The sequence below is a fragment of the Tachypleus tridentatus genome, chromosome 10, assembly GCF_004210375.1.
Source record: "Tachypleus tridentatus isolate NWPU-2018 chromosome 10, ASM421037v1, whole genome shotgun sequence".
Taxonomy (NCBI): domain Eukaryota; kingdom Metazoa; phylum Arthropoda; class Merostomata; order Xiphosura; family Limulidae; genus Tachypleus; species Tachypleus tridentatus.
Window position 1 is genome coordinate 28,045,990 of NC_134834.1, and position 126,982 is coordinate 28,172,971.

At 34.0% G+C, this 126,982-nt stretch overlaps 4 protein-coding genes and 1 long non-coding RNA gene across 13 annotated transcripts; 3 read left to right on the forward strand and 2 right to left on the reverse strand.

The window, feature by feature from the left end:
• Positions 1–466: 466 nt before the first annotated feature.
• On the reverse strand, positions 467–41,541 carry LOC143228949 (uncharacterized). 7 transcript variants are annotated; one of them, XR_013015563.1, is made up of 3 exons: positions 18,539–18,722; positions 7,720–7,769; positions 467–3,285 (listed from the first exon to the last, which is right to left on the reverse strand). It is a non-coding gene; the product is annotated as an uncharacterized LOC143228949 (long non-coding RNA). The 7 variants fall into 7 exon arrangements; XR_013015562.1 differs by lacking the exon at positions 18,539–18,722 and adding an exon at positions 15,021–15,389; XR_013015564.1 differs by lacking the exon at positions 18,539–18,722 and adding an exon at positions 8,614–9,510.
• On the forward strand, positions 18,929–23,134 carry LOC143228946 (uncharacterized). Its single transcript, XM_076460461.1, has 2 exons — positions 18,929–19,151; positions 22,281–23,134. The coding sequence occupies exon 2, from the start codon at positions 22,373–22,375 to the stop codon at positions 23,117–23,119; it is 747 nt and encodes a 248-aa protein (XP_076316576.1). The 5' UTR covers positions 18,929–19,151; positions 22,281–22,372; the 3' UTR covers positions 23,120–23,134.
• On the forward strand, positions 29,769–32,238 carry LOC143228947 (uncharacterized). Its single transcript, XM_076460462.1, has 2 exons — positions 29,769–29,954; positions 31,760–32,238. The coding sequence occupies exons 1-2, from the start codon at positions 29,825–29,827 to the stop codon at positions 31,969–31,971; spliced, it is 342 nt and encodes a 113-aa protein (XP_076316577.1). The 5' UTR covers positions 29,769–29,824; the 3' UTR covers positions 31,972–32,238.
• Positions 37,554–78,261, forward strand: LOC143228948 (putative sodium/potassium-transporting ATPase subunit beta-3). Its single transcript, XM_076460463.1, has 2 exons — positions 37,554–37,694; positions 77,301–78,261. The coding sequence occupies exon 2, from the start codon at positions 77,311–77,313 to the stop codon at positions 78,208–78,210; it is 900 nt and encodes a 299-aa protein (XP_076316578.1). The 5' UTR covers positions 37,554–37,694; positions 77,301–77,310; the 3' UTR covers positions 78,211–78,261.
• A 13,167-nt stretch (positions 78,262–91,428) lies between these two features.
• On the reverse strand, positions 91,429–98,388 carry LOC143228951 (soma ferritin-like). Of its 3 annotated transcripts, none has more exons than XR_013015565.1 (5): positions 98,177–98,388; positions 95,470–95,616; positions 94,439–94,564; positions 92,997–93,409; positions 91,429–92,810 (listed from the first exon to the last, which is right to left on the reverse strand). XR_013015565.1 is itself a non-coding variant. In XM_076460464.1 (4 exons), exons 1-4 carry the CDS (start codon positions 98,279–98,281, stop codon positions 93,260–93,262), a joined length of 528 nt encoding a protein of 175 aa, XP_076316579.1. In that variant the 5' UTR covers positions 98,282–98,388; the 3' UTR covers positions 91,429–93,259. The 3 variants fall into 3 exon arrangements, 1 of the variants encoding a protein (XP_076316579.1); XR_013015566.1 differs by having other exon boundaries at positions 92,935–93,409; XM_076460464.1 differs by having other exon boundaries at positions 91,429–93,409.
• Positions 98,389–126,982: the final 28,594 nt, after the last annotated feature.

The window sequence follows — 126,982 nt, forward strand, 5'->3', positions numbered from 1 at the left end:
TTAATTGTGGTCCGTCGTGCTATTTTTAAAAGTATGTTGTTGTTGTTTTTAATTTCGCGCAAAGCTACTCGAGAGCTATCTGCGCTAGCCGTCCCTAATTTAGCTGTGTAAGACTAGAGGGAAGACAACTAGTCATCACCACCCATCGCCAACTCGTGGGCTACTCTTTTACCAACGAATAGTGGAATTGACCGTCACATAAAACGTCCCCACGGCTGAAAGGGCGAGCATGTTTGGTGTGATGGGAATTCGAACCCGCGACCCTCGGATTACGAGTCGAACGCCTTAACACGTTTGGCCATGCCAGGCCTAAAAGTATTTAGAGCTCATGAATTAAGTTGCTGTTTGGGTATCTACAATTATACCATCGTTGTCATGGTAATAAGTCTACTCGACAAGTATAATCATTAATACGTTACAAAATTCCCTCAAGATGACAGCAGATTAACAACAAGAACATAGGATAAAACAATAATGCGTATTTTTATTATTATAAAATAAAAATATATAATAAGAACAAACAAAGTATTTTACTCACTACTAATTATAGTTAGGCTTAAGTGTCCGTATAGATCACTAAAACACACACATACCACAATTACCATAAATATACGTTTACATTCCCAGTTAGATATAATTTAAGAGTACAGCACGTTGTGGTATAAAAAAATTGAAAGAGCATATTTCTCTACGTTTTTATTACAACATTATTCTGAATGAAATTAAATTATTATAATTCCATCAGATATTAGATTAATAATCAGGTTTACAACGAATTTAAGTTCCTCTGAAAATCGTATGATGTCGCTAAGATAAGTTTCTGGAGTCTCTTAAAGCGAAACATTTCTCAACTTAAATCTTAACTGATGCATTGTTCTATTTCAATTGACGTAATGTCCTCGATATGATAAAATACATCTGATTAACTTAGTCTAACACACCTGTTTAATTGACGTAATGTCCTCGATATGATAAAACACATCTGGTTAACTTAGTCTAACACACCTGTGTAATAATTGTTAAGATTATTTCCGTTTAATTGACGTAATGCTCCCGATTTTGATGAAATACATCTGGTTAACTTAGTCTAACACACCTAAGTAATAGTAATTAAGACGAGTATTCCCATTTATCAGAAACCGTTTTGTTTCTTTACCAAGCTATCAAAAGGTTTTGTTGTTTTTTATTCGTCACGGAGTTGTTAACTGTGTACACAGTATTTCACAAGGCAGCTGTCAGTACAGGACTACACGGGTCGTGTACAACTAACTGGATGGGTAGACCAACCGTGTTTCACAAAATAAACTTCCTCTAATAAGTGAATAAGTTTACGTTGTTACAAAACAGTGGGTGAGTCATTCCATCAACTGTATGTACTCAGATGGATTATGTTACAGCGAGGTTGGAACAGAATGCAAGAAGTCATTCCTATGATTTAAGAAGATGGAAATGTGCCCGAAGACATTATTTTAAATTTTGGAACACATCAATGAAGAAGTTCATCCTTCTGAGTTATAATTATAGCATAAAAAAACATGCAGGAATAACTCTTCAGAGCAGTTCAGGCTGGAACAGTGTTAACGCTATATTCAATGCACTTTGGAATAAAAGAATGTCGTTATAAGTCATCCTTCTAAACTGTCAAAGACAAAACAATGACTAATCCATGAAGGAAATGAGCCTAAACGGTGTAGTTGTTGAACCACCGTTCGTTCATACCACGCAGGTATTCTAACTTGTCGAATGCTATACAATATTTAGATTTTATCCATTTCCCGAGTAGGATATTTGACAGGACTATTGTGCTTTGGGAAATTCCCATTAAAATGCTTGTAGTTCACGTTTTAAAGTTATGTCGACGTCAAATTTTAGCCGGATGCTAAGTTTTGATAGTTACATACTGTTTGATGTAAGTTTGCCACTTTTCGAAGAAGTGAGAACGAAGACCGAGCTAGATTCGAACCTCTGCTTAATGTTAGTTACAGAACACGTGTTTCTATAGCTTAAGAAGTTAGAAGCCTGCACATGGGAAGTTCGTATGAATTTCTTTTTGATTTCTGTTTACTCTTCGTAGGTGGACCGGGCGCTGGCTAAGAGGTTAGAGTGTTTAGTGTTCTAGTTTACTATGAGTCACTGAACATCGTTTTCACTCTCAGCAGTTGGTGTGTTATAAAAGTAACAGCTGATTTCTTTAATTCTATTATTCATTTAAAGGTATACCTGTAGGCGGGCAGGTGTTGGGGATTGTTGTTTATCCTTTGATCAGCAGTTTAAAATAAGAAACTGTTAACGTTGCGTTGTCTAACAAGTCTACTTAGACCAGGTGTCGCACAAGATATCGGTGCTTTGCCGTAGTGATTGTACGAGATTTAATTACGCAGTCCCGACTGGTATAGTGTTAAGTCTACGGCTTTATAACCCTAAAATCAGCGGTTCGATTCCACTCGGTGGGCTCCGCAGATAGCTCACATGTAGTTTTGTTAAAAGAAAAATATACGTTTAATTATGTAATTCTAAAAGTCTTTTCTTTTTAATGTTAGCTATTTCAAATGGAATTTATTGAAACGCTTATATATTATTTCTTAAAAATAAAATAATCAAAGCAGAAGACAAATTACGAGATACATCGTTATCGCGTGTGAGAAGAAATGGATAATAATTTAATCAAATTACAAATAGTTACATTAACATGTTTTTACTCGTTGTTTCTTATGGATAACATCTGACATGCGCAAATCAATTGTAGTCTAAATTTTCAAATAATGGTATACATACGTATGACATTTTACGTGGACATATTAAAACTATAAAATTATTGTTCTAGTCGTGCATCAATATACATATATATATATATATATAATAAGCGTTTGTCATAACTTTGAGACATTACCACATACGATGACTATAACAGTAAAAACTGTCATTTACCTTGTGGAATCAACTCAAATTTAAAGACGGGAAAAGTCTCAGAACGTTTTATAATACATAGACCAAAACACAATTTTTCGTGGATACTTTGATCGCTTGGATACCAAATATAAAAGTGGTTTCTCAGTAATGATCAGCTGTAATCGAAAAGGATCGTTTTCTTTTGCGGAAGTAACGACATAAGAGAATCCACAAGATCAACAGAACCACAGCTAGAAGAATCACACTACACACCACAATCCCAGTTAGTAAAGGCTCCATTTATTTCGGGTATCTGCCACGAGATGGTACTAGCAGCTCTTTCTCTTTCTTCAGGCACATCATAAGGAATTAGTTCTACAGAGATGACGTCACGTCCTGGAATAAGAACAATCTCAGTGAGCAATAAGATATTTATCTTTCGAAGACCATTTTTCTAATAATAAAGATCGGCTCCACATTTTCAATTTAGCAATGCTTACTGTTATTTATTCTTTTGAAAATCACTTCTAACTTGAGTAAAGAAAAAAACCAAATTTCCTCCTTTGAAAGTTAGTGTTTGTTTTCTGTCGAAATAAGGTTTTCCTTTTCGTTTCTATTAAAAATCTGTACTGTTGTGAGTGAAAAACATTTTCCACTTCATAAGATGTATACAATCTTCATTAAAATTTAGTTTCGTAATTTAATTATCGACACAGTTATTAGAAAATATGTTGAACAGACAAACCCGTTTCTTGCGTTTATTCCAAATTATAGAACTCGATGTGGCATAGTCTTAAAGATTTTTATCATGTTTTTTTTTTTTTAAATGAAAATGTAACAGCTGCTTCACAGTACGAAAAACGCGTGCAGCAGAAAAATGAATCCTATTATATCACACATTATATCACACTATTATATCACAGATTAGCAATCACGCTAAGCGTTCACCAGTTTCAGTAAAAGTAGCAATTTATTTCTGAATTAAACATTGTGTAAACGTAACGCACAGTTTATTTTGTAATATGATTTTCAGATCACATACATGAGATGTTTATTCTGCTATCTTTGTAATATACGTTATTTTAAAGTTAGTAAAGTACACAAATGAAAGTGATACGAACGAAAGTCAGACTTAATTTTAATTTTATTCTGTTATTTGTTATTGTGCTAGTATGTATGTCAGGAGGTCCAAGGTTCGAGAAACAATGCTGTTAAATACGCTATGCAGCTAATTTTAAAAGATCTCGTTATGTAGTTTTAGAGCAATTGTTGCAGTGTGTGCTGTTAATTTGTTACTTTCCTTCTAAGTAGCAGTTAAAAATTAGGTCTACTGTGTCTGCGCCATAAGAGTTTCTGATGTGGTCGTGAGTTCGTGTGCAAATAAGATGTCATTTATATTGAAAACGCTAATGACAATAAAATAACTTGTTTTCAAAAATGATATTTGGGATTCTGTTTCATGTTACGAAAGTTTTGTATTTGCAGTTTTTATACGTGTCTTCCTAGTGACGTCACTTAAATAAAAGATATGCTATACACAATATCTATGAGTCTTGTTGCCTCTTATGACACTAAATATCGAGTTTCGATATCTGCGGGGGGGGAGACGTTGTGCTTTAAAACAATGATTTTTTTTTAAATTTCGCGCAAAGCTTCTCGAGAGCTATCTGCGCCAGCCGTTCTTAATTTAGTAGTGTAAGACTAGAGGGAAGGCAACTAGTCATCACTACCCAAGGTCAACTCTAGGGCTACTATTTTACTAACGAATAGTGGGATTGACCGTAACATTATAACGTCCCCACGGCTGAAAGGGCGAGTATGTTTGGTGTGACAGGATTCGAACCCGCGACCCTCAGATTACGAGTTGTGTGCCTCAACCTCCTAGCCATGCCGGGCGTAACGATTATTTATGAACTATGCTTCCTTTCATACGTTTTCACAAAATGTCTGTTTTTTTTATTTCGCGCAAAGCTACACGATGGCTATCTGCGCTCGCCATCCCTAATTTAGCAGTGTAAGACTAGAGGGAAGGCAGCTAGTCATCACCACTCACGGCCAACTCTTGGACTACTCTTTTACCAACGAATAGTGGGATTGACTGTTACATTATAACGTCTCCACGGCTGAAAGGGCGAGCATGTTTGGTGCGACGGGGATTTGAACCCTCGACCCTTGGATTACGCGTCGAACTCCTTAACCCTCCTGGCCATGCCGGGTCCGCAACAAGGAAATAAGGCCAAATTATGATTATCACGAGCGAACAACTATTTCTTTTTGAGGATAAAACTAACATAAGATCTCTACTATTTCAAAACTTCGCGCGAACAAGTATTTCTTTTTGAGGAAAGAACTACCATAAGATCTCTACTATTTCAAAACTTCGCGCGAACAAGTATTTCTTTTTGAGGAAAGAACTACCATAAGATCTCTACTATTTCAAAACTTCGCCCTTTCGATAGGAGCGTTATTGGTTTTTAGCTGCGAGCTTCCATTCTTAATTTAGTTATTGGAAACACGAACCTAGCCTTGAACGTAGCTACCATTTTCAGCAGGAACTTAAAAGCGAAAACAGATTAGCTGAAAGGCATTCGTAAAATCCAGACAAAGTAATTTTTTTCTTCTGTCAAGTTATATCCTTGATAAATAAAAGATCAACCAACCTATTTTCTCTAGTGACTAAGCAGATTGAAAGACAGAATAAAAGTAACTTTAATATCTCTTTTCACGCCTTGCCTCTGATGAAATGCGCTGCATATACAAAAAATAGCGAACTGTTCTATTTTTGTACTCGAATGCAGACAGACGTGGGGATTATTGAAAATACGAGAGAAGGAGACAAGTGATAATGATTAGGACTAACTGAAGGTAATTTAAAATCGAAATACGAAAACTGGTGAAAGACAAACGATGTCCTGATTATGGCGGAAATTGTCCACTTGTTTAGTCGAACTGCCTCTTTTGGTATTTCTAAGTTTAGTAGAATTTATATACTGTAAAAGGTGTGTAAGGTATTCGTAGAAAAACCAATATATCTCTTGTATATCATTATACGCTTTGATAAAAGAATATTATTCTTGACGTATATGAAACAGCTGAGAATGAATAAAAACACCATACGTTCGTGAAGATAAATTTAAAACGAGGTTAATGTGGTGGAACTACGTAACACACAGACACACAAAAAGGTTACAGTTCTATTAGGGGATCAAACATAGCTAGCAGTAGGACGTTAAATCTGAAGGTTAGTTATTCGTGTCCCGTTTCTGAAAAACTGCGCTTCGCACTATACGTCTATAAAAGTGAGAATGAAAACCCCAATATTTAATTATAGTTGCCCAAGAGTCGTCGTTTGGTGCTGTTGATTAGCTGTCTCAATTCTTGTCTATCAGATCAAAACCAGGGACAGATAGTTCTTATGAAACAACAGATTACACGTAAACATTTCTACACAAGAACATTTTTTTTTTTTTCCGGATTCAGCCGCATTTTATTTTACGAATTAAGACACTGCAGAACACCAGAGTTTTATAAGAGGAGCCCCGCATGGCCAGGTGGGTTAAAGCGTTCGACTCGTAATCTGAGGGTAGCGGGTTCGAATCCCCGTCACACCAGAGACGCTCGTCCTTTCAGCCTTGGAGGCGATATAATGCGACGGTCAATCCCACTATTCGTTGGTAAAAGAGTAGCCCCAGAGTCAGCGGTGGGTTGTGATGACTATGTGCATTCCCGCTTGTCTTACACTGTTAATTTACGGACGGCTAGCGCAGGTAGCCCTCGTGTAGCTTTGAGCGAAGTTCCAAAACAAACAAACAAACAATTATAAGAAGGTGACGTGAACCAGACTTTTCTTACGAATTATAGAACGAAAAGGCTGACCTATGATGATTACTAATATTTTAACGAAATATTTTATATGTATAGATTATTCATTGAATAAGTTAACTTCAATACATTAATTAATTACTACTTAGTTTACTGGGCGATGCAATAACACTGCACAACAAAGTTTTTGCTTCTTGAACACTGTTGGGTGTTCCTTATAGATTTTTGGCTGCTGATCACGAAAGTCACATCCAAATTTCCTCATCACGTACCGTTTCATCGAAATCTTCAGTTTCACCATGTCATTGCTACAATGGAAAAACAATATCAGGGCAACTGGAATCCGTCAGTGCTTGCTGACTATTGTTAGACACTGCAACGTGATGCACCGGACATTGAATATAAACGAAAATCAGGAGCAAAACACTGTTAATTATGTTAAACTTAATAGCGTATTAGAAATATAAACGCAATTAAATACGTTATTGCCGGTAAACAGTTAACTGTCTATTTCTCAGAGTTCCGACGTGATGAAGCAAAACCAAAACTATATGTGTGCATACCCACCAGGTACCTGTTACAATCAGCAAAAACTTTTCAGGAAGCAAAACTTAAAAAAAAAAAAAATTGTTGTGCAGTGATAAGCGACGGTTGTAATATAAATTATTCATTTTCTAAATCATGTTGTTTTGTCTTATCAAACTTGTTAACAATTGCATCAAATTACTTTATTTCTTTATTCAAAATTATTTCCAATGGAATTTTTTCAACAGCGACATCTAAATCAAATAAACAAAACGAAATATCATTTCCTTTAATCAGAATTTTATAGTTTATAAGTTGATTAATATTATTTTCATTAACAGTGTTGTTTAAAATATTTAATATACACATAGTTATAATTGTTTATTGAATCTTACTATCTATGTATACATTTGTATGCTGTTTTTTATCAATAGTGTGAAAGTCATTTTGCAACGTTAACTTAGTATATAGACTTACGCTTACCTCACTCTATACAGATGGTTAATCCTCGCGAGGAATGTTCTGGAATCACTCTATAAAATATAAACAATATCGATAATACTAAAATAATAACCCGCTGCATCTTTATCGTTACAATGTTTTGTTTTATCAGGTTACATACTTCTAGTAAGGTATATTAAATAAAACTGATCGTGCAAAAGTTAATGATGGTATATATATATAGTATGTATACTAATTTATAACGTAAGACATAATTAATGATGGTATATATATATATAGTATGTATACTAATTGATAACGTAAGAACATAATTAAGCTATCTTCTCGTTTCAGAATCAAAACATTAGCTTATGAAATAATAGGGTTAGCTTTATATAGAAACTAAGTAGAAGTATGTAATGTTATAAACTTATACACACACATACACAAAACAAAGACTATCATTTACTATGGAGCCCGGCATGGCCAGGTGGTTAGGGCGCCTGACTCTTAATCTGAGGGTCGCGGGTTCGAACCCCGTTGCACCAAGCATGCTCGCCTTTTCAGCCGTGGATGCGTTATAATGTGCAATCAATCCCACTAATCGTTGGTAAAAGTGTAGCCCAAGAGTTGGCGGTGGGTTGTGATGGCTAGCTGCTTTCCCTCTAGTTTTACACTGTTAAATTAGGGAGGGCTAGCATAGATAGCCTTCGTGTAGCTTTGCGCGAAATTAAAAAAACAAACAAACAGACATTTTGTGAAAACGTACGAAAGGAAACATAGTTCATAAATAATCGTTACGCGAAAATCTTTTCGCGAAATATAAACACAACTAATATTTGAAAGTGAACGAAATATTTCACGCGTCTCTTAAAAAGGATTAAAATATATTTTGAGATTTGTCCTAATGATGGAGATTTAAGTTGTAACACCTACCTCAACAAAGAGTGTGGTTAAAACCTCGTTGAAAGGGTTTAGTATTAATGTGTGGTGTGAACACACACACTGTACGAGGCACAATCTCACCATTAACTGATATTCGTTCGAGTCTGTTGGACATAATTTGTTTATGGTAGCGTTTATGATTTTAAAGGATGTGCATTGTTCATGTTACAACCTGGTTCACACTTGGATCACGAATGTCACATGACTCGCACGAACTACATCTTATTTCCTTTTGGTTTGACATTTGGCGAATCTAACAATAGGAACGGACGTAACAAGTACACGTGCACGTTTTTGAATTATTGGTACCTGTACAGGTAAGAATCAACGACTTTTAAAATAATGACTCATCTAAATATTCGCAATATTGTAATTTGATATACAAATATATATACACAGAGTAAACCTCAACTATGGCTTCATGTTTAGAGGCAATGTTAGTCTAAAGCACTATGAAGCTTCAGTCGACCTGACAGTCTCTTCAAATGTATCATTTTGAAATTAAGAAACTAATACTTATGTGATATAAAGATTTGATTTAGGCCCCGGCACGGCCAGGTGGGTTAAGGCGTTCGACTCGTAATGTGAGGGTCGCGGGTTTGAATCCCAGTCGCACCAACATGCTCAAGCTTTTAGCTGTGGGGGCGTTATAATGTGACGGGAAATCCCACTATTCGTTGGTAAAAGAGTAGCCCAAGAGTTGGCGGTGGATGGTGTGACTAGCTGCCTTCCCTCTAGTCTTATACTGCAAAATTAGGGACGGTTAGCGCAGATAGCTCTCGAGCAGCTTTGCACGTAATCCAAACCAAACCATTCAGAGAGTTAGTGTAATTGATATGTAAAGTAGCAACAACAGTTTTGTAAATAAAAATATTTTTAAAACACAATTATTTTTTGGCAGATTAATTTACTTGTGTTTGACATTTAACTAATAAATTTCAGTTTAACAATCAGCTTATTCTGAGTTAATAAACCTGTATTACGTTTGAGGCTTCTACGAAACGCCATTGCGTGGAACTATCTGCAAAACTGTTCCTGGAGAGACACGTGTGTTACAGTTTATCCTGATACTAGGAATAAAGTTTGCCATAACGTTTGAATAGATGCTTGAGAACTTAATAAAATTAAAAAAATTAAAGATTATCTCATACCATTATATCTAAAGAAATTTATATAGTAACCAACATTTAGGTATTTAAGGTTTGTTTGTAGTTAAGTAGAAGGCTACACAACGGGATATATGTGATCTTCTCAACGGGGTATTGAACGCGTATTTGAATAATAAGTCTGCCACTAGGAGAAAGCACTTAAGGAATAGTTAGATATATAATGTTTAAAAATGTTTGTTTGTCTGTTTTTGAATTTCGCGCAAAGCTGCACGAGAACTATTTGCGCTAGTCGTTCCTAATTTAGCAGTGTAAAACTAGGAGGAAGGCAGCTAGTCATTACAACCCACCGCCAACTCTTGGGCTATTCTTTTATCAACAAATAGTGGGATTGACCGCACATTATAACGCCCCCACGGCTGAAAGGACGAGCGTGTCTGGTGTGACGGGGATTTTAACCCGTGATCTCAATAGCACTGCTTTACCACAAATATAAGTTTAGTATTTCGTTGTAACGTTATTCCTCTCTAAATATGAAACCAAACTTTTTGGTTTGGTTACTCATAGTGCTTCTTATACACGACGAAACGTTAGTTTTGGTTCTGTTTATTAAAAGCAACGTTACTCGTGGTGATTCTTATACACGACGAAACGTTAGTTTTGGTTCTGTTTATTAAGAGCAACGTTACTCGTGGTGATTCTTATACACGACGAAACGTTAGTTTTGGTTCTGTTTATTAAGAGCAACGTTACTCACAGTGCTTCTTATACACGACGAAACGTTAGTTTTGGTTCTGTTTATTAAGAGCAACGTTACTCATGGTACTTCTTATACACGACGAAATGTTAGTTTTGGTTCTGTTTATTAAGAGCAACGTTACTCGTAGTGATTCTTATACACGACGAAACGTTAGTTTTGGTTCTGTTTATTAAGAGCAACGTTACTCATGGTGCTTCTTATACACGACGAAACGTTAGTTTTGGTTCTGTTTATTAAGAGCAACGTTACTCATAGTGCTTCTTATACACGACGAAATGTTAGTTTTGGTTCTGTTTATTAAGAGCAACGTTACTCGTAGTGATTCTTATACACGACGAAACGTTAGTTTTGGTTCTGTTTATTAAGAGCAACGTTACTCATGGTGATTCTTATACACGACGAAACGTTAGTTTTGGTTCTGTTTATTAAGAGCAACGTTACTCATGGTGCTTCTTATACACGACGAAACGTTAGTTTTGGTTCTGTTTATTAAGAGCAACGTTACTCATAGTGATTCTTATACACGACGAAACGTTAGTTTTGGTTCTGTTTAAAAGAGCAACGTTACTCATGGTACTTCTTATACACGACGAAATGTTAGTTTTGGTTCTGTTTATTAAGAGCAACGTTACTCGTAGTGATTCTTATACACAACGAAATGTTAGTTTTGGTTCTGTTTATTAAGAGCAACGTTACTCGTAGTGATTCTTATACACGACGAAACGTTAGTTTTGGTTCTGTTTATTAAAAGCAACGTTACTCATAGTGCTTCTTATACACGACGAAACGTTAGTTTTGGTTCTGTTTATTAAGAGCAACGTTACTCATGGTACTTCTTATACACGACGAAATGTTAGTTTTGGTTCTGTTTATTAAGAGCAACGTTACTCATGGTGCTTCTTATACACGACGAAACGTTAGTTTTGGTTCTGTTAATTAAAGACCAACGTTACTCATGGTGCTTCTTATACACGACGAAACGTTAGTTTTGGTTCTGTTTATTAAGAGCAACGTTACTCATGGTACTTCTTATACACGACGAAATGTTAGTTTTGGTTCTGTTTATTAAGAGCAACGTTACTCGTAGTGATTCTTATACACGACGAAATGTTAGTTTTGGTTCTGTTTATTAAGAGCAACGTTACTCGTAGTGATTCTTATACACGACGAAATGTTAGTTTTGGTTCTGTTTATTAAGAGCAACGTTACTCGTAGTGATTCTTATACACGACGAAACGTTAGTTTTGGTTCTGTTTATTAAAAGCAACGTTACTCATAGTGCTTCTTATACACGACGAAACGTTAGTTTTGGTTCTGTTTATTAAGAGCAACGTTACTCATGGTACTTCTTATACACGACGAAATGTTAGTTTTGGTTCTGTTTATTAAGAGCAACGTTACTCATGGTGCTTCTTATACACGACGAAACGTTAGTTTTGGTTCTGTTTATTAAGAGCAACGTTACTCATAGTGCTTCTTATACCCAACAAAACGTTAGTTTTAGTTCTGTTTTTAAGAGCAACGTTACTCATAGTGCTTCTTATACACGACGAAACGTTAATTTTAGTTCTGTTTAATAAGAGCAACATTACTCATAGTGCTTCTTATACACAACGAAACGTTAGTTTTAGTTCTGTTTTTAAGAGCAACGTTACTCATGGTGCTTCTTATACACGACGAAACGTTAGTTTTGGTTCTGTTTATTAAGAGCAACGTTACTCATAGTGCTTCTTATACACGACGAAACGTTAATTTTAGTTCTTTTTATTAAGAGCAACGTTACTCATAGTGCTTCTTATACACGACGAAACGTTAGTTTTGGTTCTGTTTATTAAGAGCAACGTTAGTCATGGTGCTTCTTATACACAACAAAACGTTAGTTTTAATTCTGTTTTTAAGAGCAACGTTACTCATAGTGCTTCTTATACACGACGAAACGTTAATTTTAGTTCTGTTTATTAAGACATTACTCATAGTGCTTCTTATACACGACGAAACGTTAATTTTAGTTCTGTTTATTAAGAGCAACGTTACTCATAGTGCTTCTTATACACAACGAAACGTTAGTTTTAGTTCTGTTTTTAAGAGCAACGTTACTCATAGTGCTTCTTATACACGACGAAACGTTAGTTTTGGTTCTGTTTATTAAGAGCAACGTTACTCTTGGTACTTCTTATACACGACGAAATGTTAGTTTTGGTTCTGTTTATTAAGAGCAACGTTACTCATGGTGCTTCTTATACACGACAAAACGTTAGTTTTGGTTCTGTTTATTAAGAGCAACGTTACTCATAGTGCTTCTTATACACGACGAAACGTTAGTTTTGGTTCTGTTTATTAAGAGCAACGTTACTCATGGTGCTTCTTATACACGACGAAATGTTAGTTTTGGTTCTGTTTATTAAGAGCAACGTTACTCATAGTGATTCTTATACACGACGAAACGTTAGTTTTGGTTCTGTTTATTAAGAGCAACGTTACTCGTAGTGATTCTTATACACGACGAAACGTTAGTTTTGGTTCTGTTTATTAAAAGCAACGTTACTCATAGTGCTTCTTATACACGACGAAACGTTAGTTTTGGTTCTGCTTATTAAGAGCAACGTTACTCATGGTACTTCTTATACACAACGAAACGTTAGTTTTGGTTCTGTTTATTAAGAGCAACGTTACTCATGGTGCTTCTTATACACGACGAAACGTGAGTTTTGGTTTTGTTTATTAAGAGCAACGTTACTCATAGTGCTTCTTATACACGACGAAACGTTAATTTTATTTCTGTTTATTAAGACAACGTTACTCATAGTGCTTCTTATACACAACGAAACGTTAGTTTTAGTTCTGTTTATTAACACAACGTTACTCATAGTGCTTTTTATAAACGACGAAACGTAAATTTTAGTTCTGTTTATTAAGACATTACTCATAGTGCTTCTTATACACGACGAAACGTTAATTTTAGTTCTGTTTATTAAGACAACGTTACTCATAGTGCTTCTTATACACGACGAAACGTTAGTTTTGGTTCTGTTTATTAAGAGCAACGTTACTCATGGTGCTTCTTATACACAACAAAACGTTAGTTTTAGTTCTGTTTTTAAGAGCAACGTTACTCATAGTGCTTCTTATACACGACGAAACGTTAATTTTAGTTCTGTTTATTAAGACATTACTCATAGTGCTTCTTATACACGACGAAACGTTAATTTTAGTTCTGTTTATTAAGACATTACTCATAGTGCTTCTTATACACGACGAAACGTTAATTTTAGTTCTGTTTATTAAGAGCAACGTTACTCATAGTGCTTCTTATACACGACGAAACGTTAGTTTTGGTTCTGTTTATTAAGAGCAACGTTAGTCATGGTGCTTCTTATACACAACAAAACGTTAGTTTTAGTTCTGTTTTTAAGAGCAACGTTACTCATAGTGCTTCTTATACACGACGAAACGTTAATTTTAGTTCTGTTTATTAAGACATTACTCATAGTGCTTCTTATACACAACGAAACGTTAGCTTTAGTTCTGTTTTTAAGAGCAACGTTACTCATAGTGATTCTTACACACCACGAAACGTTAGTTTTGGTTCTGTTTATTAAGAGCAACATTACCAATAGTGCTTCTTATACACGACGAAACGTTAATTTTAGTTCTGTTTATTAAGACATTACTCATAGTGTTTCTTATACACGACGAAACGTTAATTTTAGTTCTGTTTATTAAGAGCAACATTACTCATAGTGCTTCTTATACACGACGAAACGTTAGTTTTGGTTCTGTTTTTTAAGAGCAACGTTACTCATAGTGCTTCTTATACACAACGAAACGTTAGTTTTAGTTCTGTTTTTAAGAGCAACGTTACTCATAGTGATTCTTATACACCACGAAACGTTAATTTTAGTTCTGTTTATTAAGAGCAACGTTACCAATAGTGCTTCTTATAAACGACGAAACGTTAATTTTAGTTCTGTTTATTAAGACATTACTCATAGTGCTTCTTATACACGACGAAACGTTAATTTTAGTTCTGTTTATTAAGAGCAACATTACTCATAGTGCTTCTTATACACGACGAAACGTTAGTTTTGGTTCTGTTTATTAAGACATTACTCATAGTGCTTCTTATACACGACGAAACGTTAATTTTCGTTCTGTTTATTAAGAGTAACGTTACTCATAGTGCTTCTTATACACGACGAAACGTTAATTTTAGTTCTGTTTATTAAGTGCAACGTTACTCATAGTGTTTCTTATACACAACGAAGCGTTAATTTTAGTTCTGTTTATTAAGAGCAACGTTACTCATACGCTTCGTACAAGAGGAAACGTTAGTTTTAGTCTTTTATTTAGAGCAACGTTACTCACAGTTTACATTAAATATCAGAAACACTGTTTATATTTAGAACAACAATCTTGATTATATAAGAGCAATTTTATTTAGAGTCCTAATTATACATTGAACAATGCTGCTCACATATATTTTGTATATATCTTGTAAGTGTAGTCTTTAGTTGACAAGTAAATATACTTACCTAAATGTATAACAATGTTCCAACGAACTGACCCGTGTTTCCAAATTAGAAATAAGTAACATCAAATTGTAACAACCGTAACAAAAGCAAAGTCAGAACAGAATGTCACGATCTATTTACAAACAAATACAGAGAAAAATGCACCGCGCACGGGCCAGTTGTCTTGCTGTGCACTTTAGCTGTAGTATCTTCAATGACGGAAATCGTTTGTGCACGAGTTTCCTGTTCATTCAATAAAACAACAATAAGGGTTTTTAAGGCACAAAAAATTCGCTTCCTTCCTTTGTTACCTTTGAATGATTCATGTATAGGACAGTTAATGTCAACTTTAGTACCTAACCCTTTCGAATTATAGAGAATTTCTGACAGTGCTTTTTCTTAATGACGTCATCTTTTAAAGAAAAACGTAGGTAAAAGAACAAATAGAATGGTTTGGTTTGTTTTGAATTTCGCGCAAAGCTACTCGAGGGCTGTCTGTGCTAGTCGTCCCTAATATAGCAGTGTAATACTAGAGGGAAGACAGCTAGTCATCACCATACACCGCCAACTCTTGGGCTACTCTCTTACCAACAAATAGTGGGATTGACCGTTATATTATACGCCCCTACGGCTTGAAAGGGCGAACATAGTTGGTGTGACGGGGATTCGAATATTACGTTAGAGAATCGTCGACATTCGTTTAAAGTAAAGTGTTATTTTAAATCAAACGGAAGGGAACTTTTAAGAACTGTTGCAATAAAACGTATATACAACACATATTTTTGGAGCAATAGTTAACATTGTTAAAGCGTTTCGTTTGTATGTGTTCGGCAAATGACCAAACACGTTGTTACTAATACATTAGCTACGAGAATAATTTATCTAGTAATAAGCACCTTAGTCTTGTGGATTTCAAAATATGAAGAGACAGGAAGTATTTTTATGAGAGAATTGTGGATTTCGCACAGGTACAAATCACAGACTACTTTTTATGTGCATCACGTGATAACAAAAAGCACTGATTCTGTGATGTATTTTAGCTTGTATTTTCTGTTTTGAAATGTTTTGTATGAACTTCATTTAATACCTCGCTGATGTACCCGCTCACCACTGCTACCTATGCAGTAGGCTAAGGAGTTTATGTCGTTAGTATTCAGAATTACCTGTAGCGGGCACAATACGAATAGCCCACCATATTAATAAACAAACACACTTTAGTACTTGCTTCCTATTTTGCTTGAATTTTCTTCTCCATCTCTAGTTTTGTTTGTTTGATTTTCGAGCAAATCCACGTTCAGATATCCGGGGAATCGAACTATGAATTGTAAGTCCGTAATCTTAACTCTGTCTTGCAAGGGACCCGTCTTTACTAATCAATTTGAATTTACGATACGTGTGCAAGGAATAATTTATTTTTGGGAGGTTTTATAGTATTGGACTTAAAATAGGTTTTTTATGAAAGAAAATCTTCCGGATTCGCTGGGCTTAAGCTATATTATTTTCACACAAAAGATGTTAACAAAAATTTGAAATAGCATAACATATTTTACGTTTATATTGCCTACATTTTGATTTCAAGTTACGGAAAATAGAAACCCGAACAAAATGGCGACAATAAAATAATAAACAAACTTTGTTAAGTCTACGTTAACAATCTCTCTTCAAAAAATAAAGCCTTTGTTAAGCCTAAAGGCCCGGCATGGCAAAGCGTGTTAAGGCGTGCGACTCGTAATCTGAGGGTCGCGGGTTCGAATCCTCTTCGCGCCAAACATGTTCGTCCTTTCAGCTGTGTGGACGTTATAATTTGACGGTCAATCCCACTATTCGTTGGTAAAAGAGTAGCCCAAGAGTTGGCGGTGGGTGGTGATGACTAGCTGCCTTCCCTCTAGTCTTACACTGCTAAATTAGGGACGGCTAGCACAGATAGCCCTCGAGTAGTTTGTGAGAATTTCAAAAACAAACAAATCATTAAGCCTAAGTCTTCCAGACGACAGTTATGTCCCTGATGCAGGATTGTTATCAGCCCAAAAGCTAATGCTTAATAAAGTTTTTTTATTTTTAAAAGTTTTAATTTCTTGGGAAGTATGAAATAAAAGATAGCCTGTTTTTCTTATAGCAAAGACACATTAGGCTATCTGCTGAGTCCACTGAGGGAAATCGAGCTCTTGATTTTAGCGTTGAAATCCGTAGACTTACTGCTGTACCAGCGGAGAAGTGCAATATCGTAAAGAACATTAATAACACAAACTAGCAAAACTTTAAGACGACCTTGGCGGGACGTCTCAAAGAGAATGTGATTGAATTCAACTTTAGGAAGTCACAAAATTATTATACAGAGGTTGAGTATGTAAATTAGCAAAAAGCGTGACAACCACAACAACTTTATAAGGATTTGCTCAGATCGAGGATTTATAATATCCAAGCTAGATAAGTTGTACTTAATGGCAATAGGAAACAGAGAAATATGGATCAACTAGAGATATCACGAATATAAATAAAATGAACTGTAGCAAGTCGCACGCCAGTCATGGTAAGCAAAGCATATTGTTTTGTAACAGGTGAGATCTACGAACCCAAAAGTAAATATTAGAATCTGTCCACCTGCCTTAAGCAACAGTACGTAACACGATTCTAAAGGATCTCTATCTGTAAACAAGGTCAACTGGATATGGGTTCACCATGATAAGGATTCCAGTCATACCAACTGCTCAACTATTGCATATCCCAAAGCAAGAGTATTCATGCTATTACATTAGGGGGCATAGTGGCTAGGTTGCCAGACGCAGTGCGTTTTGATTGTTGAAACGAAACTGCCATCTTTGTACACTAGATAACTTTGCGAAAAGCAACAGGAAGCATGGCATGTTTGTGACATGACCACTGTACAAAGTATCCCCTTTTTACAATAAAACTACCCCACAGAGGTACAGTCGTCAGATAGTACATAAACAGACATGACAAGATGGGCTGTAACGACGTGCTGGCGTCCCATAATCATTAGTATAATGTACCCAATCTTTTTCAATGTTATTTTTATCACAATTAGTTTTAATAACAATTTCAAGAATATCCAGTTTTGAACAGAAATGTGTGTGAAAGTCAAGATTTTACATGAATTTCATTACATAAATAAAATGTGGAATTTTCAACTTGGAGGGGACGTTGTGTGCACGTGGGGGTAAATGACCAATACAGAGACCCTTAAGGCATGAGTTCTCAAACAAGGCCTACCAGAACGTTTCTCATAACTGAGTCTGTTTTTGTTTGTTTTTGAAATTCGCGCAAAACTACTCGAGAGCTATCTGCGATAGCCGTCCCTAATTTAGCAATGTGAGACTAGAGGGATGGTAGCTAGTCATCACTACCCATAGCAAATTCTTGGGATACTCTTTTACCAACGAATAGTGGGATTCACCGTCACATTATAACGCCCCACGGCTAAAAGGGCGAGCATGTTTGTGGCGACCGGGATTCGAACCGCGACTCTCAGATTACGAGTCCCACGCTTTAACCCACCTGGCCATACCGGGCCATCTTACCTGATACTTCCAGATATAGTAATTGTCCTAACAGTATTGTGTCTTTTGAATCCTTGTTAGTACCCCTTGACGCTTTACTGCTGTCCCCAGGGGCTTCTGGATATCACTTTGTAAACTTAGGTACACAGACTACTCAACAACTGATTAAATTTAGAACAGGTACGAATTTTGCTAGATACATGGACAACGGTAGTTACGGGATATTAAAAGAAAATCCTAATCATTTTCAAAAGGAAACAGGAAGTCACGTGATTTAGCAAAGCGTGTATTTCCTCTACGCCCTCTATTGTTTGTATGGGAAATAAAATCCATGGACAATGATTTTCTGTGAAAACTAAAATATGTTGTTGACTATTTGTAAGTTTTTTTTTATTAGAACAAGCTGTAAATTGGTTGTGGGATGAAGTATTATTTTCGACGTTAACGTTACGAATCGAAGGACGTGAATTTCGTCTCACGTTACAAATGGAAGAACAAGAGTCACTTTGTTTCATGTATCTACGTTTTTATTTCAAAGTAAACTTGAGAAATGTGGAATAAATATTCCCCAGCAAGAACATTTGAAAACTGAAACAAACGGATAATATTTTTGGACAAGGGAGTAATTGTTTAGGTAAGCTCCGATTCGTTATTCCTTTTTAAATAAACACTTTACTTTTGTAAAAAACAACAACGCACATACACAGAAAAACGACCTCAGTACTTCAGTAAACATCTTCCTTAATTTCCATCATTTCGAATTTAGTTTCGTCTGAATTAATGCAGACTCAAATTAAGCGGACATGTTTAAATGCATTACAACGATATTATAATCCCAGGGATACTCAACGTTTCGGTCTACAGGTTCGTGTGAATTTACGAAGACTGAAATGCCGTGGGTATGGCACAAACAGCTAAAAATGATCTTTTAACCGAATAAAGCATTATCTTTAATTATTTTGTAATTTATAATGTGTTTTGTAAGTTGTTTGGCCCGGCATGGCCAAGCGTTTTAAGGCGTGCGACTCGTAATCTGAGGGTCGCGGGTTCGCATCCCCGTCGCGCCAAACATGCTCGCCCTTTCAGCCCTGGGGATTTATAATGTAACGGTCAATCCCACTATTCGTTGGTAAAAGAGTAGCCCAAGAGTTGGCTGTGGGTTGTGATGACTAGCTGCCTTCCCTCTAGTCTTACACTGTTAAATTAGGGACGGCTAGCACAGATAGCCCTCGAGTAGCTTTGTGCGAATTTCAAAAACAAACAAACAAACTTGTAAGTTGTTTATAATTTAATTGTCTTTGATACTAAAGTTTCGCTTCTCAACTACACTTGAAGCAATACAGGCTGAGGTGTATCGTTTTGTTTGTTTGTTTTTGAATTTTGCGCAAAGCTACACAAGGGCTATCTGCGTTAACCGTCCCTAATTTAGCAGTGTAAGACTAGAGAGAAGGTAGATAGTGATCACCACCCACCACCAACTCTTGGGCTACTCTTTTATCAAGGAATAGTGGGATTGACCGCACATTATAACGCTCCCATGGCTGAAAGGGCGAGCATGTTTTGAACCCGCAACACCAGGATTACGAGTGCCTTAACCACCTGGCCTGAAGTGTAGTGAATGTAGTGTAAATATATAAGAACGACTTTGTGAGTGCATAAAACATTAATTTTAATAAACAACTTTTGGTTTTATGGGGTTAGTGTCGCGTTCATCTACTTCCCATCTGTCACATAATTATATTCCAGCGATGGAAATTCTAATTGTCTATACACGTTTTTTTACAAATTATACTTCCCCAAGTCATTTTCTGAACTTTGAATGTCTTACTTTAAAGTACAGTGCGATGAATTTGAACGGTATCTTATAAGCACGTGATTTAAACGGCTAAGTTAAAGACCCAGAGGTTCAGGTGTATCCGTCCCTAATTTTAAAGAACTTAACAGAATAAAGTAGCTAATCAAAAAACACACACTCCAAGTTTTGAACCAGATAACAGAATTTATTGTCACGTTTGTAAAACGCTTGTGGCTACACGTGCGGAGCGCATTGAGCAATACTATATCTCAAACCTTGGATTATTTGATTCTCAGCCAGAGACACTAACCACTAAGCCACACCTGAATTTTAATAAAACTGTCATGGCGTTCTCTAATTTTTAATATATCTATTATAGCTTACACATTCGGGTTACTAGTAGTGACGTTACAATTCCACTTTATTTAAAGTTACTTGTGACGTAATATTTTTTATTATTAGTTTGCAGATAGCAGTTCTTTCGCTATTAGATCGTTCCCAGCAAGGGGATTTATTACTGGGGCGCTGCTGACAGTGTTTTTTTTTTTTTTTTTACAATTCTACCGCTGTTCTCAGTTTGTTTATGTTATTGGGGCGCTGCTAACAGTATTATTTTTGTTGTTGTTATTACTGGGTTTATTTTAAATTTTCGCTCAAAGCTACTTGATGGTTTAAAGCGTAATCCGTACTTAATTTAGTAGTGTTAGAGTAAAGGAAAGGCAGCCAACACTTGGCTGCTCTTTTAACAACAAATACTGGTAATTACTATCACGTTATAAAGCCTCCACGGCTAGAAGGGCGAACATGTTCGGTTATGGGGATTCGAATCTGTGCCTCGCAGATTGTAAGACGAGCGCCCTAATCACCAAACCATTTGTTATTGGGTACTTCTAAGAGTAACAGTGATGATTTTCATTGGAACACCGTTCACAACACATGTTTTATTATTAGAGTGCTCCTAAGTGTTTTTGTTATTATAGTGCTCCTAATAGTGTTTTTGTTATTAGAGCGCTACTAATAGTGTTTTTGTTATTAGAGTGCTCCTAAGTGTTTTTGTTATTATAATGCTCCTAATAGTGTTTTTGTTATTAGAGCGCTACTAATAGTGTTTTTGTTATTAGAGTGCTCCTAAGTGTTTTTGTTATTATAGTGCTCCTAATAGTGTTTTTGTTATTAGAGCGCTACTAATAGTGTTTTTGTTATTAGAGCGCTATTGAAAGTGTTTTTGTTATTAGAGTGCTACTAATAGTGTTTTTGTTATTAGAGCGCTACTAATAGTGTTTTTGTTATTAGAACGCTACTAATAGTGTTTTTGTCATTAGAGTGCTACTAATAGTGTTTTTGTTATTAGAACGCTACTAATAGTGTTTTTGTCATTAGAGTGCTACTAATAGTGTTTTTGTTATCAGAGTGTTGTTAATAATGTTTTTTGTGAGTGGACACTATTAAAAGTATTTATAAAGGTGCTGCTACGAGTGTCATAGGTATGTACTACATCAAGATGGTAACTGTGTTGTAGAAACTAGTCAGCCGTAACCAGTCATTAAGTCCTTTCGTTGTGCCAAAAACTTCGGTTTCGTGTTTCTTTTTACACTCAATAAAGTAGTACAGTGTGTTGAAAAGAAATTAATGATAAAATTAATTAATTTATTACCCCTCCCTCCCCCCTAAAATAACTTCTAGTAGTTTATTGAAACCTTTTATTTTCGTTATTTTATTAAAGCTGTTTTGACAGTAAGGAAGAAAAATCTAAAACAGAAGCGAAGTTCCAATCATTCTCAAGTTCCCAAGTTTTAACGGTAGAGATGTTTTAGTGTCGTTGGTTCAGAAGACGTGTTTAGTTGGATTACGAATCTTTCAGATTAGGATATTCAATGTTGCGTTTGTCACAGAATTATTTCTATATACTGGTATTAGTTTTTATATGTAGTTGTTATCACATGTTACTTCATTTTCGTTTATTTTTAGAGTTACAAGAGAAAGCTGGCTTTGTTGGAATGAATCAACAGTGCCTTGATAGTCCAATGCACAAAGAAAGGGTCAGCTAACCCAAATGAATCATGGTTATACCCGTAGAAGCTTATGTTATATTAATCGTTGTTGCAGTGCTGGCTTTTCTGGTGTGTGTTATATCTTGTGTGATAGTGAGCTGCTATTGTAAACGAAGGAAAACATATAAACAAAAGGCTACACTGAAAGACAAATCAGAACCTCAGCGTTTTCTGAGCCCATCTTTGGCCGAAGTACAACCTGAACAAAAGGACGTACCTAATTTACCTGCTACAACGTTTGTTCAAACCGAGACAGTAAACTATTCTCCTAAGCCTAAAAAAACACACGGCCCTGACTCCCACAAGAAGAGACATAATGGACACGACCCTCGTGATTCCATGCCTGAAATTTACAACAGACACGTGTTTTCTGGTGGGTTTGATATTCGTGGAGGCCACTTTAATTCGGAAGATTGTGTTTCTTATGATAGTGGATATGTAGGTGCAATCAACGGTGTCGGTGATAAAATAAGAGGAAAGAAAGCTCCAAAAAATACAAGTTTATTAGAAGGTTCTCCTTATCTTCATGCGTGCCATAGAGAAAACAGTCACGATAGACTTAAAACTGTGAAAGAGAATCTCCCAGAAGAAGAGGAACAAATGGTAGAAGTCAACATCACGGATGAAGAATCTTCCGGGTCTTCTGGAGACGAGAAGAGGATGATGCAAGCTTTTCAAGACATAATCGAAGAAGATGATGAACTGAACAAAAAAATGCAAACTTGGAGGCGTAATGAGTCACAAGATAGACTGTAAGCCGAACCAAAAGCTGTAGGTATAGCTGGTATACATGATGAAAAGTTTTAGTACACCCACTAACTTTTTATCTTGTTCTTTCATAATACTTATTTTTAGGCATTCCTAAATGAGCAAATTATTAAATATTATGACGTGTTGAAACACAGCTCAATATAATCACATCTTAATCTAGAGAGGAACTCAGTAGAGTTTGATACCTCCGTCTCGCGGCGTTGATCGTGTTGGTTATCAAAAAATGCGAACCTGTGTCTGTATGTCTGTCGTTATAAGCGGACACGGATCATGTTCGACAGAACAATGATGGACAACATTCTACATAAGTGTACCAAGTTTCATGAAATCTCGATCATGTTTGACCGATAGCACGGAAAATCGGTCCTTGTGTTTCTGTTTGTGGGATTTTTGTGACCTTGAACTTTGACCTCGAACCTTCAAAAACTAAACACTTTTAAGTTAGGCCATAGACCAAATGTATATTAATTTTCGTTCAAATTCATTCACTCATTCGAGAGAAAATTTTGCTGCCAAACACACACATGCAAGGGTGAAAACATAACCTCTGACCTCCTTCAGTGGTGGAGCTATTTACTAAAAACACTGACAAAAAATTGAAGCTTAAATATGATATTCTTACAACACGAAAGAATAAGATGTAACTATTTAGATAACATTCCAATCTAGCCATGTTCAATGTTGTAACAAAGTCATTGGGTCATTTTACGGAACCCATGGTTACAATTTGATTAGAGAACTTTTATATCGTTTCTGTCTGGGAATAACCGTTTTCGTAAATTTAAACAATAACCTGCACGAAAAGAGAAATATGTAACAACAACAATCGGCTATTACGTGAATTAAAACAATAACCTGCACAAAAAGAGAAATATTTAACAGCAATAATCGGCTATTACTAAGCATGTAGTTTCACTCTCTCATAATATTTATCGCTGCTGAAGTAAGTTTGTTTTACGATATCTTTTGACAAGCAACAATGTTTCTGTAAGTTACAACATCTTTAGAGTTAATAATGGCTACCAAATGAACTGCCTAAAAAGGCATATCAACCCTCCCCTCAGTAGCACAGCGGCATGTCTGTGGACTCACACAGCTAGAAACTGGGTTTCCATACCTGTGGTGGGCAGAGCACAGATAACTTATTGTATAGCTTTGTGCTTAATTCCAAACACACAACATGTCAGTGTTAAAGGAAAAACTAGTTTGTTTGTGTGTATGTGTAGCTTATGTACAAAGTTATACAGCGAGCTATTTGTAATGTGCTCACTGATGGTATCGAAACCCGATTTGTAACGCTATAAGCCCTTTGACTTACCACCAAGCGACCTCAACAGGAAGTACATTGACTTCATTCAAATGTTCCATATTTTCAAAACGCTAATAATTATTAAATTGACTCTTGAGTTCTATATTTACGAAACGTTAATAATTATTAAATTGACCTTTGTGTTCCATATTTCCGAAACGTTAATAATTATTAAATTGACCTTTGTGTTCCATATTTCCGAAACGTCAATAATTATTAAATTGACCTTTGTGTTCCATATTTCCGAAACTTTACGAATTGTAATCATGTCACTTTCAATGATTTGAAGATAAAGAACCATCATGTTTATATTTTGTAATAAAATATTTAACATTCAATCTTTTGGTTATTTTCGGTTTTTCTTGTTATTTTAATGACTAAGCAATACATATTTCCACATCTCTGACTGAACATACAAGTACAAAACACAACGACAGTGTTTTAAAAGACGGGTTGTGGACATAGTACAGACTGTTCAGGAATAAATATAAATGAATGAAACAAAATGCGACTTGAAACCTTAACTATTGTTCAAAATAAACAATGGAACGAAACAAATGTTATCCTTCAAGATGAACAGCTACGATTTTGTTTATATATATGGGCATAACTGAAATGGCCAAAAATATTTTACTACGTTAATCTCAGACCAGTTTCTAAATATCACAAAGAACTAAAGGTGCAATATTACTCACTTTAATGATATAAAACATATAAAAAAATCTTGAAAACACATGTTATAAACGTCTTCACCACCTAACATGATTATACAGTTAATATCTGGTTGAAGCTCCTTTGGCAACAATGTCAGCTGACAGTCATCATTTTGGATAACCTTCAGAAGCTTTCCATAGTATTCTGGAAATATTTTTGCCTACTCCTGCTTGCAGATATCGTCTAGTTCTTGTAAGTTGAAAAGATGTATATTACAGCAATTTTCAAATATATAAACATACTTTGAAGTGGATTTAGGTCAGGGCTTTGGCTTAGCCAGTCAAGTATTTTAATTTTTTTCTCCGAAACCAATACTGAGCTGCCTTTGTTCCGTTGAAGTATAAATCTTCGACTGAGTTTTAGTTTTTTAGCTGACCTCTTTAAGATTACCTCTAACATCTGTGTATATTTTCCACTGGCTACGATTCTTTGAACGTGTACAAGTTTTCCAATGTCAGTTGCAGAAAAACATCCATACAGCATTATGGACCCACCACTATCATGGTTGATAGATGGAACTGTATTTGCCAAATGTTGACCAGTGTTGGGTTTCCGTCATACATACCGCTTGTTATTTAACCAAAAAAAATTTGTTTTGGTTTTATCTGATTATAGAATTTTCTGTTACATTGTTGTATGGCATTTGAAATGTTTACGGACATAGATCATTCGTGATCTAAGCTACATCTTCATCAGTAGCGATTTATGCTTACGGACATAGATCATTCGTGATCTAAGCTACATCTTCATCAGTAGCGATTTATGCTTACGGACATAGATCATTCGTGATCTAAGCTACATCTTCATCAGTAGCGATTTATGCTTACGGACATAGATCATTCGTGATCTAAGCTACATCTTCATCAGTATCGATTTATGCTTACGGACATAGATCATTCGTGATCTAAGCTACATCTTCATCAGTAGCGATTTATGCTTACAGACATAGATCATTCGTGATCTAAGCTACATCTTCATCAGTAGCGATTTATGCTTACGGACATAGATCATTCGTGATCTAAGCTACATCTTCATCAGAAGCGATTTCTTTCTTGCCACCCTACCATACAAGCCTTCGTTGTGCAAGATACGTGATACTGTCAAGTGTGTGTACACTATCTCCAGTTGCTGCTACTGAAGTCTGCAGTTTCTTCAGTGTCACTTGATGTTACTGCTTGTTCGAGCGCGTGCTTTCTCAGGAGAACCTGATCTTGGCAAGGTCGAGGTAGTGAGACACGATTTTTATTTCTTCACACCCAATTCTATGGAACTTAATGACAAATTGAGAACCTCTAGAAATGATTGATAGCCTTCTCTGTACCCGTGTTTCTGAATAATGTTCTTCTTAAGGTCTGTAGAGAGCTGTTTTCTCATTATTCTCAATACGTAACACTAAACATAATGCCCCCTAGTGACTCAGCGGTATGTCTGTAAACTTACAACGCTAAAAATCAGGTTTCGATACCCGCAATGGGCAGACCACAGATAGTCCATTGTGTAGTTTTGTGCTTAATTCAAAAGAACAACAACAACTAAACATAATTCACGTTTTCCTCGTACTTAGTTTAAATCATTACTGATGGCTCTTGTTTGTTATAAGTAAACGATAGGTTCATTACCGCTTCCTATACATGCTTGTCTTGTTACTGTTTAATATTCAGGAAAAGACAAATCTACAGTCTTTTTGCCACATGTCTATTCTTAATTGTGTATACAAGTATCTTCCATCTAGAGTTTCTACGCTATTCTCTATTACGTAAATATCAGTTTTATTATTTCTTGATTCTTGATGACGAGAAACCCACTTGAAATAAAAATGTATTTTAGAACGGCTGGTATGGGTATTAACACTTTTATTGATCAACACCCATTGTTAATACCCATACCAGTCGTTCTGAGACGCAGTTTTATTATTTCTTGTCACATATAGAACTTGTACGTTATCCTTTGGTACAGAAATATAAGTTTTATCATTTCTTGTTACTTTATTATCCTTTGGTACAGAAATATCAGTTTTATTATTTCTTGTTACTTTATTATCGCCCCCTGCTAGTACAGCGGTATGTCTCCGGATTTACGACGCTAAAATCAGCGGTTCGATTCCCCTCGGTGGGCTGAGCAGATAGCCCTTTGTGGCTTTGCTATACGAAACACATACTTTATTATCCTTTGGTACAGATATATCAGTTTTATTATTTTTTGTTACTTTATTATCCTTTGGTACAGTTATATCAGTTTTATTATTTCTTGTTACTTACTTTATTATCCTTTGGTACAGAAATATCAGTTTTATTATTTTTTGTTACTTTATTAATCTTTGCAACATATCAGAGTTTCTTGCTTTTGGTTACACTTAGCATTCATAATCGTTTAAAACATTGTCTCATTTTGACTCACCAATGAAATAAATTCTTTATCATTTTTAGAGACATATCTATATTTTAAATACCGCTTATGTTCATTTCAAACGAACAAAGCGTGTTATGAAAACCAATAGAATATTTTACAGATTCTTTTTATTTGTTTTCTCAAATGTAAGGATTAATTAACATAATACAAAATACACTTTTTTACAAATAGAGTGAATTTAAGTTAATATTATATTAAATAAGTCTTCTATTATATTACCCTTTAAGTTCAGGCAACGCTGTATTTTTTGGATAAAATATCTATTCGAGCGTACAACTAACTCCGTAGGGAGTTTTAAACTACATAACAAAGAAACTAACTTCGTTAGAATCAATAACCTACGCTATCATGGAACATAAAAGGAATTGAAGCCAATACTAAATGTTTGTTGAATTTATTCGTCTTTGGAAAACAATTCAAAAAGAACGATCAATTCTGGAAACTGTGGGTGTACTCACACCTCTCAACTTTGAAATAATAGAATTGATATTTTCTTGTCTTTACCGGTGAGACAAAGTTCAGTTAAAGAATTGTCATGCATAACCTTAACAAACCCCATATCTGAAAGATTTGAACTCGTGGTTAAGTATTTTTTCACGGATATTCTTACATAAAAACTAAATTAATCAATCATGTTTTCTCTGAATATTTGTGCTCTATTGTAGTTAAATATTGCTATAATAAATAGCTTCTGATCAAAGAAAGTTACATATATATACATATATATATATCAGAACAAAATTCGGTTCACCAAAGATTGCAGCTAATTTAATATGGCTGTCTAATAAGAAAGTTCCAATGCCTTGAGACAAAAACTACTTGTGATAATTCGAATTTGTTGACTCGCTGTGCCCTCCAGTGACAAAGCGGTATGTCTACAACGCCAGAAAACGGGTTTAGATACCCTTGGTTGTAGAGCACAGATATTCCATTCTGTAGCTTTGTGTTTAACAACAAACAAATGACTCACCGTTATCTTATGGATGTTTGTATTGGTTAACTAGTATCTCACAAGAGCTTGGCCAGAATAATATATTTAGACTGGTCCTAAAGCTATATCCTGAGCTACAATGGAAACTGATTAAAATAATGAAACAAAGTATATTTAATAAATAAATGAAAAATATTAATTTGTATACAAAATTTTTAACTAATATTCTTATTGAAACTAATATTAAAGAAAGAAAAAAAGAATTTTTTATTCAGTGCATAAAAAATATACCTTTACATCATGCACTATTTCTTCTTTATGGCATGGCCAGTTGGTTACGGCGCTCGACTCGTAATCCGAGGGTTGCGGGTTCGAATCCCCGTAGCACCATACGTGCTCGCCCTTTCAGCCGTGAGGACGTTATAATGTTACATTTTATCCCATTATTCATTGATAAAAGAGTAGCCCGAAAGTTGGTGATGGGTGGTGATGACTAGCTGCTTTTCCCCTCTAGTCTTACACTGCTAAATTAGGGACGGCTAGCGCAGATAATCCTCGTGTAGCTTTGCGCGAAATTGAAAAACAAACAAACCAACTAATCTTTTTAAGGATCAAGACCCACTTATTCGGACACAGATCATGTAATCTTTAGTAAAAACCGGATTTTTCTTTTTTGGAGGAAGGGGGTTACAGGAAATAATAACCATTACTTGGTTGATGAATATTTAAAAACTGCATGACTGTTATGGTTACAACAGTTTTAGGTAAACACGTGTTTCTGAAGTAAACACGCTGCTCTGACATAAACCATTATGTTTAAAATGGACATTACATGAATAGAGAAATAAAAACATCAATAAAAAAGATTGGCAGGAAATGAGTATCTTTGAACTGACATGTCATTACGAAAACTACAAGCATTGCTTTTATGTCATCATGTAGTTTGCAAAGAAATGTATATTTTTTACTGTCATGTAGTAATTTAAATGTTGATACAGGTGCATCCAATTTATTATTACAAAGCAAATCACATAAAAAAACACCCAAAATATTTCATCATTATACACACGGAAGCACTCATAAAAAGAAGAAAATTGCGATAGAAAAATTGTTTGGTTTATGAAGTGGTATATTTATCAATGAATGACATTAAAAGCTTCCACAGTCAATAAACAGTAAGTTTCCATGAATTATGAGATTCTATAGCCTGTCAATAAAAAACAGTATTTTGTACAGAAACCTTCTGGTCTGTTTCCGGTTGAAAGGATGTAATAAAAGCTAGGAGTTTCTACACACTAGAGAGGTTACATCCCTGAAGACTAATAACATGGAAAACATGAATATTATAGCACTATTCGTATGTATTCTTATGATCTTCAGCTCTCCCAAAGATATTCAATGTCGAGAAATTCCACCTGTCGATCCTCCAAGTTCCGACCATTGTCCTCAGAGAAATGGTAAGTGATAATGCCAAATAAACCATTTTGTATATTTTATCCTGTTATTAAGAACTTTTAAGATAGTTTATTTTTTATAATCACAGTTGCACTTTAGAGTAGATATTGGCACTAATAAGAGCGTGGGCTCTGTGTGTGTCCTTTTTTTATAGCAAAGCCACATCGGGCTATCTGCTGAGCCTACCGATGGGAATCGAACCCATGATTTTAGCGTTGTAAATTCGTAGACTTGCCGTTGTACTAGCGGGGGTCAGGACGGGCTCTGCTACTGTGAATTATGGAATTATATCGGTAATCCTTTTTATCAGCAGATAGCATTGCGCAGCCCCTAAATCCGAACCACAAACTAAAGCCGGTTGATATAAAGCTACTGATCAGTTTTGGAAGTTAGTTGTCTATTTAGTTATTTGCACTTTATCATAAAGCGCATTATTCAGTTATTAGACCATGCTGTGAAAATAAGAAAATATACATAATAATAATAATTAACTAAATAAAGATGAAACTATTAATTGTTGCTTGACACTATAGCAACAGGGTAAACAAACTCAAACCCAGCCTAGCATCAAAAATTTAGTCTATAGCTACATAATTTAAACACATTAATCAAAGTTAATTAATCTATATTAAAATTAAGTCTAAGTTAATCAGAATTCTTATAAAAATAAGAATTATATTAATATTTTAAACTTCAGTTACTAAGAACAAAAGCTGAAAGACTAAAATACGTAAATCATTTACTAGTTACCTTTTAAGTAGCTTTAACACAACTTAATGCAATCAAATATGTTTTCTAAATTAATAAAGTCAAGCGTTGTGCTTAAAAGTAATTGGATCCTGCATTATTGTTCTAGTTTTGCTTGCTTTTCCAGTCGTTAATTTATTTATAGTTAACAAACAGATCTACTAATTTGCCCCTCAGTGGCATAATGCTAGAATTCGGGTTTCGATACCCGTGGCGGGCAAAGTATAGATAGCCCATTGTGTGGCTTTGCACTTAATTACAATAAACCAACTAACTTACTAGTTTACGGTTTAACGTATTTGTTCTACATTATAGCGAGAGAACAAAAAACGTAAGCTTCATTCAATTAGTTATTTCGTTTATTGTTAAGCACCAAGCTTCACAATAAAATGTCTGTGCTTTGCTAACTGCGAGTATCGAAACTAAAATCTTAGCATTATAAGGCAGTAAACTTACCGCTGAGCCACAAGTATTAACAATTTGATGTAAACTTTAACTGTTAATTAATCAAAAATATCCACGATTAAAATGTTTTAACTGTTCTCTTATCAAAAAAAGACTTTAATTTTATGTCTCAAAATAATAGTTTATTTTTATGTTTCTTAGAGTATCATTGAATCTATTAAAGTAGAGAACAAAATAATATTTTCATATTATGAAAATGAAATGAAAACTTGTTATTACTACTTTAAAAATCTTACCTTGAAAACAGCACAATTTATGTTCTGGTATTTGAATGACTACAACACAATTTGAGGTTAAATAATAAACTTATTAAAAGCCAACGAAAAAGAACACACACACACACACATATATACATGTTGGCTAATACGTAGTATCTGTGTTTAATTTTATAGAACTTTACAAAACAACAGTATGTTTAAGTAAACCCAATTTCGAATCAAATTCCATACATCAACCCGAGTTTACATCACTACAACATATCGTCTTGTAGTTTAACGCAAGTGTGTTTTTCAGACAACGTAGTCTATGCCATTGTGAAATTTCAAACGCTTTTACAACGTATATCTTTCAGTAGCTTTTCTTTTGTGTTTTACAGAGAAAATCTGTCCTTATGATATATGCAGTATTTTTGAACATGATACCAGCCCCATCTTTAATCAGGAAGAAGCTGACATAGAACATTGTGAAACTGACAACGACTGCACGTGCCCCAAAATATGTTGCAAGCGTTTCCCGAGTTGCCAGTATACTTGTGTGGAAGGGATATTGCAAGAGAAATTTGGTTTACCAATCCCCTTTGGATCATAAAAAGAATTCGATTCCCAACTGATGTCCAGTTGCTTTACTTTCCTCTCACAATAATTCCTAAGTGCTTGGAGAAATCACAAATCGAGCTCCAAAATCTAAAAAAACACACAACAAAACACAAATAATAAAAGAAACGGTTTAGGCATTTGAAACACAACACAAAGCATCATTTATATAAATGTTACAAAATGTTATCTTTGCTGGGTGATTATGACTAAAACTTGTACTTTCTGTGTGAATTTATTGAATAAAATATTATACTAAATAGATGTCAGTAATTTACTGTCAGAAACAAACTTTAACAAGCACGAACTAGAAGTTGGATGGATGGTCGTTCGGTTTGAATTTCGCACAAAGTCACACGAGGGCTGTCTGCCTTCTCTAAGTTAGCAAAGAAAGACAAGAAAGATGGCAGCTAGTCACCACCCACCACTGCCAACTCCTAGATTGCTCTTTTACCAACAAATAATGGAATTGATTGTCACGTTATAACGGATACATGGCTCAAAGAATGAGCATGTGCGGTGTGACGGGATACCCGAACTCGCGATCCTCAGATTACAAGTTAAGCTTCCTAACCACTTGGCTGGTTGGTCATAGTTTAGAAGAAAGCCACACAATAGGCTGTGATTTGCCTAATACAGGTATCGAAACCCAATTTTTAGCTTCGTAAGTCTTCAGGCTTACGACTGATACACTGGGGGGCATTTAGTTTGTATTTGAATTTCGCGCAAAGCTACACGAGGTCTATCTGCGCTAGCCATCACTAGTGTAAGACTAGAGGGAAGGCAACTAGTCATCATCACCCATCGCCAACTCTTGGGCTACTATTTTACCAACGAATAATGGGATTGAACGTCACATTATAACACTACCACGGCTGAAAAGGTGAACATGTTTGGTGCGATGGAGATTTGAACCCACAACCCTCAGATTTAGAGCCGAGGGCATTAACCACATGGCCACAAGGGCGTTTAGTAGAAAAATAAATCAATAGTAGTTGTGCCCAGAAATCGACGTTTTTATTTAACGGGCCCGGCATGGCCAAGCGTGTTAAGGCGTGCGACTCGTAATCTGTGGGTCGCGGATTCGCATCCCCGTCGTGTCAAACATGCTCGCCCTTTCAGCCGTGGGGGCATTATAATGTGACGGTCAATCCCACTATTCGTTGGTAAAAGAGTAGCCCAAGAGTTGGAGGTGGGTGGTGATAACTAGCTGCCTTCCCTCTAGTCTTACACTGCTAAATTAGGAACGGCTAGCACAAATAGCCCTCGAGTAGCTTTGTGCGAAATTCAAAAACAAAACAAACACTTTAATAATATTAAAGAAATTCAATATATTTACGTAAATAATTGACCTCACGTGTATGACTCTACTGATAGTACAGTATTTATTTCACACGTTAAAATACCTAGAAGTGCAATGACGTGTAACCTTCTTACACATGGGAATTCTTGTTCTAAACACTGTAAGATACAGTCTTCTACATCATTTTCTTGGTGCAGGGGTCAATTCAGTAACACTGCACAACAATGTGTTTGAAAAGTTTTGCTTCTTAAAAAGTTTTTGCTGATTGTTACAGGTACCTGGTGGGTATGCACAAATATAGTTTTGGTTTTGCTTTATCACGTAGGAACTTTGAGAAATAGACAGTTAACTGTTTACCGGCAATAACGTATTTAATTGCGTTTATGTTTCTAATACGCTATTAAGTTCAATATAATTAAAATTGTTTTGCTCCTGATTTTCGTTTGTATTCAATATCCGGTGCATCACGTTGCAGTGTGCAACAGTAGTCAGCAAGCATTGACGGATATCAGTTGACCTGATATCGTTTTTTCCATTGTACCAATGTCCTGGTGAAACCAAGATTTTGAGGAAACGGTACGTGATGGGCAAATTTGGATGTGATTTTCGTGATCAGCAGCCAAAAACTATGAGGAACACTCAAGAGTGTTCAAGAAGCAAAAACTTTGTTGTGCAGTGTTATTTATTTGTGCGTGCTTTGTTGTTGTCTAGAGTGCGGTGTAACGTAAGTCTAATGACACAAGCGGATTTTTAGTTTAGTCTTTGACAGTAAAATGAACACAGAAAATAAACGTGTACTGTTTATCATTTCACACTCTGAAGAGAAATACTCTGGAACTTTGTGACCGATAATAAAGAAAATATAGCACAGCTAATCCATTGTCTGAGACCTCCTGTTGACAACACTCTGCGTCTTTGGAACCTGCAACTTACGAACACCTGCTTTGCATACAAAAAACAAAATGGTGAGTATAACAATTCAGAACTTTAGTGCTTTTAATATCGAGTTCGAGGTTATTTATTTTAATTTTATGTCTTTTTTGCCAAATTATTGTTTTATTTTAGATATGTAACAGAGAACACGATTGTTTAACTATCTCACATATCTTGATACACTTGGATGATGGCTTAGCATACATTTTTCATGTGTTTATTACACGGCAAAGCAAGCTATCTATTTTGATATAACTGGGCCAGAGTGTACAATATGTTTGTGTATCCTACATATATTGTAGCTATCATATGACAAAGAAAATACTGTATTTTGGTATGGTTGGACCATAGCGTAGGTATACTTATTTATCGTATGTTTATACACTGTATGTATCACACGGTAAGACAAGCATTGTCGAAATACGGGTGACTTAATAAAGAAAATAAATATATACCGACCTGTTATGGGACAATGATGGAATTCTACGATTCTATTAACTTTTGTCAAAGAAATCGAGATCTTTAGATAAATAAATATTTTGAGCCAGCAATGGCCGCAGTTCTGATATATATATCTATATATATATACATATTTACATTCAAATGTGTAAGCAGTTCGAACTCGAGAATATTTGAAGAAATAGGTTAGAAGACAAGAAAATGATGTGACTATGTTCGTGAAACGAACTATGGAGCAACCGATGAACATTTGGTGAACATAAATACAAAAGGTCAATAAGAACCTTTCTGCGTGCGAATTTATTTTATGTTTTTTAATTTTGCGAAAGCTATTCAAGGGCTAACTGCGCTAGCCGTCCCTAATTTAGCAGTGTAAGACTAGAGGGAAAGCAGCTAGTCATCACCACCCACCGTCAACTCTTAGGTTACTCTTTTACCAACGAATAGTGGGATTGAACGTAACATTATAACGCTCCCACGGCTAAAAGGGGCGAGCATGTATGGTGCGACGGATATTCGAACCCGCGACCCTCAGATTACGAGTCGCACGCCTTAACCCACCTGGCCATGACGGGCCGTTTCTGCGTGCGATCATTTTCTTAGAAGAAACGAACTGAGCTAAAACTTCTGACCAGAAAGTGTCTTGATCGATCTCTACTTGTTAATATTTGGCCTCAGATAAAGTTTATGTCGTAAGAAATAAGACAATATGTGTATAGTTTCAAACCGTAATTTACTTATCTGCTTGTTAAGTAAACAGTTCGTTCGTTTGTTTTTTTAGAATTTCGTGCAAAGTTACACTAGCCATCCCTAATTTAGCAGTGTAAGACTAGAGGGAAGGCAGCTAGTCATCACCATCCGCCGCCAACTACTCTTTTAACAACAAATAATGGGATTTACCGTTTATTTAGAACGCCCCCAAGAATGACAGGGCGAGCATGTTTGGTGTAACGGGTATTCGAACCCGCAACTATCAGATTACGAAACGAGCACCTGGCCATGTTGGGCCCTCAAGAAGACGTTAATTTGTGATTTGTGAGTTTTCAATTTTGGAAAATCGAGGTTGGAACACTGCCAAATACGATATTGGTTCAAAGCTCACTTTTTATTAAATTATCGTGTACTAACAGCTGGAATTAAGAAGTTAGCACACAGGATTACACATATAAAAGTGGCCAAGTGGTGGGGGCGCTCGATTCGTAATCTGAGAGTTGTGGGTTCGATTCCCCGTCATACCAAGCATGCTCACTCTTTCAGCTCTGAGGGCGTTATAAGTTACGATCAATCCCACTATTCGTTGGTAAAAAAGTAGTCCAGTAGCTAGCGGTAGGTGGTGATGACTAGCTGCTTTCCCTCTGCTCTTACACTGCTAAAAGATGGAGCAGGACCTGGCACGGCCAGGTGATTAAGGCATTCGATTGGTAATCCGAGGGTCGCGGGTTCGAACCTCCGTTGCACCAAACATGCTTGCTCTTTCTGCTGTGAGGGAATTATAATGAGACGGTCAACACCATTATTCGTTGATAAAAGTGTATCCCAAGAGTTGGTGGTAAGCGGTAATGACTAGCTGCCCTTCCTCTCGTCTTACACTGCAAAATTAGGGACGACTAGCGCAGATAGCCCTCGTGTAACTTTGCGCGAAGTTATAAAACAACAACAAACACTGAAAAGTTGTACTGACTTTCAAACAAGACCTAAAACCCAAGCGCTCTCGAATAGTTCAATGTTCCCTTTCTTTGTTTTTCTTCTGAAGAATAGGGAACAATTCGAAAGCGCTCGGGTTTTGGGCCACGTTTGAAAACCATTTAACCAATTCGTTACGAAAATGCCCATTTTAGCTACAGAGTTAAATAGAAAACTAATACCAAGAAAGTGAGTTAAGAAGTTACTAAATCGTTACCTTTGAGAACCAACGTGTTGGTTACGTTCCTCCAGAGGGCAGGAGGAGACGATGTTTGATCCCTCTTACGTTTCAAGGAATTAACTCAGTAACACTTTCACGGTTCTTTAACTCTTTCACTGCTACGGAAAACACTATACACGCATTGTTTATATAGAAGCAAACTTTCCAGCATTCGTTGTGGTTAAGCCTACCTGACTCCTAACGCCCCTAGCGGATTCTCGGTATTTCTGCTAAAAACCGAATTTCGATACCCGTGGTAGGCAGAACACAGATAGCTTTGTGCCTAATAACGAACAACAACTTCTCTCCTGATTGTATTTCCATGTTGCTTCTATTGCACTGTGTATTTCCTCTCTTCAAGCTTTCACTGCACATTTATATTTCTAATGTGCATTGTGTATTTCCTCTCCTCAAGCTTTCGCTGCACATTTATATATTTTTTCCTGCTAATGTTTGCACATTCTTACTATGATTTAATATTTCCTCTTCTATATCAGTGTATGTATGTTGTCAGAATAGATTTATGTTTTCTTTACTGTTGACGTATTGCACTTTCTCAGAAAACGTTAACTTTTACTTCTTTACTGACGTATACAGTTTTTCAGATTTATTCTACTGGCGAGTGTTTATATCAGAAACACTGTCTAAAGAATACTTCATTTTGGAATGTTTGCACATGCGCGCGTGTGTGATAGAAATATTTTCATATAATTTAGAAAAAAACACCAGTCGTTACTGCTGAATATCATGAAGAGACACTTTAAGTTTTAAAATTTCCAGAGGTGGTCAATAAACGTAATGTACACATTTTGTTTCCACTTGGTTGCTATGCCGAATATTTGATACAGATATATGGCATAGAGACTGTTTGCGTAAAATACATGCGCGAAACTGTGTCACGTGTGTGCTTTGATTCACTGTTTTCCAGCACGAACAGTTAATATTTCAGCCCCTATCGGTTGAGATGCTCATTGTGAACCATAACACAGTGAAGTCAGTGTCTTTGAAGAAGCTCACTTGTTAGTATACATTACCTCTAACTAACAGTACTCACAAAGTTAAAATAAATTATATCCTTGAGCAGCAATTAGGAGCTGCAGAGAATTTTCTTTCTTTCAAGGTAATTCCTTCTTTTTACACGTTGTTTGTTGTTTGGTGATCATTTTGTTATCATTTTACCTTGTTGTGAAGTATGCTTCTGTTGAGGCTGATAACACAACGTAACACAAATTTTGTTCCTGGATATTATGTGTTATTTCTTAATTACGTATGTTGTAAAAGTACAGAAAATGGCCGTTATTCCCTTCAAACTTTGCTTTTGTGACCTGGATAATGAAATTTAGAAATTAACCTATTTTCTATGTAAAAACGGGCAAATTTGCACATTTTCATTTACATAAGGTCTGAATAAAACAACATATGTCTCAAGATTTACATGTATTTATACTAACGTTGTACAAAAATGTTTAGAAGTGAGTAGTTTTCGAGATTTGCGACTGTAATGTAAATCACTTTCACGTATCAACTCCTTAATGTCTCCCATCATGTTCTCGTTATACGCTCCCAGGTCACAAAAGCAAAGTTTGAAGAGAAAAATAGGTCTTTTCCATTTACTTTAGGCATAAGCAATTTGGAAAATAACACTTTCTTTCCAGGAACAGAAAAAGTAAAAATTTTGTTACATAGTCTTATTAAGTAAATCTAGTTTGAATCGAAATAAATTAAATTCGAAGCGTCACATTAGTATGGTAGGAAGTAATCAGACACTTGAAGAGATAAATGAAGGTGAGACTGTAATAAAACAAGATATGTAGATTTTGTTTCGAAAGTTTGTTTTACAGTTTTGTGTTGAACGTAAAATTAATAGCATATCGTTTTTGTTTTTAACTGGGATTAACATACTTGTTTTTCTATTTATTCTTCTCCACACGGTATGTATGCGGACTCCCACCGCTATAAACCGGGTTTCGATACCCGTGGTGGGCGAAGCACAGATAATCCATTGTGTAGCTTTGTGCTTAATTTCAAATAATTTATTCCAGATGTGATGTGTTTCAACAAAACTTCTCATCTTCATCTGGTACATTTATTTATATTTATAATTGTTTAATATTCAGGTTTAATCCCTCTTCCATTAATTGTCAGGAATAAATAATATAGTTAAATTACTCACTTGCAAAATTTTAATTTGATTTATATACAAAAATAATAATTAATAGTACCTCAAAAGTCAGAGAACGTCACTGTGTTCTAAGAGATGTAAAATATATTTTTTTGTTCGTTGTTTTACGGCATTAAATGTTCAAAAACAAACTTTTATATGTTTATATTTTTTACTCCATAAATTGATGAATCTTCTGCCATTTCGTACATTTTGCATTCTTTAGCTTAAGATCTTTTCACATGGTTCTTGTTGAACAATCAAGCCATAAAAGTTTTCTTGCTTTTAGGCCCGCATTGGCCAGGCGGGTTAAGACGTTCGACTCGTAATCTTAGGGTCGCGGGTTCGAATCCCAGTCGCACCAATCATACTCGCCTTTTCAGCCGTGGGGGCATTATAATGTGACGGTCAGTCCCACTATTCGTTTGTAAAAGAGTAGCCCAAGAGTTAGCGGTGGGTGGTGATGACTAACTGGTTTCCCTCTAGTCCTATACTGCTAAATTAGGGACGGCTAGCGCAGATAGCTAGCTTTGCGCGAAATTCGAAACAAACAAAATTTGCTTGTTTTATTAATTTATTTAATATTATCATCATTAATATTCTAGCAGGGTCATATGATGTCAAACGGTCCCCTCAACGAAATGACAATCCCCGGTTATCATGTGCTGTATCAGAATGAATTATATGTAACTACTATTTATGCAATCTCTAAGAATAAATACACAAATGGACAGTCATAAATGTGAATTATTAAAGCGAGATTTCAGATTTTGTTTTTGATCTATGGTAACAGCTTTGACTTTTATGGTTTCGAAGTAGATATATCAGGAAAATCACTTTGTTTATTTCACACGGTTAAAAAGTATCGAGAGTCGAATGAGCAGTAAAAGAAACACAGTTCAAATTCCCTGATATTTATAACGTACTGTTGCTTTTATAATTCCAGACCAGGCTTCAGTCACAAAATACGTCATTGCCTCACACTAGATATCCATATATCTTATGTATCCAGTGTATCTGTGTGCTGTCCCTCATTCTCGCTGCATAATATCATGCAACACCATATTCAGTGAGGCATTTTTAAGTGTAAATGGGCTTACATCGGCCATATTCCTCTGAAAAAAGAAACAAATTTATAATACATGCGTAATTGAATATAACATAATAACATATGGATGGGTAGGGACTTATGGGACACCCTGTAGTATTCACGTTCTTTTTTGCGACTGTCTTATCTAATGCGCAGCTTGCATATGACACAGGTTTAAATACAGTTCCTAAACACAGGTTCTATTTTAATTAAACTACAGTTGTTATGAGCCAGATGGAAGCCATTTTGTCCTATTTGGGGGACTGTTTTATCCAACCCTATAAGTAAAACGGTCTGAATTACAAGACCATTCAAGATCATTTAAAAAAAATATGTCCATTCTTTGTTTTAACAAAAATGAGATTTTTATTAAAAAACGAATTCATTATAAAAACGTTCGTCTTAGTTGGAGAAACTTCATTCAAAACTCAGGTGATCGTGTTGCCATACCTTTCTCTAAGGCATTTAAGAATCCTTAACACATGATGATTTATTAACTGCAGGGAGTAACTGGCAGATGAGAGCAGTGAAAATATATTTAACGCATATGAGTCTGATTCATGACGAATTTCTTACCATTCTGGATACGCTGTTAGCTTTGATAAACTTAGTGCCAGAGAAACAAATGCACGACTTCCTTTGAAGAAGGATAACCGAACAGCAATATTATTAAACAATAGAGACTGTGGATACAAAATATTAAGAATATTCTCAACGTAAGCAGAATAACTCACACAACAGAGACTTTATAATAGCACGAGCTTCGAAACCGACAAGTCCATACAAAACGTTCTTTCATAAGGTGAGGTATAAGATTGCGAAACAAAAACACGATCTAATTAAAAACGTCATTACTATAAAGTTGTGCATAGCTTATGCAATCGTTATAAAGACGGTAAACAAAGGTTTTAAAACTGACGAAGGCACTCACAAGTCAAAGTACAGAAGGCTTCAGTTAATAACTTTATCATGAGAAACTTTCCTGAAGAAATTTGAATAAAAGTAAATCCTATAGACAACATACTTCTTATGTATCCCAATGTACAATGAACGATTTAGATAAGTATATCTAAATGTTACAAAGACATGGAACATCACACTTATAATCGAGTCTTAAAATACGAAAATCAAGAATTATTAACTCACAAAATTATAACCACACATACATGTTTTTAAAAGTGATAACAATTTTCGTGATATATCCATTGAATCGCGAAAAATACAGGTTTAATGACACATTTAGTAAAAAGCTAAAGGTTCCAGGAACGTATCTGGTGAGTGTGTATGTTTTCTTACTGTAAAGCCACATCGGGCGATCTGCTGAGTCGACCGAGGGGAATGGAACCGCTGATTTTAGCGTTGTAAATCCGTAGACACACCGCTGTACCAGAGGGGTACCACATCGGTTGACATATGTTTTAGCGGTGTAGCAGTCGAACCGAGAATAATATATGTTTTAGCACAGTAATAAACAAATTTTTGTTATAAATTCGTTTGTTTTTCCTATATCTCAAAGTTTAATAACAACTTGTCTAGCGATCTGCTTTTTACATACACTTACCAGTTTCATAGTGTTCGTATTACTAAATTCACAAACAAAAAATACACTTACTTGATAGGCTACAGAGTATTCTGAGATGGATGGTGTAAATAGAGCGAATAGAACTATCTGAGGCAGGCATCAGAAGTAACTTTAAACTTCTATCAGTAACTGGTTGGTAGGACGGACGAGAAGGCTATTCATAATTAACGTCGCTCTATTTTATCACTTAAAAATCTATGTCATAACTTAACATGTGGTAGTTATAGCATACGTAAGCCTCGTCAAGTTTGTTTTTCAAATGTACAATAAAGTGAAGCAACTGGGTAAAGCCTAAATCTAATAGTATGACATTCCTGTAAAAGTTTGTTTTTTCATTGTGTACTTTTATACAATACAAAAGGTTCTGATTAAAGTTTAAAACTTGGCTTAGTCTGTTTCTTTACTATATATTTTTGTTGTAATACAGAACTAGATAATATATATTTTTATTGTAATACAGGACTAGATAACATATATTTTTGTTGTAATACAGAACTAGATAACATATATATTTGTTGTAATACAGAACTAGATAATATATATTTTTGTTGTAATACAGAACTAGATAATATATATTTTTGTTGTAATACAGAACTAGATAATATATATTTTTGTTGTAATACAGAACTAGATAACGTATATTTTTGTTGTAATACAGAACTATTAATATATATTTTTTGTTGTAATACAGGACTAGATAATATATTTTTTTGTTCTAACACAGAACTAGATAATATATATTTTTATTGTAATACAGGACTAGATAACATATATTTTTGTTGTAATACAGAACTAGATAATATATATTTTTATTGTAATACAGAACTAGATAATATATATTTTTGTTGTAATACAGAACTAGATAATATATATTTTTGTTGTAACACAGAAGTAGATAATATATATTTTTGTTGTAATACAGAACTATATAATATATATTTTTATTGTAATACAGGACTAGATAACATATATTTTTGTTGTAATACAGAACTAGATAATATATATTTTTGTTGTAATACAGAACTATATAATATATATTTTTATTGTAATACAGGACTAGATAACATATATTTTTGTTGTAATACAGAACTAGATAATATATATTTTTTGTTGTAATACAGAACTAGATAATATATTTTTTGTTGTAATACAGAACTAGATAATATATATATTTTATTGTAATACAGGAACTAGATAATATATATTTTTGTTGTAATACAGGACTAGATAATATATATTTTTATTGTAATACAGAACTAGATAATATATATTTTTTGTTGTAATACAGACTAGATAACATATATTTTTGTTGTAATACAGAACCAGATAATATATATTTTTATTGTAATACAGGACTAGATAATATATATTTTTATTGTAATACAGAACTAGATAACATATATATTTGTTGTAATACAGAACTAGATAATATATATTTTGTTGTAATACAGAACTAGATAATATATATTTTTATTGTAATACAGGACTAGATAAACATATATTTTTGTTGTAATACAGAACTAGATAATATATATATTTGTTGTAATACAGAACTAGATAATATATATTTTTGTTGTAATACAGAACTAGATAATATATATTTTTGTTGTAATACAGAACTAGATAATATATATTTTTATTGTAATACAGGACTAGATAACATATATTTTTGTTGTAATACAGAACTAGATAATATATATTTTTTGTTGTAATACAGGACTAGATAATATATTTTTTTGTTGTAATACAGAACTAGATAATATATATTTTTATTGTAATACAGGACTAGATAATATATATTTTTTGTTGTAATACAGAACCAGATAATATATATTTTTATTGTAATACAGGACTAGATAACATATATTTTTGTTGTAATACAGAACTAGATAACATATATATTTGTTGTAATACAGAACTAGATAATATATATTTTTGTTGTAATACAGAACTAGATAATATATTTTTTTGTTGTAATACAGGACTAGATAATGGCTAGTTCTGACATTTGACCTAAAAATAAAATGTTCGAAATTTCTGTAAAGTTCTTTTATTCTTTCTATACCTGTACGTAATAAAGGAAGTTAAAAGTAAGAGCTTGGTTTAGGAATTCTTCCGGAAAAACAGTTTCCATAATTGTTGAGAACTCGTTAATCGTCGTTTCAGAGAATATAATGGGAATACATTCTCTCCCTGAGAAATGTTAGTGGTAGAATAAATAAACTATTCGCAAGAATATTTCTTTTATATTTCTGAATAATGAGCTAGTTGATAAACGTGTTGGAGTAAAACTACCTTAACAAGTGTTCGAAGGGTAATTTGTTTTCTTAAAAAGTGGTTTGAGAACGAACAATACATGAAACCACTACTTTTTAAATCAAATAAACCATCGCGTCTTGTCTCAATCTTCCTTGCCGGTTTACAGCTTATTAAGAATGAAATTTGTGAGGTTATTCCATACTGGTTCGTAAAACCAGTATCTGTTTACTGCCATTTTTAGGAGAGACTTTTAAGAGTAACACAGTGTTCTATGAAGTTACCATAGAGATTTAAGGGTGGAACAACGTTCGATAAAGTTACCACAGAGATTATTAAGAGTGACACCGTGTTATATAAGTTACCATAGAGACTTTAAGAGTGGTACGATGTTCGTAAAGAGAGATTATTTAGGGTGATGACTTTCCGATCTCTGTAGCTAATATCAAAGAGTCGCTGACACATTGGTCAAGGCACTCAACAGGCACAATACAAATATTCAAGCTAAACATCAACAGTGAAGGAAAGTTTTACTTTAAAAGGTGATTGCCACTCACTTTTCTTTCTTTCTCTACAAACAAAGCAAGTAACCATCGGTAGATACCAAACTGGAAATTAACCAACCCACCAAATTGTTCATCTTTCTTCTTGTGTCAGTCGAGATAACTGTACAAATAATTTTACCAATAACATCAGTTTAAATTTAAATCCATTCTACATGTTCCTAAGCAGTGCACGATGGCATCGCTTAGTCGTAATAGCTAGTGGTAATTAAAATAAAAGAGGTCCGCATTAGCCGTGACAGTTGAAATTATTTTAGGCAAGATAAGAATAAATTAGCTTATAATACCTTTGATGTGATAAGGTACATCAATCGAAAGGGTTTGACATCCTAAGTCCAAAACTGCAATTAAATCTCAAATTGGTCAAGAGATGAGGAGTTATGAACTAAAGGTTTGTACTTTATAAAACAAACAAACTCAGAGCCATTCTATGAATCGCTAAGCGTCCGCTAAAAGATTTTGTAAATGTAAAATGATATAGGGGTTGCAGTATTGAAAAGAATGTAAAAACGAATAAGGGGTGATACAGGGATATTAACACTGTAAAATGCACGAGTACAAAATGGTTACGAGGTCGGTCTCTAATAATCAAGACATGTTTAGGCTCAACTTGTATTTCCTTGAACGTAAGTCCTAGGCTACATTACACTGCATACACAAAAAGCATACCAGCCGTCAGGAATATATAACTTCTAACTGCAGTGATATTAAAGCCAAGTATGTATTACAGTTTAACATCTAGGATTGATCTATGTGTGTTGTTGTTTGCGTTCTTTTGACACTGCCAACCCGACATAATTTTACATTTACAAAATGTTTTTCATTACTTGTAAATATTTGTAATGGCTAAATGTATTTCAATAAAGTAACGTATAAAGATTATTACGGGTGACACTTCGTTCTATGTAGTTGATATAAATACTAGTAATGGTGAAATGTTGTTCTATAAAATAACTAAAGATTGCACATCGTTCTATGTAGTTAACATTAAAATTTAGAAGAGTAACGCACGGTTCTATGAATGTAAGATGAAGATTTTAAGGGGTTAAATATAATGTGTTAGCCTTTTGGTTTGGAGTAAACGACCAGGGGATATATATATATTTACATATAACAAAACATTCATCAAAAATTTTTGACATGCACAATTTGAGCCTTATATATATATATATTTCAACTTACAACCTTTTTTCTCAAAAATTTGAAATATAAAACTTAAAGTTGGCTATGAAGCATAATGTGTGTTATCTGTAAAGTAAACATGTAAAAGTCATGTCATAGAAAAACCTAGAATTTAGTGTCGAAATGTTTACTTAATTGGTTGAAATGTGAGTTTTGATTTGTTTCAAAGCACTAACAGTAGAAAATAGCAGAAAAAACTCATGATAAAGTTAATGAAATTGAGTGGCTATACCTTCATATGTACTTCCACGTTGTACTTGTGTATACTGCATTTATTTCATTAACAACAACTGCTGAGATAAGAAAAGTCCACACAATATTTCAGCTTTCTTAGAAAGCATTACGTAAAATAACGGATTTTCTTTTCTCTGTTAAACCTTCCTGATGTAAATCATATTAAGCAGCACCTATTGAACATTTTTATGTAATATCTCGTTAGTTATCCAGTTCTCTGTTACATGATTTATAGGAAATGCCAATTAGGATTAGCTAACAATATTCTAGAATAAAGCAGGAAATAACCCAAACTAAAGATTAAACACAGTAGGTAACTCCACATCAACCTAAATTATAATAACTCTTGATACTGTTATTGCATTTCATCAGAGTTGTCTACTGAGTTGATAAATTACAGTGATCTTGGAGCCAATTACCGGCAAAACAAAGACCGGGACAATAAGATTTGGTTAGTGAACTTGCTAGACTTAGACAAGCCATTTAGCACGTGTGTTATGTTGCAATACGAGTATGTGACAAGCTCTTATATCAGAAGACGCATCCTTATAGGTCTTTAGAATGACGTAATCCTGCTTTGTGCTTTAAGTGTAGTCGTCACTGTCACGGTTATTAATAATATCAGTCAAGGCCTGAGGTAAAGGAGATTGTCCTGTCACTCAAACACCATATTGTTCTCAAAGTAAAGGAGGTAGAAGAGCTCACAAAGACCATAAGAAACCAACATTACAACAACTGACGTTTTAAGTAAATAAGTTAATGGAATGAATAGGTCAGCAATCCCTCAGTTTGATTAAGATACTCACTAAGAATTCATGCTATTAAACACGCACACAACAAAAGTTCAAGTTGCTAAAAACATTCATTAAATTATCAGCTTAATAAATATATCAAACATACTACCAATTTATTAAACATACTCAAATAAACCTTATTCTGTTAACCATATTCTACTAGCTTCCATATTGATAACAATATTCTGATGTTGTTAGAGATACTCTACAAACTTCTAGCTTGATAAAGATATTCAATAAACTCTCGTGTTGTTAGAGATACTCTGGAAACTCCTAGCTTGATAAAGATATTCAACTCCCATGTTGTTAGAGATACTCTACAAACTTCTAGCTTGATAAAGATATTCAACAAACTCCCATGTTGTTAGAGATACTCTACAAACTTCTAGCTTGATAAAGATATTCAACAAAATCCCATGTTGTTAGAAATACCCTACAAACTCCTAGCTTGATAAAGATATTCAACAAACTCCCATGTTGTTAGAGATACTCTACAAACTTCTAGCTTGATAAAGATATCCAACAAACTTCCATGTTGTTAGAAATACCCTACAAACTCCTAGCTTGATAAAGATATTCAACAAACTCCCATGTTGTTAGAGATACTCTACAAACTTCTAGCTTGATAAAGATATTCAACAAAATCCCATGTTGTTAGAGATACTCTACAAACTTCTAGCTTGATAAAGATATTCAACAAACTCCCATGTTGTTAGAGATACTCTACAAACTTCTAGCTTGATAAAGATATTCAACAAACTCCCATGTTGTTAGAGATACTCTACAAACTTCTAGCTTGATAAAGATATTCAACAAACTCTCATGTTGTTAGAGATACTTTATAAACTAATAAATACATATAGAGAACAGGTGTGGTCTAGCTGTTAGAGTGCTTTGTTGTGAATCTGAGGGCTAGTATTCACGCTCTTTTGCTGCAAAATCACCCTTAGCTCTTTGTAGCTGAAGGTGTGTTATAAGAGTAACGATCAGATCTAGCTATTCAATTAGAGTATCTCAAAACTTGACAGTTGATGATATTGACTTAATGCCTTACGTATAGCATGTCAGCTGGAAACTAGGGACGGCGCTCCGAGTTAATTCTTACGTATTTTCATCTAAAGCTTATTATACGCTATAAATTATTAATCAAAGAAACTAAGAAAAATATCCACTTTATTTATCGAAGAATTCCATAAATATCTTTCTTGCATGGTTGGTTATTCTACGTGAAACCATGTTTATAAATTGTATCCGTACGGATAAGATTAGTACAAAAATATCAGACCAGAGATAGCCGTTTGTGTAGCATTGTGTTTAATAACAAACAACAACATAACATTAGAAATCTTAAATTAAATAAATACAGTTCTTTTACAAGATGTTTATCTGTAATCAGCGGATAATGTGAAATATGTATTAAATATAGTAACTGTAAGTATCTAAGTATCACACGATGGTTATTCCTAATCAATTAGAAACAAAAATACATGCAATGTATCTTTATTGTTATTAGACTTGTAGTTGATGATGAAATCGTCGGTAATCTCTATCTGTACAAAATATGAAATATTTCAGATGTTTATTCTCTTCTTTAGACCACCAGTGAAGATAAAGTGTTCAGTTTATTTTGTTGTTTACAGCTATTGGAGTGTCACAAATTTACCAATCACAAAAGACAACAAATATTAAAATTCATATATCTTTGGTAAAAGCAAGCTTAGCTAGTTATATTGATACGTAAAGGAAAAAGTATAAATTCATTTAAAGACTAAATGAAATACTATATATATATGTTTATTCATAAAAATAAGAGGTTTTGCTGGATATAAAAAATAAATTATTTTACATAATTTTATAAAAAAAGTTGAATAAAGTTTCAGAGCTTCATGTATTTTAGATCTTTCTTCTGAGAGACTCCATCTAGCGACTCTTTATGCAAGTGTTATAAGATAAACGAAATCAAAAATCGAGCAGGAGCAGCTAAAAAAAACCGTTGCATTCAATATCTAATCATTCCCATTTTAACACATCGAAATCTATGCAAGAAAAAATAACAAAGCTATTAATGTTCTTCCATCTCAACATGCAAGAAAGGGGGAAAATGTTCGCATTTTTAGCCTTGGGGTCATTATTCTGTTACGATCAATCCCACTATTCATTAGTAAAAAGGATCCCAAGAGTTGGTGTTGACTAACTTGCCCTCCTTCTAGTCCTTCTCGACCACCGACCTAAGGACCAATCTGTCACAATCACCTTGCCGTTCGTAGGACTTCTCGAAAACAAACAAAAAATTGATAGAATATTCATGTATGAATCGTAATGGTGTCCGTTGTATTGAGCAACACTATTTTGTTGTATCACTTCAGAATTCCGAATGGCTAGCATGAATAACTCTCGAATAGCTTTACGTAAAGTTTCCAAACGAAGGAACAAACAAACAAAAAGTCTTTATTTCTCGTCATTTATACAGCACGCTTGCAATACTATTTCACAATTTCAGACATATCGTTAGAAGCGAATGACGTCTCGTTTCCGATACAACGATCACATACCTGATCAATAAGTCTGTAGTGGTCATTTGGTTGATACCCATGACGAAGGAAACTCCACTTTCCAGGAGAACTCGGGTTTTAATTGTCCTTTTACTGATCTTGTTTACTTTGAAAAAAAGAAACTCATTATATTGTGGAATGAGATAAAACAATTTGATCAGAAACATTATGTTTAAATATATATGTTTTGTTTAAATATATGCATATATGGTTGTGAATTTTGTGGAATGAAGGAATCTTGAGGTCTGGTTGTAAATTTTGTGATACATATAGGACGTTTAAATCTATCACTCATTCTTTTAATTTTTGTCTCTGGGTGGAACAGCAGCAAACTAAAGGACTTACAATGCTAAAATCCGGGGTTCGATTCCCGGCGGTAAACACATTAGACAGCCCAATATAGTTGTTCTCTAAAAAAACAAATCTTTCTTTTTTACCGTAAAAATTTCTCTATTACAAAAGTTGAAGACACTAACACTATTCTCATACTTAAGGTCTTCGATTATTTTCTTTTTGAAAACATTAGTAACTTATTCGAAAGTGACCAAAAATAATATTCAAAACCCCGTATGTTAAATATATATCATTCGATAAATCACTGCCTTCTGAACTGATATTTTAGTTGCTTCTCTAAACAAATATTTGTAAACTTCTCTAAAACAAATATATTAGAAATCTAATTACTTCTTACGAACTAAACCAGCGAATTATGAAACCTCTCTTCCATGGATGGAGCTTTATCACAAGTCTGACACCGATTGTAAGATGTTTCTTCTACTTGTGTAGTGTATTAATAGTCCAATAATGTATTATGAGATGTTTCTGCTACTTGTGTAGTGTATTAATAGTCCAATAGTGTATTATGAGATGTTTCTTCTACTTGTGTAGTGTATTAATAGTCCAATAGTGTATTATGAGACGTTTCTTCTACTTATATAGGGTATTACTAGTTTAATAATGCATTATGAGATGTTTCTTCTACTTTTGTAGTGTATTAATAGTCCAATAGTGTATTATGAGACGTTTCTTCTACTTATATAGGGTATTACTTGACGAATAACGAATTATAAGTCGTCTCTTCCATTTGTGGAGCTTGTTTGATCTTGGTTGAAGATCTGTTTTGTTTATGTATGTTAATAACAAGAACTGTGATCCCCCACATATATAATGATATCGATTGAACTCAAAACAGGGTTGTTTCTGAGTTTGATCCTAGTGGGTTACTGTATGATGCAGCTTTTCGCTAAAACCAAAGAAATGGACTGATTCTGTTCTGGAGTTAGAAATTAAAGTAAATCGCTATTATTTCAATTTGAAATGTTTTTTTTATCCAAAAAAAATTCGTTATATTCATGTCGGCAAAAGATATATATTTTGCAGTGCAAGAGTAGAGGGAAGCCAGATAATCATCACCTACCCACCGCCAACTCTTGGGCTACCACTCTTTTACCAACTCTTTACAGCCAATGGCCAGGTAGTTAAGGCACTCGACTCGAACTCTGAGGGTCGCGAGTTCGGATCCCCCTCGCACCAAACATGCTCGCCCTTTCAGTCGTGAGGGCGTTATTAAGTGACGGCCAATCTCACTATTCGTTGGTGAAAGAGTAGCCCACGAGTTGGCGGTGGGTGGTGATGAGTACTATCCTTCCCTTTAGTCTTACACTGCTAAATTAGGGACGGACGACTAGCGCAGACAGTCCTCACGTAAATTTGCGCGAAATTCAAACCAAATCAAACAAGCTTATTAAAAACTTCAAAACTACGCTTTACTTAGTAATGAAAATACCGAGCAATATGTCAATTTAAAGGAAAGCGGTCGTGGTTTCCTTACTATTGACGTACCAATATTTCATCTGGGGTTACGACAAGAAACACGTAGAAATGTAATTTTTCTAGTTTCAATGAGCTGACAGGCGGATGTTTACTAGGATCAAGCGACGTTGAATTTCTTATGAAGAAATATGGAATGTTTCTAAGATTGTGTTTGTATCCAAACGATGGTAACTTGGACGAGTACATAGATTCAAGTTTTTTGTGAGTATATAAAGGTTTAGGTGATTAATGTGCATTATAATACAAACAATTGGGCATAATCGTAGAACTGAAAACCTGTCTAGGTATTTTTGTGGATATAGAATGACAATGTTCTTCCTGTAGTCACAATGCTACCCAGGCATTCCACATAACGGATCTTTTAGTCCTGACGTGGCCCACAATTCAACACACATGGAAAACAACTTAGTTTCGACAAAACTAAACAGTAGTTGTATGGTTTACTACAAAGTGGTCTATGATTAAACACACATGATAGTTTCGATAGAGTTAAACAGTAATTGTATGACTCATTAAAAAGTAGTTCATAATTCAACACAGATTGAGAACAACGATGCGTCGTGACCTTACTTTAATTTGAGGAATGTACAACAAAATCATATTTATTCGAATAAGGTTAATTTGAATCTGATTGGTAATCACCGAGTAGGGATTCTGATGACGTCAACATGATTAAGTGATACTTCCTTATACATCAGTTAACAATGACTATCGTGACATAATTTTAATCAGGAAATGTTGCACACTTCTCTCATTATGAGTGGATAATAATTATTTTGTTCTTTTTGTCGTCTTTATGCAACAATTACTGTTTTAACATTTCATGTTTTATAGTATTAACATCGAAATAAAATAGATTTTTTTAAATTCCTTATTTACTATAAATTCTAAATTTTTCGATATTACACGGGTTTTTATGATACCAGATTTAATTTAATACAAACCAATACTCCCAGAATTTTATAGTATTAAACACACTATTAACATCTTTCCATTCTACTCGGGTTTCTTGGCTATTGCTTATTACTAATGAATTAGAAACAACACTGTCCCATCCTATTCTCAGGTTCGAATCCACGTCACATTAAACATGCTCTTCCTTTCAGTCGTGGGGGCGTTATTATGTGACTGTCAATCCCACTATTCGTTGGTAAAAGAGTAGCCCAAGAGTTGGCGGTGGATACTGCCTTCTCTCTAGTCTTTCACTGCAAAATTAGAGATGGCTAGCGCAGATAACCCTCGAGTAACTTTGTGCGAAATTCAAAACAAACTAAACCCATCCTAGTCGGAATAGCGTTAACACCGTTACATCGTAGTTGGAATAGCGTTAACACCATTACATTCTAGTCAAAATAGCGTTAGCTTCATTTCACCCTAGCAGAAATGATATCAACACCGATCCATCCTATTAGGAATTGTGTTAAAAACGTTCCATTCTTGTAAGAATAGCGTTAACGCCGTTCCATCTACGCTTTCAGAATTAATATTGACACCATTTTGAGCTATTAAAAACAGTACAAACACCGTTCCAGTCTGCTAAATTTAGTGCCAGTGCTATTTCTTAATACTAAAGAATTAGAGACAACACCTTTCCATCCTAGTAGGATTAGCGTTGTACTATGAGTAAGATTAGAGTTAACTCGTTTCGTCTTAGTACGTATAGTATTGAAACCGTTTCTTTCTATTGTGATCAGTGATAATATTGTACGGTATCATTTAAATTAAGCCCAGCATGTACAGGTGGTGCGGGCACTTGACTTATAATCTGAGGATCGTAGGTTCGAATCCCCGTCATACCAAACATGCTCACCCTTCCAGTTGTGAGGGCGTCTTTTTGTGTGACGGTCCATCCCATTATTCGTTGGTAAAAGAATAGCCCAAGAGTGCCCTCCCTCTTGTCTTACACTACTAAATTAGGGACGGCTAGCGCAGATAGCTCTCGAGTAGCTTTGCGTGAAATTCAAAAAGAAAACAGCCTACATTAAAATACTTATTTTTTTAGAAACATTAAAAACACTGTTTTGTGCGACATGTCTTTACTCGCCAAACAACTGCATAAAGAATAAAAACAGACAATAAGTACCAGTTCGGCACCGATACTGTTTTAATTAATTTACGTCTGCAGAGATCTGTCAAACTGGTTGAAGGGAGTAAGTCGATATAATTACAAGTTTTATTTACCAAGCTAACCAAATCAGGGAAGCTCTGCTATTGGTTTTCTTGCTGAGCTTTAAATATGCAAAACGACAGTCTTGCACTTACTGACTGTAGGTTTTCCAATATATATAATTATAGAATTAGACCATACTTCACCAAAACGATGACAGATAGCCACTAACTGGAAATAATCCATGGATAAAGTCAACAGTCTTCACAAAAAAGATGACAGATGACCACTAACTAGAAATGATCCATGGATAAAGTCAGTAGTCTTCACTAAAAAAATGACAGATAATCACTAACTGGAAATAATCCATGGATAAAATCAACAATCTTCACCAAAAAAATGACAGATAGCCACTAACTGGAAATGATTCATGGATAAAATCGGTAGTCTTATAAAAATCTGAGAAAGCTTCAAAATGAAGAGAGAAACTCAGTCTGTAATCCTTTGCAGGTTTTTTGTTTGTTTTAATGGTGGAAAACACAAAATGCTGATAATACACCATCTGGTTTCACTTTCCTTAAACAAACGAGATTGAAGACGAAGCATTTTACAATAAACTTATAAGTTTCTATTTTGAAAGGATCAACGTAAACACTTTCTTCAATATTTCGAGTAAGTATCACATTGCATGTCTGTAACACAAGAAACTTGAAGTTCGATATCATAGACCTGTGTTTACATTGTAAGCACTGAAAGGATTGTATTATTATTTTACACTGAGGGAAAAGACCACGAATACATTGTTATAATACAAATTTTGTTTGAACTAATACCCTCAGTTAACACCAGTATTTTTTGTACGTGGTTTCTCACGTGTTTATGTATTATACACAAATGTATCGCTAGAACCACACTAAATGTATATGTCTCTTTCCTGGTTACGGCCTCTCATTTGCCACAACATGCGTAATACGAAAAATTTCGTGAATTTCAAGAGTTCACCGTGCTGAAAACATTATTATTTTTTAATTACTGTTTATTTTGATGTTGAATGTATCTACGTCTAGTTCGTAACTACTAATGTGTTGTAAACGGAAGTAGAATTTTCAACCTGAAAGCACGTTACCTACACGTGGGCTAAAGGTCAGGCCATAGACTGCTACAGGTAATCCCTAATTTTGACCAGAAGACAAACAGCTAAACAGAAACACTCGGCGTCACAGAGACTTTCTTCGGTTCTTTGAACCGAATAATGGGATAGGTTTTACTCGTAATACACTTATATCTTAAAAAATGGATCGTTTCCAGTGAAGACATGGCTCGAACCCCAGACTCATCAATCCGTAGCCACTAGGCCACACCCAGCCCTTAATATAACAAAATTTCTTTAAGATACGTAACAATGTGGTATGATGTATGACCAGGAAATAACATATCAAATCGTAAACGTATCAAAATGATAATTACGGTTAAACTATAGTTTAATCCAAGCAACTTCTAGATAGAAAATAAATGATAACGGTTGTCATAACAATAACAAGAATAAAAATGGGTAAAATCAAATACATTAAAATAAAAATGTTTGTTTGAATTTCGCGCAAAGCTACTCGAGGGCTATCTGTGTTAGCCGTCCCTAATTTAGCAGTGTAAGACTAGAGGGAAGGCAGCTAGTCATCACCATCCACCGCCAACTCTTGGGCTACTCTTTTACCAACGAATAGTAAGAGTGACCGTCGCATTATAACGCCACCACGGCTAAAAGGGCGAGCATGTTTGGTGCGACAGGGATTCGAACCCTCTACCCTCGGATTACGAGTCGAACGCCTTTAACACACTTGGCCATGCCGGGCCATACAATAAAAAAAAATGAATAATACAATACACACTCAAATAATCGTAATTAGAAGCACTTGCACTGATATAAACTTTGTTAAAATGTATATAGAAAGCTTACAGTAATAAATTGTATATATAGGTTTTGTCTTTTCGCAAATCGTGTGTCATTTGCTTTGAGCACGACCCAAGGATTATGTTATAATCTGAGCCAAATTAAATATATTGCTCCAGGCATTATATTTAATTTTTTTCTACAACAAGCAAGCGATCAATTCTAGTTTGCTCATCGTAGATTTAACTTTAGTTTTTTGAAATAAATTATTTAGTACTAAGCAGACAGCTTTTACATTACACATCGATATTCGTTTTCCGAGTAACTGCTTAGATGTGAATCGGGGGTCCTCTGTCTAATAGAATACTGTATTGTTTGTGTACTTTAAATCAGTTTCGCTACCATTATATAAGACTTTTAAAAGTCAATACGACGTTTCGTGAAAATCGAAAGCTAGTGCGCGATAAGACTACCGTTCGAAATTTCAAGAGCATGATACCACTTTTTCAAAAACGAGAAATGCCCGGCATAACCAAGAAGTTAAGGCAGTCGATTCGTAATTTAAGAGTCCAAGCTTCGAATCCCTCTCACAACAAAAAAATTAAATGAGTAACTGAGTATCCCAGCAGTCTATAATCTTACATACCAGATAACTGGAACTGAAAAGAACACTACACATTTTAAAAATAAAATTAGTAACTGCGTATACCAGCAGTAAATCTTTTTTACATAACTGGAACTGAGAAGAACATAAAACAATTTAAAAATATAATTAATAACTGAGTATCCCAGAAGTAAATAATCTTACATACCATTTAACTTGCACTAAGAACACAATACATTTTAGAAATAAAATTAATAATTGAGTATAACAGCAGTATATATTATTACATATCAGATAACTAGCACGGTGAAGAACATAAAACATGTTAAAAATGTAATTACTAACTGAGTATCCGAGCAGTATATATTCTTACATTCCGGATAACTGGCACTGAGAACATAAAACATTTTAAAAATATATTTAATAACTGAGTATCCCAGCAAAATATCTTCTTACATACTATTTAACTTGCAATAGGAATAACACATAAAATTTTAGATATGTAAATAGTAACTGAGTAACCCAGCAGTATATCTTCTTACCTGCAAGATATCTGGCACTGAGAAGAACATCAAACATTTTAAAATATGATTGATAACTAAGTATCCAAGCAGGATATCTTCTTACATACCAGAAAAATGGCACTGAGAAGAGCATAAAACTATTTAAAAATATAATTAGTAACTGGTTATCCAAGCAATGTGTCTTCTTATATACCATTTAACTGGCCCTGAGAAGAACATAAAACTTTTAAAAAATATAATTAATAACTAAGTATCCCTGCAATATATCTTCTTACACACCAGATAAATGGAACTGAAAAGAACATAAATAATTTAAAAATATAATTAATAATTGAGTGTCCCAGCAGTATATCTTGTTACATACCAGATAACTGGCATTGAGAAGAACATGAAAAATTTTAAAAATGTTAATAGCAAGTGCATATCCCAGAAGTGTATCTTCTTACATACCAGAGAACTGGCACTGAGAGGAACATAAAACATTTTGAAAATGTAAATAGTAACTGAGTATCCAGGAAGTATATATTCTTACATGGCAGGTAACTGGTACTGGGATCAACACAAAACATTTTAAAAATATAATTAATAATTGAAAGACCCAGGAGTATATCTTATTACACATCAGATAACTAGCACGGAGAACATAAAACATTTTAATAATGTAATTAGTAACTAAAAATCCCGGCAATATGCCCTCTTACTTACCAAATGACTGGCACAAAGAAAAACATAAAACATTTTAAAAATATAATTAATAACTGAGTATCCCAGAAGTATATCTTTTTACCTACCAGATAACTAACACTGAGAAAAATAAAACATTTTAAAAATATAATTAATAACTGAGTATCAAAGCAATATATCTTCTTACCTACCAGGTAAATGGTACTGAGAAGAACATAAAACATTTCAAAATGTAATTAGTAACTTAGTATTTGAGCAGAATATCTTCTTACATACCAGATAACTGGAACTAAGAAGAACATAAAACAATTTTAAAATATAATTAATAACGGAGTATCCCAGCTGTATATCATCTTACATACCATTTAACTTGCACTAAGAAGAACATAAAACATTTTAGAAATAAAATTAATAATTGAGTATCCAGGCAGTACATCTTATTACATGTGAGCTAACTAGCACGGAAAAGAACATAAAACATTTTAAAAATGTAATTACTAACTGAGTATTCGAGCAGCATGTCCTCTTAACAACCAAATAACTGGCACTAAGAAGAACATAAAAGATTTTAAAAATGTAATTAGTAATTGAGTATCCCAGCAGTATATCTTTCTACATACCAGATAACTAGCACGGAGAAGAACTTTAAACATTTTAAAAATATAATAATAACTGAGTATCCCAGCAGAATATCTTATAACATACCAGTAAACTGGCAGTGAGAAAAACATAGAACATTTAAAAATATAATTAATAACTGAGTATCCCAGTATTATATATTCTTAGATACCAGATACCTAGCACGGAGAAAAACATAAAACATTTTAATAATGTAATTTGTAACTGAGTATACCAGCAGTATATATTCTGCATTCCAGATAACAGGCACTGAGAAAAACATAAAAATGTTTAAAAATGTAATTAGTAACTGGGTATCCCAGCAGTATATCTTTCTACATACCAGATAACTAGCATGGAGAAGAACTTTAAACATTTTAAAAATATAATAATAACTGAGTATCCCAGCAGAATATCTTCTAACATACCAGAAAACTGGCACTGAGAAGAACATAAAACATTTTAAAAATGTAAGCAGTAACTGAGTGACCCAGCAATATATCTTCTAACATATCAGATAATTGGCACTGAGAAGAACATAAAACATTTTGAAAATGTAATTTGTAACTGAGTATCCAGGCAGTATACTTTCTTACATAGCACATAACTGGTACTGGGATCAACACTAAACATTTTAAAAATATAATTAATAATTGAAAGTCCCAAAAGTATATCTTATTACACATCAGATAACTAGCACGGAGAAGAACATAAAACATTTTAATAATGTAATTAGTAACTAAAAATCCCGGCAATATGCCCTCTTACTTACCAAATGACTGGCACAAAGAAAAACATAAAACATTTTAAAATGTAATTAGTAACAGAGTATACCAGTAGTATATATTCTTACATTCCGGAAAACAGACACTGAGAAGAACATAAAACATTTTAAAAATATAATTAATAATTGAGTATCCCAGCAGAATATATTTCTACAAACCAGATAACTAGCAAGGAGAAGAACTTTAAACATTTTAAAATTAAATAATAACTGAGTATCCGAGCAGAATATCTTCTTACATATCGGAAAACTGGCACTGAGAAGAACATAAAACATTTTAAAAATGTAATTACTAACTGAGTATCCGAGCAACATGTCTTCTTACCAACCAAATAACTGGCACTGAGAAAAACATATAACATCTTAAAAATATATTTAATAACTGGGATACTCAGAGAATCAAGAAGATATATTGCTTGGATACTCAGTTATTAATTATATTTTTAAAATGTAATTAATAACTGAGTATCCGAGCAGAATATCTTCTTACATACCGAATAACTGGCACTGAGAAGAACATAAAACATTTTAAAAATATAATTATTAACTGAGTATACCAGCAGTATATCATCTTCTCTACCAAATAACTGGCACGAACAAGAACATAAAAGATTTTGAAAAGGTAATTAGTAACTGAGTATAGCAACAGTATATATTCTTACAATCCAGATAACTGGAAGTGAGAAAACATAGAAAATTTTAAAATATAATTAATAACTGAGTATCCCAGCATGATATCTTATTACATACCAGATAACTGGCACTGAGAAGAACATAAAACATTTTAAAAATGTAAGCAGTAACTGAGTGACCCAGCAGTATATCTTCTTACATACCAGATAATTGGCACTGAGAAGAACATAAAACATTTTGGAAATGTAATTTGTAACTGAGTATCCAGGCAGTATATTTTCTTACATAGCACATAACTGGTACTGGGATCAACATAAAACATTTTAAAAATATAATTAATAACTGAGTATCAAAGCAATATATCTTCTTACCTACCAGATAACAATCACAGAGAAGAACATAAAAAATTTTAAAATATAATAATAACTGAGTATCCCAGCAGAATATCTTCTTACATACCAGAAAACAGGCACTGAGAAGAACATAAAACATTTTAAAAATGTAATGAATAATTGAGTATTCAAGCAATATATCTTTTCACATACCAGAGAAATGGAAGTGAGAAAAACATAAAATGTTTTAAAAATATAATTAATAATTGAGTATCCCAGCAGTATATCTTTCTACATACCAGATAACTAGCATGGAGAAGAACATAAAACATTTTAAAAATGTAAGCAGTAACTGAGTGACCCAGCAGTATATCTTCTTACATACCAGATAATTGGCACTGAGAAGAACATAAAACATTTTGGAAATGTAATTTGTAACTGAGTATCCAGGCAGTATATTTTCTTACATAGCACATAACTGGTACTGGGATCAACATAAAACATTTTAAAAATATAATTAATAACTGAGTATCAAAGCAATATATCTTCTTACCTACCAGATAACAATCACAGAGAAGAACATAAAAAATTTTAAAAATATAATAATAACTGAGTATCCCAGCAGAATATCTTCTTACATACCAGAAAACAGGCACTGAGAAGAACATAAAACATTTTAAAAATGTAATGAATAATTGAGTATTCAAGCAATATATCTTTTCACATACCAGAGAAATGGAAGTGAGAAAAACATAAAATGTTTTAAAAATATAATTAATAATTGAGTATCCCAGCAGTATATCTTTCTACATACCAGATAACTAGCATGGAGAAGAACTTTAAACATTTTAAAAATATAATAATAACTGAGTATCCCAGCAGAATATCTTCTAACATACCAGAAAACTGGCACTGAGAAGAACATAAAACATTTTAAAAATGTAAGCAGTAACTGAGTGACCCAGCAATATATCTTCTAACATATCAGATAATTGGCACTGAGAAGAACATAAAACATTTTGAAAATGTAATTTGTAACTGAGTATCCAGGCAGTATACTTTCTTACATAGCACATAACTGGTACTGGGATCAACACTAAACATTTTAAAAATATAATTAATAATTGAAAGTCCCAAAAGTATATCTTATTACACATCAGATAACTAGCACGGAGAAGAACATAAAACATTTTAATAATGTAATTAGTAACTAAAAATCCCGGCAATATGCCCTCTTACTTACCAAATGACTGGCACAAAGAAAAACATAAAACATTTTAAAAATGTAATTAGTAACAGAGTATACCAGTAGTATATATTCTTACATTCCGGAAAACAGACACTGAGAAGAACATAAAACATTTTAAAAATATAATTAATAATTGAGTATCCCAGCAGAATATATTTCTACAAACCAGATAACTAGCAAGGAGAAGAACTTTAAACATTTTAAAAATTAAATAATAACTGAGTATCCGAGCAGAATATCTTCTTACATATCGGAAAACTGGCACTGAGAAGAACATAAAACATTTTAAAAATGTAATTACTAACTGAGTATCCGAGCAACATGTCTTCTTACCAACCAAATAACTGGCACTGAGAAAAACATATAACATCTTAAAAATATATTTAATAACTGGGATACTCAGAGAATCAAGAAGATATATTGCTTGGATACTCAGTTATTAATTATATTTTTAAAATGTAATTAATAACTGAGTATCCGAGCAGAATATCTTCTTACATACCGAATAACTGGCACTGAGAAGAACATAAAACATTTTAAAAATATAATTATTAACTGAGTATACCAGCAGTATATCATCTTCTCTACCAAATAACTGGCACGAACAAGAACATAAAAGATTTTGAAAAGGTAATTAGTAACTGAGTATAGCAACAGTATATATTCTTACAATCCAGATAACTGGAAGTGAGAAAAACATAGAAAATTTTAAAAATATAATTAATAACTGAGTATCCCAGCATGATATCTTATTACATACCAGATAACTGGCACTGAGAAGAACATAAAACATTTTAAAAATGTAAGCAGTAACTGAGTGACCCAGCAGTATATCTTCTTACATACCAGATAATTGGCACTGAGAAGAACATAAAACATTTTGGAAATGTAATTTGTAACTGAGTATCCAGGCAGTATATTTTCTTACATAGCACATAACTGGTACTGGGATCAACATAAAACATTTTAAAAATATAATTAATAACTGAGTATCAAAGCAATATATCTTCTTACCTACCAGATAACAATCACAGAGAAGAACATAAAAAATTTTAAAAATATAATAATAACTGAGTATCCCAGCGGAATATCTTCTTACATACCAGAAAACAGGCACTGAGAAGAACATAAAACATTTTAAAAATGTAAGCAGTAACTGAGTGACCCAGCAATATATCTTCTAACATATCAGATAATTGGCACTGAGAACATAAAACATTTTGAAAATGTAATTTGTAACTGAGTATCCAGGCAGTATACTTTCTTACATAGCACATAACTGGTACTGGGATCAACACTAAACATTTTAAAAATATAATTAATAATTGAAAGTCCCAAAAGTATATCTTATTACACATCAGATAACTAGCACGGAGAAGAACATAAAACATTTTAATAATGTAATTAGTAACTAAAAATCCCGGCAATATGCCCTCTTACTTACCAAATGACTGGCACAAAGAAAATCATAAAACATTTTAAAAATGTAATTAGTAACAGAGTATACCAGTAGTATATATTCTTACATTCCGGAAAACAGACACTGAGAAGAACATAAAACATTTTAAAAATATAATTAATAATTGAGTATCCCAGCAGAATATATTTCTACAAACCAGATAACTAGCAAGGAGAAGAACTTTAAACATTTTAAAAATTAAATAATAACTGAGTATCCGAGCAAAATATCTTCTTACATATCGGAAAACTGGCACTGAGAAGAACATAAAACATTTTAAAAATGTAATTACTAACTGAGTATCCGAGCAACATGTCTTCTTACCAACCAAATAACTGGCACTGAGAAAACATATAACATCTTAAAAATATATTTAATAACTGGGATACTCAGAGAATCAAGAAGATATATTGCTTGGATACTCAGTTATTAATTATATTTTTAAAATGTAATTAATAACTGAGTATCCGAGCAGAATATCTTCTTACATACCGAATAACTGGCACTGAGAAGAACATAAAACATTTTAAAAATATAATTATTAACTGAGTATACCAGCAGTATATCATCTTCTCTACCAAATAACTGGCACGAACAAGAACATAAAAGATTTTGAAAAGGTAATTAGTAACTGAGTATAGCAACAGTATATATTCTTACAATCCAGATAACTGGAAGTGAGAAAAACATAGAAAATTTTAAAAATATAATTAATAACTGAGTATCCCAGCATGATATCTTATTACATACCAGATAACTGGCACTGAGAAGAACATAAAACATTTTAAAAATGTAAGCAGTAACTGAGTGACCCAGCAGTATATCTTCTTACATACCAGATAATTGGCACTGAGAAGAACATAAAACATTTTGGAAATGTAATTTGTAACTGAGTATCCAGGCAGTATATTTTCTTACATAGCACATAACTGGTACTGGGATCAACATAAAACATTTTAAAAATATAATTAATAACTGAGTATCAAAGCAATATATCTTCTTACCTACCAGATAACAATCACAGAGAAGAACATAAAAAATTTTAAAATATAATAATAACTGAGTATCCCAGCAGAATATCTTCTTACATACCAGAAAACAGGCACTGAGAAGAACATAAAACATTTTAAAAATGTAATGAATAATTGAGTATTCAAGCAATATATCTTTTCACATACCAGAGAAATGGAAGTGAGAAAAACATAAAATGTTTTAAAAATATAATTAATAACTGAGTATCCCAGTATTATATATTCTTACATACCAGATAACTAGCACGGAGAAAAATATAAAACATCTTAATAATGTAATTTGTAACTGAGTATACCAGCAGTATATATTCTGCATTCCAGATAATAGGCACTGAGAAAAACATAAAAATGTTTAAAAATGTAATTAGTAACTTAGTATTCGAGCAGAAGATCATCTTACATACCATTTAACTTGCACTAAGAAGAACATAAAACATTTTAGAAATAAAATTAATAATTGAGTATCCAGGCAGTACATCTTATTACATGTGAGCTAACTAGCACGGAAAAAAACATAAAAGATTTTAAAAATGTAATTACTAACTGAGTATCCGAGAAGCATGTCCTCTTACCAACCAAATAACTGGCACTAAGAAGAACATAAAAGATTTTAAAAATGTAATTAGTAACAGAGTATACCAGTGGTATATATTCTCACATATCGGAAAACAGACACTGAGTAGAACATAAAACATTTTAAAAATATAATTAATAATTGAGTATCCCAGCAGTATATCTTTCTACATACCAGATAACTAGCACGGAGAAGAACTTTAAACATTTTAAAAATATAATAATAACTGAGTATCCCAGCAGAATATCTTCTAACATACCAGAAAACTGGCACTGAGAAAAACATAGAACATTTTAAAAATATAATTAATAACTGAGTATCCCAGTATTATATATTCTTACATACCAGATAAATGGCACTGAGAAGAACATAAAACATTTAAAAATGTAATTAGTAACTGCGTATCCGAGCAGAACATCTTCTTACATACCGGAAAACTAGCACTGAGAAGAACATAAAACATTTTAAAAATGTAATTACTAACTGAGTATCCGAGCAGCATGTCCTCTTACCAACCAAATAACTGGCACTGAGAAAAACATAGAACATTTTAAAAATATAATTAATAACTGAGTATCCCAGTATTATATATTCTTACATACCAGATAAATGGCACTGAGAAGAACATAAAACATTTTAAAAATATAATTAATAACTGAGTATCCAAGCAATATATCTTCTTACCTACTAGGTAAATGGCACTGACAAGAACATAAAACATTTGAAAATGTAATTAGTAACTGAGTATCCGAGCAGAATATCTTCTTACATACCGGAAAACTAGCACTGAGAAGAACATAAAACATTTTAAAAATATAATTATTAACTGAGTGTCCCAGCATGATATCTTATTACATACCAGATAACTGGCACTGAGAAGAACATAAAACATTTTAAAAATGTAAGCAGTAACTGAGTGACCCAGTAGTATATCTTCTTACATTCCAGAAAACAGGCACTGAGAAGAACATAAAACATTTTAAAAATATAATTAATAACTGAGTATCCCAGTATTATATATTCTTACATACCAGATAAATGGCACTGAGAAGAACATAAAAGATTTTGAAAAGGTAATTAGTAACTGCGTATACCAGCAGTATATATTTTTAGGATCCAGATAACTGGCACTGAAAAGAACATAAAACATTTTAAAAATATAATTAATAACGAAGTATCTTTGCAGTATATGTTCTTACATACAAGATAACTTACACTGAGAAGGACATAAAACATTTTAAAAATGTAGGTAGTAACTGCGTATACCAGCAGAATATATTCTTATATACCAATTAACTGGGCTGAGAAGAACATAAAAAATTAGTAACTGAGTGACCCAGCAGCATATCTTCTTACATAGCAGATAACTGGTACTGGGAACAACATGAAAAAATTTCAAAATGTAATTAGTAAGTGAGTATCCCAGCAGTATATTTTCTTAAATTACAGATAACCAGCACTGAGAAGAACATAAAAATGTTTAAAAGTGTAATTAGTAACTAAGAATCCCAGCAGCATATGTTTTACCTACAAGATATCATGCACTGAGAAGAACATCAAACATTTTAAAATATAATTGATAACTCAGTATTCAAGCAGTATATCTTCTTACATACCAGAACCTGGAACTGAGAAGAGCATAAAACTATATAAAAATGTAATTTGTAACTGATTATCCAAGCAATATACCTTCTTATATACCATTTAACTAGCCCTGAGAAGAACATAAAACATTTTGAAAATATAATTAGTAATTAAGTATGCCTACAGTATATCTTCTTACATACCAGATAAATGGCACTGAGAAGAACATAAAACATTTTAAAAATGTAATGAATAACTGAGTATTCAAGCAATATATCTTTTCACATACCAGAGAAATGGAAGTGAGAAAAACATAAAATGTTTTAAAAATATAATTAATAACTGAGTATCGCAGTATTATATATTCTTACATACCAGATAACTAGCACGGAGAAAAACATAAAACATCTTAATAATGTAATTTGTAACTGAGTATACCAGCAGTATATATTCTGCATTCCAGATAATAGGCACTGAGAAAAACATAAAAATGTTTAAAAATGTAATTAGTAACTTAGTATTCGAGCAGAAGATCATCTTACATACCATTTAACTTGCACTAAGAAGAACATAAAACATTTTAGAAATAAAATTAATAATTGAGTATCCAGGCAGTACATCTTATTACATGTGAGCTAACTAGCACGGAAAAAAACATAAAAGATTTTAAAAATGTAATTACTAACTGAGTATCCGAGAAGCATGTCCTCTTACCAACCAAATAACTATCACTAAGAAGAACATAAAAGATTTTAAAAATATAATTAATAATTGAGTATCCCAGGAGTATATCTTTCTATATACCAGATAACTAGCACGGAGAAGAACTTTAAACATTTTAAAAATATAATAATAACTGAGTATCTCAGCAGAATATCTTCTAACATACCAGAAAACTGGCACTGAGAAAAACATAGAACATTTTAAAAATATAATTAATAACTGAGTATCCCAGTATTATATATTCTTACATACCAGATAAATGGCACTGAGAAGAACATAAAACATTTAAAAATGTAATTAGTAACTGAGTATCCGAGCAGAACATCTTCTTACATACCGGAAAACTAGCACTGAGAAGAACATAAAACATTTTAAAAATGTAATTACTAACTGAGTATCCAAGCAGCATGTCCTCTTACCAACCAAATAACTGGCACTGAGAAAAACATAGAACATTTTAAAAATATAATTAATAACTGAGTATCCCAGTATTATATATTCTTACATACCAGATAAATGGCACTGAGAAGAACATAAAACATTTTAAAAATGTAATTACTAACTGAGTATCCGAGCAGCATGTCCTCTTACCAACCAAATAACTGGCACTAAGAAGAACATAAAAGATTTTAAAAATGTAATTAGTAACAGAGTATACCAGTGGTATATATTCTCACATATCGGAAAACAGACACTGAGAAGAACATAAAACATTTTAAAAATATAATTAATAATTGAGTATCCCAGCAGTATATCTTTCTACATACCAGATAACTAGCACGGAGAAGAACTTTAAACATTTTAAAAATATAATAATAACTGAGTATCCCAGCAGAATATCTTCTAACATACCAGAAAACTGGCACTGAGAAAACATAGAACATTTTAAAAATATAATTAATAACTGAGTATCCCAGTATTATATATTCTTACATACCAGATAAATGGCACTGAGAAGAACATAAAACATTTAAAAATGTAATTAGTAACTGCGTATCCGAGCAGAACATCTTCTTACATACCGGAAAACTAGCACTGAGAAGAACATAAAACATTTTAAAATGTAATTACTAACTGAGTATCCGAGCAGCATGTCCTCTTACCAACCAAATAACTGGCACTGAGAAAACATAGAACATTTTAAAATATAATTAATAACTGAGTATCCCAGTATTATATATTCTTACATACCAGATAAATGGCACTGAGAAGAACATAAAACATTTTAAAAATATAATTAATAACTGAGTATCCAAGCAATATATCTTCTTACCTACTAGGTAAATGGCACTGACAAGAACATAAAACATTTGAAAATGTAATTAGTAACTGAGTATCCGAGCAGAATATCTTCTTACATACCGGAAAACTAGCACTGAGAAGAACATAAAACATTTTAAAAATATAATTATTAACTGAGTGTCCCAGCATGATATCTTATTACATACCAGATAACTGGCACTGAGAAGAACATAAAACATTTTAAAAATGTAAGCAGTAACTGAGTGACCCAGTAGTATATCTTCTTACATTCCAGAAAACAGGCACTGAGAAGAACATAAAACATTTTAAAAATATAATTAATAACTGAGTATCCCAGTATTATATATTCTTACATACCAGATAAATGGCACTGAGAAGAACATAAAAGATTTTGAAAAGGTAATTAGTAACTGCGTATACCAGCAGTATATATTTTTAGGATCCAGATAACTGGCACTGAAAAGAACATAAAACATTTTAAAATATAATTAATAACGAAGTATCTTTGCAGTATATGTTCTTACATACAAGATAACTTACACTGAGAAGGACATAAAACATTTTAAAATGTAGGTAGTAACTGCGTATACCAGCAGAATATATTCTTATATACCAATTAACTGGGCTGAGAAGAACATAAAAATTAGTAACTGAGTGACCCAGCAGCATATCTTCTTACATAGCAGATAACTGGTACTGGGAACAACATGAAAAATTTGAAAATGTAATTAGTAAGTGAGTATCCCAGCAGTATATTTTCTTAAATTACAGATAACCAGCACTGAGAAGAACATAAAAAATGTTTAAAAGTGTAATTAGTAACTAAGAATCCCAGCAGCATATGTTTTACCTACAAGATATCATGCACTGAGAAGAACATCAAACATTTTAAAATATAATTGATAACTCAGTATTCAAGCAGTATATCTTCTTACATACCAGAACCTGGAACTGAGAAGAGCATAAAACTATATAAAAATGTAATTTGTAACTGATTATCCAAGCAATATACCTTCTTATATACCATTTAACTAGCCCTGAGAAGAACATAAAACATTTTGAAAATATAATTAGTAATTAAGTATGCCTACAGTATATCTTCTTACATACCAGATAAATGGCACTGAGAAGAACATAAAACATTTTAAAAATGTAATGAATAACTGAGTATTCAAGCAATATATCTTTTCACATACCAGAGAAATGGAAGTGAGAAAAACATAAAATGTTTTAAAAATATAATTAATAACTGAGTATCGCAGTATTATATATTCTTACATACCAGATAACTAGCACGGAGAAAAACATAAAACATCTTAATAATGTAATTTGTAACTGAGTATACCAGCAGTATATATTCTGCATTCCAGATAATAGGCACTGAGAAAACATAAAAAATGTTTAAAATGTAATTAGTAACTTAGTATTCGAGCAGAAGATCATCTTACATACCATTTAACTTGCACTAAGAAGAACATAAAACATTTTAGAAATAAAATTAATAATTGAGTATCCAGGCAGTACATCTTATTACATGTGAGCTAACTAGCACGGAAAAAAACATAAAAGATTTTAAAAATGTAATTACTAACTGAGTATCCGAGAAGCATGTCCTCTTACCAACCAAATAACTATCACTAAGAAGAACATAAAAGATTTTAAAAATATAATTAATAATTGAGTATCCCAGGAGTATATCTTTCTATATACCAGATAACTAGCACGGAGAAGAACTTTAAACATTTTAAAAATATAATAATAACTGAGTATCTCAGCAGAATATCTTCTAACATACCAGAAAACTGGCACTGAGAAAAACATAGAACATTTTAAAAATATAATTAATAACTGAGTATCCCAGTATTATATATTCTTACATACCAGATAAATGGCACTGAGAAGAACATAAAACATTTTAAAAATGTAATTACTAACTGAGTATCCGAGCAGCATGTCCTCTTACCAACCAAATAACTGGCACTAAGAAGAACATAAAAGATTTTAAAAATGTAATTAGTAACAGAGTATACCAGTAGTATATATTCTCACATTCCGAAAAACAGACACTGAGAAGAACATAAAACATTTTAAAAATATAATTAATAATTGAGTATCCCAGGAGTATATCTTTCTACATACCAGATAACTAGCACGGAGAAGAACTTTAAACATTTTAAAAATATAATAATAACTGAGTATCCCAGCAGAATATCTTCTAACATACCAGAAAACTGGCACTGAGAAAAACATAGAACATTTTAAAAATATAATTAATAACTGAGTATCCCAGTATTATATATTCTTACATACCAGATAAATGGCACTGAGAAGAACATAAAACATTTAAAAATGTAATTAGTAACTGAGTATCCGAGCAGAACATCTTCTTACATACCGGAAAACTAGCACTGAGAAGAACATAAAACATTTTAAAAATGTAATTACTAACTGAGTATCCGAGCAGCATGTCCTCTTACCAACCAAATAACTGGCACTGAGAAAAACATAGAACATTTTAAAAATATAATTAATAACTGAGTATCCCAGTATTATATATTCTTACATACCAGATAAATGGCACTGAGAAGAACATAAAACATTTTAAAAATATAATTAATAACTGAGTATCCAAGCAATATATCTTCTTACCTACCAGGTAAATGGCACTGACAAGAACATAAAACATTTGAAAATGTAATTAGTAACTGAGTATCCGAGCAGAATATCTTCTTACATACTGGAAAACTAGCACTGAGAAGAACATAAAACATTTTAAAAATATAATTATTAACTGAGTGTCCCAGCATGATATCTTATTACATACCAGATAACTGGCACTGAGAAGAACATAAAACATTTTAAAAATGTAAGCAGTAACTGAGTGACCCAGTAGTGTATCTTCTTACATTCCAGAAAACAGGCACTGAGAAGAACATAAAACATTTTAAAAATATAATTAATAACTGAGTATCCCAGTATTATATATTCTTACATACCAGATAAATGGCACTGAGAAGAACATAAAACATTTTAAAAATATAATTATTAACTGAGTATCCCACCAGTATATCATCTTATCTACCAAATAACTGGTACTAAGAAGAACATAAAAGATTTTGAAAAGGTAATTAGTAACTGCGTATACCAGCAGTATATATTTTTATGATCCAGATAACTGGCACTGAAAATAACATAAAACATTTCAAAAATTTAATTAATAACTGCGTGTCCCATCAGAATATCTTCTTACATACCAGATAACTGGAAGTGAGAAGAACATAGAAAATTTTAAAAATATAATTAATAACTGAGTATCCCAGCATTATATCTTATTACATATCAGATAAGTAGCACGGAGAAGAACATAAAACATTTTAAAAATATAATTAATAACTGAGTATCCGAGCATAATATCTTCTTGCATACTAGAAAACTGACACTGAGAAGAACATAAAACATTTTAAAAATATAATTAATAACGAAGTATTTTTGCAGTATATGTTCTTACATACAAGATAACTTACACTGAGAAGGACATAAAACATTTTAAAAATGTAGTTAGTAACTGCGTATACCAGCAGAATATATTCTTATATACCAGTTAACTGGGCTGAGAAGAACATAAAAAATTAGTAACTGAGTGAGCCAGCAGCATATCTTCTTACATAGCAGATAACTGGTACTGGGAACAACATGAAACAATTTCAAAATGTAATTAATAAGTGAGTATCCCAGCAGTATATTTTCTTAAATTACAGATAACCAGCACTGAGAAGAACATAAAAATGTTTAAAAGTGTAATTAGTAACTAAGAATCCCAGCAGCATATGTTTTACCTACAAGATATCATGCACTGAGAAGAACATCAAACATTTTAAAATATAATTGATAACTCAGTATTCAAGCAGTATATCTTCTTACATACCAGAACCTGGAACTGAGAAGAGCATAAAACTATATAAAAATGTAATTTGTAACTGATTATCCAAGCAATATATCTTCTTATATACCATTTAACTAGCCCTGAGAAGAACATAAAATATTTTGAAAATATAATTAGTAATTAAGTATGCCTACAGTATATCTTCTTACATACCAGATAAATGGCACTGAAAAGAACATAAAACATTTTAAAATGTAATTAGTAACTGAGAATACCAGCAGAAAATGTTTTTACATACGAGAAAACTGTCACTGAGAAGAACATAAAATATTTTAAAAATATAATTAAGAACTGATTATCCTAGCAGTATAACTTCTTACATACCAGAGAACTGGCACTGAGAAGAACATGAAAAAATATAAAAATGTAAATAGTAACTGCAAATAGCAGAAGTATATCTGCCTGCATACTAGATAACTGGCACGGTGAAGAACATAAAACATTTTGAAAATGTAATTCGTAACTGAGTATCCAGGCAGTATATATTTTTACGTAGCACATAACTGGTACTGGGATCAACACATAACATTTTAAAAATATAATTAATAATTGAGTGTTCCAGCAGTATATCTTCCTAAATAAGAGAAAACTGGAACTGAAAAGGACATAAAACATTTTAAAAAATGTAATTAGTAACTTAGTATTCCAGCAGTATATCTTCTTTCATAAGAAATAACTGGCACTGAGAAGAACATAAAATATTTTGAAAATGTAATTAGTAACTGAGTATCCAGGCAGCATATATTCGTACATAGCACATAAATGGTACTGGGATCAACATAAAACATTTTAAAAATATTATTAAGAATTGTGTGTCCCAGCAATATATCTACTTACATACTAGATAACCAGCACGGAGAAGAACATAAAACATTTTAAAATGTAATTAGTAACTGAGTGTCCGAGCAGCATGTCCGCTTACCTTCCAAATAACTGGGACTTAGAAGAACATAAAATATTTTGAAAATGTATTTGGTAACTGAGTATACCAGCAATATATATTCTAACATACCAGATAACTGGCACAGAGAAGAACATAAAATATTTTAAAAATATAATTTATAACTGAGTATCTCAGCAAAATATCTTTTTACATATCAGATTACTGGCATTGAGAAGAACATAAAACATTATAAAAATATAATCAGTAACTGAATATCCGAGCAGTTAATTTTCTCACATACCAGATACCTAGCACTGAGAAAAACATTAAACATAGTAAAATATAGTTTACAACTCAGTATCCTAGCAGTATATCTTCTTACATACCAAATATCTGGCACTAAAAAGAACATAAAATATTTTAGAAATATAATTAATAAATCAGTATCCCAGCAGATATCTTTTAACATACCATAAAACTCGTACTGAGAAGAACATAAAACAATTTAAAAGTATATTTCTTAACTGAGTATACCAGTAGTATGCTTCTTACACACCAGAAAACAGGCACTGAAAAGAACATATAACATTTTAATAATATAATTAATAAGTTAGTATCCAAGCAGTATATATTTTTATATACCAGATAACTGGCACTAAGACCGATTTAAAAAAATTGAAATATGTAATTAATAACTGAGTATTCCAGCAGTATATCATCTTACATACCATTTAACTTGCACTAAGAAAAACATTAAATTTCAGATAACTGGCACTCAGAAGAACATAAAACATTTTAAAGTATAGATAATAACCAAGTATCCAAGCAGTATATTTTTTTACATACCAGTTAACTGGGACTGAGAAGAACATAAAACATTTTAAAAATATCATTAATAACTCAGTATCCCGACAGTATATCTTCTTACATACCAGATAACGGGCACATAGAAGAACATAAAACATTTTAAAAATGTTATTAGTAACCAAATATTCCAGCAATATATATTCTTACATACCAAATAACTGTTACTGCGAACAACATTAAACATTATAAAAACACATTTAATAACTAAGTATCCCAATAGTATATCTTGTAAAATACCAGATATCCAGGACTGAGAAGAACATAAAAAATTTTAAATATAATTGAGATCTCAGTATCCCAGCAGAATATCGTCTTACATACCAGTTAACTGAAACTGAGAACACAAAACATTTTAAAATTATCATTAATAACTGAGAATCCCAGCAGTTTATCTTTTTTCATATCAGAAAACTGGTACTGAGAAGAACATACAACATTTTAAAAATGTAATTAATAACTGTGTATACCAGCAGAATATCTTCTTCGACACCAGATAACTAGCACTGAGAAACACATAAAACATTTTTAAAATATAATTAATAACTGAGTATCACAACAGTATATCTTCTTAAATACCTGACAACTGGCACTGAAAACAACATAAAACACTTACAAATATTATTAATAACTCAGTATGCAAGCAGTATATCTTCTTACATACCAGTTAAGTGGGACTGAGAAGAATATAAAACATTTTAAAAATATAATTAAGAACTAAGTATCCCATCAGTATGTCTTCTTACATACAAGATAACTGCCACTGAGAAGAACATAAAACATTGATAAAATATCATTAAAAAGTGAGTATCCCAGCAGTATATTTTCTTACATACCTGATAACTGGCACTGAGAATAACATAAAACATTTCAAAAATGTAATTAATAACTTAGTATCCCAGCAATATATGTTTTAACATACCAGATTACTGGCACTGATAGGAACATAAAATATTTTAAAAATATAATTAATAATTGAGTATCCTAGGAGTATATCATGTTACCCTCCAGATAACTGGCTTTGAGAAAAACATAAAATATTTTAGAAATATAATTGATAACTGAGTATCCCAGCAGTATATCTTTTTATATACCATATAAGTAACACTGAGAAGAACATAAAACATTTTAAAAATGTAATTAGTAACTTAGTATACCAGCAGTATATCTTCTTACACACAAGATAAATGGCATTGAAAAGAATATAAAAGATTTTAAAAATATAATTAATACCTGAGTATCCCAGCAGTATATCTTCTTACCAACCAGACGACTCGCACTGATTAGAACATAAAACATATTGAAAATGTATTTAGTAACTGGGTATCCCAGCAGTATATAATCTTACATACTAGATAACTGGTACTTGGAACAACATGAAACATTTTGAAAATATAATTAATAATAAGTGTCCCTGGAGTATATTTTCTTACATACCAGATATCTAGCACGGAGAAGAACACAAAACATTTTAAAAATACAATTAATAATTGAGTATCCCAGCAGTGTGATTCTTACACACCAGATAACTGGCACTTGAATGAATATAAAATATTTTTAAAATATAATTAATAACTGAGTATCCCAGCAGTATATCTTCTTACACCCCAGATAAGTTGCACTGAAAAGAACATAAATTATTTTAAAAATATAATTAGTAATTGAGTATACCAGCAGTATATCTTCTTACATACCAGTAAACTGGCACTGGGAAGAACATGAAACATTTTAAAAATATAATTAATAACTGAGTATCGCAGCAGTATATCTTCTTCCATCCCTCATAAATGGCACTGAGAAGAACATAAAACATTTTAAAAATATAATTAATAACTTAGTATCCCAACAGTATATCTTCTTACATACCAGATAACTAGCACTGAGAAGAATATAAAGCATTTTTATAATATAAATAATAACTGAGTAGTTTTCATTTGTGTAACTTTGGGTCTCTGTTTCCTTTCAATTAATTTTATTCACTGTGTTCACAACATGGAAACCTAACCTGAAGATTCTCTGAGTCTTTGTAACTTGAAGTATAAATACATAAAAATCGTGAATCAATATTAAAACTGTTTCAAGATCATTTAACTTGTGACCAAACAACATTAGTCATAGAAAAATTTTTTAAGGAAAAAAGAAATTTGTAGTTGCCTTAAAATGAGACTGATAGACGAGAAGATACTGAAGCTTTGCTATAGTTTTTTTTTTCACCTCAGACACTGAATCTTTTGTCTCCTGCTCAAAGTAATTTCTCTTGTAACTTAATCAAAGAATTAATCTTAAGTTTCTGCTAGTTTTCAACAGTAGAAACTACGACACTCCTCCCTCTTTTCTGATAAGGCTGTCCTCGTCTCTGATACCTATGTTATGCAACAACTGATAAGGCTGTCCTCGTCTCTGATACCTATGTTATGCAACAACTGATAAGGCTGTCCTCGTGTCTGATACCTATGTTATGCAACAACTGATAAGGCTGTTCTCGTGTCTGATACCTATGTTATGCAACAACTAAGTTATGTAACAGCCCTACTTTGAATATTGCTTTTCCTGTGGTAGTTCAATTCAAACTACCACATATCTCTCCTCTTGTAAAAAGACTTGTCCCAAATCTCTTTCACAAATAAAGCTTGTACTCGAGTCCATCTCACAAACAAGGTTTATACTTGAGTTTAATATAAGTGTCACGGAATGGTCCAACGTTTTACGTTTGGTTGTTGTTTAGCGCAAAAAACAACACTTTTTCTAACAGATTATCCCAGGTATCGAAATTCGATTTTTAATGTCTTAAGCCAACAGATTTACTGCTGAACCACTAACAGACTATACTGGATGTTAATTTTCTTTCATAATTTCTTTTTTTTTCATCTACAGGGAATGAAACAGCACTTCTCGCATGTTATGAGATAAAAGTTTAACCTCTTGTTATAATAGCATAACAATAAATAATTTTAACAATGAAGAAATCCTAGAATAATAAAAGCAAAATCTTAAAATAGAGGACCACTCTTTAATTTCTGTAATTCACTAAAACTCTTTAAGCCTTGTCAAATGATTTAACATATGGAAGAAACATAACTAAATGTCACAAAGTTTCTACTACGTCACTAAGACAGAGAAAAACCAATAGATAAGAATTAACTTAAAGAAATTCATTTGCTCTTTACTGAGATCTTTCTTATACGCAATATATTTTTTTGCACATGCACTGAGGATACCTGCTGGTTTGTCATGAATTAACTGTTAAACGTTTGAAATACATATTCTTTTTTTGATAGAAACAAAGAAAATTTATTGTACGTCAACGATGCATTACACTGTTTGAGAAAATAGAGGTATTTTTTATCATTTTCGCAAATCTTGCATTTATAAGCCAAGTGTGTATGGCTTCTATTTAGAATGTTCAAGAGCACTCATTAATACCATTCTTCTGGTCACTACTTCTTAATGAGATACGACTATGTCTGAATCTTGGGAACTCTGACCTAGCTGTTTAGCTCATGTAACACATCGTATAGATACAATCCTCAAAGGCAGCCTTACATACACATGTCTTCGATAATGTAAAGATATATTTACTTCTCTGTGGCACGCTTAATGTAACCTCTTCCTCCCTATTAACAGTAAGTGTTATACCAAAACAATAATAATAATAAACACCCATATCTTCATTTCAAACATGTTCTTAAACGGAAAAACTTCCCTGTCTATTTATTTCATCTTAAATAATAGATTTAACTCAAAATTACGAAACGTAACCTATACCTAAAAGGTGTAAGGAAACTTGCATAATAATGGCTTTGAACTGCTGTATTCATAGAACACTGTGAATGTGACGCAGTAAACTTTTTTTTTTTTATCAAGTTCTCTAAATTAATAAAGAAAAGAACGATTGTGAAGTTATAAAATTCGAAATGATAAAGTGTGTGTGTGTGTTTTCGTATAGCAAAGTCACATCGAGCTGTCTACTGAGCCCACCGAGGAGAATCGAACCGCTGTTTTTAGCGTTGTGAATCCGTAGACTTTCCGCTGTACTAGCGGGAGGCGAAACGATAAACAATCGAACTTCGTGTTATAACATGACGGGTATTAATTTCAATTTAGATCCTTGCAAAGGAACTGTAAACAATCAAAATTCGAGTAATTGTTCATGTAGTTTATAGCCAAGTCTTTCTTTCCAGCAGATAATATTTCAATGATATTCTAAAGAATGCAGGGCCCGGCATTGCCAGGTGGTTAGGGCGTTCGATTCGTAATCTGAGGGTCGCAGGTTCAAATCCCTGTCACATCAAACATGTTCACCTCTCTTTCAGGTGTGGGAGCATTATAATGTGACGCTAAATCCCACTATTCGTTGGTGGTGATGACTACCTGTCTTCCTCCAGCCTTTGAAATCAGGGTTTCGATTCCCCTCGGTGGACTTAACAGATAGCCTAGTGTTCCTTTGCTATAAAAAAGAAAACACATACACACACATACCCTCTAACCTTTCTCTATTAAATTAAGGACTGCAGGCGCAGAAAGTCCTTGTGTAGCTTTCGGCGAAATTCACAAAACAAATAAATAAACAAACTCTAAACAGTGCAAAAAATAAAATTATTCAAATAAATGCCCACTGGGTAACATAAGACGAAAATTCTACAGTCACTTCGAGCTCATCACATTCTTAACCTGACGATTTTTATCTTTAACTCTCAACATCTATTAATTAGACAACCTTTTTTATTTACAGCTTCGTAAACATGGCAGAACAGGAGTCTTACCAGATAGCGTGCATAAAAGAAGATCTCGTGGGTGTAACTGACTCAAATCGTGATCTAAAGAAAAACGGGAACAACCTCAACAGTCTGATATGTTGCAATTTCCGACGTCAAACTACAAAGAAACCACGTGACCCTGCTCATCGAATTCTGACATTCACCGGCATGGTTTGTCTTGTTTGCACTTTTGTTGTTATTGGAATAGTAATAATTGCTGTATTATTATCTAAACTTACAAAAGCCGATGAACCATTCACAAAGCCATTAGACATTATTTCCATTGTCCCTAAGCCACAGGACCTTGTGGACCGCAAGCGTACTATTCTGGTACATCGACAAAACATAATCCTCTGGAAGCGCCAAGTTACTCAACTGGATGACCTACTCAAGAAATACGAAGAACAGTATTATAAATCATCGTCTTGTCAAATTATAGAAGGAAAGAACTGTTCCTCTCTAACTGAACTAATCGGTTTAAATTGTTCGATCAAAAATAATTTTGGATATGACAAAGGATATCCTTGTGTTGCATTGATTTTTACAAAAGTTCCGGAATGGGTACCTAAGCCTTTCGTAAACATATCTAGGAGTAACATGCCTGAGAAATTCGCAAAGAAATACGACCCGAAGTTATTATATTTAACGTGTGAAAGGGAACACTTTGAAGACAATCTTGAAATTATATTCTCTCCCCATCAAGGGTTTCAAAGAAGTCAATTCTCTGCAATTTCAGAGTCTTTACCGTTAGTCATGCTACAGTTCCTTAACCTACCGATCGCAACAGATATTCATATAATCTGTCGTTTGTGGGCCAAGAATTTGAAAACGGACAACCAGGGGGCGGTGCCGTCAAAAATCCAATTTAGTTTATTAATTATTTAAATATATAAGCAATAGTTTAGAATATAGTATTTTAAAGTAAGACATATTTGGCAGCAGAAAAGAAAAATAAACTCACCACCTGAGGCATTGAAGTATACAACAACCATTGATTTGCGACTAGTTAACCAATCATTTGTGACTAACTAGTACAGACCATGGGCTGTAATGTACCTTTATGTATAAACCAAACATTTATCGAAACCTGCTTTGAATGAAATATTTTAGTAAGCACAACCCTCTGTTATTTTATTCGGTTAAGTCAAAATGTAACAGTAACTTTGCCATTAATATTCCATTCGGTTAGGTTTAAGTGTGGCGTTACATTCTACATTATTAGTTATTTTGGTTAGGGTAAAGTGTATCAATGTTACAACAACGTTTCATGGTTAAATGTACACGAAACAGTTTATTTTCAACCCTTATGAAACGGTATTTACTCTATCCTTGATAATAGAGCTGTGAAAAAAAATTGTGTATATATTCCTGGAACAATCATCTTATTGGTTAGATTTTCTTTCATGCATGTTCAAATTCTACGATAAAATCCGAAATTTTCACTCGTCTGTTTGTTTGCTTTTCGAATAAAGCCACATAATTAGGCTATCTGTTGTGTCTACTATGGGAAATCACACTATAGATTTTAACGTTGTAAGTCCGTAGACTTACCGCTGTCGTGCTGGGGACATGCATTATTCACAATTGCACCTTCTAATATTTTTTCGCTTTATGATTGCTTTATCAAAGCTTAAAGTGTTCGGAATATAAACTCTAGGAAGAAACACGGGATCTAGTGCGCACGTGTTATGTCGCTCTGACGTCACAGTACTTAGACTATTTTATTTTTGCTCCACTTGTGGGAAGGAAACCCTTAATTTCATTATATTACAGATACCGATGTATTTTGCTTAGTATTTAGGATTAATTTTTTTTTGTAAATAATGTGTTTTAAACTAGGTATTTTCTAGAATAAAGTTGTATATGTGTATATATATATATATATATATCAACACGTATACTAGTTTACTCTGAAAAACTTTATATCTCTGATGAGAAAAATGCTTCTGTCTTCCATAGCTTTTACCTTATATATAATCGTTTTTGTCTGCTTGATTATTTTACGTAACCATTTGGTGTCGTCACAGATACTCGCGCTATCTAGTGAACAGTATTATACCGAATAAGGGAGCAATCTAAAATATAAGATATTGTTTATTGATTTAATATTCGCTTAATAGCGAGAAAAAAAATTTAGAGTAGATGAGTAGAATATTAATTTACAGTAGATCCATTTTTAAACCATCTTGTCCTTGCAATCATTAAAGTAAATTTTGCTCTAACATGAACGTTCTCTTATCAATATCTTTTATTAAATAGAAAATAGGATAGTACTAGATCAAACGATGAATCGGAATAGAAATATAAAGTTGTAAGTCCCTGCAAAGAAAATTAGTTTTATTGTGTTCGTTAATGTAATTGATACGCAAATCATAAGAAGAACATTATACTATTGTTGATACCTATTCTGTAACTGTGTTGACACCTCTCCTCAAACTTCATATTGTAAGAGAAAACTGTAGAGCAATATCTTTACAATGTTATTGTGAATTTAAAAAATTAACTATTGTGAATTTTATTGGAAAACTTTGTCGCTTATGTGTGTAAAATACTAGTACGAAAAGGGAAACATGTATATGCATGGAACTGTATAAAAATATCTTTATGCCAAACATTTTGTAAATTGGCCGAAAGAGGGCGGAATAATTGTAAAAAACAAACAAACAAAATTAAAATTGTGCTCTTCGTAGCAGCTGGACTCTTTGTTGTTACTAAAAATGAGCCAACCCACAATTTCTGTTTGTCAACGTGTGTGTGTAGGCCTGTAGAAAGTATCTTTGTACAAAATTCCATGTAATTTGTTCAAAATACGACCAAATAATTACCCCCTCTCCCAAAAAAAACAACCAAAATTAAGCTTTTTGTGAGCTCTGGCCCTCCCTAAAAAAACTGAAACTGGGCAAAACCAGCATTTTTTTATGTAAATGTGTAGGGTGTATTACAATTATATTTGTGCCAATTTTAACTTTGACTGTTGTAAGTTTATGTATAATCGCACAGGAACCCAAAATAAAAAACACAAAAACTGATAAAACAAAAGAGTATGATTTCCTCTCACTCTATTCATATGGCTGTGTAACATTACTCATCTGAACATATGACTGTGTAACAGTACTCATCTGAACATATGGCTGTGTAACGGTACTCATCTGAACATATGACTGTGTAACAGTACTCATCTGAACATATGACTGTGTAACAGTACTCATCTGAACATATGACTGTGTAACAGTACTCATCTGAACATATGGCTGTGTAATAGTACTCATCTGAACATATGACTGTGTAACAGTACTCATCTGAACATATGACTGTGTAACAGTACTCATCTGAACATATGACTGTGTAACAGTACTCATCTGAACATATGACTGTGTAACAGTACTCATCTGAACATATGACTGTGTAACAGAACTCATCTGAACATATGGCTGTGTAACAGTACTCATCTGAACATATGACTGTGACACAGTACTCATCTGAACATATGACTGTGACACAGTACTCATCTGAACATATGACTGTGTAACAGTACTCATCTGAACATATGACTGTGTAACAGTACTCATCTGAACATATGACTGTGTAACAGTACTCATCTGAACATATGACTGTGTAACAGTACTCATCTGAACATATGACTGTGACACAGTACTCATCTGAACATATGACTGTGTAACAGTACTCATCTGAACATATGACTGTGTAACAGAGTACGCTAGAAACATTTTGTTGCAAAATTAACTCTTAAACGCACGACTATGTAATAAAACTCTCTATAATCATATGACTGTGTAACAGAACTTGCCCTAAACAAATTTTTTAGGTTGTTCTTATTAACATGTGGATCAAATGAAAACTGAAACAGATGGTTATTTGTTCCACAAATACAAATCTCTTCTGACAGAATAAATAAAATACTTTAGAAACCAATTTGAAAATGGAAACAAAAGAAAGGTAAGTCGGTTTCGAACAAATAAAGACATCAATCTCTTAATTAACTTGTGGAATTTTGCGTTTTATTATCATTATTTACAAGTTTTTATGATTCATGAATTTTATGTAAGGTATAATTATTTTTTAGAATACTTTCGCTGAGATATACGTATGTGTGTTTGGACTTTATTAAGAACCATGCATTATTTCTAGTTTGGTTAGCTGTAAAGCAGTTTAAAAGTTGCAAAAGCGCCACCAACCAGCGAAAACCAGAATAAAATTAAAAATAAATAATAGTTAAATCCTGATGTTTCTTTCAGTATTTATATATTAAATGCTCCAGATAACTTTGTATATAACTTCAGCAAGATTTACCTGTACATACGAAGAAGCAAACGATGTGCTATCAGACGTTTTCTACCGGTTTCGTGACTTCGAAGGCCACTTTTTAGGAAGTAAGTTTACCGAGAATCTATAACAAAAAACATGTAATGCCGCTTTCCATCTCTTGACAAAGAAAAAGCAGAGTATATGTCATTAAATATTTTAATAAACGTGTTAACAACTAGTGAAAACTTCCCAGAACTACATTTTTATGAGCTCTCTACTTTGGACACAAAACAAAACACAAGTATTCGACGCCCCTTTAACCGAGTTAAGTTTGTTTTCTTTCATTGATGGAGAGCTGCAAAATAGCCTCTCTACACTTTGTTCACAACAAGGAATCGAACTTTGCAGTTTATTGTTTGTTTTTGAATTTCGCCTAAAGCTACACAGGGCTATCTGCGCTAACCGTCCCTAATTTAGCAGTTTAAGACGAGAGGGGAGGCGGCTAGCCATCACCAACCACCGCCAAGTCTTAGGCTACTCTTTTACCAACAAATAGTGGGATTGAACATCACATTACAACGTCTCCACGGCTGAAAGGGCGAGCATGTTTGGTGTGACAGGGATTCAAACCCGCGACCCTCAGATAAACATAAATAGCATAAAACCAGTGTTTACGTCTATTCTACAATGTTAAAAGAAAAACTACAGTTATACAAGTTGTAAAGGACTTTATGTAGCATAACTGTAGTTATCATAACTCGTCAGGAAGACTAACATTAAGTACAAAAACCATCGTCAGTCACCTGAAGTTGGCCTTTCCAGTCCTGGTTCCGAGTTATTTGACGTTATGGCCATTTTCAAAAAGTAAAGTAATAAAAGGCTTAAAGGCCTTGTAGCAAAAGTTCAATAATAACTTGGCAGGATGAGTAACGGGTAGTTCAAACAGCAGCGTTAGTCATCTAAAGTTGGCCTTTCCAGTCCTGGTTTCGAGTTAATTTTCTAGAGTAAGTGAATTTCTCAGATTCCTTGAGAAGACGTAACTGATCATGGCGTCTTGTTAATCCAATCTATTATCCCCTGATGTTTTTAATCCTTTCTTCAGTTATCATAATATTTCTTGACCTTTCGTTATTCTTAAGTCTGTCGACTTTCTTATCGACTTCTTCTCTACCTATGGATGTTGTAACTATAGCAGGTCTTCACGTAATTCTTTTTGAAGTAAAGCATTTCGATATACAGGATCATCTCCATTCAATATAGCTCGAAAATAAGATTTCCACTTCTTTAATTTGTCTCAATCTTTTATAGTTTTTATTACCATGTTCACCCTGATTATACCATTGGTATTTACTTTATCATATCCTAGTTGTATGATTAACTCATAGATCATTCTCTGGTCTCCTCTGTTTCCCTTTAACTGTTTTGCTTTTTGGTAGGGCCCGGCATGGCCGAGCGCGTTAAGGCATGCGCTCGTAATCTGAGGGTTGCGGGTTCGCATCCGAGTAGCGCTAAACATGCTCGCCCTCCCAGCCGTGGGGGCGTTATAATGTGACGGTCAATCCCACTTTTCGTTGGTAAAAGAGTAGCCCAAGAGTTGGCGGTGGGTGGTGATGACTAGCTGCCTTCCCTCTAGTCTTACACTGCAAAATTAGGGACGGCTAGCACAGATAGCCCTCGAGTAGCTTTGTGCGAAAATTCAAAACAAACAAAGCTTTTTGGTAGAATATCAACATTTGTCTTTTTTAACTGTTTTCCAACTTCTTAGGTCTTCCTTCTATGCAGATGGCCTCCCGCTAGTACAGCGGTATGTCCACGGATTTACAACGCTAAAATCAGGGGTTCGATTCCCCTCGGTGGGCTCAGCAGATAGCCCGATGTGGCTTGGTATACAAGATTTCTCTGGCAAAATTTAAATAAGCTTCCTTAAATTATATCAATTATTTTCGATTTCATGATCGTCACTTACGATATCCAGTATCTGAAGTATTTCTTGTAAATTTGCTTTTAAAAACTTTGTTTTGGATTTCGCGCAAAGCTACACGAGAGCTATCTGCGCTAGCCGTCCCTGATTTTGGAGTGTAAGACTAGAGGGAAGACAGCTAATCATTACCACCCACCGCCAACTCTTTTAACAACAAATAGTGAGATTGATCGTAACATTATAACGTCCCAACGGCTGAAAGGGCGAGTATGTTTGGTGTGACGGCGATTCAAACCCACGACCTTCTGATTACGAGTCGAACGTCTTAACCTACCTGGCCCTTTTAAAAACTTAACAGGATCAAAAGGTATGGGCATTTGTTTATTTTTTGTAGTTTCATGTTTCTCTTTGTAACAACCAAATAATAATTAGTATTTTATCTCTAAAAGACCTGAAATCACGCAGGAAGGATCAACGTCTACAGGATATGTGGTGTATTTGATTTACATATAAACGACCAGGGCTTCTCCATGTTTCTTTGTGAATATCTCGGTGTGACAACAGTTTTAAACCAATAACCAAGTAATTTTCTTCACAGAATTTCATAAGTCTGATGCTATAGTCATTCTGTGCTCTACTTCAAACCCATCACGAGTCATCCCGCCTTTGCACTTTTGTATTCCATTAACACTTGAATATCTCGTTCTGGAACTGCACTAAATACAAATTGCAGTTTAACAAAGAAACAGTCTTTTACCAGTTCTCTTGAGTCTCTTGTTGGAGCATAATAATGAACAAGAGTTTTGATATAAAAAGTCCAATCATTAGTCTCTCCGATATGGGTTCCCATACCAACGAGCTTGCTACTGTTCCCCAACAGCAGAACATAGCTGAACTTGCTACTGTTCCCCAACAGCAGAACATAGCTGAGCTTGCTACTGTTCCCCAACAGCAGAACATAGCTGAACTTGCTACTGTTCCCCAACAGCAGAACATAGCTGAACTTGCTACTGTTCCCCAACAGCAGAACATAGCTGAACTTGCTACTGTTCCCCAACAGCAGAACATAGCTGAACTTGCTACTGTTCCCCAACAGCAGAACATAGCTGAACTTGCTACTGTTCCCCAACAGCAGAACATAGCTGAACTTGCTACTGTTCCCCAACAGCAGAACATAGCTGAACTTGCTACTGTTCCCCAACAGCAGAACATAGCTGAACTTGCTACTGTTCCCCAACAGCAGAACATAGCTGAACTTGCTACTGTTCCCCAACAGCAGAACATAGCTGCTCCATGTGAATACATTTTTCTTTCTGAAATCGAAAGTAGCTTATCTTCCATCTTGAGCTGGCCAGTTTCAACATATTTATATTTAAAAATGGTCATAACATCCAGGTCATATCCATATATATTTTTTTACAAATAGGTCTCGCGTGGCTAGATGGTTAGGACGCTCGATTCGTAAATCTGAGGGTCGCGGGTTCGAATCCCCGTCACACTAACCATACTCGCCCTTTCAGACCTAGGATCCTTATTATGTGACGGTTAATCCCACTATTCGTTGGCAAAATAGTCCAAGAGTTGGTGCTGGGTGGTGATGACTAGCTACCTTCTCCCTAGGTCTTACACTGCTAAATTAAAGATGGTTAGCATAGATAGCCCTTGTGCAGCTTTGCGCGAATTTCAAAAACAAACGACAAACATCTTTTACAACTTGCTCTTCCTTCACTGTATCCAAAATATTCCAGGCTGCAATCTTTTGTAGTAATTAAATAGTTCATCCAATAACAAGGCTTCCTTCCGGTTTGGAATCTATCCTCCCACACACGTTTCTCCATCCCACAGAGGAACAAGGGAGTTTGTGTTCACTCCTCACTCTATTTCAGAAAATGTAATTACCTCTCACAAGAGGTTTTTACCTTATTAACTGAGGTTGATGGTTAGGACGATCGACTCGCAATCTGAAGGGGTTGTGGGTTCGAATTCCTGTCACCGAACATGCTCGTCCTTTCAGCAGTGAGGACGTTATAAAGTGACACTCAATCCCATTATTAGTTTGTTTGAGTTATTAGTCCACAGCACGTGATACCAGTTTTTACTACTGGTTGTCCCTCAGTAGCACAGCGGTATATCTGCGGACTCAATGTTAGAAATCGGTTTTCGATATCCGTGGTGGGTAGAGCACAGATAAGTACCAACATTCTCTAATTTAGCAGTAAAAAAACTAGAGAGGATGTAGCTATTCATCATTACCCACCTTCAGCTCTCGGGCTACACTTTTATTAAAAACTAGAGAGGATGTAGCTATTCATCATTACCCACCTTCAGCTCTCGGGCTACACTTTTATTAAAAACTAGAGAGGATGTAGCTATTCATCATTACCCACCTTCAGCTCTCGGGCTACACTTTTATTAAAAACTAGAGAGGATGTAGCTATTCATCATTACCCACCTTCAGCTCTCGGGCTACACTTTTATTAACGAATAGTGGAATTAACCGTCACATAATAATATCCATAGGCTAAGAGGGCGAACACATTTGGTTGGACGAAGGTTCGGACCCGCATTTTGCGAGTAAAGCGCCCAAACCACCCGAGATATAATATATAGTACAGTTTGGAGAAAAGAAGTGAGACATTTCAAAACATAATATTAACACTGTAATTGGAAATAACAATATCTAAACACCAACACTTATATTATCTCTGTAATTGGTAGGCCCGGCATGGCCAAGCGTGTTAAGGCGTGCGACTCGTAATCCGAGGGTCGCGGGTTCGCATCCCCTGTCGCGCTAAACATGCTCGCCCTTTCAGCCGTGGGGGCGTATAATGTGACGGTCAATCCCATTATTCGTTGGTAAAAGAGTAGCCCAAGAGTTGGCGGTGGGTGGTGATGACTAGCTGCCTTCCCTCTAGTCTTACACTGCTAAATTAGGGACGGCTAGTACAGATAGCCCTCGAGTAGCTTTGTGCGAAATTCAAAAAGCAAAAAAACAAACAAACTGTAATTGGTTTGTTATACTTATTTTTGTGTCCCTTTCTTTATAATGAGACCCGAACTTTGGTTATAACGTTTCAACTTCTGCCACTAGATATAAAGAGTAACATAACACAGACAAAAAGAAGTAATTTGGCCCATCACGTCTTCCCTTATACACCTAGTTTTGATAGAAATAAAATTTTAAATCGATCCTTTTATTTCTTGGAAAATAATCGACCACCCCATCTTGAATAATGGTAAGCCTACCTTCATTATTGTCGACAGCATTTCATTACATAATCCAATCATCTGGTTAGAAATATAAAACTGGACTAAGTGGTAGAGCACAGCCTGTTTTTTGTTGTTGTTGTTCTAATTAAGAGTTTGTTTGTTTTTGAATTTCGCGCAAAGCTACTCAAAGGCTATCTGTGCTAGCCGTCCCTAATTTAGCAGTGTAAGACTAGAGGGAAGGCAGCTAGTCATCGCTACCTACCACCAACAACTAGTGGGGCTGACTGAACATCATAACGCCCCCACAGCTGAAAGAGCGAGCATGTTTGGTACGACCGTTATTCGAACCCGCGACCCTTGTTGAACGCCCTAACCCACCTGGCCATGCTGGGTCTCTACTTAGGGAAAATTTTATAGTGATTGTATATTCCTTTGCCTTTTTGTTAATGATAATTTCAATTTTAAATCCAACATAATCCACTTATCCTGAAAGAAAAACAGGAGGGAGTCTTCAATAGCCGCGGCACTAGAAATTCGTTCATATAGGATTAAACTAATCTGAGACCCATCTTTAGCTATATTTTTGTGCGCCACCAATACAAAGCGCGGGGCGCACGTGTACCCGATTCGGTTTTATTCGATGTTAGGATCTCTACCAAACTCACCAAAAATTGAAATTCTTTAAGGCACGATTGAGTAAATTATTCTATTAAACATTGGGTGTGGTCAAGTACATCAATTGAAACTGTAACTAGATCTCAAATCGGTCACGAGTTGAAGCTATGAGCTGAAGGTTTGGACTTTGAAAAAACAACTGAGCCATTCTACGAGCCATTACGCCATGATTAACAAAACTGTCCGATCTAGACTAGGACTTGTCGTTATCAAATCTTAAACAACAAATGTATCTTTCCGACCCTCAGAACAAACTTGTAATCTTCAATTAAACAGTTTCTTCAGAACATAAAATAATAAATTAGAAAAATGGCTTTTCTTTCAACATTAAATTCATTTGAAATTCAACAAATACTTGATGTGTTTCACATACACGATAATAAAAATATATTTTATAATTTAATAATGTTAATGCTCTTAAGAATTTTAATTCGAGTCTCTGATGTCTGGTGTTTACAGTTTTCAAATATAAAACCTGTTTGCTACTATTACTTAGACGAATATTTAATAACTTCAGACAATAACGTGTTATAGTTAAATTTCAACGGTTAGTTAATATCGTTCTTATTAAATAGGAGACGTTCTATTAATTACTGGCTTTAATAATAAAGCTAGAGGTGACAGAAATATAGATGTCACGTAATGACTTAAAAACAAAGCCAGATGAGACACGTTGATCTGATGTGTGCTTATTGGAGTTAGGTGTGAAAAACTGGTACTGTGTGAAACACGTTGTTGACAATGGGTACAGCAGAAATAATGTAGTTGGAACACTATTATACTCTTCGGAAAAACTGCCACACTGAGGAACCAAATAAAAAGTTTACTGTTTAAAATAACAATAAGCTCAACGCTACTGTTCTGATGACAAATATGACTATACCGTTTGTTTGGATGTAAGCACAAAACGGGCTCTTTGTACTCTGTCCACCACGGGTATCGAAACCCATTTTCCAGCGGTGTGAGTCCGCAGACACACCGCTGTGCTACTGGGAAGCTGTCTATACCGATGTGTTTTGAATATTCGTAAATGAAAAGAAAACCCAGCGAATCTGCTGTTGAAGGTTATATTTATTCCCGCGATGAAAAACTTCACCTTTAAAGTACAATGAAACCCTTTATTATAACTTACTATACACAACCGCGAGTAAAAGCCAAGACTTTTAAGAGGCACAGAAACAAAGAGAAATAGGTTCTAATGCTTTGTTTTGAATTTCACGAAAAGCTACATAAGGGCTATATGCACTCCCCGTTCCTAATTTAGCAGTGTAAGACAAGAGGGAAGGCAGCTAGTCATTACCACTCACCACTAACTTTGCGCTACTCTTTTACCAACAAATAGTGGGATTGACTGACACGGCGGAAAGGGCGAGTATGTTTGGTGTGACGGGGACTTGAACCCGCGAGTCGAACGCCCTAACCACCTGGCCATGACAGACCGTCTGATGCTTTAACCAACTCTCACACAAGATGATGTTATTATATAATTAACGGTCTGATAATGTTATCATATAATTAACGGCCTGATAATGTTATCATATAATTAACGGCCTGATAATGTTATCATATAATTAACGGCCTGATAATGTTATATAATTAATGGTCTGTTAATCTACAAAAGATAGTTTACGTTGAGTATTTTAAAATGAACTGACGAGACAGTTTTCTACGTATTCGAAATCGTCTTTAGAAATAATACATATCAAACTATAACATCGTTAAATGGGATTTCAAATCACTCATTTAGATGGACTGTGCACTAGTAAAAGTTATACATAATCGTGCATATAACATTATTCTGGCATTTTGGACCTTAGGGCCACCTTACATGCTAAGAAGTTAACAGGTTTCTAAAATTCTAGTATAATAGTCCTAATGTTGAACTACTGACCAGAGGAAGAGCAGCCAGTCTAAAGTATAGGAGACTTGTCTGGATCTTGGAACCTAATAGTAGAATTAACTGTCACCTTTATAACGTGGCCATATCAAAAGGTTGAAACGTACGCAGTGGCTTGAAACCCATTTGTCAGCTGTTCAGTGCGCCTATCACTAGACCACGCCCAGCCTACGTATAATTGGTTTGTTTTGAATTTCGCAAGCCGTCTTTAATTTAGTGGTGTAAAACTAGAGGGAAAGCAGCTAGTCATCATCACCCGCCGCCCACTCTTGGGCTACTTTTTTACCAACGAATCGTGGGACCGTCACATTATAACACTCCCACGGCTGAAAGGGCAAGCATGTTTGGTGTAATGGGATTCGAACCCGCGACCCTCGGATTACAAGTCGAGTGTCTTAACCACCTGGCCATGCCGAGCCCGGCTAGTTCGAAAAACACTTTATAAGATTAATACGTGACACTACTTAAAAAGGAGGAAATTGTTCACAATGTGGGATGTTAAAGCTAGGAAGATTTCGTGTATTATCTGAAACAAAGGTAAAAAAGTATTTAAAGATGATATATCATGTGAAAATTACGTATAAAATGCTCGTGTCACGTTTCTCCGCTTAATGTTTGTTATTTTAATATTCAATATTATTCACTGTTAAAAAAAGAATACAAATGGTTTCATATGTTTCTTTACTTGGGTTGGTTGATGGGTATCCCGGAGGGTCTGTCCAGCAGGTCATAAATCCTCTCCGCCTTGACCCTTCCGGTCAACAGGAGGTCGAGTATACTTCTGCTGATGCTGCTGGTGATCAACTAATTTCTGTGACATCTGTTTGAGCCTTTGTTGTGGCTGTCGCAAAGATGTCAAAAGGGGTCCACAGAATTCTATCTCCCTCTTCTGAGTGCACGAGAGCCTCTCTGATACTCTGGCGTGCTGATTGCTGGCACAGGAGTGTTATATCTTGAGGAAAGAGTGACATCTGGTGTGTTAATTCTGCTGCTGCTGCAAGTTGGTCAGCCTTCTTATTGAACTTGACACCAGCGTGACCTGGGACATACACAAAGGTGGGAGATTCATCATGGAGATAAGATGAAGCCTCTCTCCACCCATCAGGTAGTCAGCGACTCTGGAATCTATGTTTGTTTAGGAAATTCGCACAAAGTTACACAAGAACTATCTGCACTAGCCAACCCTAATTTTGGGTTGGTAGACCTGAGAGAAAGCAGTTAGTCAACAATAGTCTTCACCAACTGTTTTCTTACCTTAGTGGTAGGGGTTTGACTGTCACAGTTATGGTACCAAAACCCTCAAAGTACCAAGCGCAAACAATGAATTCTCGGATTACCAGTTTTAAACATTAATCGTTAAGCCACGTCTGATCCTGTCTAAATGTCAAACTTAAAATTAAGATCTCTGCAGTGTAATTTAGAGAGCACAGTGGCACGCGTTTTATTTTTGACATCTTACTGGAATAATACAACAGAATAAAAATAATTACACGTATAAATAATAATAATAAAACAAAGTGAAGCAAGTGGTATTTTAATAAATATTGTACTACGTGGAAATTTCATTGTGAACACGTATATTCCTTTTTCGTTAACGATAATTTTAGTTCTAAACTTAACATTCGACAGTGTCCGTGGTCTATCCACTAAATCATTGACTGGCGAATATTTCTTCTTAAATTTTTAAAGCAAAATTAAATTTTAAATGAAATTTATTGGTATATAAAAATCAGGATTTTTTTCATACGGGCGTGCTTTGTAATTTATGTCCAATTAATAATTTAAAATGCCACGTTTAGACATTTTAAGATGAAGTGGCAAAAGACTTTTGACATCAAATACACAGTTACTATCTATGCAGCGCTATCTATTAACAACATTGTGAACAATACAAGACATTCTTATAATTTCAGTTCTTGTTGCACTCAATGCCAAACCGAAAATTTTAAAATATCTGCTAGAAATAATACATTTTACAGTTTAACCACATGATAATGTTTAATATTTTTTGTAAAGTGCAATTAATAATGGTTATTATTAGAAAGCTTAAAAGCAGTTTTAAACCAGCTACTTCTATAAATCATTCCCTTCAGTATTATCACTTCAGCACAACATACAACAAAAATACAAACGCTGCTAGTAAAATATTTAATGATTTTCACACAATATATTGTATACACGTTATAAACCACACGTATCATATTGAATGTTGTACACATATTGCCGTATACAACTGTCTACTAAATCTAATTCATTATAAAGTATAAAATTTCACAGTAAATTAGGCACACGGTATTTTGTCAACAAAATAAGCTAAAACTGACACTTCTACTAGCATGAAATACATACCAAAAAATCAAGAGATATTCGCAGTAACATTACTGAAACAATGGATAAACATTCGCACGTGACAAAAGGATATATAATTGTTTTGTACTTTAATGAAAACAAGTTACTGGCAGTCTATCTTTAAATGTTTGAAATTTTATTATAACATATAAAAAAGATTATTGACTAAATGAAAACTACAACAATTTCAGAGTTATTAAAATAACAGAGAAACGTGCTTTAGGCTAAATCTTTAGTTAGTTGTGTCCTCAAAGGATATTTGAATTTTAACAAAGATTTGTGTGTTAGTTGTATTAAGCAAATGTACTACCCAAACTGTTTAGTATTTATAACAAGCTAGAAAAGTACACAGGAAGAATATTATACCCTAAAAATAAAAAAAACTTAAATTGCTATAGAATTTAGTTGCTTATCCTAGGGTGAAATCTATATGGAATAAACCACTTTAGGGTCATTTAATTTTTCCTTGTATATATGTGATGCAAAAAAAAACCAGCACTTATTGTACTAGATTTTTGCACATATTGCATTTTATTTTCAATTTTGAAAGTTTTCTCTTCTGAATTATGGTGCCTTCCATAAAGTTATATTGTTTGGATTTTTTAAACTAAGAACAATTGTATAGAAAATTCAGTGACTTGTTTGTCATTTCACAACAGTAACCATGATGACAAATAGCAAAGTACAGTAGGTACATCTAATGAATAAAAACCTGAGAATTATCTTCAGATAACAGTCAAATGAATTACTTTTAAACAAACCATATTTAAATAGCTGTAATATTAACTAAACATCAAGCAGTAACAATTTACCCACTACAGTCCAAAAACAAAGTACAATTTTAATAAACTAACTTTTTACTTAAAACTGTGTAAAAGAAAATGTTTTACAATGCCTGTAATTATGTTGTTATTTTTTTGAAAACGTGTATTAATTAATCAGCACGGATGACAAACAATCCAAATATCTAATTCTCATCCATCGATTCTAAATCTGATATCAATTTAAGAAAGAAAATTATTATCTTTCATCGGGGTGAAAAGATTAAGAGGCAGACCATTCAAATTGTGTTATTTTTGATTTAGTTATGGTTATGCTTTGAGTTAAACAGAATATTGTATTATAAAAATAGCAGAAAACAAAGATTGTTTTTCTGCACAATATTACCTCAAAACCAAACTTTTCCTGTTACTTGAGAACAAAAGTTACATTCAAATATTACAATCAACCTCAAAACCAAACTTTTCCTGTTACTTGAGAACAAAAGTTACATTCAAATATTACAATCAACCTCAAAACCAAACTTTTCCTGTTACTTGAGAACAAAAGTTACATTCAAATATTACAATCAACCTCAAAACCAAACTTTTAAATCAGTTAATATTTCTAGTATTATAAACTACAAAACAAACATACAGAAAATCTTAAATGGGGTTCTGGAATACTTTTATTGCTAATATTGCAAGCTTTAGATGGGAATGTTATAACAACTTCCATTTTACTCTCTGAAGTTTCAATTATTTGCTTTGGTAAGAATGACATTTTGAACATTTCTATTTGTTGTGTATGTATTTTTTAACAATAGTTTGTCCTGTCAAAAGTAGTTTGTCTCTGATTTAGTTATCTTCACCTTTTAGGGTTTCCTTATCAAACATGTATTCTCCCAAACCAGAGCCAACCCGCTTAAGATTAGTAATGTAATCAGATAATTCTTTAATAGCTTCCACTTGTTCTTTTAAAAATTCACCTTCAAGAAAATCGCACATCTGTGGATGAAAAAAACAAACATAACTTTAGTCCACTAATTTTATTAGCAGCACAAACTAATCATTTTTTCAAACAGGGAAGTTTACACTGCTTAACGAGAGTTAATTTGCTGTTCTGTAACTAACTACAATTATGAATAATTTATAGTATTGAAATCAGAAAATTAAGAAAATCACATAAGCAGTCCACACAAACATACACGCATCATACATTTATTTAGTTACTCAATGTTTGGAAAGCAAGTGGAAAAAAACAAAATTCTTTTTTAAACTTTTATCACAGAGTCAAGATTTCATAAATCAAACTGCAAGTTTGATTACTCTGGGTTTATATATATAACCAGTGGTTAACAATATAACGAGCACACAAGATGTGGGAAATATTTACCCATTACTCTGCCATGTGAAATGATTTAAAGTTCCCCATAAGGTAACAGCTGAAATCAAACATGTAGTGCAAGAGAGTTATAAAACTTAATTGAAATCTGTACTATAAAGTAGCTTGTCTCTCTCTTTCTATAATGAAAGTTTCCAATTTACCAACCACTTACTGTTATAACACACTTACATATTCTTTGGTACATACAGAGGGTTTCTAGGACACCTTACACTATTCTCATATTTTTATGAATGACAGGCATTTTACATTTTTCCCATTGTTACTCACTCAGTGTTTAGTTTTTTAATTCTAATCATCATAAAATTTTCAGGGGTCTTTTAGCTAAGCTCACAGAGATCTTAAAACCCTTATAATTATCACATATGTTATGAATTTAACAACTTCAGTTTTCCTCATTACTAATACTTGTGGGCTGTCCCTATAATTCCTTGTACATACAACAAATATAAGAGCCATGCCTGACATGGGGACCCTTTCTAGTACCTTGGAAAACTATAAACATTAAATTTAAAACAATGAAAAGAAACCTGCTATGTAACACTTGTATCAGCTTTAACAGATAATGATAAGGGTCACTAGTTTTTAAAGGAAAAAATCAGTAAATAAATTATAAAAAAAACCATATGCACCTGAACATCTTTGTGGTTGTCACAAATACGGTGGAGTTCAAGCAAAGCTTGGTTTGTTGACTTTTCCAGTTCCAGAGCTGCCTGCATAGCATCCAAGCCAGTTCCCCAGTCTTCCAAACTAGGTTTCTAAATGTAATACATTACACACAAAAATACAACATTCAAACTAAACTTCACAAATAAATGTTTGTTTGTTTTGGAATTTCGCACAAAGCTACTCGAGGGCTATCTGTGCTAGCCGTCCCTAATTTAGCAGTGTAAGACTAGAGGGAAGGCAGCTAGTCATCACCACCCACTGCCAACTCTTGGGCTACTCTTTTACCAACAAATAGTGGGATTGACCATCACATTATAATGCGCCCACGGCTGAAAGGGCGAACATGTTTGGCGAGACCGGGATGTGAACCCGCAATCCTCACATTACGAGTTGCACGCCTTAACACGCTTGGTCATGCCGGGCCCACAAATAAATGAAAGAATAATAACCACAGCTGCAAGCCAGGAGGGTTGGGTGACTGACTTTACAATTAAATTATTAACACTGCAGATCTGAGCTTCTCTACAGATACTGTACATGTTTGTTCATAAAACATATACTTTTAAAGAGCAGATAAAATTCTAGCATTTAAAAACTGTTTTTCTGGTTAAGCACAAAGCCACACAATGGGCAATCTATGCTTGCTCATAATACATATTTAAACCCCAAGTTTTATCATTATAAGATCTCAGATTTACTACTAAGCCACTAGTGAACTACACTAAGAAAAATGTTTAGCAAAATAAATTTTATTTTCACTCTAAGCTTTCAATCAAGATTTTCTAATTCGGCTATTACATCAAACTGCTGTGGTTTTCTATGTGACCAGTACAAACAACCTAACCACATGTTAAAATATTAAAAAAGAAACATTTACAATTATGAGAGAATGACAGAGTAAACTGTATGTTTAAAAGATATAGCATCTAAAGGCTACCAAACATGCTTACCTATGTAAAAAATAAGTTGTATTTTAAATATCATAGAATTGTACCTGAATAGTCTGAAGAACAATTCGTCCACCTCTCATATTCTGGTATTTCATCAGCTTCTCAGCATGTTCCCTTTCTTCATCACTTGCTTTTTTAAAAAATTTGTGAAAGCCACGTAAGGCGACATCGTCACGATCGAAGTAAAAGGCCTAAAAATCGTAAGTTTGAAAACATACATTATTAATTTTTATGAATACTATGTCAAAATAAACTGTACATGACAATTTTGTGCATTACAGGCAATGCTAATGCAAACCATTTTTTTTTGTTTTAAAAAAAGAGTACTTCTGATGATGTGAAAATACTAGTTTGTGAAACATATACAACTTAAGTATGAAACTTATGAAAAATAGAATTAAAATTTGTTTTTAAACTCTGAGTTACACTAGCTATTAACATTACTATAAAGTTTTAACTTTAAATGTATACATAAAAGTCATGAATAACCATCAACTTCCTCATGTTCTTTGCTACACAGGTGCGAGTTTTAACTTCATGTTCTTTGCTACACAGGTGTGAGTTTTAACTTCATGTTCTTTGCTACACAGGTGTGAGTTTTAACTTCATGTTCTTTGCTACACAGGTGTGGGTTTTCAATAAAATGTGAATATTTCCAATACTAGTAATCATTATAGAACTAATCAACTGATAGTTTGAAAATTGGGTGAGATTTTTTTATATAAAAAGCAAAATTGTTTAAAGGTACATTTTTCACACAGTTCATTAGACTATGAGGTACATGTTCAAATGTAAAAAAATGGCAATCTGCTACAATTCTACATTTCAGGTTAAGACACCCATTCATCTTAAACCTTAGTAAACTGTTGGCCTCTATTACAGCCAATAGTATATCATTCCATAAATCAATCACCTTGTTACAATAATATTTACATCTGTGTTCTCACGTCCTATTTTCTTCAATACATATCAGAAGTTTTTATTCTATCAATACTCTGAACAATCTAATGACCTCCAATAGCATCATCTTAGATCTTTTTATCTCAAGAGTATCTTAACATAACATAATGCTTAGGGACAACAATGGGCCTACTGGTCCATCCAAACTAAACAATACTTGATGTTTAAAAAAAATCTAAAAACTAACTCTAATCATTCATACAGTTATTAAGCTTTCTCTCCAACTTATTTAAATTTCCTGCCTCCACAACATTCAAAGGCAACCCATTCCAAAAGTCAATTACCCTGGAAAAAAATAAAACTTAGTTGAAAATAACTCCAACCTTGCCTAAATTAATGTGCCCCCTAGCCCTACTATTTTTACAGTTAAGTATGAAAAAACATGATGCATCAACACTATAAATTCCCAATTTTAAAAATTCTCCTCAAACTCTTACTTCTTGAAGAGGAAATTTCAGAGATAATTAATTTTTCTCACATGACAATCTCTCTATCACTTTAGTAGTCTTCCTTTGAACTATTTCCAACAATTTAATGCCACTCCTAAGGTATCTAACACTGAACATACTACTCCAAAGGTGACCTATACAATAAAATTATAACCTCTTTAGATCTACATTCACCATTTCTACAGAACATAAAATCCTATTTGCCTTACCACTAACAACATGCACTACTTGGATGGTTTAAGAGACTGACCAACCATTACACCAAGATTCCTTTCTATCATAATACTGTTAAGGTTATTCCCATAAAAGTTATACTTAGAATTCATATTATGATAATCCACATGGATTATCTTGCATTTCCTATAATCAAAACCCATCTGCTATTTATTTGCCCAACTCATTACATAAATACTTTTGTAAATCAATATCATTTTCACAAGATTTTAATATCATCTGCAAATGTAAGTAATTTATTGACTATTCCTTTATCTACATCACTGATGTAAATTACAACGAGCAAAGGTCCTAAGACCAAGCCCCAAGGTACACCACTTGTGACATTAATCCAGTTTGACTAAACTTCATTTATAACAACACAGTCCAATTAGCTAAGTTATCATCCCCATCTACAGATTTTTTTTTTATAAACCTTCTATGTGGCATCTTGTCAAAAGGTTTTCTAAAATTCAAAATACATCTACACACACACACACAGTAACCTTTGCAAAAAATGTCAAAAGATATTCAAGGCAAAACTTGTTTAATGAAACAATGTTGACTCCTCAATAATATTCTAAACTTTGTTAAATGGCTTTGTTAAACATTTTTATTAAATCTTTCCCATAATTACTGTAACATTGTAAGACTAATACGAATAGACCAATAACTTATAAATTAAGCTTTCACCAACGTTTTTTCATATGTTCTTGTTAATGTCTTATTTTTCTGTTTGACCAATTTTCTTCATCTTATATAAACTTTGAACTCCCTTGCTATAACAATCAATTAAAATTTCTTAAAGCTGGGATGTTTTCTTTAATTTTATTACATTTTTTTTTATTTTACACACTTTGTAACTTACACTTTGCACTCTAGTATTACTATTAGTACTGACACATAGAATGACAGTTTCATACAAACATTACTTTGAATATGTACACTATACTCGCCCCCACCCAATCCCCCCAAAAAATTAAATATCTCAACGCTTAGCATATACTTTATAATATAAATCCCATTAATGTCTTAGGATCAAAATATTAAATACTGGACTTAGGGTAAGCGCTTCTCCCACTTGCAATTTAAAGCTAGGCTTAAGTAACAGATGTTCTAATAAAATTACCATTGATTGATAAACGTAGCTAGCATAAAGTTCCATATTAATTTGTTTGTTAACACCTGCTTCACATTCAGCATGGTAATTCTGACGAGGTTGAGTATTCGCCATATTAATTTCAAAATCTTACTTTAAAATTTCGAAAATTTAGAAATCTACTACAACCGCTGAAAGAGCTTTTAACAGCACCACCTATAGCCTTACGCAATTCAAAGTACTCTTAAAGCGTATTCGATTGGTTTCAAAGACTAGTATATAAATATTTGTGTCAGATAATATCGTGTTTTATTTTTTTTCGATGTACTGTAGAAGCTACATTACTCGGGTGTTTTATAATCAGATACTAAATATTATATATATATATATTTACACCATACTCAAGATTGTATGATATACAAATTTAATAAACCACTGTATAAAATAACAAAAAAAACGAACATACCCTCAATTAACCGAACAAATGGTTTGTTGCGAACGCATAATCTCAAGTGGCGAAACATGATTATTATTAATTACACTTGTCTTAAGGAATCAGCATTAGGTTTATTGTATTTTTTTATATCACACTCTTTATTCGGTACTGTAATGTTTTTCAAAAAGAAAAAAAGAAGAAGAGTGGGTAATCATGGGCGCTCTCAGAGGCAAGGCAGGGGCATTTGCGACTCACCAGAGCAAAGAAAACAACTATTTGAATAATTTATTTTAAAAACATTTATTAGAAAATAATATTGTTTGAAGTATAAATAAAATAATCAGGTTTACATAAATAAACCATAACCGGACAGAGCCTCGCACTCAAATTTCAAGGCAACTAGCATGCGCTTTATGATAGCTTGATGAAGAATATGTTAACAAATTGTACAGAAGAGTGGCTGGATGAAAGAAAGCAAAGTGTTGTTATACATGAATTTCAGTTAAACTGGATTAATATCACAAATGGGGTACCTTGGGGCTCAGTTTTAGAACTTATACTTTTATTGATTTACATCAATGACATAAATAAAGGAATAGTCAATAGATCGCTTAAATTTGCTTTGGTGTTGCTAGCTATGAAAAGGATACTGCTGATTCAAAAAACAATAATTAGAAAATTTAATGAGCAAGGCAAATAAATAGCGGATGGATTTTAATTATAACAAATGCAAGGTGATGCATATGAGTTACCATAATTTAAATTGTAAGTATAATTTCGAAAGAAATAATGCTAACAGTGCTATGAAGGAAATGGATCTAAGTGTAATAGTCGATCAGTATGTAAAGTCATCCTAGCAGTATGCCATTGTTAATGGTATGACCAGTAGGATTTTAGGTTGTTTCTAAAGAGATATTGAATACAAGTCTAAAGAGGTTATGATTTCATTGAACATGTCACTGATTAGGCCACATATGGAATATTGTGTCCAGTCTTGGGCTCCTTACCTTAGGAAAGAAAACAGATTGTTAGAAATAGTGCAGAGAAGAACTGCTAAATTGGTGACTGGAATAGGGGAGGGGTTGCCATATGAGGAAAGACGGAAATTTCTCAAATGATTTTTTTTCTAGAAAAAAGAAGAGTTAGAGGATATCTGATTTAGGAGTTTAAGATTGTAAAGGAAATTGAGAATGTTGATGCCTGAAGGTTTTTCATATTTAACAGTGAGAACACAAGTATAAACTTTGACAGGGTAGGAATCATCTTAAGCTAAGACAATTTAAATTTTCCAACAGAGTGGTTGAGCTTTAGAATAGGTTGTCTTCTGATGTTGTAGAGGGAATACATGTGATACGATTGTTTATAAAACTATCTTTCCTGGCTCGACTACAACCACCTTATTAATCTAATTGTCTATAAAACCACCTTTCTCGGCTTTACTACAACCACCGTATGATATGAGTTTTAAAAAAAGAAAAACCTAAAAAGTATATGACTGATAAGGGTTGGCTTTTTCCTTTTAATTTAGTATAGAGAATGGAATAGTCGAGATAGACCAATATGTCTCATGTTGTCTCAAAACGATATGTTATGTTAATAGCATTTAAATTATATTATATTCACCATATCCATTGCCAAACGCGTTTTAGTCGGTACAAACGTATCAGGCCGCCTGGGGTACAAAAAATATAGTTTCGGTCAGAACACTCTTTATGTGAGACATTTATTAGAACAACAACTGCTCTGGTGCGAGTGTCTTTTCTAAGTTGGTGAAGCATGATTATAATTAGCAATGGGTTCATTAGATCGAAATCAAAATATAATAACGAAGATTAGGTACTTGAAAACAGTTGAAAACATTTTTAATGGCTTCAAAGTTTCAGATTTACACATATTCTATCATCAGGAAATCTACAATTGTAATAAATAGGAATAATCTTAAATACAGTTAACTAACTTTTAAAAATATTCATTTCAAACAACTATTTTAATAAAGCAAGAGGAAAGAGTTGTAATCTCTTGTAAGGCTTTGAATTTATTTATATTTGTAAATATCGTAAGTTTGTAATAATTACGACGATAAGATAGGGCAAAAATAATAAATTTTAAACAGTGATTGTAACATGACGAAGTATTTTTTTTTAATGTTTTGGGTTGTTTGTTGTTAAACACATAGTTACGGGCTATATCTTTTCAACGCAGATATCGAAACCTGATTTTTAGCGTTATAAGCCTTCAGACTTATCGTTGAGCCATCTGGGGCAGTGTTCATTTGTTTTGGGGTTTTTAGTGCCAGATTCTGTCCGCCGTAGAGAACCGAACAGAGGATTTTAGCGTGTAAGACCAAACACTTATCACTGACACACTGCATGATTATAAATAGCCATCTCCCCCCCCGTCCCAAAACCAAGATCATTAATAAATGTATATATGCTATGCCTTATAATGTTCAGTTTATTTGCCTGTTTATTGTTAAGCGCAAATTTCGTTTTTGAATTTCGTGCAAAACTGCACGAGGGCTATCTGCGCTAGCCGGCCCTAATTTAGTAGTGTAAGACTAACGAGAAGGCAGCTAGTCATCACCACCCACCGCCAACTCTTGGGCTACTCTTTTACCAACGAATAAATAGTAGTATTGACAGTAACATTATAATGTCCCCACGGCTGAAAGGACGAATGTATGTGGTGTGATGGGGATTCGACCCCGTGATCTTTAGATTGCGAGTTGAGCGCCCTAATCTCCTACCCATGCCGGGTCTACGTACAATCAATCCTACATAACGGACGATCTGTGCTCTTTCCAACGTAGGTATTAATAATAAATGTGAAACGTTTCAGTAAACTGCATTTTTCCCTGTTTTGCGATAACAAATAACACAAATTAATAGTAGTTAATCTGAAGGTTAATTTATGATTAAAATTTTATAAAACAAGCTAGTATTTAACATATAAACGAAACTGAAAACTACTTCTTGTTTTAACTTTAAAACTAAAATTTGAATGACAAATAAACAAATGTATATATACATGTATATATTATGTTATTTAAAATGCCTTTTGCCGAAATCCTCTTCACAAAAGGAGCATTGTATTATAGTTAATTTACAGGTAATTAGCTAATGAATCTCGACACACTAACATGATCTAACGTTCGATGTCGAAAAAAGGTTTTTTTTTTTTGCTAAAGTTCTACGTTTGAAAATAGGATGACTAATAATCTGAACGAAGTAATCGAAGTTTCCACGAATATGGTAGCGCCCTCTGTTAAATTCACTGTGAGTTATTAAAATTTGTTTTATTGTCGAGTACAATTTAAAGTACTTTCAAGATTTATACAGACCTTTTACTGTGTTTCGCAAATTACTCAATACAGCATGACAAGTTTCTAAGAAAGCTAAATGGCTTTCGAAAAACAACCTTTTCGGCGTGAGAATTCAGTTTTAATGACATACTACATCATTCAAACTATACGAAGAATCAATAATCAGAATAATCAAAGTTGTCTAAAAATCTTTGCTACTGAGTTTGTTTGCTTGGGACATTGCGCAGCCAAATACCAGGTATCAGAATTGTATATGTGTAGATAAAGAGTTATATGTCATTTTTTTACACTTTATAGATTCTCTCATATAAAAATAATTTTAGTAATTCATGTCGAGAAAATACCGACTGCTATATATTTTATTATAGTTTTGAAACAAATCGATAAAAATTACACTACTTTCATTCGTCGTGCCTTTTTTAGTGAAAACATACACGGAATCGTGAATAGACCAAAATAGTTGGGTGTTTAAAGTTACACTCGATTTTCTTTTTTCAAAAAAATCGACTACTCTGTATATCCAATCATATAGTATGATAGCATAGTATGCCCACCACGGGTATCGTAAGTGGGATTCGAGCGTTCTAAGCCAGTAGATATATTGCTGTGCTAGTGGGGTACCGTCTCATACGACGATAATAATTTAAATATGAACGGTTGTAGTTTATTTAAATATACAAATATTTTTATTGTTCAAATCGTAAATACGGCAAAATCATTGGGTATTACTAATTATATTAAATTTTACTTTTCGAGAAAAGCAGCTGTTCGATGAATTTAACCTCAAATAAATAAATTAACATTCAAAAGATTTACATCGATAGTTTAGTCAAGTCTTCTTCCATTATCATTGTTGAAAAGAAAATTTGACAGTCATTTCTTTTTTTAATCAGTAATTTAAAAACATCGAAACCAACAACTGTCTTTAACTTGCTGAGAACTTCGAATCGTTGTTAAGCCACCCTACAGTTAAGAGTTACTTCATATTATATACCTATATGGTGTCTTTTTCAGCTGTAGATCCTTTCTTATTAATAATTTCAATAAGTTTCTCTTTTGTCACCCACAGCGTTGACGTAGCTTAACAGGTGGATCGCATCTGGTTTTGAGATTATCTTTTTTTTTTTTGCTTTACAAATCTGTCGGAGATAAAATTTCGTAGGTGCGTAATAAGAGAGAAGCGAATTATAATCGCCCTTCACGTGGCACGTTCTTTGCAACAGCAAAACGTTGATGAAGTGGAGGAGTTCTAGCTTTCCCCCCTGTGGTGGGCTGAGAACAGATAGTCCATTGTGCAGCTTTGGGCTTAACTTCAAACACACACAAGGGTTTTATTTTACTGACTTAAAGCTTCCCTTATGCAAGTATAGATGGCGCGCGTTACTGTCAGCAAATCGAACGGTAATTTCTAACTGTCGTAAACAAACGAACAAAACACACCATTCTCATCCATTTTATTGTCAGATGAAACTTTGTAAAATTCGTCTAGTAATAAAATGATCATTTACATTTTTTTTTACATTTATTAATAAAAATTCGTCGTCAGTAATCGTCTCGTCAAATGTATTTTGCTGTGTAGATTTTTAACATAACCGATATCTTAAGGTAATTATGAAATTATAATATGCTTTTGTTCACTTTTAACTGTCAAATATTACTGACTGTGTGGATCTTGATTATATGAAACAAAATTTACACCTGGACTGTGACGTGCCACAGACTCATGACACTAAATAAAAGAAAACGGGTTCGATTCCCTCGGTGGACTCAGCAGATAACTCGATGTGGCTTTGCTATAAGAAAACACACACATAAAAGAAAACAAGAACGCTGTGATACCTAAGTTTTTTTTTACCATCATACCTCGGAGACTCAGTGGTAAGTTTGCGAACTTACTGCGCCAAAAGCTTTCGTTGAACCGTTCGATTACTTGAAATGGGGCCCAGCATGGTCAGGTGGTTAGGGCGCTCGCTTCGTATTCTGAAGGTTGCGGGTTGGAATCTTCGTCACACCAAACATGCTCGTCATTTCAGTTGTGGGGGTGTTATAATGTGACGGTCAATCCCACTATTCGTTGGTAAAAGAGTAGCCCAGGAGATAGCGATGGGTGATGATGACCAGCTGCATTCCCACTCGTCTTACACTGCTAAATTAGGGGTACCTAGCGCAGATAGTCCTTGTGTAGGTTTGCGTGAAATTAAAAAAAAAAGACAAGTCTCGCTGTGGACCGAACAAAAATAGCCAAGTGAGTCGCTCAGTGCTAGCCAAGTGAGTCGCTTAGTTCCAGCAATGCGACTTGCTCAGTGCTAGCCAAGTGAGTCGCTTAGTTCCAGCCATGTGAGTCGCTCAGTGCTAGCCAAGTGAATCGCTTAGTTCTAGCCAAGTGAGTCGCTCAGTGCTAGCCAAGTGAGTAGCTCAGTTCCAGCCATGTGAGTCGCTTAGTGCTAGCCAAGTGAGTTGCTCAGTGCTAGTCAAATGAGTCGCTTAGTGCTAAGAAAACGATACCCATTTGTTGTTTTCTGAATTACGTGCTTATAAATTATTAAATAAGTATTGGAATTTGCTTTTATTATGCATATTTTACAATATTTGGTCAATATATCTATCGATTAAACACATGATCGTTCGGAAAAGTATTGTATCTATTTTTAAATACTTGACTTACCTTAATGGTTCGCCAGTACTGTATCTATTTTTAAATACTTGACTTACCTTAATGGTTCGCCAGTACTGTATCTATTTTTAAATACTTGACTTACCTTAATGGTTCGCCAGTATTGTATCTGTTTTTAAATACTTGACTCACCTTAATGGTTCACCAGTATTGTATCTGTTTTTAAATACTTGACTCACCTTAATGGTTCACCAGTTCTTCGGATTTAACTGAATTCAATTTAAAACGACAATGATGAAAATGAATAATCGGGGCAGCCGAGTGGCACAGCGATATGTCTGCGGACTCACACTGCTAAAACCGGGTTTTGATACCTGTGGTGGGCAGAACACAGATAGCCCATTGTATAGCTTTGTGCTTAATTATAATCAAACAAACAAATAATCGTGGCTCAAAATGAATAGTGTGTTATTAAATCTTATCCTGAAATTATGATTTGTAAGTGGCTTAACTAAAACTGATAATAACCATAATTCACTTAATTAATCTAGTATACACTATAACAACTGCAATTATTCTTGAAAGTTGATGGAGCAAATAGTACTTAGACCAATTATACTTTGCTTTCATATATCCATGCCCTACCTGATGAAAGTTGGGATTAGGCGAAAGACTTCGTCGGCACTGGATAGGGCAGATGTTGTGGGGTTGACATATTATTAACTTTCATAATCTATCTACATTAAAATCTAAGACAAGTGGTTAGCATACCAGGCTGCGAATTACAGCAGTAAGGTTCGAAACGTGATGCTCAGTGTTGTATTGCTAAATTTAGAAGTTAGAGGTCGTCACATATCTCCCTTACGTTTTACTCCTTCCCTTCGAAAAAAACAATTAATTATCAAATTTGTTATTTAATGAATGTTCCGTGAAATTCAACCAAAGACAACTTTCAGTTAATGATGAAAACTCGATTCTGTACAGAACGTTCCATATTATGAACGTGACTACAAATGCATCGATCTACTTCTGAATGTACAGGAGGGCAACACGGAGAATACAATACATATTAAGTGTGGGGCGGCGCTCTTCCTGCAGATGAAATGAGTGGTCGGTGTCCCCTCACGACCCCGCAGGACTACACAACTTGTAATGTTGATCAGTTAGCTTCTTACTCTTAGCAGTTGATTTGGAAGTGTTATTAAAAATATTAAAAGTCAATTTTATTCATTTATTATGTTTAAATAATAAGAGAACGCCCTTGTGGCTGCAGGCATTGCTAAATGATTGCTCCCTCTCCTCTGGTCAGTAGTTCAAAATTAGGGGCAACTTTACCTAAAACGAACAATTTTCTATCTTGACCGTTTAATATACATTCGTTTATGAGACTATTTAAGTTAAATTTCTAAATCTAAATCCACATAGTTTAAAAAACCTTGATATTGTGCGCAAGACGTGATACATTTACGAAGAAGACGTAAAATGAAGATATTAAATTTCATCTTCACATTCTGTATACTTTTATACACCATTATATATATATAAGCATAAAGGTTTACTTCATTTGTTTAAAAATGTTCGAAGAAGAAGTTAAGAAGACAATCAAGTCTATAGGCAAGGCCTAGTGGTTAAGGGGCTACACAAGGTTTGGTTTGTTTTGAATTTCACTTAAAGCTACACGAAGGCTATCTGTGCTAACCGCTCCTAATGTAGCAGTGTAAAAGTAGAGGGGAGGCAGCTAGTCATCACCACCCACCGCCATCTCTTGGGCTACTATTTTATCAACGAATAGTGGGATTTACCAGAACATTATAACGCACCCACGGCTGAATGGACGAGCATGTTTGGTGCGACGGGGATTCGAACTCGCGACCCTCGGATTACGACTCCACTAGAAATCTGACGGTTACGGGCTCGGACCTCCGTCACCGAACGTTAAAATCAAACCCACTATTCGTTGGTGTGTGTATTTTCTTATAACAAAGCCACATCGGGCTACCTGCTGTGTCCACAGAGGGGAATCGAACCTCTGATTTTGACATTGAAAATCTGAAGACTTACAGCCGTCCCTATTCTTGATTTAGCGTAATGGGTCTCAGGGTATTTAGTCGTTGGTAAAACAGTTGGTGTTAACTAAGCTGCCTTCCCTCTAGAGTGTCACTACTAAATTAGGGACGACTAGCGCAAAATTCAAAAGAAACTAACCAGGTGAAGAAATTCTTGCATTTTGCATAATTATGAAGAATTTTTTCTTATGTGCTTCTGAGTACGCACAATGCTGTGATCAATATTTTAGTTTGTCTGGTTTGTAATTTATTTTTAATTTCATGCAATGAAATACTGTACCAGGCAGCTGTGCATGCGTATAATAGTACAGGTTTGACATATGTTGTGCAAATTTTAACAATGTGTTTTGATAAATGTACCTTTGTTGTTTTTTTGTGGTAGACTCGTGTCATAATTTACACGATTCCGTGCTCTGTTTGTTACATTATTCACACGTTTAGAACAATTTGATTTCGAATCATGTGCCACTCCTAAGAACTTTGCTGACGTGGGATTCTGAAGGTGAGTTCCTTGTACTGGTTGGTGTTTCGACATTTTGGGTGATTTTCTGAAGAACAGTAGGTGTTTTTTTTGGCACGTTTGTTTTTAATTACGTATTTTTGACAGTATTCATGTATTCTGTTAAGTTGAGGTAGTCAGTTGTTTGTTTGTTTGTTTTGGAATTTCGCACAAAGCTACTCGAGGGCTATTTGTGCTAGCCGTCCCTAATTTAGCACTGTAAGACTAGAGGGAAGGCAGCTAGTCATCACCACCCACCGCCAACTCTTGAGTTACTCTTTTACCAACGAATAGTGGGATTGACCCTCATATTATAACGCCCCAACGACTGAAAGGGCGAGCATGTTTGACGCGAAGGGGATGCGAACCCGCGACCCTTAAATTACGAGTCGCACGCCTTAACACGCTTGGCTATGCCAGGCCTAGTCAGTTAGTTATCACTATTGCAAGAGTTGGACAGCTTTTCCAGATCGTCACATAGTCCAAAAACTTTGAGATAAAGCCTTCATTCGGGTAATTTAAAAGCATGTTACTGACATACAATCATCGTGTTAACTGTCCCTCCCCCCTGCGAGAATTCTGCATCGGGAGGAGATACACCAAGTAGATTCCCTCCACATTTTATATCTTCCGCTTTAGACGCTCGGAACCTGTTACACTATGCCAGGTGAACCTTCTTTCTCGTTATCAAGACGTTGTATTGCTTAAAATATCGATAACTGTTCCTGCTAATCTCATCAGGTGGTCTACTGTTTGCCCGGATTTTCAAAACCCGTTTTGGATTTCTGGTAATTTATCTGTAACTTCCAAATATGCGGTTATTATATTGCTTACCACGCGTTCTAAAATTCTGGTGAGTTTGATCGGGGCCCGGCATGGCCAGGTGGTTAAGGCACTCGACTCGTAAACCGAGGGTTCCGAGTTCGAATCTCTGTCACACCAAACTTTCTCGCATTTTCAGCCGTGGGGGCGTTATAATGTGACGGCCAATCCCAGTATTCGTTGGTAAAAGAGTAGCCCAAGAGTTGGCGGTGGGTGGTGGTGACTACCTGCCTTCCCTCTAGTCTTACACTGCTAAATTAGGAACGGCTAGTGCAGATAGCCCTAGAGTAGCTTTGCGTCAAATTCAAACAAATAAATATTATTTAGTTAAATAGATTCTTTGATTAGCTAAAGGGAAAGATGGGTTATAACAAGCTATATTTTACTTAAAAATATATTTCATTTTTGAGATTATCTTTGCTTTATACGGCATTTGCCTTTTACTAGCTTAAAAATATAATTTATTTCCAAAAACAACAACAAAAAATTACATAGTACTACGCTTTTTGTAAATTATCATGTGCAAGCTTATATTGAGCAACTTCTACCACATATTGGAATCTAACTTCTGATTTCATACTTTATTCTAAACATGAGATACGCGTGTTATCATAAAACTTTAGTGGTTTTTTGTGTGTGTGTGAGAAAACCATGAAAATTAAACATTAATGAAGGAGAAATCATTCATGATAAGTGAAGAACACCGAAATTCGATTCATCAAATCATCTTTATTGAGCGCAACTACTGTCCACACTTCCCCTGGTGTAAGTTTAGAAAATTATTCCATTTTCTTATGATATTTATAAAAAATATATACAAAACGCTTGCCTGAGAAACAGAATATATTTCCATAACATTATTTTCCAGTAAAGTGCAACCTGATGATGTTTAATATGCAAACCATACGCGAAAAGTATACGTCCAATTTGAGGAAAGCATCGAGAAAAAAACCCACTCAGAATTAATGATTCAGTGGGTTCGAACTATAGATAGATAATAGACACAGCGTGTTCTTCGAAAACTCAATCGTCGAATGAGATCAACATCGAATCTTAAGAATGTTCAACTCTTGTCTCGCTAAAGCCTTTGAAGTTTCGTGTTAGTATAAATAAAGATTTTCTATAACAAAAATTCTGTCCAGTGCACAATAAGCGTTACCTATTCAAGTAATGAACATTACTAACGTACGGAACATGTTATGGCCACCTATATTTTCTGGAGCCTAACATTTTCTAAATTCATTTACGAGACGCTAAAGGCCAGTTAGAAAGCCAGCGTAATACATTTTCTCCCTACCTAAACGTGGAACAAATTTTTATTTGCGAAATGGGCATCAAACGTTTGAAGGTAATGTAATCTACTCATTTGCTAGGATATACTGAGGCAATGTTGGCTTTCGTTATTCTGAAATTACTATTGGTTGCTCTCTAGTATCAAAAGTATTCAAAACTGGGTAACCTTAGGAATCTGAGGTGAAATTGACGGGATGTTTTTCTTATTATTCTACTTGTTTCTTTTTAACTATAATAACGTTTCAGTAAAACGTTGTTGATATCATTACAAGTCTGTGAAAAGTATATGCAATGTATTTCCTGCGTTTATTGTCTGTGAAAATTAGTGTCACTCCAACGTTTACTGTACACAAGGCTGATATACTTAAATCACTCGGACTTATCACAACGGCCCACCATGGTCAGGTGGTTAAGGCACTCGACTTGTAATCCGAGGGTCCCGGGTTCGAATCTCCGTCACACCAAACTTGATCGCCCTTTCAGCCATGGGGGTGTTATAATGCGCGGCCAATCCCACTATTCGTTGGTAAAAGAGCAGCTCAAGAGTTAGTGGTTGGTGGTAATGACTAGCTGCCTTCCCTCTAGTCTTACACTGCTAAATTAGGGACGGTTAGCGCAGATAGCCCTCGTATAGCTTTCCGCGAAATTGAAAAACAAACTAACAAAAGTATATTCCGGTATTATATCGGACGAGCATCATTCTAAGCACTCTTCGTTGCTTTGTAAGCTCATGTGAAGAAACATTTAAATCTCGCCGTTTACGTATGTTGTAAACTGCGATTAAAATTAAATTGTTTTGTTCTCGTATACAGTATTCGAGATTTCGGCTTCAGATATTAAATCCCAGACTTCATCAAGTGTAGTAATACACCCCAGTGTGAAATACAAACAATGGTCTTTCACACTCCACTTCATCACCCTGCGTATTCAAATATTCATCATGTACAGTCACCACGCATGTTATTAAAGAATTCCAGAGAACCAGTTTAACGTCTGACATTTGGCGATTATGAAAAAAAAAGAGTGCTATCGGGTGTGTGTGTGAGAGAGAGCGGGGAAGGGGAAACAAGGTTAAAGATTTCATTAATCACAGATAAAGCTTCTGACTACCCCTTGGTTTGATTTGATTTTTCTAATTGTTTTTGAATGAGCCTCAGGAACGATATTTCCAGAGGTAAGTGAGGACTCGTTTGTCTGCTCACCTACCTGTCAAAATGACATGATCATTCTAAGTTCTTGTACATATATATAACTATAGGAATCAACTTTTAACATATCTGTCCCTAACAATAAAGAAATATATCTGTATTTGCCATATCACATTGTACTGCAATGAAAGTTGACATCTGTTTCAATACTAATGGTCAATTTCTAAAGCTTTACAACAGCGACTAAGTGGAACAATATTCTAAACAAGCTATGTTAAATAATGGTGTTCAATCGAGTAGTCTCAATAAAGGTAAATTTAGTTTAATCTAGAAAGCTACAACGATAGGCTTTGAATATATGCAAATTAATTGTTTTCATATTAAATTAATCTTCTGGAATAACGGAATACTCTACGGTCGCTAAAAATGTCTAAATTATAGACTATAATATTCCTACTGCGATTTTAGCTCGGACCTGGGGACTTGGCATGGTCTTGTAGTAAGGATATTTGACTTGCAAGCTGTGGGTCGCTGATTCGAATCTCCCCACTAAACATGTTTGCCTTTTCAGTTGTAAGGGCGTTATAAAGAAATGATCAATCCTACTAGTTGTTGGTAAAGAGTAGCCCAAGAAGTAGCATCTGGGTTGTGTCGACTTGTCTTCCCCCCAGTTTGTCATAATAATTATATGTTAAACCTATTATGTACACCTATATCCACTTCTCTGGACAAAATGTAATTGTTCGCCATTTGTTTCTTTTGATCCAAATTAGTGCAAAACAAAATTCACTTTTTTTCTATGCATTTTAATGACCTACTGATAGCACACTGAATCATACTGCCCTCCACAGATACAGCTATATGTTTGTCGATTTACTCCGCTGGGAACCGGGTTTGGATACTCGTGGTAGGCAGAGCACAAATAGCCCATTGTGTAGCTTTGTGCTTAATTAAAACAGCAACAACAACTCTCATACTAGCTTTACTTTGGCCGCTGATCGTACTAATAGCCCTTTACGACCTTAACAAGGATAATTCACCCATTACATAAATCGGATATCTATGCTTTGTACACAGCGGGTATCAAAACCCAATTTATAGCATTATAAGCCCACATAGTCATCGTTGAGTCACGGAGAGGGGTCTTTACTTTTGTAAAAAAATATAAAAGTGCCTTCGGTGGCTTATCGGTAAGTTTGCGGACTTATAAAAGTAAAACCTGGGTTTAGATACCTGCGATGAACACAGAATAGAAAGCTCATCATGTAGCTTTGTGTTTAACAACAAACAAAGACATTTACGAATAAATACTGTGACAGTAAGAATATTATTAGTGGTTGGATGTAGATGCATTTCAGAAATTAAGACTAATTATTTTCTCACGTAAATATATTTTTATATTATATATTTTTGTTTTTTATGCACAATGGACTAATTGCTGTGTTATCGCCGCAGGAATCGAATTGCAATGTCTAACTGAGTCACCGGATGACATTTCTACATAAGCTAAACAAAAGATTATAACTGTTTAATATTTAAGAACACAACAAAGAAGGTTTGTTTGTTTTTCGAGCAAAGCTACACAAGGGTTATCTGCGTTAGCCGTCCCTAACTTAGCAGTGTAAGACTAGAGGAAAAGCAGTTAGTCATAACTTCCCACCGCCAACTCTTGGACTACTCTTATTACCAACGAATAGTGGGATTGACCGTTTGGTGTGACTGGGACTCGAATCCGAGACCCTTACATTACGAGTCGAATGCCTTAACCCACCTGGCCTAGCTGGGTCCGTCAAATTATAACGCCCCCCACGACAGAAAGGGCGAACATGTTTGATATAACGGAGATTCGAACCCGAGACCCTCAGATTAGGAGTCGAGTACCTTATCCACCTGGACATGCTAACCAAGACGGATTAAGCCTAATTCTTACACTTTATGTTATGACCAAATAACCTTCAACCAACCAAGTACTTACCTTAATCATCTCTGAATATTGATAACCGGATTAACAGTATCGGCTACTTGTGATAGACTTACTCGATCGATGAAAAGCATCGATTTTTTTTTCTGTCGTGTAACACATGTATGAGTAATTTATCATATGCAAACCTTGCTTAAAGCTGATTCAAAGAATGGCCCTAAGTAACCACACTGATTGCAAAAACCCTTACTAACTGATCGATCGATCTTTAGTTTTTAACATTTCTGTGCTGAGTTGGCGCTTACACTATTTAGATAAGAACAGGTTTGATCAAGAATAATCGGAAACTCATCAATGATTTCCAATAAAGTTAATAAATAATAGACGGAGTTCGATTGGCGTTTTTCTGATCACAGACCTTTACATAATCTTTAGAAAGACGTGTGAAAACAAAAAGTATAAATAGATATTAACGATTTAATAATGAAACGATCACAATAAGAATGATTGTTTGTTAATGGAAGTAACATTTTTATTATTTTCATGGAAATAATATTTTTGTTGTTTTCATGGAAGTAATATTTTTATTATTTTCATGGAAGTAACATTTTTATTATTTTCACGGAAGTAACATTTTATTATTTTCATGGAGTTAAAATTTTTATTATTTGCATAGAAGTAACATTTTTATTATTTTCATGGAAGTAACATTTTTATTATTTTCATGGAAGTAACATTTTTATTGTTTTAATCGAAGTGATATTTTTATTATTTTCATGGAAGTAATATTTTTATTGTTTTCATGGAAGTAATATTTTTATTATTTTCATGTAAGTAACATTTTTATTATTTTCACGGAAGTAACATTTTATTATTTTCATGGAGTTAAAATTTTTATTATTTTAATGGAGTTAAAATTTTTATTATTTGAATGGAAGTAAAATTTTTATTTCCATAAAAGTAACATTTTTATTATTTTAATGGAAGTAACATTTTATTATTTTCATGGAGGTAACATTTTTTTGTTTTAATGGAAGTGACATTTTTGTTATTTTCATGGAAGTAACATTTTATTATTTTCATGGAGTTAAAATTTTTATTATTTGAATGGAAGTAACATTTTTATTATTTTCATGGAAGTAACATTTTTATTATTTTCATGGAAGTAACATTTTATTATTTTCATGGAAGTAACATTTTTATTGTTTTAATGGAAGTGACATTTTTATTATTTTCATGGAAGTAATATTTTTATTGTTTTCATGGAAGTAACATTTTATTATTTGCATGGAAGTAACATTTTTATTATTTTCATGGAAGTAACATTTTATTATTTTCATGATAGTAACATTTTTATTATTTTAATGGAAGTAACATTTTATTATTTTCATGGAGGTAACATTTTTATTGTTTTAATAGAAGTGACATTTTTATTATCTTCATGGAAGTAATATTTTTATTATTTTCACGGAAGTAACATTTTTATTGTTTTCATGGAAGTAACATTTTTATTATTTTTATGGAAGTAACATTTTTATTATTTTAATGGAAATAACATTTTTATTATTTTAATGGAAATAACATTTTTATTATTTTCATATGATCAGGTTTTTAAAAAACGTGTTAAGAGATCATTCCGATCTATTTTGTGACCATTTTTATAAGTTCAATTTAACGAATTCAGAGAGGCCGAGTCCCTCCTCCCACACTCCAGTGGGTCAGCAGTAGTTTACACACTTAGAAGGGTTTATTCCTGTGGTAGAGATAATGTAGCTTTGTACTAAACAACTAGATTTACTTCCGCAGGGTCTCCGAAAGCGTTTTGTTTCAAAGGTGAATAAAACCAAAATTAAGAGTAACAAATACTGCTATTTTTGAAGTTCGTAGGTCATGCTGGGTTTTACCAAACAGAGTGCATAACCCTTCTCATGATTCGTTGCATATCCACGTTTTACTGACGGAACGATAGTGCAAATTGTAATGTTAAGTGTCTCTTATGTGACATCATCTCAGTATCTACTGACTGACTGACAGACAACACACTACTGTATAGTTGTGTGAGGGGTTAAAGAGGTGACCCCTTCAAGTGGCCTTCGGCATCCTTGCGGAGGAAAAATAAATAACAATAACAGAAAAGGTGAAGGCGCTGTAAATAAGTTAAACCCACTTTTGTTGAAATTCTCAACAAATTTAAACGTAAATTGGTTTAAGCTCCAACTATCAAATTACTAGCTTGTATTTAATATCTTTTATTACCGATAGGGTGCACACATTATATTATATTGAGTAATTTTGTGTTTTTACCAGTTGGAACACTTAGTTCTTTTCAATAACTCACAAAAATGGTTGAATGAAAGCATTTGTTTTTTTACGTCAGATATAAGGAGGACCACAGTAGTAATTGATGGGTTTAATTGCTGTACTAATGGTATTTTTGCTTAAATTTTGTATGTGACTTATATGTCGTAAGGGACCCTGTAACGAACAAATTCGTTGACCCTCAATTTGTTTGATGCATGAATAGTTTTGGTAAACGTGTTTAAAAAAAACGATGGAGGCCCCTAGACAATTCTAGAGTAAGGTCGTTATCGAATCGAAGTGTCTCGCATAAGATTGTGAAACAGTTCGAATGATAGGACTGGTATGTATCAGATAACCTGCAGTTCGCGTAATGTGTGAGATAGACCGACATTATTTTCTTTTTTGTATATTTAGCACCATAAGGACTTCTCTGTCCTTCAAATCAAAAACAATAAAACAATTTCAAATTCCTAATTTGTATTTGTTTGTTTGAAGTTAAGCATAAGGAAGCTATCTGTGTTCTGCTCACCACGCGTATCGAAACCCAGTTTCTAGCAGTGCGAGCCCGCAGAGGGAGGGAGCTTTGAGTTACTGATTTATTCTGACAATGCTTAGCATTTGTTTCTTGAAATCGATAACGAAAATGTTGTCATTTAGTATATATAAACCATAAACATTAAACAAAGAATTATCTTTGTTTCGCTAATCGCAGAAATCTAATCTCGGGTTTGAACGTTGTAAGTCTGTCCTTAAACGGAAGAACTTACCAGAAAAGAAAGCAAAACTCCAATGCTAAACATGTGTATTAGAGTTACTTTTATATATATGTGATTGTTATTACGAATTTTATATGGCATCGAAGCATTTGCAAAGAAAACGTAACAAAGGAATTACATTTCAAAGAATTACAAATTGCAAAACTTTACTGTGATTGTAACATAGGAACATAGATTGTAACATAGGAAAAATAAGTCAGTTGCTGTTTCCAAGATTTGGTTTTGGTTTGTTTTGAATTTATACCAACGAATAGTGGGATTGATCGTTACTTATAATGCCCCCATAGCTGAGAGGTTTTGTTTTTTGAATTTCGCGCAAAGCTACACGAGGGATATCTGCTCTAGCCGTCCCTAATTTAGTAGTGTAAGACTAGAGAGAAGGCAGCTAGTTATCACCACCCACCGCCATCTCTTTTACCAACGAATAGTGGGATTGACCGTCACTTTATAACGCCCCCACGACTGAAAGGGCGATCATGTTTGGTGCGATAGGAACTCGAGCCCGCGACCATGAGTCGAGTGCCTTAGCCACCTGCCCATGCCGGGCCTGTTTCCTAGAACAAAGTACGATCGATAGCTATCATTAAAGTATAGATTTCTTCAAAACCTGGGAAAGGTTGTTAAAACATTAGTATTTGGAAAGCAGCACCAATACAATAAAAACACATAATCATTCAAGGAAAAAGCCCTCATTACGATCTAACCTACGTGCACAACGTGAACTTCAACTTGTTTTAATGAGGCTATGTTTTGTACTATCTGTTAATAAGGTACCAGAATATAGAAATGAAACAGTGAAAGGAACTTTGAAGCGTTTACTGTGTTTCCATATTTTCACTTGATTACATGTAAAAATTTTACTGTTTTGCAAATTCTCATTTGAATAAATGTTTAGATTTGACCACATTTTTAAACAGTGATTTGCCTACATAAGAAGTTTTCACGATATCTTCAAATTCTGATCTACTTATACGTGAAATTGTGATTTGCTTATATGTGATTTTTTTGTGTTTATAAACTCTGAGCTACCTGAACGTGGAGGTGTGGCTGGCCAAATTGTGAATACTAAGATTCATGGTTCGTGGTTTGTTCATGCAAACAACACACTCTACTCTGTGACACTGTTGACCACCTGTCTGTCCTGTAGTCTTAAGTTCAAAATTGTAGATGGCTATGAGGAGAAGCAACTTGCCATTATATAATTACACAAATCTGAAATAATTACTGAGAAAAAGTAGATGTCGCTACGTATAATGATAAGGAGCAATTTATTAAGTCGTGTCAAAACAATTCTGATTAGGCTTAGCATTCCACTCTAAGAAGTTTGATTAGACTTACTTGCTCAATCGAATGAACATTAAAATGAGAGTTTTTGTTATTAATTCTGCAAAATTCCCACTGTACTTTTCAATGCAATATTAAAAGTAAAATAATTTCAAACCACTTTAAGCCTTAAAGATGATTAAAAAATATTTTTGTGAATCAGTACATTTCCTTCTGACTATAATTCATAACTGTGGAAAATCGCAGGAAGCGCTACCTACATAATTGTATCTCTTCAGGTAAATTTTAGAAAGCTGCTCAACCAACTGAGACGGAACTTCTTACATTTCTAAATGGTACGTAACGAACCGGTAACTGGTTAAGAGAAGCTTTAATTAGCAATAACAATATTCAACAATTTGTCTTTGTAAATCATTTCTTAAGTTATTCATTTAATAAAACAAATCTTAAAGTAGTTTGTTTTTTACAAATTTATAAATCATATTTGTAACAAAAATAAATTCTTCCTTCATAGTCTAGTAATATATCATTGTAATTATACGATCTTACAAAGGAACAGTCAAAGAAGTATCATATAACCAAAAATAATAACTGATAAAAGTCCACTCCGTAAATTATAAAGCGCAAAGAAGTCTTGTTAAAAAAAACACACACGCACTGAAAAAACGTTCCAGACACCGTTCATGTTCAACTGTAGTTTTCAAATGTTTCTCACTTGATCATAATATTCTGTTTGGAAATTGAAGGATATAGTTCGTTAAATGTGGATTCGCACGTGTGTAAAATAATGATTTATTACACTAGTGTTTAGAGCGAACCTTCACGGTAATTTTCTCATCATTCCTACCAGACACTTCATGCTTGAGGTAAACTACGTCATAATGGTCGAAATCCCCATCCTAGGTCTCGTTAAGTATATACAATGTAGAAACTTTGAGACAATGATTTCACGTTGTAAGCCACGCGTGGAAAAAAATGAGAAGAAAAAGTCTTTGACCTTGAATTTAAAGATACATGATGGGGAATGAAAATTTGTCTGACCATGAAATTCTTCGAGTCGTTAAATTAATAAATATTATATGGATTTAAAGATAAAGGAACATCTTAAATCATTTTCATAGTATTCCTTACGAAAAGACATTTATCAGTTACAGAAAAAAACGTTTTCCTGAGAAATGTCACAATAAATTTCATCTGCAGGTAATTAGAAAAAGGAATAACAAAGAAAACTCACGGTCGCCAACAAAAAGCACTAGTTAGAGAAAAAATATAACTACGAGAAAAGTCATAGTAAATTTTCAACTACAAAAATGTCATTTATAGGAAAGTATAATGTTAGAAAAGTCATAGTAAATTTTCAACTACAAAAATGTCATTTATAGGAAAGTATAATGTTAGAAAAGTCATAGTAAATTTTCAACTACAAAAATGTCATTTATAGGAAAGTATAATGTTAGAAAAGTCATAGTAAATTTTCAACTACAAAAATGTCATTTATAGGAAAGTATAATGTTAGAAAAGTCATAGTAAATTTTCAACTACAAAAATGTCATTTATAGGAAAGTATAATGTTAGAAAAGTCATAGTAAATTTTCAACTACAAAATGTCATTTATAGGAAAGTATAATGTTAGAAAAGTCATAGTAAATTTTCAACTACAAAAATGTCATTTATAGGAAAGTATAATGTTAGAAAAGTCATAGTAAATTTTCAACTACAAAAATGTCATTTATAGGAAAGTATAATGTTAGAAAAGTCATAGTAAATTTTCAACTACAAAAATGTCATTTATAGGAAAGTATAATGTTAGAAAAGTCATAGTAAATTTTCAACTACAAAAATGGTAATGTTAGAAAAAAGTATAATGTTAGAAAAGTCATAGTAAATTTTCAACTACAAAATGTCATTTATAGGAAAGTATAATGTTAGAAAAGTCATAGTAAATTTTCAACTACAAAAATGTCATTTATAGGAAAGTATAATGTTAGAAAAGTCATAGTAAATTTTCAGCTACAAAAATGCCATTTATAGGAAAGTATAATGTTAGAAAAGTCATAGTAAATTTTCAACTACAAAAATGACATTTGTAGGAAAGTATAATGTTAGAAAAGTCATAGTAAATTTTCAGCTACAAAAATGCTATTTATAGGAATGTATAATGTTAAAAAAGTCATAGTAAATTTTCAGCTACATAAAAAAGTGGTTAAAATAACTGTGACTATGACTAAAATTATATTAAAATTTTAAATACAAAAAAAAATTACGCAAAAGAGAAACTTTGACATTTTCACACAGTTGTCTGGACCATTAAAGAGGCCTGGTATGGCCAGGTGTTTAAGGCACTCAACTCATAATCTGAGGGTCGCGGGTTCGAATTCCCGTCACACCAAACATGCTCGCCCTTTCAGCTGTCGGAGCATTATTATGTGACGGTCAATCCCATTATTCGTTGGTAAAATAGTAGCCCAAGAGTTGGCGATTGGTGGTGATGACTAGCTGACTTCCCTCTAGTCTCACACTGCTAAACTAGGGACGGCTAGCGCAGATAGCCTCGTGTAGCTTTGCGCGAAATTCAAAACAAACCAAACTATTAAGAGAAGTTAATAACTGTTGCTTGTTTAATATCGAATTCGATCGTCAGTGAGAAAGCTTTTAATATCATTCTAATAACTTTTCTGCATACATCCTAATGTAAATGTGTTTGGCCAAGTTTCAGAATGTAGATTTTGGAATTTTTAAACTATAAAAATATCGAAATATTCGTGCAAATCTGTAACCTGAGAAAACAACATCATCTACACTATACCCCCAGTTTAAAGGTGGTAAAGTAATACGATAACAACATTAAATAAAATTATATTACGTTTTTAAAGTTGTAACCTGAACACGTCATGTGAAATTACATCAACCTACAACGAAGATAGTTAACATTTAGCACAAAACCTATCAATGTCAGACTTCTTGTGTAATGAAAATCTTGGTTTTGTTTTGTTTTTGAATTTCGCGCAAAGCTACACGAGGGCTACCTGCGCTAGCCGTCCCTAATTTAGTAGTGTAAGACTAGAGGGAAGGCAGCTAGTCATCACCACCCACCGCCAACTCTTGGGCTACTCTTTTACCAACGAATAGTGGGATTCACCATCACATTATAACGCATCCACGGCTGAAAGGGCGAGCATGTTTGGTGCAACGGGGATTCGAACCTGCGACCCTCAGATTACGAGTCAAATGCCTTAACCCATCTGGCCATGGCAGGGCAAAAAAAAACCTTTGTTAAAACTACTGTCGTCGTATTTCCTTCTGTTAAAACACCTGATTTTCTACCAATACCTTTATGTATAAAACTTTTCAAAAATGTTTCTTTTTATGTAATAAAAACTAACTTTTTTCTGTAGTGAAATCATTTGAGATCTTGTCTCTAGGGTAAAATAAACTTTTGTTATGCAATAGGTTTCTTGCAGGTTAAAAATGGGTTATTATCTGATTCTCCCTTTTTCAGGTTATTATTTATCTGGTTTCAAAACTCTGCAGATTAAGAATAAATTTCATACCTGATTTGATGTCAGTAGGGTCAGTAAAGTACTTCTTATTTTATTCTTTGGGTTAAGCGTGCTTATATTTAGGGAGTCCGCATTGTAAATCTGATGATCCTTGGTTAGTTTCTCGTTTCCTTTGAAATACTTGTTTCACTTTTGGATCATGGATACGCAATAAGAGTGACAGTTAAATATTACATAATAATAGATAAAGGGTTGACAATGGGTGCACTTGACTAGCTAACTACCTTTAGTCTAGTCTACCAGTACATAATTAAGGGGGACTGGCATGGCCAGGTGGTTAGGTCGCTCGACTCGTAATTCAAGGATCATGGGTTCGAATTCCTGTCATATCAAACGTGGGGGCATTATACTGTGAGAGTCAATCCCACGATTCATTGGTAAAAGAGTAGCCAAAGAGTTGGCGGTGGGTAGTAACGACTAGCTGCTTTCCCTTTAGTCTTACACTACTAAGTTAAGGACGGTTAGCGCAGATAGCTCTCGTGTAGCTATTTTCAGAAAATAATTTCTTTGCAGTTAAACAACAACTTACACGATGGATTATTTGAGTTCTTCCCATCTCGAGTATCGAAATTCGGTTTCTAGTAGCCGTAAGTACGCAAACATAACACTGTGCTACTGTTGGGGTGGGTGGGAATCAGTAAACACTGTTAGCAGTTGTATTGTGCACTGGTGCACCTTCTTTAATATTATATTCATCCAGTACTTCAATATCGTTTCGAGAGTCTTTCCAATTTCTAAAAATAACATTTTCGTTTACAGTGAACAAAAACTCTCGCAGATTTCAAACAAAATTTATTAATTTAAAAGAGAAGTACTCTAGATTATATAACCCCACCCTCTTTTAGGATAAGGGCACCACAGAAATGTGCAAAAGGGTATTAACACTAAACCAGATTAAAGCAATAACTCTTTTGAAAAACGCTTACATGTTTCACATGCCTGTAAACAAGAAAAAGTAGTAAAACTCACAATGCTGTAGTTCGTAGCTTGGCCGAACTAACCAAATGATTCAGCTCATAAGCTAAAAATAAGTAAGGAAACTGAAACCTAAACCGAACCATTTGTTTAGGCTGGTAAGTTTCTCGCCTATTTAATCCGAACTCTCTCTAGTACATTGTTTTAAACTTATTTTGCAGTTTAATCACTTGATTGGTTTGTTTTATGAAATTATGAAAACTTTCAGCATATTTCCATAAGTCATTGATTGATGGGACTCGTTCACATCTGTTCTTCTCAGAGACAATTGATGGGTTTTTAAATTCCAAGAAATAAGTCAAAAGTTAAATACTGTTGACTTCGTTTTTGGTTGGCAAGTTAAAAAACAAACAAACAACAAAGCCTTAAGGTTCCTTGTATCACTTGCAAGTGTTTATTGATTAGTTGCTTTGTCACTAGGGGCATATTCACGTCTGTGCCATCATAAATACAGTTGTTCCCGGTATCGCCAGGTAGATTAAGGCGTTCGGCTCGTAATCTGAGGATCGCGGGTTCGAATTCTCGTCGCACCAAACATGCTCGCCCTTTCAGCCGTGGGGGCGTTATAATGTTTCGGTCAATACCACTATTCGTTGATAAAAGAGTAGCCCAAGAGTCGGTGGTGGGTGGTGATGACCAGTTGCATTCCTTCTAGTTTTACACAGTTAAATTAGGGATGGCTGACGCAGATAGCACTAGTGTAGCTTTGCGAGAAATTCAAAAACAAACAAACAAATACAGTTGCATTAAAACAATTTTTCCAGATACTTGTTTGTTTGTTTATTGTACTTATTTAAAGTGTTAGAGAAAAACACATCAGTAGACTCTACGGTTTAGAAGAAAACTCTCCTTGCAGAACACAGGAAATTTTTTTATAATCTCCATAACTGCACTAAAATTCCGAGTAATTATGGCTTTGGTTCGAGGCTGTCTAGAAGTACCAAGTAATGTTAAACTTATCAGTGAAAAATTTATATTAGTCATGAAGGTGAAAAAAATGTATATATATTGGAAGGGCTGTGACGACAGAAATATGACATGCAAAGAAAAGATAGGGGTGAAACAAGCCAAGCGACCACTGTTCAAACGTCCAAATCACTTTTGTTATTGAATAGTGTTTTCAATGCACGTTCACCAACGTTGGCTAAACCAGAAAGAAGAGTGGCTCTTAGTTATGAACGGGAGTTAATATTTTTTTGGGAGAGAGTTATATTTTCATTTCAAGTAATGAACTGGATAAAAGTAAAGTTTGTTTGTTTTTTGAATTTCGCGCAAAGCTACACGAGGGCTATCTGCGCTAGCCGTCCCTAATTTTGCAGTGTAAAACTAGAGGGAAGGCAGTTAGTCATCACCACCCACCGCCAACACTTGGGCTACTCTTTTTACCAACGAATGATGGGATTGATCGTAAAATTATAACGCCCCCACGACTGAAAGGGCGAGCATGTTTGGCGTGCCGGGGATTCAAACCCACAACTCTCGGATTATGACTCAAGTGCCTTAACCACCTGGCCATGCCAGGCTGACAGGAAAGAATATTACCAACTGACAAAGCAGAATAATATTGACTCTGATAGAATACAATAGATGGTTAGGAAGATAAGCGAGAGTTTATTGGTAACACAGAAAGAGTATTATAGCATACAGTGCAAATTTCCCTTTCAAAGCTGATACTTCTTCCTTCAATGGAACCTATAATGCTTTAGAACACGGAAATTTTAAAGAGCCTAATAAGGAATCTTTATTATGAGGCAATATTATTCTTTGAGACCAAGGATTAGACAAATACTAAGGATCTATCACATATAAAAAGTAGCGTAGAAAATTAGGACATTCAGTAAAAGGTAATGAACATAAAGATGTGAGTTACGTTGTATATTTCTGCACAGTGACTAATGTAGCATAGAAGTGAGGAATGGGTGATTAATTCCATAGAAAATATTTATAAAAAGATTGACATATTTTGTACGTTAATACGACAAATTTTTGTATTTGATGAAAACGGGTTCTGCAATAGCCAGTTGTATTCCAACTGAGTCCAAAAGCATCTGTAGGGTGCTTTACGTAATGGTGAAACAGCTCAACACTATTAATATTGTTAATACCTAAACGTCTTTTGATCTTTGGGTGACAACAGCCACATCCTGTGCACAATTGGCCTATCACAGATTATACGTGTATTATTTAACTATACGACATTCTCTTGTGATTCTTATCAAAGTCTCAAACATAATAGAAATAACGTCAACCATTATCTTTCTCTCTCTTTTTCATTTAGTATAGTTTCCTTTTATCTATTTATACACCCACTTTTATACGAAAGTGTAGCTCATCTGCATAAGTGCTTTAATATACTTTCTTCCTACAGAAACACCAAGTAACTATTCTGTAGGCGAATGATGTTTAGAGCTCTGCTGGGTTATAGATTACAGTATTGTCTAAATAAAACCGCAAGTGTATTTACTTCCAGTTCATTCACATGACTTACGTCACACGCACCGACGTATTTTATCTAGAGCTCTTTATGAAATAGTTACTTCATCTTACTTATATATAAATGTACCATGTCCTGAAAAGGAATGAAAACGGCAAATAAGATATGAAAGTCCTCGGTGGCGTAGCGGTATGTCTGCGGACTTATAACTAGTTTCGATACCCTTGTTGGGCAGAGCACAGATAGCCCATTGTGTAGCTTTGTGCTTAATTACAAACAAACAAAACAAAAGATACAAAGTTCTCACGGCATTCCTGAAAGACCATTGTCTGTCGGTGTCCACCTTTCGTGCCTTAATTGAGAAAATCTCAATTTTTGCTTGCACCCTATAGCTCTATGGGGAAGAAGCACGTGAAAGGTTCAGTGTTAGACCTAATCTTTCTGTATTCATAGGTCCCTGCCCGGTCCTGTTAAGGTCCATTTGATAGAATATTTTAACTTTGTCGATGTTTATCGTTCTCTGATGTGTGTTTCACATAACAAAACCACAGAGGTCTATCTGCTGTGTCCACCGTGGGAAATCGAATCCCTAATTTTAGCATTGTAAATCCGTAAACTTACCCTTTTCCCACCGGGAGATTTCTCCTTCACTTCGAATCTTCTCGTCGATGGACCTGGCAGGCCTTTTCTTCACTGTTTTCATTCCTCTTTCGGACATGACCTCTATCATTCTCTCACTGTCGCGCGCATCATGAACTACAAAGTAAACTACTTCACTACTGTGCCAACATCCATGGTGTGGGGCAAAATATTATTTAATAATCTTCGAATATCCCGGATGACAAATGATTTGAATAACATAACTGTGATACAAGCGTGTTTTCATATAAATATCTACCAGGTTGATTTATTTTCAGGGTCACTCTCTGGGGGATAGGGGTTGTACTATATTACCGGAATCCTATGCGTTTTCTATGATATTTCATTTATCTCTACCAAATTTCGAAAGCATCCTTTAGGTACCTTGGGGTGTGTTTGCTTGTTTTTGAATGTCGCACAAAGCTACACAAGGGCTGTCTGCGATAACCGTCTCTAATTTAGCAGTGTGAAACTAGAGGGAAGGCAACTAGTCATCACCATTCACCACCAACTCTTGGGCTACTCTTTTACCAACGAACAGTGGGATTGATCGTTACATTATAAGGTCCCCACGGCTGAAAGGGCGAGCATGCTTGATGTGACGGGGATTCGAATCCGCGACCCTCATATTACGAGTCGAGCGCCTTAACCACCTGGCCATGCCGAGACCTGGGGGAGTGAAATGGGGGTAGTATTCGTATCCAACGTTCCCACGTAACTGTCCGTGTCCCTTTCTATCTATGTATTTGTCTTTCAGACCCTTAATTTTTGGTCGATCCTAAACAAATGTCCCACTCCCACACACTGACACAGCGTTATGTGTGCCGACTTAAAACGCCAGAAACCGGGTTTCGATGCCTGTGGTTAATAAATCACAGATAGCTAGCTCATTGTGTAGTTTTGTACGTAATTACAAAGGTCCAGCAAGGGCAGGTGGTTATGTTGCTAGACTCGTAATCTGAGGGTCTCAGGTTCGAATCCCCGTCGCACCAAATATGATCGCTCTTTCAGCCGTGGGGGCATTATAATGTTACGGTCAATACCACTATTCGTTGGTAAAAGCGTAGCCCAAGAGTTGGTGGTGGATGATGATGAGTAGTTCCCTTCCTTTAGTCTTACACTGCTAAGTTAAGGACGGCTAGCGAAGATAGCCTTCGTGTAGCTTTGCGCGAAATTCAAAAACGTATTCACAAACAAACAACAATAATCCTAAACAAACTTGGTGTTCGGATATGGCTTTCCATATTATCTTCAGGGAGATGCTGTATGTACATCTTTCATGTATATAGTATTTGATTAATCTTGGCACGCACTCCGAGAGTCCTCTGGAGAGTCTCATTAGCTGTTCTGTGTCCGATCTGATCTACAAAGGAGGGGACACTTACAAACGGGTACTTTACGTGTTTCCCATGTTATTCTTTTGATCGCTATTAAACTTCGAAAATACTGGGCTCAGTAGTATGTGCCACCGAAGTTTTTTAGAGTTCTGTAACTGCTATATAGAAATTTCTAGGTTCGTGAATATGTGTCACCGAAGTTTTAGAGTTATGTAACTGCTACATAGAAGTTTCTAGGTTCGTGAATATGTGTCACCGAAGTTTTTTAGAGTTATGTAACTGCTACATAGAAGTTTCTAGGTTCGTGAATATGTGTCACCGAAGTTTTTTAGAGTTATGTAACTGCTACATAGAAGTTTCTAGGTTCGTGAATATGTGTCACCGAAGTTTTTTAGAGTTATGTAACTGCTACATAGAAGTTTCTAGGTTCGTGAATATGTGTCACCGAAGTTTTTTAGAGTTATGTAACTGCTACATAGAAGTTTCTAGGTTCGTGAATATGTGTCACCGAAGTTTTAGAGTTATGTAACTGCTATATGGAAGTTATTTGGCTTATGTATATGTGTCACCGGAATTATTAGAATCGTGTAACTTTTAAAGAGATTTACAATATGTTGACACCGAATGTGTCACCGATGCAGTAATTTAGTGAAATTATCCGAAGGAGTAAAATAGACTCGTGAGTATTTGTATGGAGTAAAATAGATCCATGAGTATTTGTAAGGAGTAAAATAGACTCGTGAGTATTTGTATGGAGTAAAATAGATCCATGAGTATTTGTAAGGAGTAAAATAGACTCGTGAGTATTTGTATGGAGTAAAATAGATCCATGAGTATTTGTAAGGAGTAAAATAGATCCATTTGTATTTGTATGGAGTAAAATAGATCCATAAGTATTTGTAAGGAGTAAAATAGATCCATTTGTATTTGTAAGGAGTAAAATAGATCCAATTGTATTTGTATGGAGTAAAATAGATCCATGAGTATTTGTATGGAGTAAAATAGATCCATGAGTATTTGTAAGGAGTAAAATAGATCCATTTGTATTTGTATGGAGTAAAATAGATCCATGAGTATTTGTATGGAGTAAAATAGATCCATTTGTATTTGTATGGAGTAAAATAGATCCATGAGTATTTGTATGGAGTAAAATAGATCCATTTGTATTTGTATGGAGTAAAATAGATCCATGAGTATTTGTAAGGAGTAAAATAGATCCATTTGTATTTGTATGGAGTAAAATAGATCCATGAGTATTTGTAAGGAGTAAAATAGATCCATTTGTATTTGTATGGAGTAAAATAGATCCATGAGTATTTGTATGGAGTAAAATAGATCCATTTGTATTTGTATGGAGTAAAATAGATCCATGAGTATTTGTAAGGAGTAAAATAGATCCATTTGTATTT

Coding starts and splice junctions, on each gene's coding strand:
- LOC143228946 (XM_076460461.1), top strand. CDS start 22,373: ATGGTTATACCCGTAGAAGCTTATGTTATATTAATCGTTGTTGCAGTG.
- LOC143228947 (XM_076460462.1), top strand. CDS start 29,825: ATGGAAAACATGAATATTATAGCACTATTCGTATGTATTCTTATGATC. Junction 29,955..31,759: donor CCATTGTCCTCAGAGAAATG/GTAAGTGATAAT, acceptor TGTGTTTTACAG/AGAAAATCTGTCCTTATGAT.
- LOC143228948 (XM_076460463.1), top strand. CDS start 77,311: ATGGCAGAACAGGAGTCTTACCAGATAGCGTGCATAAAAGAAGATCTC.
- LOC143228951 (XM_076460464.1), bottom strand. CDS start 98,281: ATGGCGAATACTCAACCTCGTCAGAATTACCATGCTGAATGTGAAGCA. Junction 95,617..98,176: donor GCTACGTTTATCAATCAATG/GTAATTTTATTA, acceptor TACGATTTTTAG/GCCTTTTACTTCGATCGTGA. Junction 93,410..94,438: donor ACAACCACAAAGATGTTCAG/GTGCATATGGTT, acceptor TTTCATCCACAG/ATGTGCGATTTTCTTGAAGG.